Source organism: Panthera pardus, unplaced genomic scaffold (assembly GCF_024362965.1).
Source record: "Panthera pardus isolate Hobbes unplaced genomic scaffold, ASM2436296v1 HiC_scaffold_18, whole genome shotgun sequence".
Classification (NCBI taxonomy): Eukaryota; Metazoa; Chordata; class Mammalia; order Carnivora; family Felidae; genus Panthera; species Panthera pardus.
The window spans coordinates 457000-601178 of NW_026526743.1; the positions used below are offsets into that span (position 1 = coordinate 457000).

Here is a 144179-nt window from a genome sequence, read left to right on the forward strand (position 1 = left end):
AGAGATTTATGTATTTCTTCTAAGTTGTCAAATTTGTTGGCATATAATTGTTCATAGTAGTTTCTTAGGATCCTTCGTATGTCTGTGGTATCAGTTATAACCTCTCCTCTTTCATTTCTGATTTTATTTCAGTCCTCCCTCTTTCTTTCTTGGTGAATCTAGCTAAAGGTTTGATGATTTTGTTTATCCCTTTCCAAAGAACCAGCTCTTAGTTTCACTGATTTTCCCCCCATGTGTCTTTTTAGTATCCATTTCATTTATTTCTGCTCTGATGTTTGTTATTTCCTTCCTTTTACTAACTTTGGGCTTTGTCCTTCTTTTTACAGATCCTTGAGGTGTAAAATTAGGTTATTTATTTGAGATTTTTCTTGTCTCTTGATGTGGGCACTTACTGCTATGAAATTCCCTCTTAGAACTTCCTTTGCTGTGTCCCATAAGTTTTGGTATGTTGTACTCCCATTTTGACTTTTCTCAAGGTATTTTTTTTTTATTTTATTTTCTAAATTTACATCCAAATTAGTTGGCATATAGTGCAACAATGATTTCAGGAGTAGCTTCCTTAATGCCCCTTACCCATTTAGCCCATCCCCCCTTCCACAACCCTTCCAGTAACCCTCTGTTTTTTCTCCATATTTAAGAGTCTCTTATGTTTTGTCCTTCTCCCTGTTTTTATATTGTTTTTGCTTCCATTCCCTTATGTTCATCTGTTATGTGTCTTAAAGTCATCATATGAGTGAAGTCACATGATATTTATCTTTCTCTGACTAATTTCGCTTAGCATAATATCCTCTAGTTCCATCCATGAAGTTGCAAATGGCAAGATTTCATTCTTTCTGATTGCCAAGTAATACTCCACTGTATATATAGACCACATCTTCTTTATCCATTCATCCATCAACAGACATTGGGCTTTTTCCATACTTTGGCTATTGTTGATAGTGCAGCTATAAACATTGGGTTGTGTGTGCCCCTTCAAAACAGCATACCTTTATCCTTGGATAAATACCTAGTAGTGCGATTGCTGGGTCATAGGGTAGTTCTATTTTTAGTTTTTTGAGGAACCCCCATACTGTTTTCCAGAGTGGCTGCACCAGCTTGCATTCCCACCAGCAATGAAAAAGAGATCCTCTTTCTCCACATCCTCGCCAACATCTGTTATTGCCTGAGTTGTTAATCAAGGTATTTCCTTATTTCTTCTTTGAGCCATTGGTTCAACATTTTACACTTTTTAAACATATAAGATCTGTACATTTCAGTCCTTTACTAACAAACACATATATCCTTCAATACCAAAGTAAGAAGTAGCCATTTTACCTCATGCCCAAACTTTGAGGAATTCTAATTTGTGTGCCACTGGCCTTAAGAACAACTACATTTTTTCATGTAATAAACAAATTTTATTAGAAGAATACAAGTATTTTACAAAATCCAAGAAACTAAATCAACAAACATACTTTAAAGGCAAAGAAATGAGAGATGGTCAGGAAAACATAACAGGCGGTCTGTTAAATACATAATCTGCAAATACATACATATGTACATACATACATGGAATTAAGGAGACTTAGCAGAAAATCACTCAGTTCCATGGTTTATTTTCAAAATCCAAAATTAGTAGGACAAAGACTGTGAGTGGCTCAACCAGGGTAAGGTGAAAAGTATGAAACCAAGTAGCTATGGGCCAGAGGACTCAGTCACAAACACAAGATCTCAGAAAACAAGTGCCTGCCGGACAGACCAATCAGCCTGAAACTACTACCTTCCACCCTGTAGTATACAAATACTGTAGTACATATGTTTTGACATATCGTCATAGGTAAAATTTCAGAATCCTTATGTAACCACAAATGCACATACTGTACACAAAGTAAACAACCCAAAATCCAAGCCAAAACCAGTCCCGAAACCAGTCCCCAAAGAACAAATTCCTTCATATCAATAAATTACTGATGTCATAGGGCTGTTTGTCGAGTTAAAATCAACCAGGTGAAATTAATGTCTCCTGTAAAACTGCTGTGATTCTTTGAGATTCAGAAACCTATAGACTAAAGGTTAAACAGTGCAAATATAAAACATTATATGCAAATTAAAGAATCAAGAAAAATCCATTTCCCTATTAGAAACATTCTTCCCTTTGAGTTTTAAAATCTAAAAGCATATGAGGACAGTAATCTCAGAATAGAGGAGCACTTCCTCAGCTTGAAAGAGTATCTACAAAAAACCCTACAGCTAACATCATACATCATGTGGAGAATCTAGAAATTTTCTCACTAAGATCAGGAACGGGGCAAAGGTGTTACCATTCAACACTCTTTTCAACATCATACTAGAAGTTCTAGCTAATGCGTTAAGATAAGAAAAGGAAATTAAAGGTATACAGATTGGGAAGGAAGAAATAAAGCTGTCATTTTTCACAGATGACATGATCATCTATGTAGAAAGTCAAAAAGAATGGACAAAAACATTCCCAGAACTAATAAGTCATTATTGCAAGGTTGCAGGATACAAAGTTAATACAAAGGTCAATCACTTTCCTATATACTAACAATGAAGAAGTAGAATTTGAAATTAAAACATAATACCATTAGCAATCCCCAAGGTGAAATACTTAGTTATAAATCTTAGTTATAACTACAGTTATAACAAAATGTTTATAAGATCTATATGAAGAAAACTACTCTGATGAACGAAATTAAATAATAACTAAATGAACGGAAAGATATTCCATGTTCATCGATAGGAAGACTCAATATTGTCAAGATGTCAGTTACTCCCTATTTCATCTATAGATACAATGCAGTCACAATAAAACTCCCAGCAAGTTATTTTGTGAATATTGAAAAACTGATTGTAACGTTTATATGGAGAGGAATAGACCCAGAATAGCCAACACAATACTGAAGAATAAAAAAGTTGTAGTATTGACACCATTTGACTTCAAGACTTACTATGCCACAGTATAGTTACAGTGATAAAGACAGTGGAGGTGTTGATGAAAGAATAGACAAACAGATCAATATAACAGGAGAGAGAGCCAGAAATAGACTAAAATAAAAACAACCAACTGACCTTTGACAGAGAAGCAAAGGCATAACAGTGCATCAGAGATAGTCTTTTCAACAAATGGTTCTGGAACTAGATGTCCCACTGCAAAAGAACGAGAAGGAGAAGGAGGAAGAGGAGGAGGAGGAGGGGGAGGGGACGCAAGGGAGGAGGAGGAGGAGGAGAAAACAAAAAGAAAAAGGAGTTTAGATCCAGACCTTAGATCCTTCATATAAATTAACTCAAAATGTATCAAAGACTTAAGTGTAAAATTCAAATGTAAAACTCCTAGAAAATAATATAGAGGAAAATCTAGATGATCTTGAAGATGGCTGTGGCTTTGTAGGTCAACATGAAAGAAATAGTTGATAAACTGGACTTTGTTAAAATTAAAAACTTCTGCTTTGTGAAAGACAATCTCAAGACAATGGGAAGATAAGCCACAGACTGGGAGAAAATATTTGCAAAAGACAGATAAAGGACCTTTATCCAAAATACACAAAGAACTCTCAACACTCAACAAGAAAACAAACAATCCAATTTAAAAATAGGTCAAAGACTTTGACACCTCACCAAAGAAGATATACAGATGGCAAATAAGCATATGAATAGATACTCTACATAATATCTCACCAGGGGAATTTAAAGCAAAAGATTATCTTCTTGTTTTTCCTAATCAAAATCCCATCAATAACTTTAAAAAAACAAAAAACAAAAAAACTGTGGTATATCCACAGTACTAGTCAACATTAAAAAGAAATAAACTAGAAGAAATTACTAGATTTATGCAATAAGGATGAATTTCACAAGTATTATGCTAAGTGTAAGAATTAAGACAAAAATATACATTTATGATTATACTTATATGGCATACTGCAAAAGAAAAAAAAACTATAGGGAAAAAAATTGGATCTATGGTTGCCAAGGGCTGGGGTGGGACTGATGATGTTGTGGCACCAGGGGTCTGTTTCTGTTGGGCAAAGGTTTTCTTTCTAAATAGGACAATTAACTGTCTGGATATGAATTTGTCTTATCAGTCCACTGTGCTTACTCCAATTATACAATATATACACTACTGACTGCTGCCAGGCAGTCCATCTAATAACTCATACTTGGGTTGTCCTTGCATTTTTTATTCATATGCAAATCTATTGTACTGCTTCTTAATAAACTTGAGAAAAGAAAATGTGTTCAGTGAACCCTAATGAGATCCAGGGATTTTCCCAGTCTCCCCGTCATTCAGACACAGGGATCTTAAAGAAAGCTGAAAAGGCCTGTTGTAGATTCCACTCTAGTATCGGCTTGGAGACCACAGGTTGTGCAGTCAATGTGTTGAACTACAAGTTGTGAAATATGGTTTAAGCCAGGAAAAAAAGTATCTATTCTTCTCCTCTAGGGCCCTGAATAGATGAATCTGGGAATTTTGGGTTAGAGATAAGCATGGAACCTCCCATGCTTACAGATGAGTGCTCCTCGTTCATGTGTTTTTATTAAAAGATTTTATTATTTAGAACAGCAAAATTAAGGAACATATAGGCATTTCTCACATACCCCCTATCCCAACACGTGCACAGCCTCTGTCATTATCAACATTCCACACCAAAGTGGTACATTTGTAACAACTGATGAACCTACACTGACACATAATCACCCAAAGGCCATAGTTTACAATAGGGTTTACCCTTGGTGCTGCATATTCTATAGGTTTGGACAAATGTATAAAAACATGTATCTATCATTACAGTATCACGCGGAGTATTTTCACTGCCCTAAATCCTCTGTGTTCTGCCAATTCATCCCTCCCCTCACCGACCCCTGGCAACCGCAGAACTTACTACTGTGTCCATGGTTAGGCCTTTTCCAGAATGTACAATTGGAATCATAGTATACTGTAGCCTTTTCAGCTTGGCTTCTTTCACTTAGTTTTTAAGTTTCCTTAGCATTTAAGTTTCCTCTATGTATTTTCATGACTTTACAGCTCATTTCTTTTTATTGCTGAATCATACCCCATCATCTAGATGCATCACAGTTTATTTATCCATTTACCTACTAAAAAACATCTTGGTTGCTTCCAAGCTTTGGCTATTATGAATAAAACTGCTACAACCATCTGTGTGCAGGTTTTTATGTGGATATAAGTTCAACCCATTGAGTAAATATCAAGGAACACAACTGCTAGATCATTTGGTAAAAGTATATTTGATTTTGTAAGAAACTACCAAGCTGTCTTCCAAGGTAGCTGTATGGTTTTGCATTCCCCCCAGCAATGAATGAGAGTTGCTGTTGCTCTATATCCTCCCTAGCATCTGGTGTTGTCCTTGTTGTAGATTTTGGCCATTCTAATAGGTGAGTAGTAGCATTTCATTGTTTTAATTTTCATTTTTCTGATCACAATGATCTGGAGCCTATTTTCATATACACATACATTCAAAATACATTTGTCCAAAAACCCATAGCATGTATAATACCAAGAGTAAACTCTATTGTAAATTATGGACTTTAGGTGATTATGATGTGTCAGTGTAGTTCATTTAGGTCAGTGATCCACCTTCAGTTAATTTTTGTGAAGGGCATAGAAACTAACCTTTTAAAAGAGACACAGAGTTTGGGGAAAGGGAAAAAAGACATAATGCAAATTCTTTAAGCTACCCGTGAGAAGGGGGAGGTATATTCTGCCTTTAAAAATTCTCCTCCCAGGTAGTTTTACCTTAATCTTTCACATCTCTCAGGGCTCTGCTCAAATGTCACCTCATCAGTGACAGCATAGCACTCAATATAATTTAGCAAATCTCTTCCAACCCACCCTCAACCCTGGCAATCTTCATCCCCTTACCCTGATTAGTTTTTCTACATAGGCTTTATTACTACCTGACTTACTATATGTACATATATACATACACATGTATATGTACATATGTTTTTAATCTTTATTTATTTTGAGATAGAGCATGAGTGGGGGAGGGGCACAGAATCCAAAACAGGCTCCAGACTCTGAACTGTCAGCACAGAGCCTGACACGGGGCTCAAACCCATGAGCCATGAGATCACGACCTGAGCCAAAGTTGAATGCGTAACTGACTGAGTCACCCAGGCACCTCCTACATTTTTGTTTTCATAGGTCTTTTCCAACTGAAGTGAAATATGCCTAAGTACAAGTACTCATATTCCCTTTTCCCAGAAAAGCACTTGTCAGATAGCAGGTGCTTTGTAAAGAGGTGTTAAATAAATGTGTCCACTTAATTTTTCCGTGAGAACTTGGACTAAGTCACAGAAGGTCAAAAAGATCTTTTCAAGTAATATATTCACAAAAGGAAAAAATTTCACGTCAGTTCTTCTAGAGCTAAAGGCCATCAGGCAAAGGTACACTAAGGTGGAATGCGGTAATGAAAGATAAAAGCTGAGGTAAAAAGAAGGTATAAGACACAAGTTCGGCAATGGCACTGATAGGTTGGTTCTTTCTGTAGTTCTTATACAGCCTCCCTGGATGTATTAAAATATTCATTTTCCAAGAAGCTCATTTGAGCCCCAGTGTCTAGAGTTTTTGTTGGAGTTTCATTTTGTGGGCATGACTCATCAAATCATTAGCCATGTGATGGGGCTGGTATCACCTGCTTCTAAACCCCAACCATCGTACGGTTAGTTTTGCTGGTGACCAGCCCCCATCCTGATTCATCTCATTAGAATAAACTCAGGTGTGATCCAACTGGCTCACCCTGAGTAACAGGATACTCCTATCAGTTGGGAAAATCCAAGAATTTAGAAGGTACCCCTCCGGAATCCAGAAAAAACACCAGACAAATTATTTACAGATAGGCATTCATCAGAAGATTAAAAAAAAAACACAAAAACCCTACCACAATTCTACAACATACATCAAAACGGTTTTCTGAAAGGGCCAGATAGTATTTCAGACTTGAAGACTATACAAAACTACTCTGTTCTGCCACCACCGTGCAAAAATAGATAATATGTAAACAGATGGGTGTGGCTGTGTTACAACAACAGGTAATATGTAAACAGATGGGTGTGGCTATGTTACAACAACAGAAATTTATTTACAAAAAACAGGACCATAGTTTGCCAACACTGGTAGAATATCTATTAATCACATTGGCTTATTCATAATCTCAAAGTCTAAGGGATGCCTATCCACTACTTTGTTCACACTCAACAATCATTGGCTGAACACTTCCATGTGCCAGGCCTGTCCTAGTCACCAGAGATACAGTAATAAACAAGACACAAACTTCCTCCTCACAGGAAAATTACATTAAAGCAGAGAGAGAGGTGATAAAACAAATTTATGGTCATGGTTTTGAATACTCAACAGTGGTAGGATACTCATACTCCCCAAAATGATCTACAGGTTCAATGCAATCCCAATCAAAGTCCTAATAGGCTTTTTCATAAAAATTAACAAGCTAATTCTAAAATTCACAATCTTAAAAAAATAAAATCCACAATCTTAAAAAGAACCAACTTGGGATACTTATATGATCTGATCTCAAGATTTACTATTAAACTACAATAATCATGAGAATGTGGAATTGACAAAGGATAGATATAGGCCAAAGGAGTAAAACAGTCCATGTATGTATGTCAACTAAGGTTTTTCTGCAAATGTGCTAAGGTAATTCAATTGGGAAAGGATAGTCTTCAGCAAAAGGAATTTGAACAGCTGGATATCCATGTGGGAACAAAAGAAGAAACTTGATCCTTAGTGCAAGCTATATACAAAAATTAACTCAAAATATATCATAGACTCAAACTTAAAAAGCTGAAATTACATAACTTCTAGAGGAAAACACAGGAGAAAATTTTGTGATGTTAGGATGGGCCAAGATTCTTAGGTAACATACAAAAAGCATGAGCCATAAATTAAAATATTGATATATTGGATTTCTTCAAAATTAAAATATTCTTCCCTCCAAAAGAAATCCTTAAGAATGTAAGAAAAAAAAAGCCACACACACACACACACACACACACACACACACACACGAGGAAATATTTCAATACATAGATATGATAAAGGACTTGTATTCATAATACTTGAACTACAACTCAGTAATAAGAAATCCAACAACAAAAAGGGCAAAAAACTCTAAAGATACTTAAAAATGGAAGATACATAAATTGCCAATGAGTAAATAAAAACTGTTCAACATCATTTGTCTTCAGGAAAATGCAAATTAACACTACAAATGCATTTTGATTGATATTGCCAAGTGCCCCATAAAAGTTCTTATTAATTTCATCCCAAAAGTGTTTGGTAATTGTCACTCCTGTATTGCACATGCTAACTCTGGATAATATACCTTTTTTATTGCAACAGGCCATCAGTCATTCTTTAAGGACAGTCATGAAGTTTGTTCTCTGTGTTCTCAAGGTACATGGCACATTCATCTACTCTGCTTCAAGATTAAGAGCATGGTCTCTGGAACCAGACAGCCTCATTAGAATCCTAAGTTTGTATATCTTATTAGCTTATTAGCTTGCTCAGACAAATTCCTTCACCATTCAATATTCAATCTCCTCATCTGTAAATGGTCCCTATATCATAGTTACAGAAGGAATCTTCAAAAAAGATACATGATAAGAATTCAAAACAGGGTCTGGAACCTACTGTGTGCTTAGTAAATGTTAGCTTTTATTATTATTTTCATCATCAATTTTATTCCATTCCATGGCTCATGGTAGTTCATGGAATTAATAATTAAAATATAGGTAATGCACACACACACACACACACACACACACTCCAAGTAATGCACAATGAACTTTAGATTCTTTCCTATTAAGAATGCTGCAAAGAACTTCTCTTTCCTAGATCTTAGCCTACTTGTCCAATTGCTTCTCTTGGATGAATTTCAAAAAATGAAAACTGAAACACCAAAGTATATACATTTAAAATTTTTGATAGTGAAGTAGCATATTTTCTTACCAAAAGTTTTTCCTATGTTTCCCTTCTCCTAAGAAAGTATAAGTATCCCTGATTCTCCATACCATGATTAATATTAGGTATTATCAATTTTTAAAAACCTTGAGTGCGGGGCGCCTGGGTGGCTCAGTCGGTTAAGCGGCTGACTTCGGCTCAGGTCATGATCTTGCGGTCCGTGAGTTCGAGCCGCGCGTCTGGCTCTGTGCTGACAGCTCAGAGCCTAGGGCCTGCTTTGGATTCTGTGTCTCCCTCTCTCTGACCCTCCCCCGTTCATGCTCTGTCTCTCTCTGTCTCAAAAATAAATAAACGTTAAAAAAAATAAAAAAAAAAAAACCTTGAGTGACATAATCAGTGGAAAACAACATTAAGAATGTTCATTTACGAATAATATTTTCATATCTTTACTTGCTATATCTATTCCTTCTTCCTAAAATTTGTCTATTCACATTTTTGTATTCATATCCATTATTTCTATTGGGGTTTCACTACCTTATGAATCTCTAAGATTATTAAGCCACTTTCTAGCATATATGTTGTTGACATTTTCAGCTCAGTTTACCGTACATCTTCTACACATGTATGTATGGTGCCTTTTTCACACAGGGAAATCTAAAATTTTCATACAGACTTGCTCATTGTTATATTTACTTTGGCTAGAGCCCTGCGCACCCGTAACCAGAAGCAACCTTTTGTGTGTGTCAACACCGTTCTGCAGCGTTTTAGAAGTATTAACCCCATTTAACTCTCACAAGCTCATTGGGTAAGTACTATAATTACACCTCGGAAACTCATTCACGGAGCGCAACTTGCCCAATGTGATGGCGCTAGGAAGCGGCACGGCTGATGGGCGAGTCAAGGAAAGGGCTGCGGGAAGCGGTAATGCTGAGTGTGGAGTCCAAGAGAGGGCTGGGGGCGCTCAGTACCTAGGAAACTGTCAATCCCGGAGGAGCGACCCTAGCCCGCCTCCAAGCTGGGACTCGCGATCCGCCCCCAAACGCCAGGAAGCTCTGCCCAGCCAGAGGGAAACGCAAAATGCCTCTACCCCTTGCCCTCCATCCACCATCACTTTTCGCCCTTCACACATAGGGCTGGGACACCACTGGTCCCTCGCCTAGGCTAAGGAGGCCTAGAGTCGCTGCCAGAACTCAAGTCTCACCACTATCTGGGGAATCATGGCCGCAACCTCCCCTGGAGCGGAAGTTCCTGCGACTCACTTCCCAGAACCCAGAACCACACGTGAGACACACCACCCGCACTGCTGAAGAGGAAGTGTTGTCCGCGGCACGGAACTTCTGGACTACACTTCCCAGAATGCCAAAGCGGTCTAGGGCTACAGCCCCACCTGCCTGGAGTGGAAGTGCTTCCGACTACACCTCCCAGAATCCTCTGCGGGATCATACTTCCTCCCTACCCTCTCTATTTCTTTTGGTTAATTAAATATTACCTGAGTCACTTCTCCAGCGCTATTAGCGTTTGGCTTTTTTATATTTGTAAAAAAAAATTTTTTTTTTGTCAAGAAAGCTCTAGTACCTGGGGGGGGGGGGGGAACAAGCAAAGCTTTCCATACGAAAAGAAAATTAACATGTTTTTTAGCAGAAAGACAAGATTTTAAAAGGGACTTGGTCTGGGCTGCATTGTACACCAGACTTAAGGAAGATGGGATGCCAGACTTGGTTTGACTTGATTGCCTCTTTACTTGTGCCTGTATTCATCTATCTCTGACTGCTATCTGGCACGAAGTATTTATTTCAAGATGCCAAGAATCCGTAAGAAATTCCAAGCACAAATCAGGCCGTAAAACAGAAACAGCAATGTTATTTCTGACAAATGAAAGGAACTGCACTGGCAAGGGGTTGGAGAAAAGATTGTAATAGGGAAAATGGCTCTTTCCTTTAAAAAGTTTTTTAAAGGTTTATTTATTTTTAGAGAGAGAGAGCGGGACAGGCACAGAGAGAGGGAGACAGAGAATCTCAAGCAGGCTCCACACTGTCAGTGCAGAGCCCAATATGGGGCTCAAATTCAGGAACTGCAAGATTATGACCTGAGCTGAAGTTGGAAACAACCGACTGAGCCATTCAGGCGCCCCTTTCCTTTAAATTTTTTAGTGCAAACTCAGGCTTCCTTTTGACTACTCCTGTGTTGGTCTTCAATATTATATATTTGCTGAGTATTTCTTTTATTCAGGAGGGGAGGTAGGTTGAGGTAGGAGATGGAATGCAGGTAACCATGACCAGTGAAACCATAGGAAGTAGTACTTACCACTTTACTTCTGGGCAGAAAAAATTTTTTTAATGAAACAATAATGCCAAAGTATTGAGAATAGTAACATGAAACACCAAATGCATATACCTTAAATTCCATGCTTAAAAATTTTTTTGCCACACTGGCTTCATTTACCATTTTCTGAAATACTGTATAGCTACTTCTTGATATTGTTATTTCCTTCCAAATACTACCTATATCACTTAAAAAAATAACGATATTATATATCCACAAAATCATTACCTTATGGGACAAAATTAACAATTCTTAGTATTATCTAATTTGTATCCCAGTATGAGTTCCTGTTTATTGAAAAATACTTTTTCTTTGAAAAATACTTTTTACAACTAGTTTATTCCAATCAATATCCAAACGGATTAACCATATTTGATCATCTCATCTGAAGTTCATTTATTCTGAAACTACCCTCCCCAACACACATCATCACCATCATTTTTCATTTCTTCAACTGTTGTAGAATCGAGATGTCAAATTAGGTATCCAAATCTGCATTTTTTATTGGCCTCCTCATACTTTTTCCTGCAAACTTCTAAATTTTCTGTAAAGTAGAATTTTGATTTAAAGGCTAGGTTGGATACAGGGTCATGGGGGGGGGGGGGACAAGAATACTTCATAGAAGGGACTGGGAATATTTGAATAAGAAACCATATTCCCTTAAACCAATTCAAGTCCTAGAAGCACCTGGGTGGCTCAGTCGGTTAAGCAGCCGACTTCAGCTCAGGTCATGAGCTCATGGTTCATGACTTTGAGCCCCGCATTGGGCTCTGTGCTGACAGCTCAGAGCCTGGAGCCTGCTTCAGATTCTGTGTTTCTGTTTCTCTCTCTGCCCCTCCCCTGCTCATGCACTCTCTCTTTGTCAAAAATAAATTTTAAAAAAATATTAAAAAAATGAAAAACCTTGTCAGGTCTATTGTAGCTACAATAGAGCAAAACCTCATTAATTCAAACTACTCTGATGCACAATTGGGATGATTATATATAATTAATACTGAGTTAAAAGTTAAAATTTTTCAACATAATTTAAGACTTTTTGATTTAGGTTTTGATGATCTATTGCCTATAAATTGCATTTGCATGTTGAATAAAACTGGCAAAACAACATAATGTATAGAACATTTTGAAAAGTGCCATAGAAATAAAACTACTGTAATTCACCATCTTTCATGCTTTTTTTTTTCAGATTTAAAAATTGAGATGCAATCGACATAAAATTATATTAATTTCAGGTGCACAACATAACGGTTCGATATATGTACATATTGTTAAAGTATTACCATAATAAATCAGTTAATATCCATTACCATACATAGTTACACTTTTTTTGTGGCGATTGGAACTGTTAAGATCTACTCTCTTAGCAAGTTTCCAATATACAATTCAGTATTATTAACTATAGTCACCATGCCATACATTACATCCCCAGGACTCAATTTATAACTTGATGCTTTAATTTTGCACTACTCCACCCATTTCAACCATTCCTCATCCCTTGCCTCTGGCGACAAGTCTTTCCTTTGTGTCTATGAGTTGGTTTTTTGTTTTGGATTCCACATATAAGTGAGAGCACATGATCTATTTGGCCTCAAGCTGGATAATTTCAAATGACTAGTCTTCAAGTTCACAGGTTCTTTGCTCTGCTTGATCAAGTCCATTTGATGTTCTCTATTGTGTTTTTCCCCCATCTCATCCATTGTATTCTTGAGCTCCAGACTGTGTTCAAACCTTTTGTGATTTCTTTTTTAATGTTGATTTATTTTTGAGACAGAGAGAGACAGAACATGAACGGGGGAGGGTCAGAGAGAGAGGGAGACTCAGAATCCAAAGCAGGCTCCAGGTTCTGAGCTGTCAGCACAGAGCCTGATGACCCTGGGGGAGGAGTGTTGTGGGTAAAGTGAAACGGTTCTTACCCTCTTCAATGTGTCTATTTTTTGCCCCAAAGTTGTGCTGGAACTTTGCTGGACTCCTGGACTTCCAGAAGGGTACTCTTGTTCATGGGTGGTTGTCAAAATCAATGTTCTTTGGGGGGAATGAATGTAGAAAACTCCTGTTCTACCATGTTGCTGATGTCGCTCTCTTTCAGAATTTTATTTACAAAGCTAAATGTAAAAATGGCAGGATCTTCTTCTTTTCAAGGCTGAATAATATTCCAGTGTATGTATATGCCATATTTTCTTTATCCATGTATCTGCTGAGAGACATTTGAGTTGTTTCTTAACTTGGCTATTGGGAATGGTGCTGCAATAAACATGGGACTGCAGATATCTCATCCTGTTTTCAATTGTTTGGTGGTATATATCCATAAATGGGATCATATTGTAGTTACATTTTTAATTTTGGGGAGGGGGGAATTTCCACTGCTATTTTCCATATAGGCTGCACCATTTTAATTCCCACAAACAGTGCAGAAGAGTTCAATTTCTCCAAATGTTCAACACTTGTTATCTATATTTTTTTAATAATAGCCATCCTACTGGTGTGAGTTGATATCTTATTGTGGTTTTGATTTGCATTTCACTGATTAGTGATGTTGAGCATATTTTCATATACCTTTTGGACACTTGTACATCTTCTTTGAGAAGGGTCTATTCAAGTCATATCCATTTTAAAGTCCGGTTATGTTCGTTTTTGCTATTGAATTGTAGGAGTCCATTTTATATTTTATACATTAACCCCTTATCAGATATGTGCTTTGCATGTATTTTCTCCCATTGCATAGATTGCCTTTTCATTCTTTTGATTGTTTCCTTTGCTATGCAGAAGGTTTTTAGTTTGATGTAGTCCCACTTATCTACTTTCACTTTTGTTAATTGTGCTTTTGGTGTCATATCCAAGAAATCACTGCCAAGACCAACGGGAAGAAGTTTTTCCCTTATGTTTTCTTCTAGGAGTTTTATGGTTTCAGGTTTTATATTTAAGTCTTGAATCCATTTGTATTTATTTTTGTGAATGGTGTAAGACAGCATCCAATTTCATTCTTTAGCATGCTCAGGACTTTATGCTTAGTGAAATCAGCGAGTCACAGGTCAGAAGTGGCATGATTCTACTTAAATGAGGTTCCTAACTAGTCAAATTCACAGAAGCAGAGATTAGAATGGTGATTACCAGGGGCCAGGGGAAGGGGTAAATGGAGAGTTGTTCAATGGGGCTACAGTTTCATTTATGCAAGGTAAATTAGTCCTAGAGATCTGCTGTACAGCATAGTGCCTAAAATCAACAATACCGTATTATATACCTAAAAGTTTGCTAAGAGGGTAGATCTCATGATACCACACGCACGCTAGTGCATGCGCGCACGCACACACACACACACAAATCATAATAAAATAAAAAAGAGAGAAGGAAACTTTTGGAGGTGGCAGATATCATGTCTCCCAGTTTGCCAATAGATGTTAAGGCCAGTCTTCCAAACCCTTTATGTTTGCAACTATCAAGGCTGACAGTCAAAGAGTATATTTCATATATTTTCTCCCTCACCACTGTTGAATTACCCCCAAACTCACTGTACTCTTTGGCCTTAAAACTCCCATTGAAACAGAAATTACACTTGTCACCTGATCAGTCTGGGTCCAATAAGGAGACAGAAACCACACAGTGATTTCAACGGACATTTAATTTACAAATGATTCAACTTTTAAAAAAGTAACTATACAATATTTTTAAACTTTATGCGGTACAATACTGAGCGTATCGAAGGAAAAACAAACTTCAGCAAACCTCAGACTTTGTGAAGAAAAGGTAACTGTAGCCCACTGGGTGGCAGAGAATTTTCTGTTTTGCCTGGGTCAGTGGTGCTCCCTGGTTGCTGGTCAAGTTGGAAGCAACATTCTAGGGTGTGGGTGGTTTGTGGGCGAGTCGCAACTGGTGGTCGAGTGCATGGGCATGCAGAATGAGGAAGGGTGCAGATGGCATCCATTTGGGGAACAGATGAGTCATAGCCAGTGGCCACTTCATGGATGGACATAGGGAGTGGGTGTGCCTGTTTCGGTAGAAGGCCTGGAATGTGCAGGGTCCACATCCAGAGGCCCACGGGAATGTGATCAATGGCCTAGAGTTGCAAGACCAGCAAGGGACTGTACCTTCTGAGTGTGTGGAGAGTGCAGAGTACGAGCAGGTGTCCTCACACCCACACTGCTGACTGACCATGCAGCTGCTACAAAAGCAGAAGACCCCTTCCTCCTGCAGCCTCCTTCCAACGCCCTCTGCGGAGAACACTTAACATTGTGTCCACTGCAAAGGAGAGATGCTCAAAGAAATTTCTTTCATTATCACAGAGGGTGTGTTAAAGGGTGAGTTCGGAGCTGAAAGTCAATAAACTGGCACAGTGTCCCTAGACTGAACTGCAACCATTGCCCTTTCAAAGTCCCAGCTACGGGTCTGTAAGTGTTGGGTTACATGGGAAGACATACAGGATAAGGGTCAGGAAATCAAGGATTGGCCTAAAACAGCACAGAGACACAAAGGAAGACCACACAGTGGGAAGACAGCTGGCTTTCCTACTGGTCCATTTGCAATAATTACTCATTCAAGGAGCGATATACTACAGCAACCACCTAGCGATAGGTCAAGTCCATCGCCTTCCGTCTCTGGCAGCATCTTTCTAAAGCAAATGTCACAACCTTTCATCAGACTCACTTTCTCCAAACAGAGCATTTCCTATGTTACACATACACCCACCTGGGCTAAACAGTCCAAACAACCCTTGAAACAACACTGAAAAGTGTAGAGTAGTGGAGGGGACTACTCCCAGTGCTACTCACGTTCTCAAACTTGTCAGTCACGGGTCATCCTGTAATGATCTCTAACAACTTGATTTTTTTTTTCTTCAAAAAGTATGTGGAAATTTTTATAGGTCTATATCATTTTTAATGGTGATATTTTGTTTCATTTTATGGGGGTACCATAATTTACTCGATCTCTTATTCGTGTATCTTCAGGTTGTTTACAATTTTTTTTTATTATTGTAAATATTCTGGGAGCATGTTCCCTTCTGAAATCATCTTTTCCCTCTTGTACAATTACACCCTAAAGATAAATTTTGTGAGGTGGAATTATTAGCTCAAGACGATGCACATTATACCCTTTGGTACATGTAGATAAAACCCTCTCCAGAAAGGTTGCACCTGTATTTTTTCCCCGCGAATTGCTAGTTTTTTCCACTCCATTATTGGCATTGAGCTATATTGATCTTTCACTGTTGCTCGCCTGAATTGGTAAGAAAGCAACACTTCAGGAATGGTTTTATTTGCATTTGAATGGCTGTTCCATGTACAAACCATAACTAGTAGGAAATTCTAATGTAAGAAAAAGTAGAAATAAAACACGGTACAAATAAGTTTCCATTATTTCTTATGGGGAAATTCGCTTTGATATACAAGTGCTTTGGAACACAAACATGTTTCCAGAACAAATTATGCTCACAAACCAAGGTTTTACTGTATCCCTCCTCCTCCCAAACCCATCTATAGTCCCAAACTAAACCACAATTGTGGAAGGGACTTGACCAAACTAGCACCTTCTAAAACCCCATTATTAAACAAGACTATTGAGAAGTGCTGGGGCCGGCTTCTGACAATAAACAGCCTTGCCCTTCTGTAAGTTGTTAGTCACGTCAGTAAATATTAGTTTTACTGAATTAACTTTATTAAGACTATTTGTAGGACACCTGGTCTATTTCTTACTGCACTTAAGTGGTAAGCTGACAAACTTTTCTCATCGCTACACATTACAGAGTTTCCCTACTGCACGGGATTTCTGATGTCTATAGATTGCACTTTTGGAAGGCTTTACCACATGCATGTTATCTGGGCCACTTCTTTTTTTTTTTATTTAAAATTTTTTTTTAATGTTTATTTATTCTTGAGAGAGAGAGAGAGAGTGGGGGAGGGGCAGAGAGTGAGGGAGACACAGAACCGAAGCAGGCTCCAGACTCTGAGCTGTCAGCACAGAGCCTGATGCGAGGCTCAAACCCATGAACCATGAGATCATGACCTGAGCCCAAGATGGACGCTCAACTGACTGAGCCACCGAGGCACCCCTGGAACATTTCTTTTTTACGTACGTACCAATGAATGAAGATTCTCACTGAAGCCCTACCCACACCATTTTGGACGGCTGCACTGCCACATACGGCCATAAAGATTTAAAAGTTTCAAACTCTGAATTATGAAGTTGCTTTCTTATGCGAACTCCAATGACTATAAAATATGTTGCTGTTAAATCTCCCTGTCATAGTCAGTATAGCCTGGGCAAAACTAGCAACAAAGAAACTGTCAAAATGTCAGGACTATAACACAATGAATGTCTATTTATGGGGCGCCTGGGTGGCTCAGTAGGTTAAACGTCTGTGACGCACGAGCCCCACGTCAGGCTCTGTGCTGACAGCTCGGAGCCTGGAGCCCGCTTCGGATTCTGTGTCTCCCTCTCTCTCTGCCCCTCCCCCACTCACGCTCTGTCTGTCTCTCTTTCAAAAATAATCATTAAAAAATTTTTTTAAATAGAAGAAAAATGTCTATTTATTTAAAAAAAAAAAAAAAAAAAGGTCTAACACAGATCAGATAGCCACCTTCCACCAATCCAAGCCTGGAACAGCCTCTAGGAAACATTTCTAGGAAAGATGCCTGGAGGACATCACAAGAGGTCTGTAAGGGTCAGGCCTGGAAGCAGCTTACATCACTTTTGCTCGTACTCTGTTGCTTGGAAACCGTATCACGTGGACGAGCTCTCAACTGCAAGGGGTTCTGGGAAATGAAGGCTCTTTACGTGACCAAGAAATGGAGCCCGCAAGGTGAACGCACAGTAAATGTGGCCGTAAAATATCACTTCTAGAGAGCCCCTCTCTGTGTAGAAAACCTTGTGGGTTTGGAAACCTGAGAATTTGGACTAATATTCTCGCCACACGAATAACAATAACATGGGTTTCGTTTCTGAGCACTCATTTTGAGTATCTTTCTAGCAGGCACACTCTTTAAAAAATCTACAGATTTTGGCTGGCCTGAAAGCCTCAGTGTCCTCATCTCAATTATAATTTCCTTCCTGGGCATATCCACTCGTGGAAATCTGACCTCTAGTTATTGTCATTGCCACAAAGCGTGCGTCTGTCAGTTATCACTTACTTTGCCACCGCAGCATGCGACAGCTGGTGGGAGTCTTGCAGACATTGTCGAGATCCAGAGTAGTTCTCTGGAATGCTCTTGTGAACCCCTGCTTCCGTGCCTCAGGACATCATGGGCGACAGTGTCCTTGCCCTCTGCTGCCCCAGCCCTCCCAATGGCCGAGTGAGCCTCTATCACCTTCAGTGCATGGACTTGCTTGGTTTCCTGATTGAACCCTGACTAACTACGTTGAGAATGTTTCCGTCCCCTTGTGCAGTCTTTGATGAGTAAGAAGGTCCGAGCTGCAACGAAAGCCCTGGCCATCCTCACGACACACACAGTGTATCTCATCCGTATGCAGTCTCTGGTGAGCAAGAAGGTATGAGTTACGACCGAAGCCCTTACCACATTCCTTACGCTTATAGGGCCTCTCTCCTGTGTGGACTCTGAGATGCACTTGAAGATCTGAATTCCGACCGAAGCCCTTACCGCACTCATCACATCTATACGGTTTCTCTCTGGTATGATCTCTTTGATGTAAGTGAAAATATGAGCTGTAACTGAAGCCCTTACCGCACACGTCACACGTGTAAGGCTTTTCTCCTGTGTGAACTCTCTGATGAGTGTGAAGAACTGAACTGTAGGCAAAAGCCTTTCTGCACACGCTGCATGTGTAGGGCTTCTCCCCTGTGTGGACTCTCTGGCGAATGTGAAGGTGTGTGCTTTGGCTGAAGCCCTTTCCACACTCGCCACACCGGTAAGGCTTCTCCCCCGTGTGCAGCCTCCGGTGGACTTGAAGAACAGAGCTTGAACTGAAGCAGAGGCTGGAAAAATGGTCGCCTGGGTGACACAGTGTGAAACACTTGGCAAAACAGTTGCTGGCAATAATTTAGAAGCTAGAAAATGTCCCTAAGGAGAAGGGGTGGGCTCAGGCAAGATGGTGTCCAGGCAGAGGAAAGGAGCGGGAGCGCATTTATGTTAGCTCGCACCCGAGCTGCTCTAAGAAAGTAATGGGCTCAGAACAAAACCAGTATAAAACAAAATAACGTGCTATAGGGATCTTCTTTTAAAATGCTTTGGGGGGGCGCCTGGGTGGCGCAGTCGGTTGGGCGTCCGACTTCAGCCAGGTCACGATCTCGCGGTCCGTGAGTTCGAGCCCCGCGTCAGGCTCTGGGCTGATGGCTTGGAGCCTGGAGCCTGTTTCCGATTCTGTGTCTCCCTCTCTCTCTGCCCCTCCCCCATTCATGCTCTGCCTCTCTCTGTCCCAAAAATAAATAAAAAACGTTGAAAAAAAAATTTTAAAATGCTTTGGGAAAGGAAAAAGGCAAGTGAAAACGAGATCGATGAAGCAGATGTGGCAAGACGTTGAGCCTGCGCTCTACATCGGCATTCATAGTACTCTTTTCCCTTTTTGTATACTTTCATAATTAAAACATTTTTCATGATTTAAAAAAAATCACGGCTGCACCCTCTGATGGCCTTTTTGATGCATCAACTTGGCTAGACTACGGTCCCATTATTGAAGCAAAAATTAATCTAGGTGTTGCTGTGAAGATGTTTGGTAGAGGTGATTAAAGTCCTTAATCAGATGACTTTGAAGGAGATTATTTTAAATAATCTGGGTGGGCCTGACTCAGTCAGTTGAAGGGTCTTCAGACCAGAACTGAGGCTTCCCTAAGAGAAAAAATTCTACCTGTAGACAGCAGTCCCAGTCTGTATCTAAGAGTTCCAGCCCGCCCTGGGATTTCCAATTTGCCCTGCACCCCGCCCCCACCCCCAGTCACATAAAAGAAATCTCATCCAAATCTCTTCTTACTATATATCTCATGTTGTTCCTACTTCATTGGTTGAACCCTGATGGACATATACCCATTCAAATCTTGCTACTTATGTGGAGTGGACCCCGCACTACTCAGAGTGTGGTCATGTATGTACTGACCACGCACTCGAATGTTGTGGCAATGCTGCATTGCTATAGAAGTTTCTGGGGCGCCTGGGTGGCTCAGTCGGTTAAGCGTCTGACTTCGGCTCAGGTCACGATCTCACGGTCCATGAGTTGGAGCCCTGCATTGGGCTCTGCACTGACAGCTCAGAGCCTGGAGCCTGCTTCCGATTCTGTGTCTCCCTCTCTCTCTCTCTGCCCCTCCCCGGCTTGTGCTCGCTCTCTCTCTCTCTCTCAAAAACAAACATTAAAAGCTTCTGGATTCTTCCTTTTGATTGCTGTATTGATCTCTCTGTGACAAGCAGCTCATGGACTGGCACTTGTGTGCGAACCACACTTGGAATAGCCTGAACTAGGCATCCTGACATCTCTGAGCCTGTTCCTTCCTTTCTGCAAAGGGCGTTAACACCACCTCTCTCACACAGCTGTTAGGAGCAAGGTGAAGTGTCTAAGACACAGCCGCCACTCAAAACTTGGCCATTTCCTTTCAGAAAATAGCTCCCCAGAAGGGACGTGGTATTTAAGAGAGAGAAAGGAAACCTTGACTTACCCGGAACTTAACCATACTGTCTTCCTCTTGGAAAGAGTGGGATCCCGAGAACGCAGAACTGCAAAGAAAGAATCCATGAGAGTGTGGGTTTAACAAATTCTGAGTAAATCCTGGTTTCTTCTTTTTTTTCTTTTAAACTTTTTTTTTAATGTTTATTTATTTTTGAGAGAGAGAGAGAGAGAGATACAGAGAGTGTGAGCAGGGGAGGGGCAGAGAGAGACAGAGACACAGAATCTGAAGCAGGCTCCAGGCTCTGAGCTGTCAGCACAGGGCCCAACGTGGGGCTCGAACTCACATGCAGTGAGTTCACGACCTGAGCCAAAGTCTGACATTTAACCAACTGAGCCACCCAGGTGCCCCTGTCCTGGTTTCTTCTTATCTGTGCAATTTTTTCACACATTCTTCCCTCCCAAGGTATCTTTACCTCTCTTCTCATTCTCAACGGACTGAATCTCACCTCCTCAAGCCTTCTCCCCTGCCCGCATTCCGCCCAGGCTCTCCTGTCACTCCTGTCTCGCTCCTCAAACTTTTCAGTCAAAACTGCCATGCTTTTCCTTTTCTCAGACTTGCCAATGTGTTGACGTCACCTGCATCCCAGTCATTCCGGAAAACAGGCTCCAGAATTTCTGACTTGGAGGGTGATCTCAGCATGACGGGGGAACCTTCTTTTGCTCCCACTTTCACATGCAAGTTACTCCTGTGTAACCAGGACCTGGAAGCTGAAGAACTTTCAGTTAGCTAAGACCTTACAAAACAACCTCTCCCCAGCACCCATTCTACGCTCTGGGACCCTGTGACTTTTGCAAATACTGATGGCACAGCTACAACATGGAAGGCACACTCTGCTCTGGAAAAGCTCACAGGATGGAGCGAGGAACTCTCTAGATCTGCTGGTGGACAGAAGCAGGTAGAAGGAGGCCCTGGGAACTTGGCACTCTACATCCACTCAACTCCTTTCCCTGTCCTGCCTGTAGGAGACCCCCTTGCCCTCCAGCTTCCAGTTGAACTTAGCCAATAGGGCAAGTCAGCAGGAGATCCAGCGAAGGGACGTAAGTGAAGTGAGAGTACTTCCCCAGCTCTTTCCTGGAGTTGCTTTGGACTGGCTGTTTCATACCCCTTGACCAAAGCTCACAGCACCTATCAGTGGCCCTCCTCTCAGATCTCTTTCCCCAGGTCTGGTAACTGGCTCCTCCCTCAGCCCTTCCACCCTAGGGACGACAGTCAGTTACCCTGCTATGAGCAGATCTGGGACATTGCAAGATCCTTTCTTGATTACCACACCCTGCCCCCACTTTGGTAAACTGCCCCTTTATTTTAAGCTCGTCTCAACTTACCATTCTGACTCTGGTGTTTATTTCCTATCTGAAAAACTCCGTAAACATCTGTAAAAACTCTGTAGCCTCTGGCCTTCCAGGAGAAACTGAGTGTGTAAAATTTCTGCTTTAGGCACTGTGGGAACCCCAAAGATTAAAGGATAAAAACCAAAGACCATGTCTCTGTCTTCTCGGATAGTGCTTCTCAAAACTACCTGGGGGCGCCTGGGGGGCTCAGTCAGTTAAGAGTCCGACTTCAGCTCAGGTCATGATCTCATGGTTTATGGGTTCGAGCCCCATGTCGGGCTGTGTGCTGACAGCTCAGAGCCTGGAGCCTGCTTCAGATTCTTTGTCTCCCCCACCGCTTCTCTCTCTGCCCCTCCCTGGCTCTCACTGTCTCTCTCTCAAAAATAAATAAACATTAAAAAAAAAATTTTTTTTAAACTACCTGTTGTGAGAGGTGTGTGGGTAGCTCAGTTGGTTAAGCATACAACTCCTGATTTCAGCTCATGTCAGCATCTCAGTTTGTGAGATTGAGCCCCGCATCAGGCTCTGTGCTAAGCATGGAGCCTGCTTGTGATTCTCTCTCTCCCCCTCTCTCTCTCTCTCTGCCTTTCCCCTGCTCACACTTGCTCTCTCTCTCTTTCAAAATAAATAGATAAACATTAAAAAAAAAAAAAAACTACCTGTGGTGAAGGACCAGTTTCATGTTATTTTCACTGTTATTTTCATCTGTCACTGACCAATATTTTGGTAAAATACAGTTAAAAAGAAATTTCTAACTGGACAGTAACATGCAGAAAAATTAAACTGGACCACTTTCTTACACCATCACAAAAATAAAATCAAAATGGATATAAGACCTAAATGTGAGACAGGAAACCATCAAAACCCTAGAGGAGTAAACAGGCAACAACCTCTTTGACCTTGGCTGCAACAACTTCTTATTCGACATGTCTCCGAAGGCAAGGGAAATAAAAGCCAAAATGAACTACTAGGACCTCATCAAGATAAGAAGCTTCTGCACTGCAAAGGAAACAATCAACAAAACTAAAAGGCGACTGACAGAATGGGAGAAGATATTTGCAAATGACATATCGGATAAAGGGTTAGTATCCAAACGATATACAGAACTTACCAAACTCAACACCTGAAAAAAAAAAAAAATCCAATGAAGAAATGGGCAGAAGACATGAACTGACACTTTTACAAAGAAGACACCCAGATGGCCTACTGGCCACACGGACACATGAAAAGATTCTCGGCGTCACTCATCATCAGGGAAATACAAATCAAAGCCACATTGAGATACCACCTCACACCTGTCAGAATGGCTAACATTAACAATTCAGGAAACAACAGATGTTGGCGAGGATGTGGAGAAAGGGGGACCCTCTTGCACTGTTGGTGGGAATGCAAACTGGTGCATCCACTCTGAAAAACAGCATGGAGGTTCCTTGAAAAATTAAAAATAGAGCTACCCTGTGACCCAGAAATAGCTAGGAATTTACCCAAGGGATACAGGAGTGCTGATGCATAGGGGCACATGTACCCCCAATGTTCATAGCAGCGCTTTCAACAATAGCCAAACTATGGAAAGAGCCCAAATGCCCATCAACTGACGAATGGATAAAGAAGATGTGGTTTATATATACAATGGAACACTACTTGGCAACGAGAAAGAATGAAAGCCTGCCATTTGCAGCCATGTGGATGGAACTGGAGGATATTATGTTAAGTGAAATAAGTCAGGGAGAGAAAGACAGATATTATGTTTTCACTCATATGTGGAACTTGAGACACTTAACAGAAGACCATGGGGGAAGGGAAGGGGAAAAAGTGGTTTCGGAGAGGGAGGAAAACCCATAAGAGGCTCTTAAATACAGAGAACAAACTGAGGGTTGATGGAGGGGGAGCGGGGGGAGAGGGAAAAATGGGTGATGGGCATTGAGGAGGGCACTTGTTGGATGAGCAACGGGTGTTGTATGTAAGCAATGAATCACGGGAATCTACCCACAAAACCAAGAGCACACTGTATACACTGTATGATAGCTAACTTGACAATAAATTATATTTAAAAATAGATAAATAAAATAAAATAAAAATACGGAAAAAAGTAAAAAGAAATTTCTAGAAAAACTACATACTTAGGCATACAAATTACAAGCCCATTTTTAAATCATCAGATTGATCAGTTATCATACAATTGCTAGAACTGATACACAAATTTTTCAAGGTTTACACTCAATTTCTGAAATTATCTGGTCACAGACCAATAACATTTAGCTCTCCGACTGGCCCCAGTCTGCTGGCCACCCCGCGAGCAGCTTGCAGGGTTACAGGATCAGGTTAATAGAATACAAAATGACTTTTTGGCAAATCTTCACCGTTTCCCCCCACCCCCTTACTACCTCTAGTAGAAAGCATGAATCGCCTTATTCTGGGCTCCCACAAAGATTTGTTAAACCCCTAAGTGCAGTGCTAATCGCATTCTGATCTGAGTGCTGAAGCAGGACAGAGACCAGGTCCCCACGGCAACCTCTGGAGGGGAAGAGGAGCTGCAGGGAAAGCAACAATTGAATCTGGAACTTCAGGTGCCAAGAAACAGAATCAGAAAGAGAAGCCCCGGGGCTCCTGGGTGGCTCAGTCAGTTGAGCACCTGACTTCAGCTCAGGTCACATGATCTCACAGTTTGTGAGTTTGAGCCCACATGGGCTCTCTGTGGTCAGCACAGAGCCCGCTTCAGATCCTCTGTCCCTCCCTCCCTCTGCCCCTACCCCTTGTTCTCTCTCTTTCTCTCTAAAAAATAAACATAAAAAAAAAAAAAAGAAATATAAGCCCCGAGTTTTCCCCAAAACCCTGCTTCCAGATTCCTGACTTTTCTTAGAAGTTCCAGAGGATTCAAAAGTGAGAGAGATGTGCCTAGCAATCCTGTGTAATCATCTCAGGAACGGGACAAAGACCATTGGTTCTGTGTGCATGAGGGTGAATGTCATGTGATAATGCCAAAGTGGTCCGTCTGTAATCTGTGCTTATCTGAGCCGGAGGGCTCTACAAGAGCTGGCTTCAGCCCTCAGCCCTCAGGGCTTGTGGCAGGACGGCAGGCAGGGCTGTCTCTAGCCCATGCCAATATGCCTTTGAGGATATTAGAAAATGTATCCCTTCTTCAAGATACTTTTCTTCCACCTGTTGGAAAATTCTTATCACATACTGATTTTTGTTGGAATAAAGCAACGGAGTACTTTTATTGTTACTTGCTGAAAATTGCATGTGTGTCCTATGTGAATAGTATGGCTTTGATGTGGTCTCCTTGTGCAGTACGCAGCCTGCACAGATGTGCATAGCCGCCCTACCCCCAGAAAGCCTGTCCAAAAACTTAAAGGCTAGTGAGACATGGCTGTGTGCACATGACAAAGCCTGTCACTGGCCAGTTCAAGTGACTATGAAGTATAGGACTATGGGAGGGCTTTTCTAGTGACCTTCCCATATCCCCTGCCCATGGGGATCAGTCTTCTATGGTCAGACCACAGGATCTGGTACTGACGTCCACTACAACACTTTTCATATCCTACTTCAATTTTCCTGGTTACTTTTTGCTTTCTCTCCTGTAACATGTGCTCCTAATGACTAGAAGTTGTATCATTTGTGTACATATGGCAAGTTTAGCATGCAGTAGGTGCCAAATGAATGAATGAATGAATGAATGAATGGAGAAGTCTGGGCCTTTGCCTGACTCAATCCTCAGACTGAAAAGATCAGATCCTGAGATCAAAGGTGCAAGGAAAACCCATGCATTGGGTATATGACCCATGCAGTGAACGCTGACTAGGAGAAAACGCAGTAGAGCCTGGCTGTTTAAAAAAAAAAATAAAAAAAAATTAGGGGCGCCTGGGTGGCTCGGTCGGTTAAGCGTCCGACTTCCGCTCAGGTCACGATCTCACGGTCCATGAGTTCGAGCCCCGTTTCGGGCTCTGGGCTGACAGCTCAGAGCCTGGAGCCTGTTTCAGATTCTGTGTCTCCCTCTCTCTCTGCCCCTCCCCTGTTCATGCTCTGTCTCTCTCTGTCTCAAAAATAAATAAACGTTAAAAAAAAAAATTAAAAAAAAATTAGACTCTGAAACCAGACTCCCTGGGTTCAAGGCGTGGCTTTGTCAGCCACTGGCTGTGTGCCCTTGGTTGAACCAGCTCCTGGTGCCTTAGTTTCTTCCTCTGTACAAGACAGGATATCGAGAGAACCTATTTCTTTTTTTTTTTAATTTTTTTTTTCAACGTTTTTTATTTATTTTTGGGACAGAGAGAGACAGAGCATGAACAGGGGAGGGGCAGAGAGAGAGGGAGACACAGAATCGGAAACAGGCTCCAGGCTCCGAGCCATCAGCCCAGAGCCTGACGCGGGGCTCGAACTCACGGACCGCGAGATCGTGACCTGGCTGAAGTCGGACGCTTAACCGACTGCGCCACCCAGGCGCCCCTCGAGAGAACCTATTTCTAAGTGTCATTGTGGGAACTCAGTAAGTTATAACGTGCAAGGTGCTCAGAGTGGTGCCTAGCACACAATAAGGAGTAAGTGTTGTGTACTGGGCTGTATGCTAAGTGCTCCAGATAAAAATGTAAGATTCAGTCCCTGATCAGGGTGCCTGGGTGACTCAGCCTGTTAAGCCTCTGATTTCGGCTCAGGTCATGATCTCGCGGTTTCTGAGTTCAAGCTCCTCATCGGGCTCTGTGCCAATAGCTCGGAGCCTGGAGCCTGCTTGGGATTCTGTGTCTCCCTCTCTCTCTCTGCTCCTCCCCTGCTCACTCTGTCTCTCTCACTCTCAAAAATAAACATACATTAAAAAAAAAAACCCTAAAATTAAATAAATAAATAAAAATAAAAGACATCCCTTTGGGGCACCTGGGTGGCTCAGTTGGTTGGTGTCCAATTGGCTCAGGTCATGATCTTCTCGCGGTTTGTGGCTTTGATCCTCATGTCTGGTTCTGTGCTGACAGCTCAGAGCCTGGAGCCTGCTTGGGATTGTGTCCCCCTCTCTGCCCCTCCCCAGCTCGCGCTCTGTCTCTCTGTCTCTCAAAAATAAACATTAAAAAAAAAATCAGTCCCTGATCTAAAGGGGAGGCAAACTAGGGGGTAGAGAGGTGAGCCAGTAAATTCACTGGAACGTGAGAAGGGCTGCAGCAGATGTGGCTGCACAAAACTGAACAAAGACACAGGGAACAGAAACCCGACACAGCCCGAGAGGGCTCCAGGCTGTCAGGGAAGGCTTTCGAGAGATGATAATTGAACTGTAGCTGATGCCCAAAGAAACAGAAGGCATTTGCCCAACTGACAAGGAAGGAGAAGGCTAATGAACAAGTGGCAATGTGGGCGAAAACACACACGTGGGCAATGCTGCGGTCCCACCAAAGGCCAGGAAGCACATGGGTATAGACTAGAACAGAGAGTCACAGGGCCAAGTCCGGCTAAGACAATGCCGGAGACATTACCAGGGGCCGATCCTGAAGAATCCTGAAGAGTTTCAACATTGTGTTACTATTATTATCATTATTATTATTATTATTATTATTATTATTAACCTTCAAGTACCAGTTTGGGTGTTACTTCTGCAGGAAGCCCTCCTTGATTATCTCCACCTTATCACGTACCGTCTTCATCCGTTCAAGCCCCTGTAACAAAACTACCACATACCGCGTGGTTTATAAAGAACAGAAATTTATTTGTCACAGTTCTGGAGGCCAGAAGCCCAAGATCACCATTAGGTGAGGGCCCTCTTCTGGATCACAGACTTCCACCTCTCCTCACAGGGTGGACCAGGCAAGGGAGCCCTCTAGGCCCTCCTTTATAAGGGCATTGATCTCACTCACGAGGGCTCTGCCCTCAGGCCATAACCACCTTCAAAGCCCTGCCTCTTTTTTTTTTTTTTTTTAACATTTATTTATTTTTGAGACAGAGAGAGACAGAGCATGAACGGGGGAGGGTCACAGAGAGAGGGAGACACAGAATCTGAAACAGGCTCCAGGCTCTGAGCTGTCAGCACAGAGCCCGACGCGGGGCTCGAACCCACGGACCGTGAGATCATGACCTGAGCCGAAGTCGGACGCTTAACCGACCGAGCCACCCAGGCGCCCCAAAGCCCTGCCTCTTAATACCATCACGCTGGGCCTTGGGATTTCAAACATGTGAATTTCAGGGGATCCAAACATTCATACCATGGCAGAGGCCGACTGTGGCTGGCATTTCTCCTATCGAAGCACTATACTGTGGTTGTTTCATTATCTTCCACCCTTGGCCATAAGCTCAGAGAGAGCAAGGGTGGCATTGCCTCGTCCAACACATATTTATTAAGTGCCTACTGTATGCCAGGCAGGGATCTAGAAACTGAAGATATAGCAATAAGGGTTATGGAGGGAAAAAAAAAATGGGGCAGGGGGATAGGGAATGAAATGGGGTGGTCAGGAGAAGCCTCACGGGGGTGATCTGTGAGTAAAGACCTAACTGAGTAAAGGAGTGACCAACACAAATATCTGTACAGAGAACATTCTAGACAGAGCGTACAGCAAGGGTCAACACCCAGAGGTGGCAGCATGCACGGCATGTGGCTAAAGTGGAGCGAGTGAGGGAAAGAATAATCAGAGACGAAAGAAAGGTAAATGCGAGCCAGATGCTATATGGTCTTCTAGGCCGTTTTAAGGCTTTTGGCTGTTATCCTCATTAGGTGGGAATAAAGGCAGGGCTTTTGAACAGAGGAGTGACATGATCCAACTTAGGTTATCAATAGGGTTATTCTGGCTGCTGTTAAGAATGGACTAACAGTGGCAAGATGGGAAGCAGAAGACCAGATGGTCGGTTATCACGACAATCCCAGCAAGGGATGATGGCGTCTTGGGTCAGGGACGCGGAGGTGGAGGCAGTGAGAAGTTGCTGGGGTCTGCGTTTATAATGAAGACACGGTCACTGGGCTCCATTGATGGCTTCCATCCAGGGTGGAAGGCAGGGGGTGGAGGCTTTGGCCTTGTTCACTGGAAGGATGGAGAAGGTTTTGGAGAGCCAGGTTTTGCAGCCGATTAGGAGCTCAGTTTTGGAAACAGTGGGTTTGAGGTGTTGAAAAACACACCCATCGCATGAGAAGTAAGGCAGAGGATTCAATTTCAGAAATACCAAACAAAAGCTGGGCAGTCTAGTTAACAGTAGGTTTACAAAGTACCGGAAATATGTATAAAACCCCGCCCTGCCCGGACCCACAGCGGAGTCCCAAACCCTTAGAAACTTCACTTCCTGGTCTTCCTTCCCCTCTCTGTTTCGCAGGCTTATTTTCACGGGCTTATTTTCGTGGACTTTGCAATGAGCATGTGCCAAGGAATAAAGGGAGGAGGGACTGAAAGTCTCTGGTCATCTCGGGGAATGTACATTTGTTCTAATCAGACCGCTTTATGGCATAGGCATATGGGCATAGGCAACGCCTGGGTAAGGCTGTGACCTCTGTAGTGCTCAGCCAATGAGGAATCAGGGGAGGGGCTTCACACTAGGAGATACATTGTCTGCTGTAACTGCCCCTCAGACACCAGCTCTTGCAAGAATGTTGATTAAAGCCTCACTTCACTGTGTTCCCAGTCTCCTTGTCCCTCCTTTGATTGGGTCGGTGGGCTGATTTCTCACTCATATTTACAGAGATCGAAGAAAAAAATTATCCCCTTCACAAGAGACAAAAGACATAAAATACCTATGAATCAATTTCATTAAGAACACGGGGGCCTGGGTGGCTCAATCGGTTAAGTGGCCCACTTTGGCTCAGGTCATGATCTCGTGAGTTTCAGCCCCGCGGCGGGCTCTGTGCCGACAGCTCAGGGCCTGGAGCCTGCTTCGGATTCTGTGTCTCCCTCCTTCTCTGCCCTCCCCCACTCTCTCTCTCTCTCTCTCTCTCTCTCTCTCTCTCTCTCTCGCTCTCCCTCAAAAATAAATAAACATTAAAAAAAATTTTTTAAAGAACAGACGAAAACCTCAGAATTTTATTGAGACACTTGAAGCGCTGACCACACCTCTGAGCTCACAGCGGCTCACGGGGCCCAAGGGTCTAGTCTGAGAGGGAATTTGCGATGTCTGGCTCCCACATACTATATGCAGCTAGGAGCAAAATTCAACCTTTCTATGCTTCCTCAGAGCACTTCCTAGCTAGTTCATTGTAAAGCTGTTTCAAAACCATTTTACTATAAACATTTCAAACACATGCAGAGGGAGACAGACTAGCAGAATGAACCCCCAGGTACCAATCATGCAGCTGAAGCAATTATCAACGCGTGGCCACTCTTATTTCAACCATAGGGCTACCTAGTCCCAGCGTACACACTTAGTATTTTGAAACATTCCCCCTTGGGGCGCCTGGGTGGCGCAGTCGGTTAAGCGTCCGACTTCAGCCAGGTCACGATCTCACGGTCCGTGAGTTCGAGCCCCGCGTCGGGCTCTGGGCTGATGGCTCAGAGCCTGGAGCCTGTTTCCGATTCTGTGTCTCCCTCTCTCTGTCCCTCCCCCGTTCATGCTCTGTCTCTCTCTGTCCCAAAGGTGAATAAACGTTGAAAAAAAAAAAAAAAAAAGAAACATTCCCCTGACACCATATTCATCATATTGTCTAATCCAAACATACGTCATCACGATGTGAAATAGTTTTAAAAGTGCTAACATTACACCTCAAATAATTAACATCAATTCTCTAATTTTATCAAATGGAGAGGCAGTTTGACTGCAACCGAACAATTTGCCATTTGCTCTTTATGTCTAATCAGCCCCAAAGGTTGCATTCCCTGCCTCTCGGCGTGCAAGGTGAGGATGGGGCTAATAATTTGGGGCAGTTCTTTTCAAACTGTATTCAGAGACTACTCTAGATGTCTAGCTAGAGGGAGGAGAAAAGCCAAGAGGTAAGCAGAGTTAGGGCTCCCCGGAAAAAGACAGAAGAGACATAGCTGGGTTTTTTTTGTTTTGTTTGTTTGGTTGGTTTTGGTGGTGGGGGGTGGTTGACATAGCTTCTTGACATAAGAAAAGTCATTTTTATGTCCTGGCCCTCTTGTGATCTAAGCCTGACTGGCACCTGACACTACTTGCCGGAAGCACTTTTCTTGCAGAACTCCCTGCGATATGTTGAAATTGCAGAATAGACCTCGGTAGTTAACGGTTTTAAGGGAACAAAAAAGAATGTAAGAATACACAGCCACTTTCAGGCCACGAGATAGCCTAATCATATTTGGGACAATAAATCGATGGTAAAACTCCCAGGGCTGACCCCAAAGTGAAGCGTGGCCTGAAGCACATTCCTGAGTAATCTTTGCAGGATCTAAACCCCTTCGAGCACCCAGATCCCAGACCAAGTGAGGCCAGAGAATTGATGATGCTGACCCTTGCCGGCCCTCATGACTTCAACGAAGACCCGGACTCACCCACTTTAAGATGACTTTTGCCCCACTGCGCAAGACCCTTCATGAATATGTACGCACCCTTAGCTTAAAACTTCCCCAGTTTTATTGTTCCAGGAGACACTGCTTTGGGAAATATCCCGGGTGTTCCCCTTTACTCGTTGCAAGTAAAATCCTTCCTTTTCCTTTTCTTTTTGTTTTTGTTTTTTGGTTGTTTTTTTTTTTTTTTTTTTTTTGGCTTGGTTGTGTCCTTTAGCTCAACACTTACCAAGAGGTGAACCCAGTTTGGGGTAACAAGATACCCCCCTGGAGACAGAGGTACCAGATGCCAAGCCCAGCGTTCAGAAGCCAAGATTCCAGAAACCTTGGGGTGCTGAGCCCGAACCGCCCCCCTGCCAACCCCAGGGATGAACAGACCAAGCCGTCCCCCATACTCGGAGATGAACTGCTGGGCCCGTCCCTCTCCCCAGTCGGGGACGCCTGGCCCCGACCATTATCCCCCAAACATGAGCCAACGCCCTCCGGCCCCCCCGCCTGGATCTGGAGATGAACATTCCAAGACTGACACCAATCCCGACGCGGGGATGCACAGCTCCTACCTCCAAAACCTGCAGAGGCACTGCCGCAGTCCCCCCAAATCCAGCTCAAGCTCGCCCACCTCTTCCCAAGGAATGCCGGGCGAGCACCTCAACACTCCGCCCCGCCAAGAAGCCTCTTTCATTGGCCACCAGTCCCCGCTTCCAACTCCTCCCATCTAGCAACAGGGCGCGATCACGACTATACACCCTCCACCCCTAGCGCTTCCGACCGGGGCGCGGTCCGGGCTGGACTCACCTCAGCGCCCCAAACAAGGTCGCCCACGGCGCCCGCCAGAGCCCATAACGCATGCGCAGGAAAGTCTGCGGACTACAATCCCCAGAAGCCCCTGCGCCGCAGCAGCCAGGGGGCCCGTGCCCCCGCTGGGGTCACCCGCACGCCAGTCATTTACCTAAAACGAAAATAACAACAATCGCAAGAGTGGTAAAATAACAGTGAAACGCTAGCAATAATGAAAACAAATCATTCTCCACCCGTGATAATAAAGGAGAGGCAAGATTCTCTTACCACCTGGAAATGAGCACTTGTTCCCATTTTAGTGAAAATCCTTTACAGGTTCTTAACTCTGCAGACATACCCTTTGATTTTATAAACACGCAATTTTTCAATTAAAATGTATTTAAATACCCTTTTCACGGCTTGTTTCCATTGAAGGGGACTCTGGAAGATCTTCCACACTTCAGAGCTGACATAGTCCTGTAATAGGTTTCTCCTTCTCTGAAGCAGAAAAATTAACAACCAGTGCCTTCTGTTATTAATCAGGGGATAGCAGGAGTCTGGGTGGGTGGTGGGTGGAGGTCTTATAAGAGGCCTATTTCTACAAATCACGAAGACATGGGAAGTTTTCAGATTCCCATCTGAAGAAGCGGAGCGGAGAAGTCTCCGCTCTTGGGACTTACTTTTTGCATTTTAAGATTCCTGTTAGAGAAAGTCTCTTTTTTTTTGTGCCATCACGGGGTAAGAAAATTGTAGAAGGATTTCCCTAGAGGCCCACAATTCTCGCCTGGAGGAAAGCACCAAAACAAAACAAAACAAAACAAACAAAAACAAACCCCAAAACAAAACACAAAAACAAAAAACGGGTGAGAACATATTCTCTCTTTGCTAGCTCTGGTCCTAGACATGGGAGATAATTGAAGACCCCCATCGCCATGCCTTGGCAGGAGCTGGAGAAATAATATCCAACTATCAACTGGCATTGCAACTTAGGCACATGAAGAGAACAGCAAAATTCTTTTGGCCTATCCCTGTCTATTGATATCTTGACATTAGTTTCCTCATGATGGAAAAAAAAAAAAAGTGCAATCTTCCAGGGCTGGGAGTCATCCTTAATTTTGGCAGATACTAAGTCTTTTTACTGGATAGAGGGGGATGTTTTCTTTAACGTGCTTCAGTAATATCTGCCATAAATACGTCAATTCTCCACGTTTGCATTAATTTATTCTGTAGCCTCTTTTTTTTTAACATATATATTTTAACATTTATTTATTTTTGGGAGACAGAGAGTGAGAGGGGAAGGGGCAGAGAGAGAGGGAGACACAGAATCTGAAGCAGGCTCCAGGCTCTGAGCTGTCAGCAGAGAGCCCAACGTGGGGCTGGAACTCACGGACCACAAGATCATGACCAGAGCTGAAGTCGGACGCTCAACTGACTGAGCCACCCAGGCGCCCCTTAGCCTCTCCTTTTTGACCTCTCTCCTATTACTTTCTCGCTTGCCCACTCTGCTCCAACCACAGCGGGCTTAATGGTTGTATCCCCAGTGCTTAGACCCACAGTGCCTGACACATAGTACCTCTCGATTCATCAAATTTCAGTCAGAAGTAACAATTCAAGAGATAAAGATGCTATGCATGTACTCCTGATGGCCAAATTGCATGACACCGTGTTACACCGGGACCCTGGGGTCCAAGGCAACAACAGGCTTATTAGGTGTTTTCAGTGCTGTGAGCAACACAGCTGGATGCGGGAGATCTCCCAAGTGTGTGAATAACTCCACTTTAATCTCTGACCTGCTATCCTATCACCTCATCCTAGTGGGTGCTGGTAGATTACCTCACCAAACTGGCACGCTTTCTTCTCCATCTGGTGGTGGAATAATACTAGGCTGGGGTTTATACCGGAAATATTTACATTCAGGCTAACGACTGTTCTGAGGAACAGTTACACCTCGTCTGGACCCACAAAAGCTGCTTGGAGATGGGTAGCTTAAATCTCTGACTCTACCTTATAAAATGACCACATGTCAACCTTTTGCTAGGACACAGCCTTACTGTCACCATACACTTTATACCAGACTCGTCTCCCCCCAACCAACCCACTTCCGTTAGAGCCAACTCGTTCAACATCATTCTTGGTATGCTACCGATCATTCCAACGCTGACTCCGCTCCGCAGATGGTGCTCTTACAACTCTCCAAACGCCCTGAAACTCGTACTAACCTTTCTACCATATGACATTCAAAGAATGACAACAGAGTAACACCTCACTTCACTTGCTGCTGCTGATTTTGCACGGAAAGCACCGCGCATTTACACCCAACGCAAACCAATCCATAGCGGTTACAGCACTGCCCTTGACTCTCTCGTAGCCCTTGCTGCCACTGAAATACCAGCAGCCGACTGGCAGCTGGGTCAGCTGTAGGCAACCCAGGGGCATGTCAAGGCCAGCCTCCAGCAGGTAAAATGATCAGGGCACATCTACAAAAGTTGACTGTTGCCACAACCATTCCAACCGTGTGATTCTCCCACGCTTGTTAGTAGGTATGGAGTTTCAAGACACATCCACGAATTCTCTGGTCCTCCTTCCAGGAGGCCTACTGCCCCTTCCCATAAACTAGTGGCTCCGACGGAACAGAAGAAAGCAGAAGTGATGGCGATTTCAGGGTCAAAAAAGGCACTGTGGCTTCTTGCTTGCTCTCTCCCCTCTGCTCACTTGCTCTGAGGGAAGTCAGTTGCCCTGTCATGAAGGCTCTCAGGCAGTCCTGTACAGAAGCCCACGTGGTGAGGATCTTAGACCTTTTTCAACAGCCACTGAGGAACTGAGGCCTCCTGTTCAAGGCTCTTTTGTGCCCAGAGCCATCTTGGAAGCAGATCCTTTAAGCCCTGGTCAGGCATTCAGAAGACTGTAGCTGCAGGCAGCATCTGACAGCCAGTTCCAGAACACTGGGGATGTGCTGCCCAATTTTAAGAATCTGAGGTCCTCCTTTGGAAAGCCAGTAAGCGAGTTGAACTTTCCGACCACAAACCTTGAAGGTCTGAGGTGTAGGAATGGCGTCTACGCTGGCTCTTTGGCTCTAAAACCCACCCCACGATTGGAAGGAATCACCCTGCTGCTGTTCCATAAAATACTGGAGATTTTCTTCAAGCCCCCTTCCGAAAGCTAACCATTGCACTCTGCTCGACTCCCAGACATGCTAACTATTCGCTTAGATAGAAGGTGCCCCTTGCCCACCTCCCTGACGTTCTTTGTCTAGTAGCCCAGGCAGCAGAGAGGAGCTCAGCCTGGACTGTGCCCCAGGTCTCGAGCCTCCCGGATGAAGAAGTCAGACTACCGGGAATGCCCTCTGTGAAGCCAGGCTTGGGGGCTCACTGGTCCCAGAGGGTCAGGATGCAGACTGGAGCACCACAGCTCCTCCCGGTTCTCCAGATCACCTCGTTTCTGCCCAAGCCAAAAAAAATTATGCAGCCTCTGAAAGTATCTAAATCACAAATTTCTCAGTTCATTTGTATACCTTATATGTGGTACTAGGTGCTAAGTCAACAGTAGAAAAAGCCAAAAAAAAAGAAAAAAAAGTATAGAGGTTGTAACAGGGATCTTTGACCATAAGGCACTGTTCCACCAGACTCATTTTTTTAAAAAATAGCTTTACTATCGTTATAAAACTGATATATACTCTTTGTGAAAAAGTAAAATGCATAGAAGTACATGAATGTATTACATGCCCCGCATCCCACTTGCTAGAGATATGCAGTTATCATACTAACCTTTCACACTTTTTTCTTTTCTCTCTCTCTAAACATACACACACAAAAACATACCAACAAAATGGAGTCATACTAAAATTGTTCCACAACTCTCCTGACTCACAAAATAATTTGTGGGCAACCTTCAATGCCACTGTAGGCACTGAATATTTTTAGTGGTTTTTGCTCATTTACATGTGCCTTTATTTGTTACACTTGGGAGTTCTGTTTTTTTTTTTTTTTTGCTATAGTAAGAAAACTCTAAGAAACTCAGCTGGAGGCATACATCTTCTTCCACATGTGCAACTATCTCCCAACTACCAATGACTACACACTCATTGCCACTTCAAAGGTTATACAAATGGGACTCGATACACTGACAAATCCTTTCCAAAAAAAGACTACTTCTTTTCACTCCTACCAGTATATTCACGAGTGCCTATTTCCACAGGTCCCACCGATGGTGGCTTTGGTGACTCTATGTTCTGTTCTGACAAGTTAAAGGGGTGTTTCTGGGTTTTTTTAAATGCTCTAATATGTATCTTTAAAAACACGGGGAAACGAAACGAACGGGGCAGAAATACTCATGACAGCAATAAATTAACCAATAAATTCAATGCAATGCCAGTCGGACTGTGTTTTTAAAACTTGATAAAATGCGATGGTCCTGCCATACAGCACAGCCTGTCTAGGAGAGCGGTGTATCTCTAGGAGATAAAACACATTCACCGCAGCATGATAAAAACATGATGGCGATACATCACGTGGAGATACACCTGCCAAGAGGCGGACTCTCCAACTGTTCCCAGCCTTCTGAAAGTGACTTGCCCTAACCAATGTGCGCATCATCTCTCCATTTTTGTAGAAACCATCTTCTAAAAGGTACGCACGATGTTGGTTTTAGTAAGGTGACGGCTTTTTCCTACATTTGTCCCATGTGTAGGTATTCCCCCCCTCTCCCCCACCCGGCAAGGAATCCACGTTCACAGTCTGCTCCTCGGACACACTCCTATGTCATTCGTAAAAAGCTCCCTCCTGGGCCGACTCTGATGAGAGTGGCGATTTTTACCGAGGCCCCGCTGTACTTCAAGGACGGCCCTCTGGGGGACAGACCCTTGGAGAGCAAAGTTTGCGACGCAAGTGCTTTTCTCATCTATCAACCTTCCGGATCGTCCCTTCCTGGGCAGGCCAACTGCTGGGACGGGTCACCCTCCACCGGAGCCCTCCCTGCGCATCCCGTTGGCAAAGCCTTCCTCCTGCGTCGGCGCTCAGACGGGCGTCAAGTTCTGAGTTCTGCCTCGGCGCGTGTCTGCTTCTCCGGTTTCTCGCCAGCGTGCGCTCGCTGGTGATTCCGCAGCCCTGAGCTGTAACTGAAGCCCTTCCCGCACTCCCCGCACCTGTAGGGCTTCTCGCCGGTGTGGACCCTCTGGTGGACGTGAAGACAGGAGCTTCGCCCAAAGCCCTTCCCGCACTCCTCGCACCTGTAGGGCTTCTCGCCAGTGTGGACCCTCTGGTGGCCTTGAAGATGTGAGCTCTGACTGTAGCCCTTCCCACACACGTCGCATCTGTAGGGCTTCTCTCCGGTGTGCACCCTCTTGTGACTGAGGAGGCCAGAGCCGTACCTGAAGCCCTTGCCACATTCGTAACACGTGTAGGGTTTCTCCCCCGTGTGCAGTCTCTGGTGGGTGCGCAGATTTGAGCCGTAACTGAAGCCCTTGCCACACTCCTCACACGTGTACGGCTTCTTCCCCGTGTGGATCCGCTGATGTTTGTAGAGGCTCGACGTGCAGCGGAAACCCTTCCCGCACGCTTCGCACTTGTAGGGCTTCTCGCCGGTGTGGACCCTCTGGTGGATGAGGAGCCCCGAGCTGTAACTGAAGCCTTTGCCGCACTCGGCACACTTGTAGGGCTTCTCGCCGGTGTGGGTCCTCTGGTGGATGAGGAGGTCGGAGCTGTAAATGAAGCCCTTGCCACACGCGTCGCACACGAACGGCCTCTCCCCCGTGTGGACCCTCTGGTGACTGTGGAGGTCCGAATTGCGCCGGAAGCCCTTCCCGCACTCGCCGCACTTGTAGGGCTTCTCCCCGGTGTGGACCCTCTGGTGGACGTGGAGGTCCGAGCTTCGGCCGAAGCCCTTCCCGCACTCGCACTTGTAGGGCTTCTCCCCCGTGTGCAGCCTCTGGTGCCGGAGCAGCCCCGAGCTGTAGCTGAAGCTCTTCCCGCACACGTCGCAGTCGAAGAGGCGCTGCCCCGTGTGAACCCGCTGGTGGGCCCGGAGGTACGAGTTGTAGCTGAAACCCTTGTCGCACTGGTCGCACCGGTAGGGCTTCTGCCCCGCGTGCGCCTTCTGGCGGCTGCTCGGGTGGGAGCCGCACGAGAGGCCCTTCCCGCACTCGCACTCGGCGCCGCAGCCCAAGGGCTTCTCCCCCGGGTGCACGTGCCGGTGCTTGTGGAGCGCGGACTTGGCGTAGAAGCCCTTGCCGCACTCGCCGCACGCGTAGGGCTTCTCGCCCGTGTGCAGCCGCCGGTGCACCTGCAGCACCGAGCTGTAGCTGAAGCCCTTCCCGCACTCGCCGCACTTGTAGGGCTTCTCCCCGGTGTGGACCCGCTGGTGGACGAGCAGGTTGGAGCTTCGACCGAAGGCCTTCCCGCACTCCTCGCACGCGTAGGGCTTCTTTCCCGTGTGCACGCCCTGGTGGATGAGCAGAATCGACCGATACCGGAAGCCCTTCCCGCACACGTCGCATCGGTAGGGCATCTCCCCGGCGGGGGCCCGGGGCCGGCTGGGACCGCGCGCGTTCTGCCGGAGGCCCCGGGCGCGCCCGTTACCCTTGGAGGGTTTCTCGTCCGTGGGGGCCCTCTGGGGCCCCTCGAGGCGGGCGGTCTGCCTCAAGCCCGTACCACCCTCGGGATATCTACGGGCTTTCTCTGTCCAGGGCGCTCCGGGCTGGGCGGGAAGGTGCGAGGCGCCCCTGAGACCATCTCCGCGTTCGCTGCTTCTCAGGTCATCCTCTTCCGGGGCAGGGTGACGGAGGGTTGACTTTTTCAGGCGGTCTCTTCCACAGCGCTCGCGATCACACGGTCTCTCTCTTTCGGGTAACCCGTGGTCATCGTGACAACGTGACACCCAGCGGAAGCCGAAACCGTCCCACTCAGGTTTATCCGTTGTACCCTGCGTGTCAAGTTTTTTACACCTTTCCAGAACATTCCACGACTCGTTCACAAAGGCTTTCATCCAAGATTCTTGAACGGATACCGGTCGTAGAGCTTTCCAGGGTGGAAACGCTTGATTTTCCGAACCGATGGGTCCTTGAAGACCGCTGGCCAAATTGCCAATTGGCGAACCCCGAGGAGATGCTCCTTCCCACCCCTGGCAGGGAGAAGCGTCCTCCGAGAACTGGAAATCCTTCCCTTGAAGATTCCCTCTACGGTCTTGACTCCCAGTTAATTCAGCAGCCGCCTGTTCCCCGATTTTCCAGTAGGACAGCTCTCTGTAGGAAAGGCACTTAAGTTCCCTTTCTTGACTATACTCCAGATCCTTTTCATTCTTGTCTCCTGTGGGGTGAAAGACAGTTCAGAGATGAGAACAAGTACAAGAATGGCTCAGGGATCTCAAGTCAAGTCAGGCTTTCAGGCCCGGACCAGTAACGGCCTGGAGCAAAATCCACCCGTGTGTATCATAACTACCAAGGCACTTCTTTTATATCTGGAAAAGAAAAAAAAAAAAAAAAAAAAAAAAGAAGAGGTTCCTATTAATAAGCTTCGTAGCCAGACATTAAATGACCCTACCAGTAATGAACTGCATCTCATCTAGTTGCCCAAGCGAGAAAGAAATTCCAAACAGATTCCTACAGAGAAGATTCCCTTCTCTGCTTAATGTTGTTGTTCATAACAATAATATCCAACATTATTATGATGCTTCCTACGGTGCTGACGATATACACCGGTTAACTCACTTAACCCTCAGAGTAACACTGAGGTGGGAACCCTTACCATTTTTGTTTAACGGATGAGGGATCCAGGGCACAGAGAGGGTGAGTGACCCAGTGAAGTCACTCCACCATGCGGTGCCGAAGGGGTGGGCAGGGAGTCAAACAGGGAAGTCCGGTTTCAGAGCCATACTGAGCACTGCCTCCCAGAGTGAATCTGTGAGCACGTGTGAGCTGAACTTGGGCGAGAAACAAAGCACCAAATCCTCCAAAGTGCACCAGCTGTGTCCTGGCTTCCAGAAGCGTATCGAACAGGAATCCACATGATACTGACAGGGCACAGAGGCAGAAACATGTTCAGCTTCTCTCTGTCACTAACCGCAAGCCATCAAACCATCACGTTTACCACGTAGTTCAAGGTTAAAGAAATCTGCCCATGCTTTCTGATATTCCTTATTGGCGATTCTTATCATCATGGGCCAGAATAACACAAATCTGTTCACACCCGAGGACTTGTAGGATATTGGAGACAAATGAGAAATCCATCAGTGGACTCTCAATATGCTGGAAGAGTCTCTCTGCCGCTGGCTTATCTTAATGCTGACCGGCTGTTTCTAGCAAAGGGAGGAAAGTCCAGGGACCCCTCAGTCACTCTGGATACGTTACTCTCTGAAAAGCATGAAGAATCCATGTGAAGGTGGGGACCGAGGAGCGGAAATGAGGTCGGAGAACAATCACCTACCATAGTACAAGTGTCCACAGGCAAGATCAAGATCAGAAGGCGCCTCTGCATGACAAGTTCACCCCACCCCTGCCTGCGTCAGACCCCAGGCTGCATGGTTCTTGCCCGGGCGTGCATCTCTCGGGAGTTTCTCTGTTACCCAAGTCTCTCTACCTTGTTCCATGGAAGTGCCTTATCAGGTTTGAAAGGTTGTTGCCCTGAAAATCCAAGCCTTAGGCTCATTTGTGAGGTGCAAACAATGATCAAAAAATGTAGTCCTGATCTTTCAAGTTCCCCGGGAACAAGAACATTCCAATCGAGGTAAGTGTGGATTACCCAGACATTCCCCTTACCCAGAGACAGCAGGTTCTGGAAGTTCTCCAGCATCACATCTCGGTACAGCTTCCTCTGGGTGGGGTCTAGAAGCCTCAGCTCCTCCTCGGTGAAGACCACAGCCACGTCCTTGAAGGTCAATGGCTCCTAAAATGTGAAACACCATTAACACAAACACGTACCAGATGAAAGGCAAACTTGGCGTCACTGAGAAGGGTAGACAAGCACGCAGGCAGTTGCTCGGTCTGACGAGTCAAATCAAGTTTTGTTAATGTCTGATGCCAACAATGTCGGTTCTTACCAACTGATCTTCCGTGGTTATCCACAGAGCAAAGCAACAAACATTCTTCGCTCAGTGTGAGCACTTCAGAGGGCAATTCCATAGAGCTACAATGCTTCCATCGTGCGGTCTGTCCATTTTACAATTTTTTTATAAGTTTTTAAAAAAATTTTTTTAACATTTATTTCTGAGAGAGAGAGAGAGAGAGAGAGAAAGACACAGCACAAGTAGAGGAAGGGCAGAAAGACAGGGAGACACAGACTCTGAAGCAGACTCGAGGCTCTGAGCTGTCAGCACAGAGCCCAACGTGGGGCTCGAACCCGCAAACTGCGAGATCATGACGTGAGCCGAAGTTGGGACGCCCAACTGACTGAGCCACCCAGGTGCCCCTCAAGTTTTTTTTTTTAAGTGTATTTATTCACTTTGAGAGAGACGGAGAGAGCACGAGTGGGGGAGGGGCAGAGAGCGAGGGGGAGAGAGAATCCCAAGCGGGTTCCATGCTGCTGGCGCAGAGCCTAACGAGGGGCTTGAACTCATGAAACCGTGAGACCCTGACCGGAGCCGAAACCAAGAGCTGGATGCTTAACTGACTGAGCCACCCAGGGGTGCCTTGACTCTCACTTACAGAATACCAACTTTTCCTCCAAAATGACTGTTTCAACAGTGCCTGATGTTAAGAGTGCCCACGTCCGCACACACCTCCAGATCACCTCCTCGGTTCTTCACCAACCAGCCCCTCGCCCCTCCATCAGCAGTGGGGCAAATCCTGCTCTTTGCCACCCCTGCCCCCCACCCCCTCCACACACACACGCCTTTTACGGGTTTCCATGTCAGCACCTGTCAGAAGCAACCAACGGGTGTTTATGCGACCATGTCCCCAGCCAGAGGAGGCCTCTGAAGCAGCGGTGGAGTTTCACGTCATGCTGTGTCATCCTCAGTTATGAACTGTGGCCCACGGCCTTCAAGCAAATTGCTCTAGTCCACGGAGGAAGACAGCGGCAGCTGTAAACACAGTGAAACACAGCGATCAACTGTATCGTGATACTCGCTGTCCTTCTCGAGAGGGAGACAATTGCGTATGAGGGACTTCAAATTCCACTTGGCCTGCAGCCTGTCCCAGGAATACCTGTAACAAGGTCTTACGAAGTACAACTTGAGCTGTGATTCTATACGTAATTTAAAAAAGAAAATTTTTTTTACTATTTTTGAGAGAGAGAGAGACAGACAGACAGACAGAGTGCAAGTGGGGGAGAGCAGAGAGAGAGGGAGACACAGAATCCGAGGCAGGCTCCGATTTCTGAGCTGTCAGCACAGAGCCCAATGTGGGGCTTGAACTCACGAACTGTGAGATCATGACCTGAGCCAAAGTCAGAGGCTTAATTGACTGAGCCAGGCACCCAGGTGCCCGTATACATATTTAACTTAAAAAAAAAAAAAAAATTTCATGGGTACGTTTTTAAGAAGGAAGGCAAAGTAGCTTTAGTAGTAAGGTTTCCTTTTTTTTTTTTTTAAGTTTATTTATTTATTTTGAGAAAAAGAGAAAGAGAGAGAACAGGGGAAGGGCAGAGAGAGGTGGGGCGGGGGGAGAGAGAATCCCAAGCAGGTTCCATGCCATCAGTATGGAGCCCGATGGGGGCTCGAACCCACGAAACCATGACATCATGACCTGAGCCGAAGTCAGACACTTAAGTGAGCCATCCAGGTGCCCCCATAGTAAGGTTTAATGCATGCATGTCTATATATGACTCATTCCATAAATGTTCAGTACCTATAAAACAGTATTAGACACAGGAATTCCAGAGATAACGAAGAAAATAACAGCCGTGCCTCTGTGGGGCTTGTGCCCACAGTCCCCGAGATCCCTTCCAAGTTCTATGATTCGCTAGAAGGACTCACAGGACTCAGTACATAGTCGTACTCACAGCTTGCACTTAGTATGGTTAAAAAACAAAGCAAAATCATGGGGCACGTGGGTGGCTCAGTGGGCTAAGCATCCGACTCGGCTCAGGTCACGATCTCACAGTCTGTGGGTTCGAGCCCCATGTCGGGCTCTGTGCTGATGGTTCAGAGCCCGGAGCTGGCTTCAGATTCTTGTCTTCTTCTCTCTTTGCCCCTGCCCCACTTGTTCCTTTTCTTTCTGTCTCTCTCTCTCTCTCTCTCTCTCAAAAATAAATAAATAAATAAATCACTTTAAAAAAATCAGCTGAGGGAAAGGGCATGTGGGGTGAAGTTTGGAGGAAGCAGGGTGCAAACGGGTGTGTTTCTGTGACAAATCTCAGCCACGCATAGAACTACACACTGGACCCCATGGGTCCTGGCAGATCTCTGAACATGGGCGTGGTCTCGGGGAGCCCTGAACCAGGCGGTGAAGGAACTTGGCCATAGTTACACAGCCAGTAAGAGACAGGGTTCGAGCTCAAACTACAACATGAGCACACAGAGTCTAGTTCCAGAGCCACTGTATTTTAACAACTGTCCTATACGGGCCAACCTGTGTGTTACCAGGGGGCCAGAAATGCATGTATAAAGCAGATAATTTGCAGAAAAATCACTCTAAGGCAGGCTCTAGCCTACGTATCTTTACGTGGTTTATCTCACTGAACCCTCACAAAACTCACAGAAAGCGAGAACTTTCTGGAGCACCAGGAATGCTCTCTTGTCTGCTCTTTTAATGGTAACTACTCACAAGGTAGTTATTGTTGCTATCTCCATTTGACCGACGAGAAAACGGGTCTCAGAAAGCGAATGCTACGTGTCGAACAACATACGCTTCGGAAGCCTGAGTCGGGACTGGACTCGGGCAGCCCGAGTAACGACGCTGAAACCACCCAGCCCTACCGCGGCCCAAATGAGACTGGAGGCGCCAGACCAGAGGAACCCACCTCCCCACTCGGGAGGGCGAGCGCCACCAACACAGCACATTTCTGAGCAGAATCCCAGATCGATCCCAAGACCAGAGGCAGCGTCACAGGGGAGAAACGTCGGGCCAGAGGCAGCCGATGTGACAATTACACAGTTGTGGCCCTGCCGCTAACTCCCAAATCTCTACAACCAGTCCTGCCTTCTGCACTGAGCCCTGCCTACTCTGCCTGCCGCCTGGACGCCTAAAAGGTATCGCGAAGCAAAAACAGCCCAACTGGAAGGGAGTCTTTCTTCCCAAATAGTTCCCTTCTCATCTCGCTGACGTGGGCAAACGCAAGTACCATCTGCCTTAAAGGCATCGCCTGGATTCTTTCCTTTTCTTCATTTCTTACATCTAATTCATTAAAAAAAAAAAAAAAAAATTCATGGGGCGCCTGGGTGGCTCAGTCAGTTAAGTGTCTGACTCTTGATTTCAGCTCAGGTCACAATAGCACGGTTCGTGAGTCCGAGCCCCGCGTCAGCCTCTGTGCTGGCGACGCGAAGCCTGCTTGGGATTCTCTCTCTCTCCTCTCTTTCTCTCTCAAAATAAATAAAAATAAACTTAAAAAAATTCTGCCACTTATTATTCCAAAGTATACTTCAAGCTTCTCCCTGTAACTACTTCTGCCTCTCTAATGTCCTTCGCTTGGATGATCGCACAGACCTCCTCCCAGTTCATCCTGCCTACGTCCCTCAAGATACTTCAGAGCCCTCATCTGGTGTTTAACCCGTTACTACCGGTCTCCCCCTTCTAGAAGGCCAGCCCCATGAAGGCAGGGGTGTTATCTGTTTTGCTCTCTGATGTATCACCAGGGCTTAGAATAATGTTTGGCCCATAGTAGCTGTGCAACAAACGTTTGCTGAATGAAGAGAGAAAGACTAACTTTTGAACCTCAGAGGTACATGCTCAATATAAATAGTAAAACAACACAGGGACATACAACTCAGTAGACCAGAGTACAGTATACAGGAATGGTCACGTCCAATGAAAGCTAAGTCAACTGTCATTTTTCTTTCTCCACATATATAACGCACACACCTATTTTTTTTTTTAACTTTTTTACTGTTTATTTATTTTGAGAGAGAGAGAAAGCACACGAGCAGGGGAGAAAGAGAGAGCACACAAGCAGGCAGAGAGAAAGGGAGAGAGAAAGAATCTGAAGCAGGGCAGAGCCTGACATGGGGTTCAAACTCACAAACTGTGAGATAATGACCTCAACGGAAATCAAGAGTCAGACGCTTAACCAACTGAGCCACCCAGGCATCCCCATACACACCTATTAAATATATACATGTTTATATACATATACGTATACATAAACATATACAAAAATATATAAATGATAAAGTCAGCATTTCAGTTGACCTACACATGAATGATTAATAAATGGCACTGTCCTGACTGGCTATCCGTCTTGAAGAAAATGACATTAAATGTCAACCTTAGGCCACTTACAAAAACCAGTTATAATCATTTTAGAGATTAAAACGTTTTTAATCTAAATAAAAACCCATTTAGGTGCCTTTTTTAATTAAAAAAATTGTTTTTTTAATGTTTAATTTTGAGAGACAGAGACAGGGTGTGAGCTGGGGAAGCGGCAGAGAGAGGGAGACACAGAATCTAGAGCAGGCTCCAGGCTCCGAGCTGCCAGCACAGAGCCTGACATGGGGCTCGAACCTACAAGCCACAAGATCATGACCTCAGCTGAAGTCAGACGCTTAACCACCCAGACTGAGCCACCCAGACGCCCCCATTTAGGTGCCTTTCTGATTAAGCTTAGAATGGGTAAGGCCTTTTGCAGCTAGGTATGGAGCCATATTTTCAAAAGGGAACTAACAAATCATTTAACTGTGTACAAATTTTACACTTCTTTATGGTCAACTCACCATTCAGAAAGTAAAAATTGAGAGAAAGTAACTTTAACACTTTTGATGCGCATGAGTTAACAACCCTACTCTTGAAAGAGCTCCTGTCATTAATGAAAAATGGACAAAAGCATTTCATAAGCAATTTATAGGTGAGAAAACATAACAGCAAATATATATATGAAAGATGCTTATCATGCACCTAATGTGTGAGGAACTACAAAATACATACGTCTTGGCCACATACCCTCCTCCATCAGATTAGCAAAAATGTTTAGTACTGATATATAGCCTGGGGGGGAGAACTTGCCAAAAAGAAAATTAATCAGAATTTTTACAAGTGTGACCAAAAAAACCCACTCCTACGATTCGGGGAAAATAAAACCTCAAGAGACGAGCCAACCAGCAGAATGAACATCACTGAAGCACAAGCCGGTGAACTGGAAAACAGAGCAGCCTCCTGGAAGGTGACAGAAAATTCCGAAGAAGAGAAGTTTAAGAACAGGGAAGACAGATCTGGAAGTTACACCTTCAGTAATGGGAGTTCTGGCAGGACCACATGAATAAAATGACAGTAACGGCAGACAGACATCCAGGCAGAGAGAGAATTAACGCCACAAGATCGCAGAGCAAAGGCAATAAACGTGTGATCCTTGAAAATGACGCTCAGCCAAGATGCCATGTATAAACACAACAGACCTTTCTGAGAAAAAGCGCTAAACTAACTAATAAATAAGCATAAGCTTTGCTCACCAGAAGGTGAATGGAGAAGGGAGAGAAAGACCAGCATGAGACTTAATGCCAGTTCCGAAAGTATGAACGAAGACTCTTCAGCTTCGGCAATGTGCCATCCGCAAATTCCGTTCGCCTAAAGGCACAGACATTGTTCAGCACAGAAACGGTCAGCGGAGACAGCATCCGCAAGTCTTCTTTGGGAAAAGCAAATCGTGGAATGACGCTGAGCCAGCCAACAGGCAAGTCAGTGAAGCCAGGACTACAGAAACCAGAGACGGGTGGTGGACAAGGACCACTACGGAGAGAACTGACACAAGCTCACTGTGGGAATCGGTGGTGACAACCGTCAGAAGGTGATGACGGTAACGACAGTATCATACCAGGAACTGGTGGGAAGTAGAACCGTGTTAATTTCTTCAGCCCTCGTGGCGGGAAGTTCCCCAATAACATTTACAATTAAGGCGTACAGTAAGGAAGTAACTCAAACCTTCCGAATTTTTCCATAACGTCTTTTCGTAAAAAAAGGAAGCTTTGTAAAATAATTTTGCACGTGCCGAAAAGAGCACGTACTTAAAATTTTGCAAACTGCTTTGATTTCTTTTTCTTGCAACCTAAAGGAAAAATGAGTTAACACGTATGCACAGATCTACGGTGTGTGTGTATGTGAGAGAGAGAGCGAGCGCATCTTTTCATGTCCTGATATTTTCATCCGCTTGTGACCACATTTGACAGCGGCACAGGACCTGGACGTGAGAAGAAACAAAATGATAACAGTCCATCAATCCAACATCAATCCAATGGACGGACACGGAGTCCACCCCACGGTTTTTTCTTTTTTTTTTGCTGTTACGAACAACGTTGCAATGATCAGTCTTTGAATACTCGCTCTGATTTGGAATGAATTCTTAAGAGTAGGAAATATTGGAGCAGACGTGTGCAGAACTTCCAAGAAGACTAAAAATGCCCCTTTCAATGGTGTGAACGCACCATCTCTCCATCTGGCTAACAGTGAGAGCTGACCTTTCAAATCTTTGATCTGCTAGAAAAGAAAAAAAAATCAGTATCTCATTTCAACCTGTATCACTTTATTTTTTTTTGTTAATGTTTTGATTTATTTTTGAGAGACAGAGCATGAGTGGGGGAGGGGCAGAGAGAGAGAGAGAGAGAGAGAGAGAGAATTTGAAGCAGGCTCCAGGTTTTGAGCCGTCAGCACAGAGTCGGATGTGGGGCTCGAACTCATGAACCGTGAGATCATGACCTGGGCCAAAGTCAGACACTCAACTGACGAAGCCACCCAGGCACCCCTGTATTACTTTAATAGAAGCTGATCGGACTTTTCATATAATTGTTGGCCATTTGTACTTCTGCTTTTCTCCCTTCCTGAGCAAGAATGCTTGGGTCTTTGAACCCCTCTGTCAAAAATAAAGACATTAGAATTTATAATTTTGTCGTAGACGAAATGTTTTTTCCCCTAATATGCTCTTTTAGCCTCGTTCACGGGGTACTTTTTGTAGGGTGTATTCACCTGGACAAAAGGACACCTGGAAAGGAAACAGAGAAGTGTCCCACGGAGGAGATAAACTCGGGCAGAGAAGGATTCATTTGTAATTATTCACCCAATACACTGTTTCCTTGACTCCCTTTTACCAAGGGAGGGAGACATTTTTACACTCCGATGCCTGACGTGTGATTTCTGGAAAGAAAAGCGATCTCAACCCACCTGAAACTGTCCTGTCCTCCCCATCCTGGGAAAGGGCTGAAGCTTGAGAACGGAGAGCTGCGGGAGGAGAAGGAAGGCCATGAGAAGATGTGGCTCCTGCCTGTAGACTCTCTACCTGGACCTCAGCAACGTCTGCTGCGTCACAAACTGGTTTCTTCTCTCTCCACACCCGGCTCGATTCTCCCCCACCGCACCCCCTTCATGAACTCTCAACCTCTCTCCCTAGGTCTCGAGGTCAAAGTCTCCATGGTTACCTCTCCCAGGTTTTCCCAGAGCAGCAGCAACTTTATGTATCCTCTGATCTTCCTAAGCCAGAGAAGCAGAAGATCTGGGCCTTCTTCATTCTTGAGGTTCTCCAAGCTCTGACAAGGAATGTCACATGGCTACCTGGGCTCAGAAGGACCTGCCTTCCCCTGCATGCTCCCCAGCCTGGGTGGTTCCCGCACTCCGGGGACCCGTGGGCTCAAGAGGGAACTTGACTTTATGGAGTCCTTTCTTCTGGGCCCCAAAGCTCTGGGTCTCCAGAACGGTTCACACCCTGTAGACATCATTCATTCAGGGGACACTGACTGAGTCGCTGTATGCATAGTCCCTGCTCTGGAGAGACTCACCGTCCACAGAGCCAAGGATGCTGCAGGTGGCTGGGGACAATCTGAGAGGTTTCTGTGGGGAGGGCTCAGCAGAAGTGTCACAGGGAGACACAGGGCCCTAGAGAAGGGTGCAAACGCCACAAACACAGGACACCTGTGTTCTGTGAAAGAAAATCTGGAGTGTGAAAGCTTTACTGATGCAACACTGTAGGCCTCACAGAAGAAACGATGAAAAATCCCTGTCGTCGGGGCGCCTGGCTGGCTCAGTCGAAGAGCATGAGACTCTTGATCTCAGGGTTGTGAGTTTGAGCCCCACACTAGGTGGAAAGATGACAAAAAAAAAAAAAAAAAAAAAGAAAGAAAAGAGAAAAAGAAAAAGAAGAAGAAAAAATCCCTGTCCTCGAGGGTCCTATCACTCAAGATACAGGTTAGCAAAGATCTTCTAAATCAGAGTTTGTAACCTTTTCTGTTCAATGGCCTCCTGTGTCAGTCTGGTGATACTTATGGGTTCTTACTCGGAATGATGTTGTGAAAGCATAAAATAAAACACACAGGGTTACTTTAAAGGCTAATTATACCGGAATACAATGTTCAAAAATAATAAAACACCAAGGATGTGCTTCTTTTTACACATTAAATATCAAGAATGAATCAACTGCTGGAATTTCCAAAAAGTAATGAGCATAAGTGATATTCTGAAACATCTACACCAACTACAATATAAAAACATCTATGATTTACCTGAATAACAGAGTCATGGGTTCTGATGATACTACTGTGTGTGGTCTGTCACCTGCATTCATAATCAAAGGAAATACTAATTTCCAGTATGACTGGTGCACATTTTTTTTCCCCACTCGGGTTCATGATCACCCTGCATTACGCCCACGGACTTGCGTTCAAGAACCCCTTCCGTAAGGGAGTCCTTCTGCCGCCACCAGATTGAATCAGTCACCCTGGGACCCCAGAACCATTTTGTAGAAACTGCTGGCTTGCCACCTTTCACACAGCCGCCCTGTTGAGACCTCTAAGTCATCAAGAGAATGGGGTCCTCTACCTTCATTCGTGGTCTCCATTTTGCACGGGGTTGGCACACTGGACACGCTTAGCAAATTTCATCAGTGGGGTGTGGAGCACAGAGATGAACAGAACTCTCGGCACGGGCCCGGAGCTAGTCAGTAGGCAGCAGAAACACACTGACCATAAGCTCCTTCCTTTTGCCTCTTTGCCTGATCTTTCTCCTGAGACTCGAGCCACAGGGCAGGTTCATAGGAACGTACACACCCTTAGGGTGCCTGCTCTAAGATACTCCCTGTACTGTACTGAGTCGGGAGCTCATGTCTCCACCTTGCCTCTAGCCATCGGTCCCAGGCCTCTGCACAGCCCGCTCTGGCAAGCGCCTCCCTGTCTCCCACCGTTTGTGCACTGCCCTGCCCCAGGGATTGTCCTCTAAAGCAAGTGTGGAGAGGTGCCTGGGTGGCTCGGTCGGTTAAGCGTCAGACTTCAGCTCAGGTCATGATCTCACGGTTCATGGGTTCGAGCCCCACGTCGGGCTCTGTGCTGACAGCTCAGAGCCTGGGGCCTGCTTCGGATTCTGTGTCTCCCTCTCTCTCTGCCCCTCCTCCACTCATACTCTGTCTCTCTCGCTCCCCAAAACAATAAAATACCAATACAAATACAAATAAAGTTAGGTCACTCCTCCGGCCAAGAACTTCACCTCACTCAAAACCTCCGCCAAAGGCCTTTCAAAAGGCTTAAAGACCCTACGCTACCTGACCTCCCAATACCCAATTTCCTACCGATCCTTCCTCTTTCTCACTCTGCTCACCCTCTCTGGCCTCCACACTTCTTCAAATGGACCCTGCCTTCAATGCTGTTCCCTTTCCCCAGCGTCCACAGGCCTCTCTCTTCCTTTGGATCCCTACTCACCTACTCACCACCTTTTCAGTGAAATCATCCCTGGTTATCCTACACAACTGCAAGTCCCTCTGCCAGTCCTCCCAAAGCATCTTCCCTGCTTCATTGTCCTCCGTGAAGCTTAGCTAACCTACCATCTATTTTTCTTGTTTACTATCTTCCTGTACCCATGAGAGTATGAACTCTGTGAGGGCTGGGATTTTAGTCAGCTCCAAGCAACAGGGTAAGCACTCAACACATATTTAAATGGGAGAATGGGGGGTGGGGGGAGCCTGCGTGGCTCAGCCGGTTAAGCGTCAGATGTCAGCTCAGGTCATGATATCACGGTTTGAGTTCGAGCCCCGTGTTGGGCTCTGTGCTGACAGCTCAGAGCCTGGAGCCTGCTTCGGATTCTGTGTCTCCCTCTCTCTCTGCCCCTCCCCTGCTCACGCTCCGTCTCTCTCTCTCTCTCTCTCTCTCGCTCTCTCTCTCTCTCTCAAAAATAAACAAACATTAAAAAAATTTTTTTTAAATGAAATCAATGGGAGAATGGGACTAATGCAAACTCAACCTGCTGATACTTGGATCCTGGGTCTTTTGAGACCAGCTACAGAGCGGGATGGTTTTGTTCTGCAGTTTGTTCGCTTAATCAATTACATGCAAAGGACCATGCAGGGCATGCTGGGACACGATGGTGATCAGGGCAGGCAAGGACTCTCTGCGCGCGAACAGCTAACATTCTAGCCGGGAAGACAGCACACATTCACTGGAGTTCTACTTTTATGTCAGGTGCTTAGGTTTAAGGAAAGATACACTCCTTTACCATATGGAGCTCACACTGGACACAGAGGACGACCAGTACAACTGACGCCAAAGGCACTGGGATCAAGGGGTAATGGGACTAAGGGATACCGCAAAGGTAGAAAGGACAGGACTAGACGAATAATCACACGTGAGGGTGAAAAGGAGAAGTCAAATACGAATCTGGAGTTGAAGTTTAAAGAAAACAGGTAAATTATGGCGTTTTAATCCAGCCAGCAAGACGAGAGGCAGGGGTGGGAAGCTGCTGGTCTTGACTCTTAACACCGAGGTTGTCACACGGCCTGGGTCTAAGTTCTGGCTCAGCCACTCTGTAGCTGCGTTAACACCAGAAGAGAGAGAAATCTCTGAATGAGCCTGTTCTTTCTGCTGTCTCACTCACAGAGTTGACAGAATTAAGTCTCTCTCTGTGACACACGTACACGGGCATACCTATTTGAATGAAGTTCAGAGTCTAGTACGTGGTACACGGAAAATCCTCAGCCAACTACTGTCACTGCTGTCATTCGCTCACCCCACCGCCAACCCGGGAATACAGGCACCCATTCGTTTAACAAAGACACGTTCAGTGTCCCACTCTGTCTCCGACGCTGTAACAAACCCTGGGGACACAGGACCAAGTAAGATGGGCAAGGTGCTCGTTCTTACGGTGCTTGCATTCTGGCGGGTCAACAGGTCTTACAGATGAGGTGACCTCTGATTACAAAAGGGGCAAGGACGAAAATAAGTTGAACGTGACAGATCCTCGTTCTGGGTCAGAACACAGGGGGCAGGTGTGGGAGACGCAACATGAATCAGGTTGTCGTGGACAGTCTCCAAGACCTGCATGAAAATAAATCAGCCACGCGAAGATCTGGGATGGGAAGAGAACGGAGGGACACGCATAGGGCAAAGGCCCTGACTTCTGGTTGTAACACCTCAGCGTTCTTATCTGTGACACGGGACTAATGATAAGTTACTGAGAAAATTAACTATCAATTCTTACTGACAGGCTAGTACACGCCAGGCACTGTCCCAGGTATCAGGGATACTCAACCAAAGCTGTCCGCAGCACTGGCATGTAATAAGCACTTAATAAATGCAAACCATTACAGTCACTGTAATTATTTCTTCCCTGTAGCTAGCACAGCCCTGAAGCAGTGTAAGCCTAAGTGATTTACCGGCTACACGAACCAATACTACAGGCCAGGGAGAGAATACACTAAATAGAGTCGCCGGGAAATTCCCCCACCCTTAGGAAAAAAAACATCTCTGGGGGAAAGCAGCCACGGCTGAGGGGCCGGAATGGGCATTTGTCAACACCGTGGTATGATGAGTAAGGAAGATCAGGAAAGCAGGCCTTTGGGAAGGGAGCTGGCATTGCCATAAACAAGAAACCAAACTTTTATTCACCTGGAGCTCTGACGTCAAGAGACCAGGGGTTACTCCTTTCTCTTCTACACAGATCTCTCTGAGAAAGGCACAGTCCCAAGAAGACAAGGCCATGAAATAAAAACGAGCCAGGAGATGACATGATTTTATCACAATTCCCAGCTACACAACAAGGAGAAAGTTCTGAGCACCAGCTGAATGTAATCTAGCCTTCCTGGAATCTACTCCTACCCCCAGGAAAGAGACCTCCCTCCCTACAGGGCTCAGAGGGTCCACACCATTCTAACTGTGGGCCTTGTCTACAAGCCTGCATTCACTGTAGCTCCTAGGAGACCATCAGATGGCCAACAGATACCTGAAACGATGCTCAACGTCACAAAACATCAGGAAAACGCACATCAAGATGGAGAGACCACCTTACCCTTGTCAGAAGGGCTAGAATCAAAAAGACAAGAAATAACAAGTGTTGGTGAAGACGTGAAGAAAAAGGAACCTTGGGACGCTGTTGGTGGGAATGCAAACTGGTTCAGCCACTGCGAAAACAGCATGGAGGTTCCTCAAAAAATTAAAATTAGAAATGCCATATGATCCAGTAATTCTCCAGTAAAATATCCAGTAATACTACTGGGTATTTACTCCAATAAAACAAAAACACTAATTTGAAAAGATCTACGCACCCCTGTGTTTACTGCAGCACTGTTTACAACAGCCAAATTATGGAAGCCACCCAAGTGTCCATCAAGAGATGAACGAATAAAGAAGATGTGATACATATATATACAATGGAGTATTACTCAGCCATAAAAAAGGATGGTATCTTGCCATGTGCAACAACACGGATGGACCTAGAGGGTGTGAAATGAATCAGAGAAAGACAAATACCATACGATTTCCCTCAGATGTGGAATGAAAAGGGGGGAAAATGAACAAAGAAAAAAAGAGACCAAAAACCAGACTCAAACACAGAGAACAAACTGGTGGTCGCCAGAGAGAAGGTGGGTGGGATAAGAGTTCTCTTATCATTTTTTTTAATGCTTATTTATTTATTTTGAGAGAGAGTGCGTGAGAGGAGGGGCAGAGAGACAGACAGACAGAGAATCCCAGGCAGGCTCCACGCTGTCAGCGCAGAGCTCAATGCAGGGCCCCACCCCATGAACGGCGAGATCACGACCTGAGCCAAAACCAAGAGTCAGACGCTTAGCCACCAAGGCACCCCAAGACCACTCTTGTCTCGATGAGCACTGAGCAATGTACAGTATTGTTGGATCATTACATTATCTACCTGAAACTAACATAGCACTGTATGTTAAAAAATATTTTTAGGGGGGCACCTGGGTGGCTCAGTCGGTTAGGCGTCCGACTTCGGCTCAGGTCATGATCTCACGGTCCGTGAGTTCGAGCCCCGCGTCGGGCTCTGTGCTGACAGCTCAGAGCCTGGAGCCCGTTTCAGATTCTGTGTCTCCCTCTCTCTCTGCCCCTCCCCTGTTCATGCTCTGTCTCTCTCTGTCTCAAAAATAAATAAACGTTAAAAAAAATTAAAAAAAATATTTTTAGGGGCGCCTGGGTGGCTCTGTGGGTTAAGCATCCGACTTCGGCTCGGCTCATGATCTCGCGGTTTGTGAGTTCAAGCCCTGCATCGGGCTCTGTGATGGAAGCTCGGAGCCTGGAGCCTGCTTTGGATTCTGTGTCTCCCTCTCTCTCTGCCCCTCCCCCGCTCACACTCTGTCTCTCTCTCTCAAAAATAAATAAACATTAAAAAAAATTAAAAAAATATTTTTAAATGCCTAAAGATATACCATGTTCATGCAATTAAAGACTTAAGGTTGCCTGTTCTCTCCAATGCAATTTCAATCAAAATCTCAACGGACTTCTTGCAAGATTTGACACCCTGATTCTAAAATATGCGCTGTAATGAAGAAAATCTAGAATAGCCAAAAAAGAATCCTACCAAAGAAGGAAAAATTGGGACTCATTCTTTCTGACTTCAAGATTTATTCTAAAGCCACAGTAATCAAGCAACAGTGGTACCGACTTAACAACGAACACACAGATCAATGAGAAGAGTCCTTTCAACGTATGGAGTTGGAACAACTGGAGTCTTATGTACCCCTCCTTAAATCATACACAAAAATTAATGCAATATGGATTAAAAGTCGACTATTAAAAGCAAAAGGTTTGAATTAAGAGTTGCGACTCTCATACGCTGTGTGACAGAACAGAATTCAAACCATGTGGCTCGGACGCTGCAAAAAAACAGAGCTAGCATCACTACACCAGCAAAATGATTTCTTAAAGCTTGTACGGCGCTTAGTAATTCTCAAAGGAATACATACAGACCGTGAAGAATCAACTTCTGCAGCTCTTTATAGAAATGACTTCACAGAAAAGTCTGAAATTCACACAGAAGTAGGTGTGCGGCTACCGTGAAAGAATTCCAGATATCACCAATCCAAAACTACTTGGATTGGAGTCTCCCAAACCGAGAGATGCCCGTCTCAAAGCCACCGCTGCCGACTTCCAACTGCTCCTTCCAAGCCTGGGGGCGCCCAGCGCTGCCGGCCCGAGCCCCGCCCCCCATCCCAACCCGGGATGCTCTCTCCGTGCGTCCGCCTCCTCAAACCTCTCCTTCGCCAGGCGGAGCTGCCGAAATCTCCCGGCTCTGACCCCCCCGCCACACGCCCCCTCCCCCCAGATCCTAGAGCCCAGGCCCCTTGTCCCTGCGGCGGGAACGAAGACCTCCAAAAAGCCCCACGTCCCGTAACCTACTCACCATCGCAGAAGAAATTATGGCAGTGCTGCGGTGGCCGGAAGCGGAAGTGGGCGCCTCGGCAGGGCCCGGACTACACTTCCCAGGACCCTCTGCGGTGCGCGTTCTTACTTAAGGGAGCCGACGGTGTCGTAAAGAAGCGTACACCTGGAGCCCCGCCCAAGGCCAGGTGGAAGGCGGAGTGCCCCGCGGGGCTACTCTGGTTGGTGAGACGACACACGCTGTTCCGGCGCTGAGCTTTGGAGCTCCGCGACAGCTTTTTTCTTTCCTTAAAAAAAACGTTATTACTCGGTACTAACACGTTCACGTTGTGGAAAATCTGACAATACTCTCAAACAAAAAATCCATAATCCCATCACCAGGGAATATAAAGCATTGATGTTTTTGATTACACACACACACACACACACACACACACACACACACACACATATAATTTACACCATACATATATAATTTACACCATATATGTATATAATTTACACTATATATTTATTTATGTATTTTTTTTTTTTTACAAAAGCAGTGCATGATCAATGTTAAGGGACAAAAGTAAAAAGAATGTTAAGAAAAGTAAGGGAAAAAAGTAAGAGAAAGAACGAAAGTCCCCCATAATCCTAGCACCCAGAAACAAGTATCATTAAGATCTTGACCTATGTATTTCCGGATTTCCTCTTTGAGTAAATATATACTTAAAATTTTTTGTCCCCACAGAATTTGCATCATAATATCTTAGAGCCGATTTTTTTCTCTCACTTCATGCATCTCACTAAATAATAAATTCATTTAAAGTGGTTGTTTAGGATTCTTTAGTTTTAGGTCCGTTACCACCTTATCCACTAAAGAAGTTAGACTTCCAATCTCATGCGTCAAGAGTAGGAATAATCATTTTCTTTAATTTCTTCCAGTTTGATAGCCCAAATATGCTGTCTCCTTATTGACTGCGTTTCTTTATTCATGGAGATGTGGAATAAATGTCGATATGTCAGCGGTGGGTAAATTGCCTGTTTATATCCTTTGCCCATTTTTATCTTTTGCTTATTTATTTATAAATTCTCTTTGTCTACAAATGGTATTGACGCTGTCCTGTATGATGATTTTCCCCCCCAGTTTGGACTTTTATAAGGCAGTATTTAAAAACCACCGACCTTTATTTGATCAAATTGATCAGTCCTTTCATTTTGGATTCTGTATTTTTCCACACAATTATAAAGACTTCCTTCCTCTGATATCCAATAAGGACATCTATATTCACTTCTGTTCTAAAATTATACCTGAGATTTGTCTTAATCAGGTATGGTAAGACACACAAATACAGAAATGGTAGTCATGAGGAAAGAAGTTTAATACTCACAGATTTCTAGAAACAAAGTGTGTGGCATGCCACACAGGGCTTCACAGGGAAGGACCAGGGCTGGTCAGGAGGCAGTAGAGAGGACACGGTCCAAAGCCTTTATTGGGTTTTGATGGGAAGGGATGAGTGAATCAAGGTAAATAAGATGAATAAGTTTAGGATAATATTTTGGTGGGCTCTGGGTGGTCCCTTGGTGTCCAGTGCCTGGTCCTGGGTTGATTCAGGGCAGGGGAATATTGCCTTGGTGTATGACTTCGGTAAAGGACACAGTTGGGTGTCTGGGCTCTGGATCGGTTTATTTGTATATCAAAGGCAGCTAACAGGGAAGTAGTTTGCTATCTAGGAATTTAGGTAGCCTTGGGAGGGGCATCTCTCTGGGATCAAGGCCTCAAATGCCAGATGATAAAAATAAATAAATAAAAATAAAACACAGGAAAAAAAAAAAAAAGAAGATATAGTCAATTCAACTTTTCATGGTTTTATTGGTCTGTTTTATTCTGTGTCACTTATTTTAGTATATGGTGTGAAGAGAGATCTACTTTTCTTTTTTACCAAATGCTTGAGTATTTGCAATAAAATTTCCTGAAAAATTCATCGTTTATCTACTGATTTAAAATATCATCCTACTCATTTACTAGGTTATTGTACATACTTATATATGTTCTGGGATACAACTGTTCCAATGACAGAGATGTTTTTTTCTGTGCTAAAAGATCTCAATTAGAGTTATCACTGTTGTATAATATATATATTTCTCTCTCCCTCCCTGTTCTGTTTTTTTTTTAATTTCATCCTATAAATTCTAGCACTCTTTTCCAGATAAACTGTTGACTTGTTTTGACAAATTCTCAAGACTTGTCAAGGGTTTCTGTTGATTAGAAAAATAACCCAATCACAGCACTGCAAGCCTCTTGGCATTTGCTTGAGTGTAAACAGTTTCAGTTCCCAGCCAAAGTCCTGCCATTTTTACCACTCTGTCTGCTACAGTTGATCCCTCTTAAAATGCCTATCTCCTTGTTCACTTTTGAAACATTACCCAATTTTTTTAAAAGTAGGCTCCATGCCCAAGCCCAATGTGGGGCTTGAACTCACAACTGAGCCTAAGAACTGAGCTGAGATCAAGAGTGGGACTCATGATCAACTGAGCCACTCAGGTGCCCCAACCTTACCCGATTTTTAAGACTTAAATAGAAGACCATCCATGGAAACTGTATGAGTGCTATCACAAATGAACAGAGCAGCCTCTGGTTCAGGAGAGTTCCATGTGAATATAGTTAATGTGATCTCATTTTTGGAACATTCTCATTTCCCCGGGAAATCAATAAATTGGGGTGTTTTTACCTGCAGAACTGAGGAAGAACTCCTAGATGTGGGCAGATGAATCTCTCCCAAGGCTCTAGGAGTTATATGTTAATTATATGTTAAAATGAAAGATGATGAAAAACATTTGTTTATGTTAAAGCAAAAAAAAAAGTATGTATTTATCAAAGGTGCATAGTGCTTAACTAATCTCCAGCTACCTAAATGTTTTACAAAATGAATGTTTTCTAAATGTTTTACAAAAATGAACTCACTGGGAACTGTTAATGGCCCTTTTGTTATCATTTCCCTTTGATAAGGAAACTGAGGCACAGAAGACATAATCACTTACCCAAGGTCTCAGGTACTGTGTGTCAAGATCCAATGGGCACCTGGTTGCAGGATCTCTACTCCCTCTGCACTGTGGTGCTTCCCATAACATATATGTAGACACGCTCACGGGTGCACAGAAACTTAGGGAAGGTCACACGGAGACTGGGGATGATGGTTTGGTGGGGAGATCTTCCCTAAGGAAGGACATGGGTTAAGAAGGAGGAAATGAATCTTGCTTCTAATTTTATTTCTCTCTGTGGAAAATTTAGATTATATCTATGGTCTTAGTATATTTGTGAAAAAAACAACAATCGTAAATAAAATATCTAATGTAAATGTAAAAATTCATGAATAAAGTAAATTATAAATAAAACAAAGTATTAATAATGATAAAAATCGCCAGTCTACGAGAACACGTAGTGACCGTAAATATGTGCGTACCAAACAAAACATGTAAACCCAAAACTGACAGCGCTGAAAGAAGAAATCGACGTGCAGTTATAGTGGGGACTTCAGCACCCCACTTCCTGCAGCTGATATAATTACCAGACAGAAAATTAGCAAAAATATAAACTAAGTGAACAACACCATTAATGAAGACAATCTAATTGATGCTTATAGAATGCTCCACGGAATACGCATTTGTTTCAAATGTCCATGGAACACTCATCAAGACAGACCATATCATGAGTCATTTTTCAGTCACCTATGTAATCAAGACAGTGGTATTGGTGGAGGGATGGACACGTAGGTCAATGGAACACAGTTAAAGAACCCAGAAATACACCTACACAAATATGTTCAACTAATTTTTGACGAAGGTGCAAAAGACATTCTATAGAGATACTGCCTTTTTGACAAATGGTACCGTAACACTGGAAATCCATAGGCACAAAAAAGTGGGCATTGGCATAAACTACAAGCCTTATGCAAAAAAATGAGTTCAAAATGGACAGTTGGATTAAATACAAAACAAAGAACTATAAAACTTTTAGGGAAAAGGCAAAGAAACTCTTTAGAATCTAGGGCAAAGCTGAGTTTTTATTATTTTTATTTATTTTTTTTTCTTTAATATAATTTATCATCAAATTGGTTTCCATACAACACCCAGTGTTCATCCCAACAAGTGCCCTCCTCCCTGCCCATCACCCACTTTCCCTCTCCCCAACCCCCCCCCCCCCATCTACTCTTAGTTTGTTCTCAGTCCCTAAGAGTCTCTTATGGTATGCCTCCCTCCCTCTCTGTAACTTTCCCCCCCCTTCCCCTCCCCCATGGTCTTCTGTTATGTTTCTCAAGATCATATGAGTGAAAACATATGGTATCTGTCTTTCTCTGCCTGGCTTATCTCACTTAGCATAATACCCCCCAGTTCCATCCACATTGCTGCGAATGGCCAGATTTCATTCTTTAAAGCTGAGTTTTTAGACTCGACACCAGTAACAGGAACAAAAGAGGAAAAATTGATAAATTGGACTTCATCAAAATTCAAATCTTTTGCTCTGAGAAAAACCCTGTTAAGTGGGTAAAAAACAAGCTAAAGACTGGGAATAAATATTTGCAAACCACAGGTTGGTTCGCACCCCTCTTGGTAGCCTCCCTGGCGTAATCTGAAGTCAGCCCCAGTACTCAGAGGGCAGGGAGAGACTGAAGAATGAGGCAGGCCACTCCAGGTTGGCAGGCGGCAGTTTCAAGAAGCAAAGGAAACTTACATATGAGGCGTGTCTTGGGCGCCAGCAAGGTGAATGAATCCCCCTACCTGCTCTCCAAATGTTAAGCCCTAACTGGGCAGTCATGTATACCGTTCTCAACACCACATCATTATTTCAGGACTGTGTCCTTGGAGCAGCCTGGGGGAGCAGGAAAGGCAAGCAGAACCCACATTTCCAGGACAGGGAAGGGGCGAGGAGCTTCCGAGTGCCCCTATCCAGCTCGTGGGTCAACTGGAAATCATGTACTTTTGTGTTCCCCAACACTTCAACCCTCGCGATCAGCTTAGAATCTCATCTTCCCCCTCTTCCATAATAAGCCCTGAGTGGTCAACAAGGGGTTTCATTAGTGTGGAGGTGGCTCTTTTGGTGGCTATCTGGCCACATTGGAGGCAGATTAAGACTATAATATCCAAACTCAGTGACGTTTCTATCGAGAGCCCCAGGATCCAAACCATTGATTTATTAAATCCCCTAGAATGGGGGTTGTATCACTCAGGGCGATTACTTGTGTCTCTGTGTCATTTGGTAAAGATGATACATTTAGCAGACTTATCAGATAGGAACACATGTATCCTGTTTGGATAATGGCACAGGTGTCCCTTTGCAAGGCAGAAATAATGTCCAAGACCATCCTATCTGGGAGGACAACTTTTCTATTAGAGTCATTCAGTGTTCAGTAATGGTAGGTTTCACTGGCTATCATTCAGGGCTTGCTGAGTGAACTTAGTAAAGGCTTCTGTGTGTGCTATAACACCTTCCAGGCCTATGGAAGGAACAAAGACAAGAGCCAGATGATCCTACCAGTGCAAAATACAAGGTGTCTCCCTGGCCTTAAGGAGATTGGCAGCCATTGTTACCAAAGGGCGGATTTTCCCCTTTGCCTAGGGAAAGCCCAGGGCATAACGGCCCAACCATCCAGGTGGAAGCCGTGGCCAAAGATCTGTGTCATATAACCATTGTGTTTTATTTGGTGCTACCCAACAAATACTGGACATTGCAACCAATCAGTGCCAAACCCATCACTACCCCTTAATATGACAGAATGACTACACAGCTCTCCTGGTATCCATCCAATGTATCTAATATGATTGGGTTGATTTTGTTTAGAGTGATTTTTTTTTTTTTTTTTTTTTGCTCCCAACACAGGGGTGCCCGGGTGTTCAAATGCCCATAATCTGGAGTAAAACATATAAACCCATCCCAAATGTGAGCATAACCATCCATTGCTCTGATGGTAGTATTTCCAAGACCTTTTTGGTAAGCAATTTGATGAGCTACTCTTACAGTTTGCTTTCCAGAAGAATACCCACATCCAGGGTCATTAATAGTGTGTGTCACGCCATGTTTCCGGGTTAGTATTGGTAATACCAGATGGACTAAGAATACTAGCCTTAGATTGTTGCTGTTGTTGCTTTACTGCTTTAGGGCTTTCTGATCACATCCCTGAAGGAGTGATATGCATTTTGGCAATTCTGACAAGCTAGAGAGGGGCAACCGCCCACATATTCAATAATTGGATTGATTTCTTTGTCAGGCACACAAGTGGGCCCCTAGTAGAAAGGTATGTTTATCAGGTGCCCCTCCTGTGACTAGACGCCACAGGAGCATGCCTAAAGGCCAAAAAGACAGGTATTTTGTGAAAAATTGTATGGCGACGTCTCCCCCTTCACAAGAGTTACATCTGTGGCCCAATCCTTAGATGGTCATGCAGACTTAGGAATTTGACCTGCTGTGCATACCCAACATGCTGGTCAGGGCAGACAGCATAAGGAGGTGGGGTGGGGGCAGGATATGCCAGACCAGGACCCCCCACCTTCTCCTGTTTTCAATACTGCGTGTTCCCTTCCATGTAGATATGTTCCCACAGGTTCAGCAGCTCATAGCAGGACAATGGGATCCCAGTGGGGACTGAGAAGTTCCCCTTCACCCAAAGGTTCAAAGTAACTCACTCATCCCAGCAGCGCATCCCATTGCAAATTCTGGTAAATAATTCCTCTACCAGATGTGAGGGGGACTGCTGTTCTCAGCAGCAAAGCACGGAGCTGGTCTGCTGTGAGGATGGAAGCATGGCTGTTTCCTGCCACTTCCGCACCCCTACAGTACCGGGTGCCTTGGCAGGGGTCCCCAGTCTGGCATATGGGGTAATAGGTTCTGCTGGTTGATCATTCAAAGGTATTAAAGCCTGGGACAATACTTTGGTCCATCCAGCCAAGATGGTTTAACCTATTCACAAGTTAATCTGTCGCTTTAATATTCCATTTTTTTCCTTTCTATTAACCCTGCTACTCATGGGTTATAAGGGAGATGAAGCTTCTTTTTAGTGGCATGTTTTTTGCCCAGTCTGGGATATCATGACTTTTGAAATGGGACGCCCAATTACCATCTATTCAATGAGGGTATCCATATCAAGGAGGATATAAGCAATTTGCCAATCCCTCGCCTGTTGGGAACTCCAGTGAATGGTCCCAGATTCTTTTGGCAGTTGCTTTGGGTGTTGTTTAGAACATACAGGACAGGTTGTTGCTTCATTAACCAAGTCACCGTATTTCAAGGGCAATCCAGCACCCCTGGCAATAGGCCATCCCACCCAGGCATTGTTAAGGTCACTCTATGCACCGGATCTGCTGTACCTAGTGGAGGGTCAGTAGCTAAAACTTGTACCTGAGGGGCACCTGGGTGGCTCAGTTGGTTAAGTGTCTGACTTCAGCTCAGGTCACGATCTTGTGGTTTGTCAGTTTGAGCCCCGCGTCGGGCTCTGTGCTGACAGCTTGGAGCCTGGAGCCTGCTTTGGATTCTGTGTCTCCCCCTCTCTGCCACCCCCCGCCCATTCACATTCTGTCTTTCTCTCTCTCTCTCAAAAATAAACATTAAAAAAAATAAAACTTGTGCCTGAGCTAGGACATCAGCTTTCTGTTTGCAAGGGGATGTCAGTGCCTTGTGAGACAGGACGTGAAGAACAGTGAGGGCCGCCTTAGGCGCTTGTAGATGGACCCAAATGTCTTTCCATGTATCTTGACCCCACTAGGGTTTATTCATACTCATCCACCCCTCAGCTTCCCATTGTCAGAGCCATAGGGCTTATCCCTTCAGAACAGCCCAGCTGTTAGTGCAGAGAGTTAATGGCCAGGACTCAGGACCATCACCAGCCAGACTACTCTGAGCTCAGCCCACTGGCCACTAAGGTTTGTTTCTGTTTCCATCCAGATGGTGTCCGTGTTGGGCTGAATAGCAACTACAGTCCATGTGGGCAGGGTTCGCCTAGACTAGACCGACCTGTATAGGCAGCATCAGCGGGAATCTCCCCTGCCCCCCTCTTTACAGGGACACCATAGGAATAGGGATGGGAGCATCTGGAGGATGTATATATACTCCATGGGGCCTAGCAGCCCTAGAGACAGTGAACTTGTGCGTAGGGCCGTCCTCTACTGTGAATAGACCTGCCACTTAGTCAAAATGCGGGTTTGAGTCATAGCAAAGGTGGGTTGACGGAACATATATTTAACTCACCCCTTGATTGGGAAGTTCTCATGACAATGTGTTGTTCCTTAGTGGGAGGCTCCACCTGGAAGAGTGCTGTGTGCTCCATGGGGGTGTATCAGCTTTCTGCCTCCTTCATTTAGACCAAAGTCTTGGCGGTATTGTCTCCTTCTCTTGTTTTTGTCGCAGTGCCCAATCGACACCGTCTGGAGTCATGGACACATTTAACTCAAATGGGACCCCTGCTTGATATATGCCAAGGGCTTTAGTCTGCTTTGTGAGCATTTTTGCCTTCCCAAAGGCAGCCTGCTGCTCTCATCCCCGGTCCCACACCTACCCTTCATTATCAGGTAATATAAGGGACAGAGGCACTGTGCCATGTGGGGAATAAAAGTCCTCTGGAGACCTTAACATTCTTACAAAGGCCTGCACCTCTTTCATATTCTTGGGGGTTGGGCATGCTTGCATCTATCTTATCAATCACAGCTTCAGGGACAACATGGGTCTAACCCAACAAGACAACTCCCAGAAACTTCACAGCGGTGTCTGGGCCTTGAATTTTCTGTTGGTCCGTTGCCTATCCTCTCTCTCACAGATGCTCCAGCAAAGCCTGCAAGATGTCCTGGCAGGAGAGGCAGATCGTTCCATGTTAATATTACAACATCAGTATCATGGGCCCATCTCATTGATGTGGGGAAGGACAACAGGGACAGGTCTCGGGCTTCCATCCCGTGACACACAGTGGGGCTATGCAGGTAACCTTGGAGGAGCGCTTCGAAGGTCTATTGTTGCCCCTGTTATGTGACGGTAAATTGATCTTGTGACTCAGTGGCCAGGGGTATACTGAAAAAGGTATTTGCTAAGTCTAGCACAGCATGATACCTTCCTAGGACTGTGGCTAAGGTGTTTAAGATGATGGCAATGTTGGGCACTATCTTATTTAGTCTCCAGTCGTCCATCATCAACTGCCATGAGCCATCTGGCTTTTTTACTGGTCATACAGGGCTGTTGAAACTACTATGGGCAGTAGTGTAGCTCTAGATGGTTTCCCTATAATCCCAGGAAATTTATATTTATGTTTGACATTTACCATCCTATGTGAGGACAGCAGGCTTACTGGTTCCCAGTTGGTGCTTCTCCTCAGCATGGGTTTGATTCCTCTAACCTGGAGGGATCAGAGGTTTGCAGAGTCTGATCTTGTAGGATGGAGATCAATGCCCAATATGTTCTCTGGTATTGGAGAGATAAAAACCCCCATAGTCGCAGGGAGGGCAGAGAAGATGTCCAAGAGGATCTTTCTGACCATAACTGTCTGTCCTCCATGACTACTGATGGCACTGAAAGGGGCAGAAAACCTCTGAGGGTTACCATATATTAGAGTACATTTAGCTTCAGTATCCACCCGTGCTGTCACCTTTTATGGATTTCTGGAAGACCAATGAACATAGGGCCTCTGATCACCTCCAGTGGCCCTCACCTGGAGGCAATCTTGGCCTGCATCTTATACCCAGGGTGAGGGACACACCCATCCCAAACAGGCATGTATCCCTGAGGCCTCTGGTGGAACAGGGGGTACATCAGGGATGACAGGAGTGGATGAGACAGATCTAAACTGTTACTCAGGTTTTAAGGCTTTCCATAGGCCAACCCAGTCTATCTGTTTAGGCAGGGTCCCCACAGCAATGAGGTCACACTATATTTGCTTCCAGGTTATTCTGACTGGATCCTTGAGAGCAGGTTGGGATAGCCTTTTAGCTTTCCTGGCTCCCCTCTATCTCTAGCCCATGTCTGTTCCCAGGATCTGTCAGTTTCCTCCAGTTGAGCAATGGATTGCCCAACATGGTAAACATCTCATACATGGGCTCGGCATGGATATCAGTGTTGGGGACAGACTGGAGAATCTTGGCTTTGGTCCATGCAGTGATCGTGGTCTGAAAAGGGCCTGAAAAGGCAGAAGCATTGATCACCTGTCTCATTCCCAGATTCCTGAAAATTTGCTGTACCTCCTCTATCGATTTCCAGATTCTTACATGCCCAGGGAGATACCCCTCATCGGGCCAAGCCTCCCTCACAGGATAAAATAATCCAATCTATAAGGAAGTGAGTACTTTGCATCTCTTGGGCACCATACAGGTGCTGCCAGAGGGCAAGGTGTGTGGTGATGTTGCTCGTTTTCTCTGCCTCCTGCTGGGTCAGAGAAACACCACCACCCCTGTATCCTATAGCCACACTAACCATGCCAGGATATCTTCCCTGGCCTTTTGCTGAAACTGACATCTATATCAATAAGCACAGTTGGAGTGTATTCTCTCATCATCAATGTTTCCTGAACTGGGGGCTGTCCCGCTGCTTAGGGTTGCTGTTGCTGTGCTTTTGTTTTTTGTTGTGTTAGGGGTGCAACGGCATGGGGCATTCCATCCACTTCCCTGTCAATCACCACAATCTCTTCCTCCTCGTTCCCATCATTCTCCCAGGGATTGAATGTCTTAGCTTGCCAATTGGACTTAGTCACAAGCACTGCCTTTGTCTGAAGCTCCTTGCACCCTTCCAGCTTTGCAAAAGGGCATGAGAAGGTCTCCAACGTATTGTCCTTCAACTCCCATCATGTCTGCCAGCCCCAGAGCCATCAGCCTAAGTGGACATTCTCATGTCCTTTTCTAATCTTAGCTTGTCTTCTAACTTCCTGACATGAGCCTCAGCCTCCAGTTGGGCATCGATGGCCAGTCGAATTGCCCATTAGTATAGGCCAGCCCACTGCGGCCACCACATGCCTCACTTCCTTGCTCAGAGCACAATGCACAATTACTCCAACAAGCACACCAGCCGGCATTTTCAGGGCATCCCTGTACTCAGAGGATGGTCCACAAGTACCTAACATACAGGCCACTCCTCCCCACAAAGAGGTCGATGGCCAACACTGGATTTTCCCCATGGATGCTTCTTTTCCAAGGCCCATCTCTTCTGTCTTCTGGCTCTCTTGCCAATTGGTTCGCAACCCTCCTGGGAGCTTCCCTGGTGTGATCTAAAATCATCTACAGCACTTGGAGGGCAGGGAGAGACCAAAGAAAAAGATAGGCCACTCCTGGTTAGTGGGTCGCAATTTTATGAAGCAAAGGGAACTTACAAATGAGGCTTGTCGTGGGCAACTGAAAGATGAGTGGATCCCCAGACTCACCCTCCAAATCTTCAGTTTATAAAGAGGACTTAACTGTGCTTAGTCACATATACCATGCAGGTGTTTTCAAACACCACATCACCATTTGAAGACTACATCCTTGGAGCGGCCTCTGGGAAGAGGAAAGGCAAGCAGAACCTACATTCCGAGGACAGGGGAGGGGGTGAGGAGCCTCCAAGTGTCTATGTCCAGGTCGCGGGTCAATCAGCAATCACATCTTTTTGATGATGTTCCCCAATACCACATATCTGATAAAAGATTAGTGTACAGAATATGTAAAGAAACTCAATAGTATAAAACTAAACAATATAATAAGTAATTAGAAAAATGGGCAAGAGGGGTGCCTGGGTGGTTCAGTCAGTTGAGCATCCAACTCTTGATTTTGGCTCAAGTCACGATCTCTTGGTTCATGGGATCAAGCCCTACATCGGGCTCTGCGCTGACACCACGGAGCCTGATTGGGATTCTCTTTCCCTCTCTCACTGCCCCTCCCTCCCTCAAAATAAGTAAACAAAGATTTTTTTCAAAAAGAAAATGGGCAAGAGATGAACAGGCATTTCTCCAAAGTATACACAATGGCAAATAAGCACATATAAACACGTTCAACTTCATTAATCATTAGTGAAATGCAAATTAAAAGCACAATGAGATATCCCTCTGCACCTATCAGAATTGACAAAGTAAAAAAAGTAAAAAATAGTGACTCCACCAAGTGCTGGCAAGGATGGAGAGAAATGGGATCACATCCCTCATGATGCTATGACTACTTTGTAACAGTTTGGAAGTTACTCTAAAACTAAGTATGAAACCACCTTACACAACTACACTCTTGGGACTTATCCCAAAACAATGGAACCTTTTGTTCATACAAACACTTGTACACAAGTGTTCATAGTAGCTTTTTTTTTTAAATTTTTATTTGAGAGAGAGAGAGAGAGCAAGCAGGGAAGGGAAAGAGAGAGGGGACAGAATCCCAAGCAGGCTCTACACTGTAAGCACAGAGCCCAATGTGGGGCCTGAACCCACAAACCGTGAGATCATGACCTGAGCTGAACTCAAGAGTCAGACGCTTAACCGACTGAGCCACCCAGGCATCCCATTTTTTTTAAATAGCTAAAAACTAAAAATAACCCAGAAGTCCTTCAATGGGTGAACAGTTAAACAAACTGTGGTATGTCCAAATCATAGGACACCACTTAGCAATAAAAATAAATGATACAAGAAACAAGTTGGATGAATCTCCAGAGAATTATTCTGAGACAAAAGAAGCCAATCCCAAAAGACTACATACCTTTTGTATTCCATTTATAAAAATTCTTGAAATGCTAAAATTATAGAAGTGGAGAAGAGTTTAGGGGTTGCCAAGGTGCTAACTGGGGGAGAGGGGGTGGCCGTAAAAGGGTGTTTTGGTGGAGATGGAACTAGCCTGTATCTTGAGTGTGGTGATGGTGGACACGTGAGCCTAGAAGGTGATAAAATTGCATAGAACTAAACACACACAGCCAAGCACAAATGATTACAAGTGAAATTGGGGATTCTGCACATGATCACAGGATTCTATCAACGTCTATAGACACTGACTGTGATTCTGTATTGTAGTTCTGCAAGATGCTAAGTGAGAAAAACTGGGTAAAGGGTCCAGGAGATGTCTCTATTGTTTCTTACAGCTACATGTGAATCTCCAAGTATCTCAAGATAAAGTTTTCTTTGTTTCTTTTTTTAATGTTTATTTACTTTTGAAAGAGAGACAGAGTACGAGCAGGGAAGGCGCAGAGAGAGAGGGAGACACAGAATCCAAAGCAGGCTCCAGGCTCTGAGCTGTCAGCAAAGAGCCCGATGCAGGGCTTGAACCCACAAAACATGAGAGCATGACAGGAACCAAAGTCAGACGCTTAACTGACTGAGCCACCCAGGGGCCCCTGTTTTGTTTCTTAAAAATTCATTAACCAAGGGGCGCCTGGGTGGCTCAGTTGGTTGAGCGTCCGACTTCGGCTCAGGTCATGATCTCGCGGTCCGTGAGTTCGAGCCCCGCGTCGGGCTCTGTGCTGACAGCTCAGAGCCTGGAGCCTGTTTCAGGTTCTGTGTCTCCATCTCTCTCTGACCCTCCCCCACTCATGCTCTCTCTACCTCAAAAATAAATAAACGTTAAAAAAATTAAAAAAAAAAAACATTAACCAAGACTTAAAAAGAAATCTTTTGAACCAACTCTTTCCAAACATCAGTTGGACAAAAACTTTATACACTAAGAATAATAACATGGCAGATATACCCTAATTATTCACTAAAACGGCTATGAAAAGCATAGTCTATTTTATTTGACGGATTAAAAAAAGCATAATTGATTTAGGAAACTAAGTTTTTTCAGTCCTTACCTTAGGAAATGCACTATAAAAAATAAGAAATATAAAAAGCTGAAATACAGTGATGGTTGCACAACAGCGTGAATGTACTTAATGCCACGGACCTGCACACTTAAAAAAAATGTTAAGGGGCACCTGGGGGGCTCAGTTGGTTAAGCATCCAACTTCGGCTTAGGGCCCATGGGTTCGAGCCCCACATGAAGCTCTCTGCTCTCAACGCAGAGCTGGCTTCAGATTCTGACTCACTCTCTCTCTCTCTCTCTCTCTCTCTGCCCCTCCCCAACTAGCTGTCTCTTGCAAAAATAAACATTTGAAAGAAATTGTTAAGATGGTAAATTTTGTATTATGTATATTTTACTACAATGTTTTAAAAATGGAAACATAAAATCCCCTGTAATACCATGACGTAAAGACTACTGGTGGGTACACACACACACACACACACACACACACACACACAAATATTGTGTGTTCTTCCCAACTTTTCCCCATGTATACAACATATAGATGAGTTCAAAGGAAAAGGTGCGATCATACACTAAATGGTACCTTTAATCTGCTTTACTCCTAACACGGGCCAGCCTCACCCCTGCCCATCAGCAAACCTGCGCTCCCAGCGTCACCATCTCCCTGCATCCCCGCACCTTCCTGCTACAGTCGCGGCTCCCAGGGACGTTTGCAATTATCCACGTTCATGAGGCCGCGATGGAAACACCTTTCCGCGCTCCTGATTTCATCCCAGTGACCAGACACACGAAGGGCATCGCAGGTGGAATTTCCCCCTAGGAGGACCCGGGCTGGGAAAAGAAACTGGGGACGGCCCTGAAACGTGTCACGCGGGGTCATGAGGCCAGCAGCTCAGACGCCCTGGGCTGACAGCGGGGAACCCCCTGCCCTGAAGGATCGAACCAGGGGTGCCATTAGGGGGGAAGTCCCGAATGATGAAGCTCCAGGTAGGAAGGCCTGTTCACCTGCCCCACTACGGTACACCTGCCCCACTTCCGGTATGTCTAGGTCCGCCAGGAGCCTCCCATCCATTGCCGCGCATGCGCGATGGCAAATCGAGGCCACACCCCCACACCCGGATGGCGCCCTCTTTCCGCTTCCGGGAGAGCCGTGCTACTAGAGATTCCCACCCAGAGTCCGCCCAACGCATGCGCATGCGCCCCAACGAGTGGCGCCGCGACTCTGCCCCTCCCGGGCTCTGATCTGCCGCTTCAGCTGGTTCTTAAACGGCCTTGGGCCTCAGGACACCTGTCCCTAAGCTCGCCTCCTGCGGAAACATCCAGGCTTGGTCTCCGAACACACTCCCGTTGGAAACCAAAATCTGCAGCAACCAACCGCCACCTCCACCAACCCAGGGTCTTCAGCTCAAGCATGACGCAGCCTCACACTGGATTCAGGGACTCGTGGTCTAAACACTCACGGAGCCGCCCTCCACCCATAACAGGTCCCTGAATCCAGCGAGCCCAAACCACCATGCCTAATAAACACAGAAGTATACTAAGGCAGACTCAGCGGGACACTCTGACTCTATCTTCAAGCTTGTTCTAACCTAGAGCCACACCTCATAGGTCCTACCTGCCTCCCCGACCCCATCTCTTCACCACCAGATTCCACCTACGTACGGGATTCCATCTCAGACATACAAACCCTACACCCAAGAGCTGGGGCCTCCACCAATCTGGGTCTGTGGGCCAGTTACTTAGAAAAAGACATCACGGATGCCTGCCAGGAACATATTTTGTGCCCACAAACTACCACTCCTCCCACCCCCTTACTTCCACCCACCTGAACATCCTGTGGGCTCTCCCACAGCAGAAGGTGCATCTGCACTGAGGTCATTTCCCCTGGACAACCGCAGTCCGCCCCTGGACCCACCCTGCCAAGAATGGTGGCCCCCCCCCCATGCCATTCCCTCCCAAATGCATTCACATCTGAGCACACAAACAGCCCCAGCCCGCCAAGAACTTACATCTCTAACCCGGGCTTCCATCAACCCCGGTTTCACATCCTCACCCACCACCATTTGTTCCCATGTCCCAGGTTTGGCCCACAGAGTCTAACAAAACCTCTCTGCCTGCATCTCTGAATGGGAAAGGGGGCCTATCTAGATGTTTTTCTCTCTGACCTCAGTCTGCAGTCCTTAATGGATTCTGGACTCTCCATCCCATCCCAGATAGACAACTCGGGGTGGGTTTCCCACCTCCCCATACTGAGGGAAACTGTGTCTTGTCCACATAGCCATCCAGGTACTAAAGATGTGCCTAATGCACGCACCAGGGTCCCAAGTCATTGGGTGGGGAAATCAATTTAGAACCATAGGTTAGGAATAGCGTTTTAAAAACATATTAGAGGAGCACCTGGGTGGCTCAGTCGGTTAAGCATCAGACTTCAGCTCAGGTCATGATCTCACAGTCTGTGAGTTAGAGCCCCTGCCTCGGGCTCTGTGCTGACCGCTCAGAGCCTGGAGCCTGCTTCCGATTCTGTGTCTCCCTCTTTCTCTGCCCCTCCCCTGCTCACGCTTTGTCCTCTGTCTCTCTCTCAAAAATAAGTAAACATAAAAAAATTAAAAACATATTAGAACACGGTAGGAACAAAGATCAAAGATTATACTCAATGGATCAAGATTAAATCACAAAGAAAATTAGAAAGTATTGGTAATGATGAAAATGAAAGCACAACATTGGATTATTTGTTTTTTGGGTGTTGAGTTTGATAAGTGCTTTATGGATTTTGGATACTAATTCTTTATCAGATACATCATTTGCAAATATCTCCTCCTATTCAGTAAGCTGCCTTTTAGTTTTCTTAACTGTTTCCTTTGCTGTGCAGAAGCTTTTTATCTTGAGTTTATTTTTGCTTTTGTTTTATTTTTGACATGTCGAGTAAGAAGCTGCTCTAGTTGAGGTCAAAGAGGTTGCTGCCTGTGTACTCCTCTAGGATCTTGATGTTTTCCTGTCTCACATTTAGGTTTTTCACCCATTTTGAATTTATTTTTGTGTACGGTGTAAGAAAGTGGTCCAGGTTCATGCTTTTGCATGTGGCTGTCCAGTTTTTCCCAACACATTTATTGAAGAGACTGTCTTTTTTCCAATGGATATTCTTTCCTGCTTTGTCAAAGATTCATTGACCATGCAGTTCTGGGTCCATTTGAGTTTGCTATTCTTTTTTATTAAAATTTTTTTTTTAGAGAGAGAGATGGGGGATGGGGCAGAGGGAGAGGGAGAGGGAGAGATAGGATTAAGCAGGCTCCACACCCAATGTGGAGCCCAATGCAGGCCTCGATCTCTTAACATGAGATCATGACCTGAGCAGGAATGAAGAGTCAGATGCTTGACTGAACCACCCAGGCCTCTCTCTGGGTTTTCTATTCTGCTCCATTGATCTGTGTGTCGGTTATTGCACCAGTTTGGTCACTACAGCTTTGTAATAGAACTTGAAGTCAGGAAGTCTGATGCCTCCAGCTCTGCTTTTCTTCTTGAAGATCACTTTGACTATTCGGGGTCTTTTGTGGTTCCATACAAATGTTAGGGTTGTCTGTTCTAGCTCTGTGAAAAATGCTGGCGGTATTTTGATAGGGATTGCATTAAATGTGTAGATTGCTTTGGGTAGTATAGACATGTTAACAATACCTGTTCTTCCAATCATAGTGAAAGTTTGACTTCTTCCCTGCTGATATAGATGCCTTTTATTGCTTTTTGTTGTCGGATTACTGAGGACCGGACTTCCAGTACTATATTAAATAACAGTGGTGAAAGTCTTATTCCTGATTGTAGATGAAAAGCTCTCTGTTTTCCCCCATTGAGGATGATATTAGCTGTGGGTCTTTCATATATGGCCCTTATGATGTTGAAGTATGTTCTCTGCATTCCTACTTTGTTGAGGGTTTTTATAAGAATGGATGCCATACTTTGTCAAATGGTTTTTCTGCATCTTTTGAGAGGATCATATGGCTCTTATCCTCTCTTCTATTAATGTGGTGTAACATGTTGATTGATTTGTGAATACTTAACCACTCTTGCAGCCCAGGAATAAATCCCATTTGAGCATGGTGAATGATTCGTTTAATGCACTGTTTGATTTGATTTGCTAGTATTTTGTTGAGAATTTTTACATCCGTGTTCATCATGGATATTGGGCTGTAATTCTTTTTTAGTGGGGTCTTTGTCTGGTTTTGGCATCAAGGTAATGCTGGCCTTGAGGAATGATTTTGGAAGTTTTCCTTCCATTTCTATATTTTAGAAAATATTTGCAAATGACATATATGATTAAGGGTTAGTATCCAAAATTTATAAAGAACTTATCAAACTCAATACCCAAAAAATAAATAATCCAGTTAAAAAATGGGCAGAAGCCATGAATGGACACTTTTCCAAAGAAAATATCCAGATGGATAACAGACACATGAAAAGATGTTCAACATCACTCATCATCATGGAAAAAGAAATAAAAACTACAATGAGATATCACCTCACACCTGTCAGAATGACTAAAGTTAACAACATGGGAAACAACAGATGTTGGCAAGGATGTGGAGAAAGGGGAACATTCTTGCACAGTTGGTAGGAATGCAAACTGGTGCAGCCACTATGGAAAACAGTATGTAAGTTCCCCCAAAAAGTTAAAAATAGAACTACCTTATACTACTGGGTATTTATCCAAGGCATACAAAAACTGATTCAAATAGGCACATGCACTCCAATATTTATAACAGCATTCCTAACAATAGCCAAATTATGGAAACAGCCCAAGTGTCTATCAATTGATGGATGGATAAAGAAGATGCAGTGTGTGTGTGTGTATATATATATATATATATATATATATATATATATATATACACACACCGGAATATTAGCCATATAAAAGAATGAAATCTTGCCATTTACAACGATGTTTATGGAGCTAGAGTGTGTTACGATAAGTGAAATAAATCAGTCAGAGAAAGACATACCATACCATATGATTTCACTCATAGGTGGAATTTAAGAAAGTAAACAAATGAACAAGGGGGGGGGGGGGAAGAGAGAAGCAAACCAGAAAACAGACTCTTAACTAGAGAGAACACACTGAGGGGTGGTGGAGGGGTGGTGGGTGGGGGATGCGTCAAGTGAGTGATGGGTATTAAGGAGGGCACTTGTTGTGTTGAGCACTGAGTGTTGCATGTAAGTGATGAATCACTAAATTCTACTTCTGAAACTAACATTACACTATATGTTAACTAACTAGAATTTAAATAAAAACTTGAAACAAAAAAAGAAAAGAAAATGAAGACACAACATGCCAAACTTACAGGGTGCAGCTGAAGCGTACTTATAGGGAAATTTATGGTTGCAATGCCTGTATTAAAGCAAAAAAAAAAAATCTCAAATTAATAACCTAATCTTTTTCTTAAAGGCACAGAAATAAGAACAAATTAAAGCAATTAGGAGGAAATAAGAGATTAGAGCAAATAGTACTGAACGATAGACTAGAGTAACATCAGAGGAAAATGAATGAAACCAAAAGTAGTTTCTTTGCAAAGATCAGCAAAATGTACAAATCTTTAGCTAGACCAAATAAGAAAAAAAAAAAAAAAGACACGACTTCAATACTAAAGTACAAAAGAGGGGATATTACTACTGATCTTACTGATACAAAAGGGATATAAGAGAATGCTATGAACAACTGTATGCCAACTAATTATATAAAGGACAAATTCCTAGAGAGACACAAGTTATCAAAACTGACTCAAGAATAAAAAGAAAATCAGGGGCGCCTGGGCGGCTCAGTTGGTTAAGTGTCTGACTTCGGCTCAGGTCACGATCTCAGAGTTGGTGGGTTTGAGCCCCACGTCGGGCTCTGTGCTGACAGCTCAGCGCCTGGAGACTGTTTCCGATTCTGTGTCTCCCCCTCTCTCTCTCTGTCCCTCTCCTCCTCGCGCTCATTCTCATTCTGTCTCTTAAAACTAAAAATGTTAAAAAAACATAAAATTAAAAATGTCATGTGTAAACCATACATCTAATAAAGAGCTGTATCTAGAATACTGAAAAAAAAGTGCTCACAACTCAATATTAAAGACAACCCAATTTTATATATATATTCTAATTTTATTTTATTATTTTTTAAAAATTTACATCCAAATTAGTTAGCCTATAGTGCAACGATTTCAGGAATAGATTCCTTAGTGCCCCTTCCCCATTTAGCCCATCCCCCCTCCCACACCCCCTCCAGTAACCCTCTGTTTGTTCTCCATATTTATGAGTCTCTTATGTTTTGTCCACCTTCCTGCTTTTATATTATTTTTGTTTCCCTTCCCTTATGTTCATCTGTTCTGTCTTAAAGTCCTCATATGAGTGAAGTCATATGATATTTGTCTTTCTCTGACTAATTTCACTTAGCATAACACCCTCCAGTTCCATCCACGTAGTTGCAAATGGCAAGATTTCATTCTTTTTGATTGCCGAGTAATACTCCATTGTATATATAGACCACATCTTCTTTATCCATTCATGCATTGATGGACATTTGGGCTCTTTCCATACTTTGGCTATTGTTAATAGCGCTGCTATAAATATGGGGGTGCTTGTGTCCCTTTGAAACAGCACACCTGTATCCCTTGGATAAATGCCTAGTCATGCAATTGCTGGGTCTTAGGGTAGTTCTATTTTTAGTTTTTTGAGGAACCTCCGTACTGTTTTCCAGAGTGGCTGCACCAGCTTGCATTCCCAATTTATATTTGTAATCTTTTAATGTTTATTTATGGGGGGGAGGCAGAAAGACACAGAGACAGAATCTGAAGCAGGCTCTAGGCTCTGAGCTGTCAGCGCAGAGCCCGATGCGAGGCTCAAACCCACGAACCGTGCAATCATGACCTGATCAAAGTCAGATGCTTAACTTACTGAGCCACCCAGGCACCCCAAGACAACCCAATTTTAAAATGGGCAAAGGATCTGAATAGACATTTCTCCAAAGAAGGCATCCAAATAGACAATAAGCACATGAAACGCTGCTCGGTGTCATTAGCCCTCAGGGAAATGCAAGTCAAAAGCACAATGAGACACCACTTCACCCTCACTAGAATGGCTATAATCACAAATACAGATAATAACAAATGTTGTCGAAGATGTAGAGAAATTGTAACCCTTGCATGCTGCTGCTGGAAACGTAAAATGGGACAGCCACTTTGGGAAACACTCTGGCTGTGCCTCAAACATTTAAACATAAAGTTCCCATGCCCCCAGAAATTCCACTCTTAGGTAGGTACCCGGGAGAAAACATATGTTCACGCAAACTCTCGCACATGAAGGTTCATTCATAGCAGCATTGTTTATAATAGGCAAAACATAAAAATAACCCAACGTCCATCAACTGATGAATGGATGGAGAAAATGTGATACATTCATACAATGGATTATTATTCAGCAATAAAAAGGAACGGAGTTGTGGTAGGCTCTACAATGTGGATTAGCCTTGAAAACGTTACGCTAAGTTGAAAAATTTTAATAATGGAAGTTCACATATTGTACGAGATCATTTATATGAAATGTCCAGAATAGGCAGAGCCTCAGAGACAGAGAGATTAGTGGTGGGGGTGGGGGTGAATGTTGGAGACAACAGGGTTTACAGTGTTTACGGGGTTTCTTTTGGGGGTGATACAAATGTTCTAAACTTGATTACTGTGATGGCTGCCCGACCATGCGAATAGGCAAAATGTCGCTGAATTGTGTGCTTTAAATGGATGAATTGTTTGGAGGGCCATCAGCACGGAGACGGGAGCAGACAAAATGCGAGGGGAAAGATGGGTCAAAATAGGAAATCAGGGCGAAATAAAGAACGAATGCACCGTGAATAGAAGAAAAAGAGTGAAGGCAAAATGATCATATGTATAAATGGGGAGTCTCGAGCTGGGGGTCCACAGTGTCACTTCCAGGCAGGGGTGCCACGCCGCAGCTGTCACCTGCAGGGATGAAGGCAGGAGGTCATGCTGGCATCATTGCCTACAACGACCACGTTGACAGGCAGGAGCCTCAGGCTGCACGGCCAAGGAAAGCCAACAGCTAATATGGTAAAGTTGCCCAGTAGAAGTGGCTCTTCTATGAGCAAGCGTGTGACAGCAGCAAGCTGAAGGCCAAGACTGTGTGGGAGAGCAGGATGCAGATTTTCTTCTGCCACTAGGTGTGTGATGCTGAGGAGGCCTTGGAGATACGGGCAAGGAGGCACATCGTGCTGGTCAGTGGTCTGGCCACATCTCGGAGTAAAAGGACAATGACGAAGAGCGGCTGTGAGGCCATGCCTATGTCCAAGTGAGACGTGATTTGAGCGTGGGGTCCCTGGGGGATATCTGAGAGCCACTGCTGTGAGGAGGGCAGACTTTGGGAGACAACCTAGCGAGGTCTGTGGGTTAGTGTTTCTTGTGGGTGATAAGCTGATTCTCCCAGAGACCCGGGGATGGTTGGAGCGTAGCTGGGTGACACGGGAGATACTCTGAGTGCTGGAGGTTGACGGGCTTGGTGATGAAAGTAAGAAGATATGGTTACACTGTTGACGAGTGTGGGTGACTCCGAAGAAACCCCAGGATACAGGGAAGAGCCCAGTGGTTTGGGTGATTGTGTGGCATGGTTTGGAGAGGGAAATGTTAAGCTGTGGAATGTTGATAATGATGGAGGTGCATCTGGTGAACTTCTAGGGGAGGATGGCACATAGACCGGCGATCCCAGTGAGGAGGTCCCCATCCTGGTTGTGTTGCTGGGAGAGGGGAATGAGAAGCCGTGTGAGGTTGGCCCCTAGTTTGTAGCGCCAGGGCTGGGGGGCCCTTCAAAGGAGCCAGACGCACTCTCCTCAGAGGCGATCCCAGAGGCTCCTTCTCTGACCCCCCAAAAATGAGGAGTAGTGGTGTGTGTGTGTGTGTGTGTGTTGAGCGGGGAGAGGGGTGCCCTCTAAACAAATGCGGAAATAAACAAATGAAACAGACACACAGAGACTTACCAAGTGTTGGGTCCTTTGTCCTCTGAATTCAATTCCACGTGGGTAGAACTCTGGAAGCAATAAATGCATGGGGCTCACGCCAACCGCTCTGAACGCCGCTCTCCCCAGAGAGGATCTGAGCAGAGAGAGGGCAGGGCGAGTTTTTATACCGGTGGGCGGGGCCTGGGCGGGGCTTTACACCGGCTTCCCACGCGTCTCTTCCAGCGGCCAGACTCTGCCCAGCAGAAACAGGATTTCATGTTTCAAGTCTGGAACGGTTTAAGGCAAGAACTTACAACTTTTGTGAGCCAAAAATAAATTAACGCCATTTAAACACTTAAAACTGTTCTAGCGCTCGGGCCTGGACCAGCGGCATTGTTGCAAAGCCTCAACCCCCAGCCAAGACCTACCGACCAAGACCCGACCCTGCGGTCGGGTTTCTGGGGACTCAGGAATCTATGTTATAAGAAAGCCTCCCTCTGCTTCTGATGCATGGCAAAGTTGGAGAACCATCTGTGTAAATGAAAGGAGGTGTTTTAAGTTGAGATGCATGTTGCATAAATAAAATTCTCTTCTTATGTGGGGGGGGGGGGGAGTCGGGGCAAGCTGGGTGGGGACTGACTGCAAATTGGTGATTAGGTTAGGAATTTGAAGGCGTGGTTCCAGGTAATTAGATCGTTTCTCATTCACTGTTTAAAGTACACTGAATTGTTTGGTTAAATTACGTTTGTGTAAATTACTCAGGAATTACTGAGAATTGCAATGCTGAATTGAGACAGATAAGTGATTTCATGGAAATGTTTCCATCAGAACATAAATCTTATTTTCCACCCTCATTTGTTTGTGGGTTCATTTAGGGTCAGCCCCTTCTTGTGCTTTGGGTTTGTGTCTCAATTCCAGAGAGTTCCAGAGACGGGAAGCGGGAGTAGGAGGGATGTCTGACACCCTCCAGCAGTCCAGCACCTTGTTGCGGAAATACCACCTGTTTTGTTCTTTCTTTAAAAAAAAAAAAATATTTAGTTTAGTTTTTATTTATTTTGAGAGAGAGATAGAGAGCAAGTGGGGGAGGGGCAGAGAGAGAGGGGGAGACAGAATCCCAAGCAGGCTCCACCCTGTCAGCACAGAGCCGGATGTGGGGCTTGACTCACGAAGGGTGAGATCATGACCTGAGCCACAGTCAAGAATCAGATGCTCAAGCAACTGAGCCACCCAGGTGCCCCTCATCTGTTTTATTCTCTCATTACAATTCTTTCCCAAGCTTCCTGAAATGAATTAAAAGACTTTAATTTCTGCTTCTCTTTTTCTAAACAATCTAAGATTAATGTTGGTGACATCCCATGATCTGCCGTCCTTCTATTTTAAATGTGAGGAATTTTTCTCATTTCTTTTATCCCTAGAGCACAGTAGACATTTTTAATCTTTATTTATTGTGTCAAATCCAGCTTACGAACCATGAAGTTTTAAATTAAGATATTGGAAACATTCTTCTTGCTTAGTAAATGATTAACTTGACATTACATCGATAGGCATTTATAAACATGTCCGTGTCTAATATTCAACCACATCATTTCTTCCTTTACATGATACATACAATGAGTACAAAGTCAGTTAGAATCCCCCCCTGAGCATATGTTTCTCTTAATCCCCTTTGTGCTTCCTGGAAAGGGGGCAAAATGAGCTGGACAGACTTGGAACTTTGTTCAGCCCAGTTCCATCTCTATAATGTGGCAGAAATTGCTCAAAGCTAATTTCCAAACATGACCTTCTTTTATGTTTTCCAGTACTAATAACAATATTTTCATCTTTTCCTAATTTTGAATATTTTTCTGGGATGTGGGGGTGCAGGGGGATTATTGAAGTGCTTGGACATAATGGGATTAAAACCATAGATTATACTGTGTGTTTATGAAAGATAGTCCTGGGCCTGTGATTGGGGAAAGAGTTGGCCCTGCCCCTGACTGCAACCAGACCATTATTTCAGAACCCAGCAACCCTGACTCTACTCACTCAGACTTCTACTTTGAGGTGGTGTTGATCTCTGCCTAATCGTGTCAGGTGGTATGTGGGCTCCAAATTCTGAACTGCATATTTAGATGGTTCCTCCAGGGACCCCGATGCATCTTCCTGGGAGAACATTCTCTTCTGATTAGAACTACTAGACCACAGGGGCACCTGGGTGACTTAGTCGGTTGAGCGTCCAACTTCGGCTCAGGTCATGATCTTGTGGTGCTGAGTTCCAGCCCCACATTGGGCTCATGACTGTCAGCCTGTGACGGCAAAGCCCACTTTGGATCCTCTGTCCCCCTCTCTCTGCCCCTCCCCCACTTGCACTCCTCCTCCCCCCAAAAAACCTACTAGGCCACAGAGAATAGGGTAAAACAGGGATGGAGATAAAACCTGGGAATTATAATTGAATGTGGTGGACATGAGGCCATTAGGGTCCCGTTCCAGAAGCGGAAGGAAATTGTTGGCCAAAAGGAAAACAACAGCCCCACACAGGGAATTTTTTTGTTTCTCTGTTAAGCTGAGTGACATACATTTTTACCCTATAAACGTATAGGATCCAGTGTCAGTTGTTGGTCAATGTCATTATACACTCTTTGTAAAACATCTTAAATGTCTGCATAATATTCCATTATAGATAAGCCAAGAGTTTCTATCCATTTTGCTATTGTTGGCATTTCCTTTTTTTCTTAACCAATTTTTCATTATTATATTGTAGTGATGCTCCAGGGGCAAGGGAAGTGATTGGAGCAAAGCATCTAAGAATTTGGGTGGCTCTTGATATATATTGTTAAATTACATTCTAGAAAGGCTATCTCAGTTTATGCTGTCTTAGCAGTATGAGCGGAAGTGTGGGTTTTACTTACCAAATCATGCTTTCTGTACCCTCATCTCTCAACTTGGATTGTACAATTTAAAAAAAAAATTTTTTTTTTAGTTGAGACCGCAAATGAGGTTAAACCTTATTTTCGTACATCTTAATCACTGAACACCGATTCAGTTTTTCAGTTTTGCATGTGTATATGTGCGAGAGGAAGATGGATGGGGGACATTTTCACTGTAGAAAACGGTGTCAAGAAAAGACTTTTGGGTTCATCTCTGAAACAACATTTTACTGGAGAGTCATCTTTGGTGATCATACAAGACAGGTCCTGGACCCACCTGTTGAATCCTCAAAGGTGCTGATTTTTCTCACCAGTTCCTGGGCTGCTGGCTACGAGATGCCCTCACTTACTCTACCCAGTAGATTTTAAGGACAAAAATCATGAAGCAAGCAGACCTTAAGACGGGAAATGAAATTCTTTTTTTTTTAATTTTTTAAAAATGTTTATTTATTTTTTGAGAGACAGAGAGAGACGGACCATGAGCAGGGGAGGGGCAGAGAGAGGGAGTCACAGGATCTATATACTATATATAATTAGTATATATAATTTACATAAATTTATATATTTAATACAACTATATAAAATAATACCTGCAAAGTGTTTAAAATACCATACTATAAAATCTATATACTATACTACATAGTATATATACTATTTTTTTTTTACGGTTTGCTGATACAGTAAGTTACATGCATTGATTATTAAATGTTAAACCAAACTTGTTATTCCTTTATACATCCTTGTTGTTACTAACATGTTACCTTTTTTTTTTTTTTTTTTTTTTTACAAATTTCTGGATTTGATTTGCTACAAATAATTTTATTTACTACAAAGCATTTACTGCTGAGAATTCTTGCATCTTCGTTGCCCAGGGATTTTAGTATTTGGTTTTCTTGTAATGTCTTTGTTGGGTTTTGATAAAAGGTTTATACTGATAGCAGGTAAAAGGAGTTGGGATATGTCCTCTTCATGTCTATTTCCTGGAAAAGTATGTGTAGGATTGGTATTAATTCTCCCTTAAATGTTTGAGAGAATTAATCAGGGAAGTCATCTGGACCTGGAGGTTCTTTTGTAAGAACTTCAATTTGTTTCATAGATTAATAGAACTATTCATGTTACGTGTTTCTTCTTCAGTGAGCTTTAATAGTTTATATCTTCCAAGGAATTTATCCATTTCATTTAAGTTGTTGAATTTATTGGAAAATAGTCATTCATAATACTTTTTATCATCCTTCTAATGTATATGAGACCTGTTGTGTCATATCCTCTTTCATTTCTGAAATTGGGAATTTGTATCTTCTCTCTTTTTATTCTGGCTACAAGCTTATCAATTTTATTGATCTTAAGAACAGAGTTTTTTGTTCCATTGGCTATCTCTGTTATTTTTGTATTTCACCGATTTCTGCTCATTGGGCATAATTTTTCTAGTTTCTTGAAGGGGAAGTTTTATTTGAGACCTTCTTTTCTATTCTTTTAAGTTTATTTATTTTGAGAGAGAGAAAGAGAGGGATAAGGGCAGACAAGAAGGAGAGACAGAATCCCAGCAGCCTCCACCCTGTCAGTGCAGAGCCCCGTGCAGGGCTTGAACTCAAGAACCGTGAGATCATGACCTGAGTTGTAACCAACGGAGCTACCCATATGCCCCAAGACCTTTCTTCTTTTCTAATGCCAGAATTTAATGCTATAAACCTTTCTGTAATTACTGCATTAACTACATCCCACAAATATTGGTATGTTGCATTTTCAGTTTTGTTCAGTCTAAAACATTTTCTCCTTTTTCTTGTGACTTCTTCTTTGATGCATGGGTTATTTGCAGGCGTGTTATTTGATTTCCAAATATTTGGGTCCGTTCTCAAAAACTCAAAAGACACTTCTGCATATCTCTGAAGGCACAAATTCTAGCCTCCTTGGTCTCTCTGCACTTTTTATCGCAACTGAGAGAGACTGTTGGGCTCTCTTGGGGCATGAACTGCCTGCTCTGTGGTCTAGAAACTGCCTCCAGACTGTCAACGAGGGAAGTCACAGGGCTTGCCTCACTTATCATTCCTCTTAAGGATCAAAGGCCTGCTCCGTTTATTATCTAGTGTCTGAAAATTGTTATTCCCTTTGGTCTGGTGTTATGGTTTTTAAAAGGGTAAATCTAGGCCCTGTTTTTCCATCAGGCACCGATTCTGAAAAGATGGGAATAAAAATTGCTACCTGTGTTTTACCACCCCAACCGAGCCTGTTTTAGAATTTGCTCAAATTACAATGCCACCACTTCTCTAGACAGGACCACCCTCCAAACTGGAAACGTTTGGCTACTAAGGCAGAGCCCTGTTGATGGGCTTTGCCCTCCTCGGCTCTGTCAAGTACAAGGTCCAATGTGTGAATATTACCTGCCCTGCTGACTCCAGCGCTCACTGAAGGCAAATTGTCAATGATCCCAATCACTGTCAACTCTGGAATTGGTATTGCTTGCTCAGTGATGGTGTGCATGTTGGGTTTGAAAATGGAAGAGTTTTACACACTCCATGTAAATGGAGGAGTGCGCTAACCACTCCTCTCCTTCTCATGAATTCTTTCAGTAAGAAGAGATCCAGAGCTCATGGAGAAAGTTCCCGAAAATCTTTGCCTAGACAGTAATCTCAAAAGACCTTTTCCCATGACAAATCCAAGTTCACTTTCTTTTATTTGGGAAACAATAGGGTGTATTTCTCCATGAATAGATTAGGAAGAAACACACATAAAAAGAAGCAAATAGGTTAACTCAAATAGAAGAGGCAGGCAGGGGAGGGCACGGGGCCATTTTCTGGTACATTCTGATTAAGAACAATGGCTGTACTTCTCAGTGGCTTCTGTTGCTTTGAGAAGTAAGGTGATTAGAGCAGTCATATTTCTATCTTGTGCTGTCTCAAATCACCTACCTTCCATAATCAGGGCTGAAAATATCAGGTGCTCATTTTCTTCGTCCCCTTTGTGGCAAGCGGTGGCTACATTACCTATTTAGGTCGAATGTTCTGGGGTGATCATGGGGAAAGATCTCTCTTCCTGACAAAAACAAAGCCTCTCCCATCCTTCCTGCTTAGGATGTTCGTTGTACGAAGATGTGATGTCGGAGGCAGCAATCTTGTGCCCATGAAGAACAGGTGAGGAGAACAGTAGAAAAGTAAATCTGTTTGCTCATTGTCATCCTAGGAAAATCCTGGAAACACCTACCTTCACGATACTTGTAAGAAAAACGCCTACAAAATCGAGAAACTCTATTAATGGTAGCTGATTATGGCCCACTTGGCGAACAAGTATCAGATGGGACTTTCCTTGAGGATCCTCCATAGCACCCATTCCTTGAATTTTTCCATAAAATCAAAATAGGATAGTCTTTGAGGCAGAGAACGTATTCGCAATTGGCCTCTCCTCAGGCTAAAGTTAAGGGGAAGAACGGTCTCCCACCTCCTTTGACAACCTTTTAAGAATAAATTGGTAAGACCCGGTAATTATTATCACACTCGTGTGAAGACCCCCTCTCATAAGTCATCACTAACTTGGGAATGTATTTGTTCTTGGTTGATTAATTTCCAATTCTCACAGCTCTCACCATATTCCAGACTTTGATTTAGTTCAGAACAATACGGTTTAACCAGTTTAACACAAATTAACCTAATAATTGATAAATATCTTAGTTTACCCCAGTCCGGTAGGCCTAAAAATAAGTATTTGTGGCTTGAATAAGTCCCAGTCTTAATTCAATATACTTAACTACATCAAGGTCCCTTCATTATTGAATTGCTTTCATTAGTAAGAGATTCAGCATCATGGTTTACAGTGGCTGTTGGAGACATTGCAAATAGCATTATTGATTTACTTAAACACATACAATTCTTTAAACAATGCCCAGTCTTCCCCCCTCTCTGGCAATGATAACTGGGATCTTTTAGGGTAAATTCAATGTCTTTTTGAATGCAGTGATGACCCGGATTCAAGGGAGGGGGGGCAAACTTAGCTAGTAAAATTACACCCACTGAGGGCCGGTTGGCTGTACTGGGAAGGGATGCTAACCACATATACTCCAACCCAAGACGGGGTATAGGAAGCCAATTATAGTCTATTTTGTTCCAACTGTGTGGTACATGGGGAACTGTTTTCCACAGGAGGAAGTAAACCCATATTTCAGTCAGGTTCTTGCACATCTGGCTGGGTGATATGAGGTCCTCCAATGCTGAACAATGGCAGCCAACTGTTAGAAGCAGGGTGATTAAGGAAACCATTCTGGAAAAAGAAGTATCAACTGGAATCCTATTTGGATATTTGGTTCCTAAGGCCATGTTTCATGTTGCTTTAGAGTTGGCATTTGTATTTCTCCCCTTTATAGCTTGCCTCCAGGATAATTAATCTACACATAGTCTTCCCCACTCCCCATCACCATGTGATGAGATGGGCCATATTAGCAAAAACCTTTTTTCTTGTTTTCTTCCTAAGTTTTAACGAAGAACAAATAAGGGCTCTCACTGAAGGTGAATTGCCAATAATCCCAATCACTTAAAAAAAAATTTTTTTTTCCCCTTCAGGGCGCCTGGGTGGCTCAGTTGGTTAAGCATCTGACTCTTGATTTTGGCTCAGGTCATGATCTCATGGTTGAGATCAAGATCCACATCAGACCCTGGGCTGACAGCGTGGAGCCTGCTTTGGATTCTTTGTCTCCCTCTCTCTCTGCCCCTTCTCCACTTGTGCTCTCTCTCTCTCAAAATAAATAAACATAAAAAAAAATCTTGTCCTGGGGCGCCTAGGTGGCTCAGTCGGTTGAGCGTCCAACTCTTGATTTCAGCTCAGGTCATGATCTCACAGCTTGTGAGTTCGAGGCCCACATCAAGGTCCACACTGACAGTGCGGAGCCTGCTTGGGATTCTCAGTCTCCCTCTCTTTCTGCCCCTCCCCCGTTCGTTCTCTATCACTTTCAAAATAAATAAGCATTAAAAAAAAATCTTGTCCCTTCAGTGATAAGTAAGGCCAAACACACTGAGGTTGAGTCAGTTTATTAATGGTATCTTTCTATAATCTCACACAGTCCTTAGGCTTATCCACCAGAGAGGCAAGTTATAAAAAGGCCAACATCTGAGTGTCAGTGATAGGCCTGAGCTGGAATGTTAGATGCCCCTTTGAGTGTGAGATGAAACCGTTTCCAGGTCATCAGTCTAGTGAAGGTTCTGTTTCCTGTATGGATCTACATTAAGCCAATTTTGTCATTTGTCAAAAAAGTTGATGCTGAACAACATATGCCTGCAGACAATTTAGACTGTATCAACATAAGGCAGCTTTTGTGAAGACTGTTATAAGTCAACTTTGAGCCTGTCATGGACTGAATGCTTATGCCCACCCCCACCCCTCCCCCCCACTCAAATTCATGTTGAAATCCTAATCTCCAATGTGATGGTTTTAGGAGATGGGGACTTTGGGGAGGTGATTAGTTCATGAGGGCGAATTCTCCATGAATGGGATTAGTGCCCTTATAAAAGAGACTCGAGAGACATCTTTTGTCCTCCCGCCATGTGAGGACACAGCAAGAAAATGGCCGCCTATGAACCAGGAAGTGAGTCCTCACCAGACACCGAATCTGCTGGTAGGTTACTCTTGCTCATTGTGTAAGCCATCCAGTCTGCAGTGTTTTTGTTATAGCAGCCTGAACATACAAAGATGGTGCCTTTCTTAGGCACTTTCGATACTGCATCTCACAATGGATCCAGGGATCCATATAGATCTACCTTGGTCCAGCTCTTCACGACTAATGGTTTCTTAGTGCTCACGATGTTCCTGCCTGGCTGGTAGGAATTCCACTTGGGTTCGTGGCCCCCTATGGGCTCTGTAACCCCACCAAAGCGTCTCTGAACGGTTTTTTTTTTTTTAACCTAAATATGCCAAAAAAAATTTTTAACCAAAATATATTATAAGTTCGTTTCTATTTTCCTGCCTCAAGATGAGTTACTCACCTAAGAGTCCTGGTTCTACATCACTGCTGCATAACTGATGGTTCCCCAGGGTAATGCTGCAACCCAAGAGACCTAATGCTACTGATTCCAGTTTAACTCGTTTTAACCTAGTCTCCATCACCTAAACATTTTTATTTTAATTTAGCGTCTTCTGACTAATTTGAATGTCTCATGAACACAAGCCCACATTTTTAGTTTCATTTAAAGCCAGAAACTTTAGTTTTCCTTTTATTAAAAAAATACACCTGGAGTCGATCCAGGAAAAACAGCAAACAATATCCCCTAAACAGTAGTCCTCCCAACTTCCCGTGTGGACAGAGAAGCCATAACCGGGACACTCATACACAGGTAGAAGCTGCACCAAATGGGGAAGCTGTGGTGACTGGGTGTCCAATTTCTTGGGAACACATCTTAGAATTGGCTGTACTATACACAGGTCTAGATGATACGGGCTATCAGCAACATCTGACATCTATCCACCAGATTATGAAAAGAGATTTCAACTCCTTCTATTGCAGTGCAACATGAATACGAAAGCAGAGTGTGCACCTAGTATTAATGGTGGAATCCCTATGCAATTAGCAGAGAATAGTAGTATCAGAGAGTACAGATAAACAGCTTTGGTATTTCATCAGAACTGTATCCTTTGGTTTTTCTATAGGTTTCTTTTTTAACCGAATCCTCATCACCAAAATTTCAGCATATTCCACTTATGATCACATTGACATATTATTATTTTACATTGTATGGTGACAGGTGGTGACTATGCTTATACTTACGATGAGTACTGGGTGATGTATATAATTGTCTAATCAGTATGCTGTACACGTGAAATACCGTAACACCGTATGTTAATTGCTATGCTTCAATTTTAAAAATTATCAATTTACACTACTGGCATGTCCCTAAGGTTTTTAAAAAGTACAGAAAAATCAAGCACTTATACCCATAGAAAGTTCCAGCCTGACACGAAATGTTCCATAGGAATAGTGTGGTCTCTGTCTGTTCAGAAAGCAAGTAATGGTGGAGAAAGACAAGAACAAGAGCTTATGGTCAGAAGATTCACCAACCTTGTCCAATCTGCAGCGAACCAAAGGCATAGATATCAACAATCCAGACCTGAGCAAACACTCGTAGAACACCAAGCAAGAAAAAGGAACAACATCCAAGCAAATATCCAAGTTTCAAGAAGCTGACCCAACATCTAAATTCGAGGTATTCTCCCTGAAGAAGAGAGGAAGTGAACGTGAAGGCTGTCATGATCTCAGAATGAACATTCAGTAGAAAATAAAAAAGATGTTAGTTAAAGAGACCAGACAGGTGACATTAGTACAGAAAGGTTTATCAATTGCTAACCTATTTCCACGTGATCTATTTCAATAGATCACAAATAATTACCACATTGGCCAAAAGACAGAAAATCCAACTTTACTGTTCCAACACGAAGATCCATTTTGGCAAATGCCCAAAATATTTTAAAATGCAACAATAGTATTTACTGCAAAGTCTATACAATTCACCGATTTAGTTACACCTCAAATTAATCCAAAGGATTAAATTATCCTACATAGGAAAAACTGCTTATGACACCAACTCGTTTCTCCTTTCACAAAAACAGTTTTAGAGAGCTTTTGAATATCTACTGGCAGCAACCAAAGTTACTTAATATTAGCTTGGTTTCATAAACTCTCGCCTTTTTTCATGACCAGCATCTGAACCCTCTTTTTTTATGTGACAAAGTTTTCACTGGAAAATGATCATCACCCAGAGATCCCAGACTTGGAATTGGATGTAATGACGTGAAGCTCTAGGTTATCCCTATATGGGGAAGAGAGTGAGCATGTTTTTGATTTTAAGAGAGATAGTTGTATTATGTTACATAAGAGGCTATATATACATATTTAAGTCAAAGTACAGAAAGTGAAGAAAATGTTGCCTTATGGGCTACGTAGTAGAGAGGTCTATACAGGAAACTTTTCCAGCTGCTGCTTAGCAAATGAATAAAATTCTATGAATGACAAATTGGCTACTTAGTTCTTATAAGCGGAATGTCGAGCCCACCCACCATTACAGACTCTCCAGGAAACACGAGACCTAGTGACCTTGACCTCTCAACCTACCACATAGCTCAGATGCAGGCACAGCTTGGGATCCACCAGACCGAGGCACTTGCCTCAGATTTGGAATTAGAACAAATCAATGTAGTTATATTAAGAAAAATTAATATATCTTAAGGAACTTCGGGAACAGCAAGGAAATCTCATAGACCCTACAGCATCATTCTGCCAATCATTTCCGTGTATAAAGCCCTGAACGCAATCTTACTGCTTCTTGCCAATTCTTGGACCCACCTAATATCCTTTTCTCAATCAATTAGCTAGAGTTAGCTCATGTGCTTCCCAACTAAGAACCCAGGCTGCTATAATTTGTAAAGAGTAATGCGCTAATTCCTGATATGATCCACTGAGTCTCCAACAGTGAAACAGTCCATGTGCAACCTCCATCAACAAACTGGAAAAATACTAATTTTTCAAGAGAAAGCTCTGAAGGCATAGGTAAGGTTAACTGGTCAAGTAGGTTAAGTAAGACATACAGAATAGACAATATTGATGGAGTGCAAAATCCAGATGAAATTTAAAAATACAAAAGTGTATCTGAAAACAGTACTTACAAATCTGCATTTCCCCTCTCCTGGCTGAAATCTCTCAAAAAACCATCAATAAAACACATTTATCTTTTCGAGCCTAGGAGTAAGCTGAAACATCAAACTACAAAATAAGATGGGAAACGTGCAAAAGCAGTAAAGACGGAGCAGGAGGAGTGTGGGAGGACACATGATTATAGTTAACACTGCTATAGGGTATATTTGAAAGTTGTTAGAGAAGTCAACCTTAAGAGTTCTCGTCAGCAGGAACAAAACAAAACAAAACATGGTTTTGTATCTATATGAGATGATGAACGTTAACTGTGATAATCATTTCACAATATATGGAAATCAAGTTATGCTGTATCCCTTAAACTTACACAGTGCTATATGTCAATTATATCTCAATAACGCTGGGGAAAAGTGAAAAACTGGTTCTAGGAGAGTATTTCCTAACATCTAGGTAGTTAAAAAAACATTTTGGTCACTTTTCATTTATTTCTAATTTTACTGGAGTATGGTGAAAGATACGTGGCGTGTAAAGTCTCTATAAATTCTTCTCCGGCAAAGTACAGCTTCATCTTTGTGAATTTTACGCACAACTTTATGCATACATCATTATACATGTGACATATGCATATATATACGACACACATCATTATATATATAAATGCCACACATATGCCATTAAAATCAAGCTACTGATTCCCTTTTAACCAGAATTTTTAGGTTCAGAAGTTTAATTACATATTTTTGGCCTGTTGTCACATGCAGTTAACTTATTTTTGGTTGACTACCTTTAAATTAAAAGAATACCTTTCCTACAAAGGAAAGTATTGAGTAAATTATATAAATTAATATTTTTATTTATTAATTGACTATCTTACTTCAGTGTACTTGGCAAATGTAAGTCACCACCCAGGAACTGATATAACCTTATGACTTGGTGCACAAAGGCGACTCACATATTCAAACTGGCCCAAAATACACACACACACACACACACACACACACACACACACACTCTCTCTCTCTCTCTCTCCCCAAAATTTTTGCAGTTTTAAAAATTTCACTTTCAATGAATTATTTTCAATGTTTACTGAAGAGATTAATTTCCAGTAAATCACCTTCCAAACTTGAAATATTCAGAGCCCTCATTCTGAGACGCACTGGCTTTACTCATTTGTACAATCATGGCTTCTTGCCTTCAAAGGAAGATTCACCATGCCCAATGAAAACCATCCTTGGGGCGCCTGGCTGGCTCAATCGGTAGAGCATACAACTCTTGATGTCAGGGTCATGAGTTTGAGCCCCACGTTGGGTGTAAAGATTACTTTAAATGTATGTATATTTTTTAAAAAGAAAGAAAATTATCCTAGCACAGGCATTAGTTTCATCTATAATTTGGGAGGAAGCCTATTCAGGTCCTGTTGCTAAATTAGGGTATTTCACAATTTTATATTGTCCCCAAAAGGCAATGGGCGGAAAACACCTGCTATTCCTCTGTGCATTCATTGACTGAAGATCTTTCAGTGTGTGCGTGAAGCCAGTTTTCTAGCCATCAACAACCATTCCCCAGAACTTGTCATTGCTATGTGTGCTGTACTCTGGCTTAATCTTCACAGAGATGGCTCCACTTAGCATCATCGCATGGGGACAGAATTTTATTAAGGGCAACCACTATCAGATGTCACTTATGGTTTCTCCTTTTTCCTCCAGGGCATTCACATCTATTCTCTGGTCTCCCATTTCAACTCTCAGCTTCCTTTTTTTTTTTTTTTTTTTTTTACTGTTTATTTATTGAGAGAGACAGAACAAGCAGGGGAAGGGCAGAGAGGGAAACAGCATCTCAAGCAGGCACAATGCTCAGCACAGAGCCTGAAGTGGGGCTTGATCTCACAAATAGGAGATCATGACCCGGCCAAAGTCAAGAGATGCTTAACTGAGCACTCAGGTGCCCCTCTCTGCTTACTTTTTATTAACTCTCTAGGATCAGAGGTGTCAGGTCCATGATAATCCATAGGATTAGAATTCAAGATTTAGGGGCAAAGGCCAGAAATACATGTGAACCACATCTTACAATCCAACCAATAGCTACAAATCTTGCCTAAAATCACTCTTGCAAACATAATTTAGGTGATGAGCACTTAGCCGTGATAGTGCCCTCCCACTCATAAGATTTTCATATTAGGGAATACATCCCAGAGGAAAGAAGACAAGACTGCATGGCACGGGGAGAGGGGAGAGGTAGGACCCTTAAAATAGAGCTCCTTTATACTGCTTTGGAAATATTTTTTAAAATGCCCTTTGCACAGCCTGTGTATTCTCCATCGCTCATACAGGACCCCTTCTGGCCTAAATTTCCAGTATCCCATTGCCAGGGAAACATTTAATTTTCAATGAGGAAAATCTCTGGGAATCTAAGTTGTAAGGAGTGACCTGCTCAAGCTAATCCAAATGGAAATCTCAGAACCCTGTGGGATCTCTATTTAGCCACCTAGTCTTTCCTAAATGGTCAAAGATGGAAATCTTTGGTTTACTTTTTGTTTTTAATTTTTACTCCTCATATTACTTAGTATAGTAAAATAGCACACATTCCAAAAAAGAAGAAAACCAGGCATAAACCTAAAAATCAGATACACCCAGAATCCCTTTCAATTCTGATCCATACACAAATATCACAATGGTTCTAGAAATTAATGTTCGATTCTCTTGGCCTGCATTTTTTTCACTTCATATCATAGCCATATCCTATTTTTAAAGAAATCTTCACATATAATAGAAAGCACTGCATAAAATGGATTACAAAGTAGCTACCGGGGAAATCGTGTCATAAAATGATACTGAAATATTGTTTTCCAGCCTAGCTTCTAATACTATAGCAGTTTTCCAATCTACTCAACAACAAGCCCACCAGTGTGTGCATTCTCATTTACTCTTTATTGCTAAAGAGCTCTACTTCACTCACAATCACTCCATAGCAAGTGGCAATTTTCTCAGATTCAAGTTGGAGTGCTTTCTGCAAGGAAAAGTGCCAATATTTGTTACTTATGTGACAATGTGTCATAAATGCCAAGTTTGATTTTTTGATATGGAATTGCTAAGTAAAGTATATGACTCATTGTTCTTTCTTCTCTAGAATGAACTTCCAGATACACGACAGAAGGCTGACTGCAAGCTAGGAAGGAAGGAAGGAAGGAAGGAAGGAAGGAAGGAAGGAAAGAAAGAAAGAAAGAAAGAAAGAAAGAAAGAAAGAAAGAAAGAAAGAAATTGAAGAGAAAGAGGAAAAGAAAGAGAAAAAGAGAAAGAGGGAGGGAGGAAGAAATGCAAGAAAAAGGAAAAGGAAAGGAAAAAGAAATATACTCTGGCTAAAAGATTTCCAAACTCGTTACATTCATTCATAGGGTTTCTCCTCAGTATGAGTTGCCTGATGCCTAATAAGTTTAGAACTATTAATGAAAGCTTTCCCACACTGATTACACGTAAAGGGCTTTTCTCCAGTATGAGTTCTTTGATGTACAATGAGTCGAGCACTCAAGCTGAATGTTTTTCCACACTGATTACATTCATAGGGTTTCTCCCCAGTATGAGTTCTTTGATGTTGAGTAAGGCATGAACTCTGCCTGAAGGACTTCCCACACTGATTGCATTCATAGGGCTTTTCTCCAGTATGAGTTCTCTGATGTACAACAAGAACGTAACTCTGACTAAAAGACTTCCCACACTGATTACATTCGTAGGGTTTTTCTCCAGTATGAGTTCTCTGATGCATGACAAGGTGAGAGCTGCGGTTGAAAGATTTTCCACACTCATTACATTCATAGGGTTTCTCCCCAGTGTGAGTTCTCTGATGTGCAACAAGCTGAGAGCTCCAGCTGAAGGATTTCCCACACTGATTACATTCAAAGGGTTTTTCCCCTGTGTGAGTTCTCTGATGGGCAACAAGTTTGTAACTCTGACTAAAGGACTTTCCACACTGATTGCATTCATAGGGTTTCTCGCCCGTATGAATTCTCTGATGTGCAATAAGTTTATAACTCTGGATGAACGACTTCCCACACTGACTGCATTCATAGGGCTTCTCTCCAGTGTGAGTTCTTTGATGTGCAATAAGTTTGTAGCTCTGCCTGAAGGACTTTCCACATTGATTGCATTCATAAGGCTTCTCTCCAGTATGAGTTCTCTGATGCACAACAAGAACATAGCTCTGGCTGAAAGACTTCCCACACTGATTACATCTGTAAGGTTTCTCTCCAGTATGAGTTCTCTGGTGGGAAACAAGGTGAGAGCTCCGGCTAAAGGATTTCCCACACTCGTTACATTCATAAGGTTTCTCCCCTGTATGAGTTCTCTGATGTGCAACAAGATGAGAGCTCCAGCTGAAGGATTTCCCACACTGATTACATTCAAAGGGTTTCTCTTCAGAATTTCTCATGTTTTGAGCAATGGATGAACTCTGGGAGGTTTTACTACAGTTATATTGACTCTCTTCAACAGGGATTCTCTGTTGTTCATTATGGGATATACCGTGGTTCAAGACTTGCCCACGTTCCTCAAAGTCAAAGGATCTTCCTCTGGCATGTATTTTCTCATGTATATTTAAGGGTACATCATTGCTAAAAGATTGAATACTGTCACTAAATCCATAGGATTTAGCCTCTGTTTGAGTTCTTGTAAACTGAATAAGGTGAATGTTCTGGTGGGGGTTTCCACATTCATTACTGTCACAGAGTTTCTCACTGTCATGAATCACCTGATGACTGTTAACAATAGGATTATAATGCAATTTTTTTACATGTGAGGCATGTTTATGAAAATGGTTTCTTATGGATATCATCTGGGGTGAAAGAAGACTGGGATTCAGACCACTCTTCTCCTCAAGTTCAGCATTTTTACAGACTCTCTCATAAGTAATAGCTTTCCTGTGAGTAAAGGCCATTTCCTTCAAAAGTCTCTCTTGTTTTTCCTGTTGCTTCTCCAACTGGTCCTTACAATCCCGAACTTCTTCACATGAAGCTAACCAAGGATCATCTCTTGTCAACCTTTCTAGCTTCACTCCGTGGAATGGTTCGTCATCAAAAATGTTCTGCTTTGATGTTGATTCTCTTCTTCCAAGTGCAGTTGCCAAGTCTAGAAGAGAGCAAAATAAAACATCCTAGCCAAACAATGTTAGAGTTGGAATATTGGGAAAAAGCTGACAAGAAAGTATGCAAAATATAGGTGGATTTGTTTTCAGCTATGGACCTATAGCCTGGATTAAGACAAGAGAAGGGTGGGAAGAAGCAGCAAGCAAAGAACCACCACAGCCCATTGAGAACTACCAGTAGCCCAATAAAACTACTGGGGCGCCTAGGTGGCCCAGTTGGTTAAGCGTCTGACTTTGGCTCAGGTCATAATCACACAGTTCATGAGTTTGAGCCCTGCATCGGGCTCTGTGCAGACAGTTTGGAGTCTGGGGCCTGCTTCAGATTCTATGCCTCCTCTCTCCACCCTTCTGCCTGTGCTATGTCTCAAACATAAATAAACATTAAAAAAAAAACCAAAAAACTATTTAATCCCAGTGTTGCTGAATAAAAAATATTTTAAATGCCAAATACCTCCATATTCCAAAGTAAGATCACCCATATAGAACCTACAAAATAACAAACAATTGTGCAAACCTTAGCAAAAAAACAGAGTCCTTTCTACCCTCTTTAGTGCTAGACACATGCTCACTGAAGTACAGGATAGTATCTGTGCTGCTGGAGGCACGAAACGTGCTCGAATAGTCTGTGTCAGTAGGACATGGGCAAACTACTTTGTGAATCAGGAAAAAGAGTGAGAGCACTGTTATCCCAGGTTCCCCAAATGCTTTAGAAGCAATTATTACGGCCTGATGGATTCCTGGGGTTCCAAGTGAGAGAGAATGGAGATCAGCCCGGAAGCAGAAGCCCGTGTGGTTACTAGGTGAAGCAACAGAGAGTACCTCTGGAAAAAGTGGCAACGTACACAGTCTAATAGGAGTGGGAAATGGAGACACATGTGGCATGCCCGATGGGGATTTTTGAAACAAATCTTCAATATATGTACTGACTCCTAAGTGTCGGTTTCTCACCTGGATATGTATGTTAGGAAATGTTTGTATTCATCTCCTGGCTCCCATGAGGAGACCGCATCTGGTTTGAAAAGCAGATGGGGAACTAAACAGGCTTTGGGGTGTCTGGGGCTGGGGACAAAAGAAAATCACTGCAGAATTTGGTCCCAGTCTTTGGCCTTTAGGAACCATGAAGACTGAACAAGCTCAAACCTGAGAAGCTGTACCTTTGCTACCCTATGCATTAAAATTGAATCTTCACTGGGGAATAAAAAGCACAAACACAGTCTATGTGTGGTCAAAATCATTCTGGCCTCCGAACTCCATAGTTCTCAATCAATGGAAATCATTTCAATACACAAACTTCATTAAAGGGGACTGTGTTCTTACCCCAAGAGACCAGGTCCCTGTGGTTCTCTAGGATCACATCTCTGTCCAGGGTCCTCTGAACAGGGTTCAAAGTGCCTTCTTCCTTCTGAGTGAAGTCCACAGTCACAATTTTGAAGTTCTCTCCTTCCTAAAACAGGACACACATTCCTGCTCAGCTGGGCATCACTTCCTTCCAATGTTCATAAAGGAGGAAAAGACTGACAAAGGGAAGAAGGAAAACTTGATGGCCTGGAAATTGTCCTGAGGCTGTCAGTGTCCAAAGGATTCTAGTCAAGGTGTACAGGTGCCTTTTAGGGAAACCCCTTTGGGTTTTGGATGCTGGATCTGTTGATACAACCCCAAAGAGGAACAACGGATAAAAACAGATATAAATTGTTTTCTCTCTTGTTCACCTTGAACAAAATGCTCATTCTGATTTTTGCACTGGTGAATATAGAATTGCCAGTAACGAATTCTCTCCAAATTCCCCAAATGGAACAAAACAGAGTCAGCATACTTTTTCTGTCAAAGGTGAGAGAGTAAACATTTTAGGCTTTGTAAGCCATACAGTCTTTATCACAACCACTCAGCCCTCCTCCAGCAAGAAAGCAGGCACAAAAAATATATAAACAAATGGGCGTGACCGTATTATAATAAAGTTTTACTTACAAACGCAGGCGGTGGGCCAGATTCGGAAGAAATGGGTTTTCTCATCTATTAAGAGCACAGGTCTGCATTTTAAAAATATATATCTAATCTGACCATCTGCCTTCTAAGCTGAGTTTATCCCATTTTTTTAAAGTTTATTTATTTATTTTGGGGGGGGGGGATGGGCAGAGAGAGAAGGACAGAGAGAACCTCAAGCTGTGCACTGTCAGCACGGAGCCTGAAGCAGGGCTGGATCCCACGACCCTGGGATCATGACCTGAGCCAAAATCAAGAGTCAGACTCTTGACTGACTGACCCACCCACGTGCCCCATCCCACTTCTATTTATTAGGCTTAATCATTCCCAACTCATAGGGTTGTTCAGTAAATTAACTGTGACGATATATGAAAAGCTATTGGCAGTTTCCCGAACAAAAAAGAAAACGGCTGGAAAATTATTAAGGTTATCAGGTTTGAGAACTCTAAAAAAATTAAGTGACAGCCAATGTGACTGTTACCCTGAGCTCTCAGTCCTCCGACGACAGTTCTATTTTGTCCACACTCAGAGCTGCAACGTAGAGCCTTTAAGAGACAGACGCGCTGTGGTTACTGACATGGAGAGGGGGGCTTGGACTGCCTCCTCTAAGCAAGAAAGGACCCGTTTCCAAGCCTACTGGGCAGGAATTTTGATCCAATAAAGTGCTGAGGGTGATCTGTATTTAGCCAAAGGCAGCAAAACCCAGGGAAGTGGAACGCCACTTGCCGCTAAAGGACTTTCTAGATAGACCTGGTATCCTTAAGCTGTGTTCGTGAACAGGACACACGGTCCCCGGAAGCCCGTGAAACTCCACGCAAAATGCTGCCGCACCTGCATTTTTCTAAGTCAGGACCTGTAAGTTTCACCAAAATCTCAGAGGGGTTCATAATTAACCCAAAACGGCGTTCAGAAATATCATTCGCACACCGCCACCCGTGTTGAACGTGGCTCTCTAGGTACTGGTTTCCAAGCTCCAATCCACACTTCCTTTTTATAAACACTCCCCTTCACTCTTCAATGTAGGTCCCTTTAATATCAAGCTTGTTCACATGTCAAATAAACAATGCCGGATTAGATTAGCACCGCTACCCCCACTCCAGCCCCGGCTATGTGTTCCGAAGGTCCCACGGGTTTCTCTCCTAAGACTCCCCACACCGTTGAGTCTGCTCATTTGTGCAACGGCCATCTACGTCACTAGGCTGCAATCCGTGAGGGCAGGGGCAGGGTATTGATAGTTTGCAAAGCGGCTCAGCATATTGGTGTACCGTAGACAAGAAACACATACTGGGCAAATGATTTCAATAAGTGAATCTGTAGTCTCAACAGACTTCACCATCGATCAAAATAATCTGACTTTGGGGCCAAATTCTGGTTTAGGTTCTCTCTCACACCTGGATCTCATCAGGCCTATTGCACACCCATTTGAATTTTTTTTTCTTAACGTTCATTTATTTCTGAGAGAGAGAGACACAGAGCACGAGTGGGGCAGGGGCTGAGAGTGAGGGAGACCCAGAATCCGAAGCAGGCCCCAGGCTCTGAGCTGTCAGCACAGAGCCCGACGCGGGGCTCGAACTCACGAACCGTGAGATCGTGACCTGAGCCGGAGTAAAACGCTCAACCAACTAAGTCAAGTGGGTATCCCTTATCACACACCCATTTGAAAAGCTTTTCGATGTGTGGGTACTGGCTTTATCCCCACTTATTCTGTCCTTCCTCTCACCTGCCCCAAACCTCCCACTCCTCAAAATTCCTTCCCGAGCCCTTCAACCGTGCCCCTGGGACCTCTACTTCTGTAGTAACGAAATCCTACAGCTTCAACATCGTTACCAAACATTCCCTCTACATCCCTGTGTTAATGGAAACCTACACTTACCCCGTCCCCCGCAAAGACCCCTCCTCTGCAAACCTCACAGGCTCCGGTTCGCTCAGCATCAAAGGGGGAGGGTGCGTGTCCTCTCAGCTACACTGAAACTCACGCCATTTACCTTACTTCTTGGACCTTTGTCCTACCAACCCCTTGAACACCAAGCCCCACCCACCGAAGACTTACAATACCTGGGATTTACCCTCTACTTCAAGAACTTGTATGGTCTCAGCCTGCCCTGTCTCTAGCATCCGGTTGTAGAGGTCCCTGACAATCATATGAAACTGAGTGACGTCAACGACGCACTTCCCGGGCGGCATCAGGCTGTGAACTATTCTCACAAGGCCCCTGTGAGAAAATAGCAGCAGCGGCACCATTTTTACAGACGAAGAGCTAGAAGGATAGAGAAACGAACACGTACGCTTGAAGTCGGAGGCTGGGATGCAGCCTCAACTCTGCCTAACACGTGCCCTCAGGCATCGATGCCTCGCGCTGGCCCAACTCCCGGCCCTGAGAATCGCTCTTCGGCACCCCACTCTCAGCGTGAGCCCCCAGACCTTGAGATCCCCAGATCCCTTGAGACACTTGAGAGGAATCCCCCTCTCAAGTCACAACCATGGAACGGCCCACCTCTGATTACAACACTCCGCATAATCTCTCCCTCTCTCTTCTCGTGCTTTGACAGTCTGGGGCCCTTCCTCGATTCGAGTATCCCCTATTACTGTCTGCTGGTCTATATTCTTTTCCTTTCCATTCGGTGCCCCTGTTATCTTTTCCATCGTAATTATTCAGTGTAGAGTCCAGGGGGCATTCCTTTTAATCTTTCTACTGGATACGTTCAAAAATCCCCCTTCAAATAGTATCTTGCCTTATGGGACTTTCGCTGAAGGTACCCTGGCTGCAAAAATGAATCTGAATGTCAACGTATGACCAATGGAAAGAAGGTTCCGGAATGCCACTGGGAAAGAGAACTCACAAAAGCAGCTGGATGGGACACTATTAATGGTCTCTACCTCATAATGATCCTTTCAGACTGGCCAGCAACCCTGTTATACCTCCTGGAGCTGCCTGTCTCTCATAATACAACACTACTGTTTTCAGCCTTCTCCACTCACGTCAGGCACCTACCTCTCCATTCCAAGTGCCGCCCTCAGGCCCCACCGATAACGACCAGATTGCTCACAGAGAAAAACCCAAGCCTTCGAAGAATTCCCTCAGCCCCATTCTTCCTGAACGGGTCCTTCCTCCTCTGTAGAGCCGACAAGTTCACACACGCCCTGAATGAATTTCTCTGGTGCTAATCAGGGACTCTGCTTTTTAGTTTGTATCTCCTCCCTCTCTTGATTAACTTATTTTCTCCACTTAATCCTTCCCTGAAACCACGTAAACAGAGTCAAATCTTTTTAATCCTTTAAAGAAAAAAAGGTGACATCAAACTGGACTGTTTCTGGTAGATCCAGAAATGAAGGGAGAGGGGCCCCTGGGGGGCTCAGTCGATTAAGCGTCTGACTTTGGCTCAGGTCACGATCTCGAGGTTTGTGAGTCTGAGTCCCGCATCGGGCTCTGTGCTGACAGCTCGGAGCCTGGAACCTGCTTCGGATTCTGTGTCTCCCTCTCTCTCTGCCCTTCCCCTGCTCTGTCTCTCTCTCTCTCAAAAATAAACATTTAAAAAATCTTTTCTAAATAAAAATAATAAAAAAAGAGCCCCTCCGCCTCAAACTTGTAGCTATCACTCTCTGCAATCTTTTACATGATAGCTAACCAAGTTTTCGTAAACGATGCCCACTTGCATACCTGTTTCCTCCCTTTCTGCTCACCTCCCGGGTCACTTCAGCCTGGCCCCTGCCCCCCAGCGGACATGCACATTTCTACATTTCCCAGGGTAAAGAGGGCCAACTCACCGGGGATGGAAGGGCCAATGACCCGGCATCTTCTTTCTCAACCTTGACGATACTCTCTGGAGGAAGGAGAGAGTCCTGAGCAGGAAACAGACGAGAAAAAGGAAAATAACCAGGAAACTAAGTCATGGCTCGAAACCGCCACAGCGAGGAGGCTAGAATTCGACAAACCGCCTGTGTTCACACATCCCACCTACAAAACGTCTGCTCCCTCCCGTTGGGAAGCTCGAGAGAGAGAGTGAGAGACAGGGGACAGCTGGAGGGGCAATGCGACACCAGACACGGGCTTGAGATCTCTGTCGGTCTTCCAGGCCAGCCCAGCTACCAGCGCAATGGAGCTGAGTGATTCCAGGCACCGTGTGCGAGAAAAGAACTGTTCAACCAGGTGGTCGGAACTCCTGGATCGCAGAGTTGTAAGCAAATAAAACAGACTACAGTGCGACCAAAGAATCATAAAGATTCCAAAATTAACTTCAGAAAATGTTTGGCAAAAAGTGCCACCAACAAAGGCACCATCAGTAAGAATCTATACTATTAAGATTTGTTCTAGGGGTGCCTGGGTGGCTCAGTCGGTTAAGCATCTGACTCTTGATCTCAGGGTTGTGAGTTCAAGCCCCACGGTGGGCTCTACGCTGGGCGTGAAACCTACTTTAAAAAAAGTATTTTGGGGGCGGGGGGCACATGGGTGGCTCAGTCAGTTAAGCATCTGACTTTGGCTCAGGTCACGATCTCACAGTCTGTGAGTTCAAGCCCCACGTCGGGCCCTGTGCTGACAGCTCAGAGCCCGGAGCCTGCTTCGGATTCTGTGTCTCCCTCCCTCTCGGCCCCACCCCTGCTCATGCTCTGGTTTGTTCTCTCTCTCTCTCTCTCCCCAAAATAAATAAACATTAAAAAAGTTTTTTGACTTTTTTTATTAAGCCCTATTCTAGATCAGTAAGAAAAAGGGACCTTCAACACTACAAGGGACAAAGGAAAATGCGCGTGCAACTCAACTATGAAGAAATAAAATGGCCAGTAAATATACAAAAATATGCTCACCTCTTTTTTTTTTTTTTTTTATTTAAACATTTTTTTTTTAACGTTTATTTATTTTTGAGACAGAGAGAGACAGAGCATGAACGGGGGAGGGTCAGAGAGAGGGAGACACAGAATCCGAAACAGGCTCCAGGCTCTGAGCTGTCAGCACAGAGCCCGACGCGGGGCTCGAACTCACGGACCGCGAGATCGTGACCTGAGCCGAAGTCGGCCGCTCAACCGACTGAGCCACCCAGGCGCCCCAGATGCTCACCTCTTTAAATCAGAGAAGATCAAGTCTCTATTTCTATAACTACCTATCTCTATATATTAGAGGCTATAAATTCACACTGATGCCCCTCATTACAATTCAGGAACACATGTGATTCTAGCCTTCCTGCTTTCCATTTTTGTACCTTCTCTGGCTCCCATTATCCATACCTCTATATCTGCTTGTTTGCTCAGACCGCTGTATGGAACCAAAATCCTGACCACACAGGGCATTTCTTCTGCCTGTTGTAAGGACTCCCACCCCGGTGGCCCACTAGTCAAGAGTGTCATATACCATCGGTGGGAGTTTAAGTTGCTAGAACATTCCTGCAGCACTGCACCCATATGCCCGTGCTCTCTCTCCCTGCCTCCCCTCCTCCCCCTCTCTCCTTCCCTCCTCTAAGTGCTGGAGCCACATCCATGTAAAGAAGGCCCCATGAGAACGCTCGGCTGCTAAGTCGCCTGCACAAGTACCCAGGACAAACACCAGGATGGTTAGGCTGCCTTACAACGGCTGCGTGGGCATTACTGAAGAGCTCCAGGGGCCAAGGAACAAAAACAAACAAGCCACACTCACAAAGCCAAAATGACAACGGCCCACGGGAGTCACAAGTTTTGACGCATGCAGCATGGAAACGTGGCTGCAGAGAGAAACCGCCTTCCTAATGGGCGGCAACGCACGGGGAGGCTCGAACCCACGAACCGTGAGATCATGACCTGAGCCGAAGTCGGACGCTCAACCGACTGAGCCACCCAGGCGCCCCTGTGATGTTTTTGAATAGATGTGTACACTGTGAAATGAGTGCCACGATCAAGCTGATTAACACATCCAGCGTCTCGCACTTATGGGTTTTTTTTGTTTTGTTTTGGATAACACTTAAGATCCACTCTGAATGTTGAGGATGACGGGATAGGTAAGGCTCTGCCACCCTCTTGGCAGGGTTTTGGTCTCAGCCGCTGAAGGCAGGCAGGATCTTCCCTGGCCCGGCCGCTTCCAACGCGTAAGTCGTTGAAATCTCCCAGGTGATGGCCAACGGGGTGGCCCGCGGGACTCACGTACCGAGACTTGGGCTCCCTTGATTGCTCTCTCTGCCAAGGCTCTCACGGACATCCGTCAGGCCCAACAGCTCTTGTGTGTCTTCTGATCATGATTAAAATGTACTAAAGGAAGGGCGCCTGGGGGAGCCCTCGGCTCAGGTCATGATCTCATGGTCCCTGAGTTCCAGCCCCGCGTCGGGCTCTGTGCTGACAGCTCAGAGCCTGGAGCCTGCTTCGGATTCTGTCTCCCTCTCTCTCTCTGTTCCACCCCTGTTCACGCTCTGTCTCTCTCTCTCTCTCAAAAATAAGTAAACGTTAAAAAAAAAATTGTTTTTAATTTACTAAAGGACATTCAGAGTTGAGAAGTGTGCTAGCCAGCGTCCAACATGGCCCTCGATGACCCTGACCTCCAGGAATTCACACCCTGTGCAGCCCTTGCACACGGTACCAGGGTGGGTCTGCATGACCGAGGAGTCACAGAAGTGACGGTGTGTCCCTTCTGAGATGACATAAGACACACCGTGGCTTCCACCTTGGTTGTGTGCAATTAAGTGCTCTCCCTCTGCCCTCCCTTTCTTAGATCCTTTGCTCCACGAGAAACCAGCTGCTGTGTTGTGTGCGGCCCTGGAGAGAGGTCTGTGTAGCGGGGAACTGAGGCCTCTCGTCGATGGCCACGGGAGCGAGCGAGCTGGCAAGGGGGTCCTCCTACCCAGTCAAGCCTTCACATCAGCCTGGGCCCACAATTTACTGCAACCCTGTCGGAGACCCTGAGCACCAGAAACATCCAGACCAGCTGCCCCCGGATCGCTGACCCCAGAGACTATGTGCGGTAATAAACGCTGGTTGTTGTTCTAAGCTGCGAAGTTTTGGGGTATGACGTCACGGATGGCTAACACAAGAAGGAAGATGGTTTTGCTTCTCCTAGGCAGCCTTGGAATATACAAGAAGCGTATTTCCGTCTGCGAGAACTAGGTCATCTTTGTCCCTAGCACCTCACGCGGGGCCTTCCGCTGGTTGGGCAATCAATAAATATGTGATGAAAGTGAAAATTATAATGAGCAGCTTGCTACTTCCGTTGTATGTTATAGAAGAAAAGAGCGAAAGGGCCATTAAGATTCTCAGAAAAACACCCAAAGTCGCTAGCTCCGAGTAGAACACCAGTGGTCACAATCAAAGCACGCTTTACCTGTAGTTTTGATAACGTGTGAATGTATGTATATAAATTTAAATGCATAACTCCCTCTAAAACTCTTGCCCATGGGTACACCTGACCCTTAAGCAACACCAGTTTGAACTGCACAGGTCCACAAACATGTTGATCTTTTTAATAAACACAGCACAGTACCGTAAATGCGCTTTCTCTCCCTTATGATTTTCTTAATAACATTTTCTTTAACCTATTCTATTTTATTGTAAGAATACAGTGCACAGGGGCGCCTGGGTGGCTCAGTCGGTCGAGCGTCCGACTTTGGCTCATGTCATGATCTCGCCATTCACGAGTTCGAGCCCCGCGTCAGGCTCTGTGCTGACAGCCCAGAGCCCGGAGCCTGCTTTGGATTCTTTGTCTCCCATTCTCTCTCCGCCCCTCCCCCGCTTACGCTCTGTCTCTGCCTCTCAAAAATGAATAAACGTTGGGAATGCAAGCTGGTGCAGCCACTCCAGTTTTTTGGAGGTTCCTCAAAAAATTAAAAATAGAACTACCCTACGACCCAGCAATTGCACGACTAGGCATTTATCCACAGGATACAGGTGTGCTGTTTCGAAGGGACACATGCACCCCCATGTGTATAGCAGCACTATCGACAATAGCCAAAGTATGGAAAAAGCCCAAATGTCCATCGATGGATGAATGGATAAAGATGTGGTATATATATACAATGGAGTGTTACCCGGCAATCAAAAAGAATGAAATCTTGCCGTTTACAACTACGTGGATGGAACTCGAGGGTATCCTGCTAAGCAAAATCAGTCAGAGAAAGACAAATATCATGACTTTACTCATATGAGGACTTTAAGAGACAGAACAGATGAACATAAGGGAAGGGAAGCAAAAAGAATTTAAAACAGGGAGGGGGACAAAACATAAGAGACTCTTAAATATGGAGAACAGAGGATTACTGGAAGGGGTGTGGGAGGGGGGATGGGCTAAATGGGGAAGGGGCACTAAAGAACCTACTCCCGCAATCATTGTTGCACTAGATGCTAACTAACTTGGATGTAAATTTAAAAAAACAAAAAATGAAATTAAAAAAAAAAAGAAAATGCACAAAGATAAAAAGAGAGAAAGAAAAAAACAGACTCTTAACTATAGAGAACAGACAGTTACCAGAGGGGATGTGAGTGGGGGGATGGGTAAAATAGGTGATGGGAGTTAAAGAGTATATTTATTCAGATGAGCACTGAGTAATGTATAAAATTATTGAATCATTATATTGTACACCTGAAACTAATATAACACTCTACGTTAGCTATACTGGAATTAATAAATGAAATAAAAATTGAAAAAAAAAATGAATAAACGTTAAAAAAAATTAAAAAAAAAAAAAGAATACCGTGCAGGGGCGCCTGGGTGGCTCAGTCGGTTGAGCGTCCGACTTCGGCTTAGGTCATGATCTCACAGTTTGTGGGTTCGAGCCCCACGTGGGGCTCTGTGCTGACAGCTCAGAGCCTGGAGCCTGCTTCGGATTCTGTGTCTCTTTCTCTCTCTTCCCCTCCCCCACTTGTGCTCTGTCTCTCTCTGTCTCTCAAAAATAAATAAATGTAAAAAACAAATTGTTTTTTAAAGAATACAGTGCACATAATACATATACAAAATATGCATTGACTGTTGATGTTGTCAGGCTTCTGATCAACAGCAGGCTATTAGCAGTTAAGTTTGTTTTGTTTTTTGTAAGTTTTATTTCTTTATTTTGAGAGAGAGAGAGAGAAACCCAAGCAGGCTCCGCACTGTCAGTGTGGAACCCAACACAGGACTCGATCTCTCGAACCGTGAGATCATGACCTGAGCCAAGATCAAGGGTCAGACGCTTAACTGACTGAGCCCCCCACCCCCCACCCCGCGCCCCAGCAGTTAAGTTTGGGGAAGTCAAACTTAACTATGGATTCTCGACTCTGCAGGGGGTTGGTGTTCCTAAACCCTGCATCGTTCGAGGTCAACTGTACAGGGAACCAGATCCAAAGACATTTACAGCAGTGCTATTCGTAACAGCAAAACATGGAACATTAAATATCTATGAACAGTAAACCCGTAAGTTCTGGGGCATGGGGTGGAAATCTGGGCACCAGATGTGCAAACTGGTATCAGACTGTCACTGCTCCCGGGCCCTCACAGTGGACAGAAATAGGAAAACACATGTGTATGTCCCTCTCCACACACACACACACACACACACACACACACACACACACCATTGAGACATCCATACGTCTCCACGTACTTCTACACCTACATATACTGAAAACCCCGAGTCACGTCGCTACCTACAACTCCCACCGATCACTAAGGTTTACTCCAGTGTGCTCTCTCTTACCACATCTGATTGTGAGAACACTGGCTCCCATGAGCCTTATTAGGCTTACTCATCTGATCAGCGCCCCCGTGGGTAACTAATCTCCCATTTCCACAGCCGCTCCTTCTCCCGCACGGACACTCCTTGGCCCTCCTGGACTCTGACACGGGGGCTCTCTCGACCCTCCTTGGGCTCAGACTCTGCAGGTGGCCTCATCCCACTTGGACTTGGACTCCATGTAGATGCCCTTGACTTCCTGCCTTTGCTCTGATACCCCACCCTGGGCTCCCCCCTCCCCCCCCCCACCCATGCACAGAGAACCTCAATCTTCTCAGGCTGTGACACACCACACTGGGATGTGTCCCCAACCCCAACATGGACACACTTCTCACCCTGCCTTGGCTGACACCCCATCCATGCTGGACCACCCTTGGCATGGATGCCCTCACTGCACTCGGGTTGTCCACACTGAGGCAACCCCTCTACGGAGGCCCTTCTCACCTGCCCTGGGCCTGTCACTGCAAATATCTTCCTCCCCCAGATGGACACGTACCTCACCCCACTTGGGCTCTGATTCTCCGTGCCACCTTTTTCACCCTGTCTGGTCACGATGTCCCCACACGTGGACACCCTCCTCACCCCAATCAGGCTGTGACACCTCACAGGAGGGAGCCCTCCCTCCCTCCACCACAGACGTCTACCCAGCTCTGTCCCATCTCATGGCTTCAGGAATGAACCATTTAGGAAGGGGGAGGTGAAATTCTCATTTAACACTTTTAAAGAAATTAAATGTTTTCGAAGAACATTTACTGTAGGAAAATGTTTTCGATCGTTGATTTCCTAACTTTAAAATTAGCTGCACAAAAGTAGAAAAATATAGGTAAGTAAATGAATACATAAGGTCCCTCGGAGTGTAACTGACACTCTCTGTTAACTGACGTGTTTATAACCTTCTAACACATTTCCTATAATACACACTGTATCTTTTTTAAAAAAGACAATCATTTCTAAATGCCATTTACTGAACACAGATCCCACATATCTTTGTATGTTGGGACGCGTGTATCGTCCCATCAATGGCCACAGTATATTCCGTTTCACGGCTTTACGTAACTTTAATGCTCCCCTTGCATGGCCACTTCTCACACATTCTTCCCAATTTTTCATTCTCAAGCAAACGGTGCGCTGCTGGCCAAGGGGGAACGAATCAGTACTCTAAAGGCCTTTGATATCAGGATGCCAAATTCCTCCCAGAAAGAGTTCTCTGGGTTCAAATAGCGAGGAGGTGGGGGCGCCCAGGTGGCTCAGTTGCTTAAGCGTCCGATTTCAGCTCAGGCTGTGATCTCACGGTTGGTGGGTTCGAGCCCCGCGTCGGGCTCTGTGCTGGCAGCTCGGAGCCTGGAGCCCGCTTCGGATCCTGGGTCTCCCTCTCTCTCTGCCCCTCCTCCCCCTCGTTCGCGCTCCATCTCCGTCTCTCTCTCTCTCAAAAATGAATTAAAATTAAAAAAAAAAAGAAAAATTTTTTTTAAATAGGGAGTAAATGCAGGGAGCCTCCAAGAAGGTATAGAGGATAAGGTCAGGGGAGATCAAGAGCTCCCAGGACACCGCAAAGGGAACGAGGACAGCCTCTGGAGCCTAGAGGGTCGGGCTGTGGGGCCTGGGTGCGAGCAAGCTGTGGGTCTCCTGGAGGAAGGGGAAGTCCCACTCACCTGCGCACCGGTCTTCAGGGGCCCTGGGGGCTTCTCATCCCGGTCTTCCATGCTCTCCTTCAGGCACAGGCAGGGGCCTGAGGGCCTGAGCTGCAATGGTGCAAGAGCCCTGAGCAGAGCATCCTTGCGCAGGTCCCCTCCCTCCGCCCAGCCCCGCCCCCCCAGGATTAGCCTCCGCTGCCAGGACGCATTCCCCACGACAAGCGCGCCTCTAAAGGTTTCTGCCTGAAAAGCTGCGCACGCCTCTCCCAGGCCAAGACTCTGCAGCTCCAACCTGATTCCTCCGCTATCACAGGCCTCCGGACCTCCTGCCTGTAAGGCCCCAACACGGCCTCCTGCCCACCACCAACATCTGCAGTTACAAATCGGTCCCTCCCTGCCCCACTGGGTTTCTGGGAGCCTCACAGATGCCCAGCACATCGAGGACCGCCTAGTGAGCACTCCCTCCCCCGAGACGTGAATCTGCAGCCCTAAACCAGCAGCATCTCTTCCTGGAGCAAGGAGTAGGGCTTCTGGGATTGATGACCCGGAACCACACTCCCAACTAAATGTCCCACCCCTCCCAGAATCCTCCCCTTCCTTAACTAGGCCTGACCCTCCAGCAACCTGTCGTGCCCTGCCTCCCACTTTCTGCTCAAATAGCCAAGCACAGGCGCAGAGCTGGGCTGCACCTAGGACTCGGTGCCTCCACCGTTCTGGGTCCATTGGCTGCTACCAGAATAGCGCCTGCCCGATTCCCAGCCCCAAACCCTCCTGAGCCCCGAACGGGTAGCTCAGACTTGGTCCCTCCATCAACGTGGGTACCCTCGGCCTGAATCAGCAACAGAGCCAGGCCTGGGAGCTTCCTGACAAACACCAGCTCGTGCCAACCCCTCCGAGGCCCAGAATGTGGACTTCAGCCGTCTTTCTGCCAACTCGATTGTTTCTGGGTGTGAGACTAGAACAGCCCCCCTGGCAAATCCCACCCCCACACGCCATCTCGCCAACCCTACCCCCCATCTCTCCCTCTTACCCACACCCTTGACCCCCAGGATTCTCACTCAGTGTAATGCGGGTTCACCATGCAGCCATATCCTGAACTTGCCCACATACCGTCTCCTCCACTAACATCCACAGGCCCCTGCTTGAGCCACACCTGCCCAGATTCCTGTCCGAGTATCTTCCCGGTCACCTGCAGCCTAGGGAGATCCTGTCCTCCCGCCAACCTGGGCACCACCACGGGTGACTGGGGCGCCATCTGCACAAAGACCCCAGCACCCTCTAATACCCACCTCCAGGCTCCCGTTTCCCGTCCAAATACCCACGTGTATGCGCAGGGGGCCATGGCGCAGCCCTAATCCTCTGCAGCCGGGAATCTGCAGCTGCTTCCTCCACCCGCCTGGGCATCCTCAGGCAATACCAGGGTCCTAGGACTGCCCATGCCTCCCAGTTCTGCCCAAGACCAGAGGCTGCGGCTCCAGCAGCGACTGGGCGGGGCCGCGCACCTAGGTTCCCTCCTCCTGCTGGCATCCCCGCGGATACACACGGAATCCACATCCCGGACCTGGGCCCTCCCCCAGCCTGTGGGTTTGTGCAATCCCTGCTCCTGAAAGGAGAAGACGCATCTCGCACTCTGCACCTCAATACCCGGGCTACCTCAAGCACCCACAAGCCTCTGTGAGGATCTTAGGGGCACCTGCGCCACGGCCTGCTTGCCACCAAAACATCAGAACACCCAAACCGTCGCTTGAGCAAAGAATTCCAGAGTCCGCCCCAGGACCTGGGCGCTCACCAGTCCGGAGGGTTCTCCAGCTCATGACAGAGCAGCTCCCATGGGAAGCAAGCCTTTTGGCTTCCTCCAGCCCAAATGTGGATCCCTAGATGCCACAGAGTACAGCCCCTTCCAGGTCCAAATCTACAGCCCAGACTCTGTCCCTCTACCAATCTGGGCATTCTCGTGCCCGCAAGTGGAGTTGCCCCCAAGCAAAGGCCCTGGGGCTGTCTACTTCCCAAACGTGCCGGCAGCATCCGGGGTCCTTCCCCAATAGCTGTCAATTTCACCGCCGCTGTTGCAGCTCTGACCCTCCCAGACTCCACTTCTGTACCTCCCACCCAAAGTCTGCACCCAACTTGAACGTCCTAAGGCCCTGCACTACCCTACGGGGGTCCCAGGACCACCAGTCCAAATTCCTGCTTCCCAATCAACACGCCCAGCCTGAGCAGGGAGCGCCCTGCCTAGAAACTGCCTCCAGGCCCTGGCTCCTCTTGCAACCTAGGAATCTGTAGTCCAACAGGGATTCTCAGAGAGTTCGCTCAGGTAGCACTGGTTCTTCTGGGGCAAGAATCTGCAACTCAAACCTGGTCTCTCCACTACCGGGGGCGCCCCAGGTCCCCAAGCCAACTGCCCAGAACCTCACCTCCCACGTCCTGCTTCCTATTCAAACGCCTGCTGAAAATGCAGGAATAGGGGCAGAGCCCCTCTCCTCCAAATCTGAAATCGAGTACTCTCTCAACGCAGTCTTCAGTCCTCAGATCCTGCACTAAACCAGCCTAGCACTGGAGGAGGGGAAGCGGGGTTCTCAGGATCGCCCCACATCCCCGCATATGGCCTTGTCTTCACCAACCTGGGCGTTTTCAGCCTTGGGACAAGAGCACCACCCTATCAAGCACTCGCGCACTCCCGAATCTGCAGCTGCACCAGGATCCCCACCTACTTCGGGACCCCGCAGAAGCGCCGCACGCTCAGGTCCTAGGTCGCCCACCTACACCCCCAAACCCACCTTCCCGCCTACACCCTGCGCATGCGCGCACGGGACCTCCAGCGCTGCCCCGCCCCTCACCGACCTGGGCGTCCACGGGCTCGCGGCCCAGGACCGGCCTGTCCCAGCTTCAGGGCCCGGCACGGCTCTGCAGCGGGACGGAGTCGGGTTAAGCAGCCCCCTGCGCCGATTCTGCAACACGACAGACTCGGGTTCAGTTAGTTCGGCCCCCTCCCCTACTCGGCATCCGCAGGGCCACTCGGCTGACCTCCGAGCCCAGGTGCGTGGCGACAGCAGGCATCCGCGCGCGCGGGACAATGGCTGCGTTTCTGGCCAAACCCGGAAGTGCGTTTGGGCTCGGCGAGCCGGGACTACAATTCCCAGAAGCCCCAGCGGCACGGGCGGCGCTTAGGCGGGGCTCCAGCTCCACCCGGAGGCGAGCGTGGGGATTACCGCGAGCCGTGTCAGGTTGGGGAATCCGCGGGGGGCGGCGACTGTCTGTGTCCCCGTTTCTGCGCGGCGCCGAGACGGGGAGCGGGACCCGCACGGCCAGGTCACGGCTGCGATACGTGGGCAGTGGCCGACTTGGGAAAAGCTGGCCTGGGACCGGCTGGACGCCCAGGAGCGGCCGTGAAAACGGAATCCCCATGAAACCCCGCCTGGGACGTCCCCTCCTGGGACGGCTGCCTAGTCAGATGCTTGGTGCGCACCGTCTCTTCTTGGTCCTCAAGCCCAAAGATGGTGGCTACAAACCCGTTCGTTACACAGTCCGGGGAGCTCCTGGCGAGTCCTTCAAGAATCTGATATGTTGATATGTTCTTGTAGTTCATTCTAGTAAAACAGCAAGAGTCCTTTTGGTTTTTAAATGGAGGTCTTTCCCTGCCTGTGAGACTTTAAGGATCGTACTCTCCCCCTCCTGATCTGTTTTGGCCTTCATCTTCTGGCCATTTTTCTCTCTCAGCTCCAGCCACGCTGGCCTTTCCATCTTCACCAGCAGCTCTGGCAGGCTCCCACCCCAGGACTTTTGCATACGCTGTTCATGCTGGCTGGCAGGCTCTTCCTTTGCCCATTCCACTGGATTCTTGCCATCTGGTCTTTAGGCAGATGTCACCTCCTCAAGAAGCATCCCCCCACCAACCATTGTAAACTTACAAACCCTTCACTCCCCCACGCACTCCCTGCCTCCCTTCTCATCATTTTTCTGTAGAGAACGCTGGAGTCCATCTCCAGCAGGTCCAGGGGTTCCCGAAGGATGAACGGCGTCGGCGAAAAAGCGAAAATAAAACAAGACTAAAATAAAAAACTAACATAAAAACAAAAAAAAAATAAAAATGGACACAGACAACAACAGTGTGTTGAACTGGCCGATTTATTGTAGCAAACGTGGCATTATATTTGCTGGTGATCTCCTTGTAGCATACGTCATCTACGTTTTCTGGCATTACCCAATTCTCAATTGTTCGTTTGTGTCATCACCCAATAAGGAATACCATGATTGTTTTCTCATAACGTCCCCTCCTGCCCTTTGCTTATTAATTTCTTTCATTGTTTTTGTTATGTATCTATGCTTATCTATAAAGTATTTGCTTTGGTGCTTTCATGAAAGGTCATTTATCTCTCAACACCTCAAGTGGAACAGTTACAGGGACATGACCTCTTGGTTGTTTCCCTGAACCATTCGTGGTTTTGAAGAACAAAAGTGTTCCCCTCGGTCCGAGGTGCCAGGAGGGGGCCAAGAGGGCCTTCGAAACCCACGCCTTATACATTCTCAGAGAGGCAATGCACCTAGGAACCAATGAACCATTCTGTCCCTTAACCGACTAGGTTCAATCATCATCTGGAATGCCTCCTGGGGGCCAGGTGGGCCCAGGGGTCAGGGTGACCTGAGTCCATAGATACACTCCTTAGTTACCGGAGTGGGGCTTTCGGATCCATACATCTCTCCTTTACAGGCCCTCTTTGCTGGCAAATGCATGAGGCTATCCTTCCTGTAAGTAGAGAATCTCCACAGGGGGTGGCAAGGGCTAAACGTAAGGCCGCACAATTTCTTGGAGCCTTATCTTCTTCCCTAATGGTTCTTTTCCCAGGGGGCCTGCCGAGGGCAATTCCCCAACGGACAATACCCCAGGTACTTTAATAAGGCCAAATTACCTAAAAGCGGGAGGACAAGAAGCTTCACTGTTGGGCTGCCCTGCAGTCACCAATCCGTCCACAGCCCGGGCCTTGCCACTCAGGCTGGGATAGCTCGGCTTCCAGCAAGAGAATTTTATATATATATATATATTTTTTCATATATATATATTTTTCATATATGTATATGAATATATATTTTTCATATATATGAATATATATTCATATATATGAATATATTTTTTCATATATATGAATATATTTTCATATATATATACACTATATATATATATATATATATATATATATATATATATATATGGTACGTATTTATTTGGTCGGTTATCTGCTTTCACCACTGGCCTGTCAACTCCGTAAGGGAAAGGATTTGTATCTACTTTGATTAGTGCTGTAGCTCCAGCATCCTAAGGTACCTGCAATATAATAGATGCTCAATAAATATTTATTTTGAATAAATAAAGGCTCCTGGCCCTTTGTTAAGTGCCTTAACATCTCATTAACTGCCTGTGGAAAACAGTGATGTTTATTCCCACCCCACCAGGAAGGAAGCTGATAGTTGGAGCCCTGCTGCGTGACAATATGGCATTTAAAATGGTTTTTTTAATTATTAGTATTGTTGTCAAAGTACTCCTGTAGTTTTCTTCACATAACTTCTAACCTTTAACAAATTATTCCTATTTGAAATGTAATCTCTACCCCGCCCCCCGCTTAAATTCCTTATAATTCGTTATTGTGGTTGATTTTTTTTAAGACTTATGTTGGGGGCACCAGCATATTACTTAAATAAATAAACTTTGGGGGCGCCTGAGAGGCTCTGTTAAGGGTCTGACTCTTGATTTCAACTCAGGTCCTGATTTCATGGTTCATGAGGTAGAGCCCCATGTGAGCTCACGTGGAGCCTGCTTGGGATTCTCTCTGCCCCTCCCCTGTGCTCGCTCGCTCTCTCTCAAAATAAACATTTAAAATAAAAATAAAAACTTTTACAAAATTAAAAATAAATACTTATTTTGGATCTGGTTAGCCCACTGAAATGTCAGGAATTCTTACAGTATTTCATTTGATCCTCTTGGCTTTTCTGGTGAGACAATCAGCTAATAGATAATTAGTTCATCTCTTCCTTACTTCCTTAAAAGTATTTAAAATATTTTTTTTTCAGCGTTTATTGATTATTGAGAGACAGAGAAAGAGCGTGAGCATGGGAGGGGCAGAGAAAGGGGGAGACACAGACTCTGAAGCAGGCTCCAGGCTCTGAGCTGTCAGCACAGAGCCCGATGTGGGGCTCGAACTCACAAACTGCGAGATCACGACCTGAGCCGAAGTTGGATGTGCCCCACTTTAACTTCTTTTTTTTTTTTTTTTTTTAATTTTTTTTTTAATTTATTTTTTTTTTTATTTTTGGGACAGAGAGAGACAGAGCATGAACGGGGGAGGGGCAGAGAGAGAGGGAGGCACAGAATCGGAAACAGGCTCCAGGCTCCGAGCCATCAGCCCAGAGCCCGACGCGGGGCTCGAACTCACGGACCGCGAGATCGTGACCTGGCTGAAGTCGGACGCTTAACCGACTGCGCCACCCAGAGAGACGAGCTAAACGGGTCACAACCATTGGGTACAGAGAATGCAAAGTTACCATTATTAGCAGGTATCATTACAAACCACAAGACCCACGAGAACTAACGAAAAGAAATTAACCACAGGCAGAGGCTAGAAAGGCATCAAATATGAAAGAATAAACATTCACGCGCCATTCTGTGCCAGGCACTGCCATAAGGTCCTTATAAATGTTTCTCACTTAGTCCTCATTAGCAATTCTTACCAGGTTGGACGGTTTACTTCCATCTCACAGAAGATGAAGTTGAGGCCCAGAAATGTTAAGTAACTCACCCTGGATTGTGTTGTAAGGGCAGGGCTGGGATTGAGTCCAAGAAGTCTAATGCTAGAGTTCATGCTCTTAACTTTTACATTATATTGCCCTTGACCTTCATATCAACATCTTTCCTCTACACGAGCAATACTAAGTTTGCAAACAAGACAGAAAAGCTTATATTTATTCATCATACAAGCGAAACATAGGAAGCATAAGAAATCTTTAAAACCCTAATGACAGACGTGAAAAACACAGAACTGCCATGCTCCTGGCTGTGTTGTAAAGATGTCACACGTTGCGGGGGCGCCTGGGTGGCTCAGTCGGTTGAGCATCTGACTTCAGCTCAGGTCATTGATCTCTTGGCTCTTGAGTTTGAGCCCCGTGTCAGGCTCTGTGCCGACAGCTCAGAGCCTGGAGCCTGCTTCGGATTCTGTGTCTCCCTCTCCCTCTGCCCTTCCCTTGCTTGTGCTCTCTCTCTCTCTCAAAAATAAACATTAAAAAAATTTTTAAAAGATGTCAAATCTTGCATTATGATGTACAGATTCAGTACAAATATGGCAATCATAATGGGATGCTTTGACATTTAGCTTATCTGCCTTTTTTTCTGTATTTTTTTCAGTATTTTTTTTACCTTAAGATATTCACACATTAAAGCATTAGTGATATGTAATTTAAAACTGACTTTGTTTTTTGTTTGGTCTTTTTTTTCTTCTTCTTCTTTCATAATGAACAAGGGGGCAAGTTTTACTTCCAGGAGCTCCCGAATCCTGATGACCTAACCTGAATGTTACGGGGACTTCAGAATGGCTATTACTGAGGAACAGGAACTTGTTCTACGAAGATGCCCTTCAAACTCAGAGGTTTCTCGATCAACTACTTGGGGATTGGCTGTGACCCAAGTTTCGTACTGAGGGTTCTGTCGGCCAGGATCTGGGTGTGGCCTTAGCAATCTACTGAGGAACAAGGAGGTCACGAATCTACTTGCTCTAAAGGCTGGAAGATAAAGCTATGAGTCACTAGAGGGGGAATATGACCCATACCTGGGATCCTGGGGGTGGGGGGATGTAGGGGTGGTGAGTTCTTGGAAGCAGGGGGTGGGAAGAGACAGTCTTTTCCCTTTGCTCAATCCTCTTCTCAGACTCTAGACATTGGAGGGACCCAGAGCTTCGTGATCAGCCCCTACTCTTCTCTGTCTTTACCCACTTTCTTTGCGATCTGTAGGGGAATGGGTTAACTCAACAGGCCTGGAGTGTTCGAGCCCAAGAAAGGCCTATTTCCACGACTAGGTCTCGGGTGGCTTCTAGGAACTGAGCTCTTGCAATGTTCTGATGAAAGGGTTTTTGCAGGCAGGCTTGTGGCCTTGGACCACGCTGTATCAGCTTGTCCGGATGGTTTCTACAAACAACGTGATCTGTAGTGAACACCTGCCTTCCTTCTGGGGATCTGGAGCTGCCCATGTGATTGACCCCCTATAAAAACCCTGGACCCTCAGGTTCAGGGCAAGCCCCCCCCCCCCACCCCGGCTGGCAACACTTCACAAGTATCGTCACACATCACTGCTGGGGGAATTCCCATGTGACTCTACTGAGACAGGACACGTGGAAGCTTGTGCCTGGTGTCGTCCATGCTTCACTCCCGGGACCTTTTCTTTTCCCTTTGCTGATTTTATTCTCTATCTTTTTGCTGCACTAAACCGTAACCATGAGTGTAACAACTCCTGGGTCCTGTAAATCCTTCTAGCAAATCGTTGAGCCTGCGTGCGGTCTTGGAGACCCCCCGACACAAGACCTACATTCCCGTAACTTTAAACCCCACTAACAACTCCCACATGTGTATCTCCAGCCCTGCTTTATCTAGACCGTTACGAACAATTGCCTGTTTCATTCTCCAGTTGATTTCTGACACGCCTAAAGCAAATTCTTGATTTTCCTTCTGTATTCCAAATGTATATCCTCCCTCACTGTTGCCTCAGAGAGTGGCCTGCCAGTGACCCAGGTGCTTTGGCCAGAAACCTGGGAGTCAGCCTTGACTCCTCACTCTGTCCTCATCAAATCGGATTCTCCCCACCCTCACCCCCCAAATTCTTGAGATTCTAAGCATCTCGTGCCTGCTCTCTCCCTTCGTTCTGCTTTTTTTTTTTTTTCCTGTCATCATCTCTTAATAACTACTTGTGTCTTATCCTCTACCATGATTTGAAAAGACACGTTCCACCCTGCCTCCGGGGCGGGGGGGGTGGAATGCCCCTGGGGTGGGGGGGATGCTGTGTCTATCACTGGTGTTTGCCCATCTCCATGATACAGCTGTGGCAGCCCCAGATTCTGAGTCTCAAACCTTGGCCCTCTAATTCTGGGTCACTTCCTCCCTGTTTTTATTGCTTGTAAAGAAACATGAGTCAAAGCCCAAGATTTGGTGGGAGCTGGGGTCCAGTGCTTGAACAACACATTAAAACAGAATGTCACAGGGCACCTGGGTGGCTCTGTCAGTTACGTGTCCGACTTCGGCTCAGGTCATGATCTCGCGGTTCGTGAGTTCAAGCCCCACGTCGGGCTCTGTGCTGACAGCTCAGCCTGGAGCCTGCTTTGGATTCTCTCTCTCTCTCTCTCTCTCTCTCTCTCTCTCTCTCTGCCCCTCCCCTGCTCATGCTCTGTCTCTCTTTGTCTCAAAAATAAACATTAAAAAAAAATTTTTTTTTAAATGTCACAAGGCCTACGAAGACAATGGCTGGAATAAAACAAGCACCCAATAAATTTCATTAATATGTGATTGAGCGTGATTTCTCTAGGATTTCTGGAGAAGGGAAATCTGCCTCCATTAGACTGAGGGGTTGATTTGGCCGTAGATGTTGCGTTCTGGATTCACAAGCACCTGTTACACAAAGAGAAAAGATGAGTTCCATTTTCTATGTAGGCCTTCCTGGTCTACTTGCTGTATTTAGTACAAGGCCCAGATGCTCGCGCATTGTTCTCCGTCCTGGGAAATTCCAATGAACTTCCTCCTACCTGACTGCACTTCAATCACAGCAGCACCTCTGTGTTTCTACAATGGCCCCTATAGTTCCCTACCTTGGAGGAGAGACTCTAAAATAATCCCCACGTCCTGGCATTCATGCCCGTATGTTATCCCCTTCCTTTGAGGGCAAAACCTCTGACTTGCACCTAACCAAAAGAATATGGCAAAATGACAGGATGTGCATGATTGGTTTCTGTTTTATAAGATCTGTTATATAAGATTCTGTTATATCAGACTTCTGTCTGGGCTTTAAAAAAGTAAGATGCAATGTTGTGAGCTGCCTATGGAGAGGGCCACATAGCAAAGGACTTAGGGCAGCCTCCAGCTGACAGCCAGTAAGAAACCGAGGTCCTCGTTTGACAGCCTGCAAGGAACTAAAGGCTGAGCTTGGTAGTGGATCCTTCTCCAGTCAAGCCTCAAATGGGACCTGAGCCTTGGCCAACACCATGATGACAGCATTGCAGAAGACCCATCTAAGCAGTGCTTAGACACACACTTTGCGATAATGGCATATGCTGTTAAGTTTGATGTCATTTGTCATGCAGCGACAGATTACTAATACACTCCACTCCAGATCCTTTGAATGGATTGCTCCTTCTCATCCCTCCAGAATATAGCAGACGTTGAGTTGACTGACCTGACACTCTTCCTCATATCTCATCCCTTGCCTGCTTCTATTGACAAGAACTGGGAAGCATAACACCTCATTCTCTCAGCCTTCCTGGCAACAAGCAATACCATGTGACACAATTCTGGTCCAGGAGATATGAGTAATTTCACGGGCTGGCACTTCTAGGAAGAGCTTTTGCTCTACTGATAGAAAGAAGCAAATGTGGCTTTCCTTCTCTGGACGAGGGGGACCTAAAAGTCCACGTGTGCCAGTTCATACCTGACTGGAGAGCTCACAAACCTAAATACAACCCATACAATGGCCTGAGCCAGTCTGATTCTCCTCTGTAGAATTTGAACCTAGAAACTCTTAACTAGTAATAGAGGATGTTGTTACATGTAATCTGAAGTTATAGAGGCGTGGTGACTGGGAGGCTTGCATAGGAATTCAATCTGGACTGAGAACAATGGAACAGATTCATTGCTCAACAAATATGAGCAACCACATAAGAGAAAAGCTTCCTGACAACATTCCAGTCCTCGCAGGCCCACCAGTAATTTCTGAAATTGGGTTATCTGAGATTCCCCCAGTGTTCTCTGAATTACTTTCAGGGGGTTTGTCTTTCTTATTAAAAGCCCTGACTATGGGGCCACCTGGCTGGCTTAGTTGATAGAGCACGCGACCCTTGATCTCAGGGTCGTGAGTTCAAGCCCCACATTGGGTGTGGAGCCTACTTAAAAAAAAATGTTTAAAATCCCTATGATATATAAGACATTCACATCCTGTGAGAATAGTTCATCTGTAAATTACACTAAAGCCTGCCGCCCTCCAATCTATCCTCCATAGTAACTGGCCTGCCCTCTAGAGTAACAAGGAATACATTTGTCCCTTTAGTGCAAAACAGCACTTCGGACACTAAAATACTAGAATTCTGTGGCCCTAAAGTTTCTCTTTTCCAAATCTGTTCTGGCCTCCCTCTTTTGCTTCCTGAAATCTGATTGGTCACTGACTCCTTCAGAGGATACTGTCTAAAATCCATCCCCGGACATGAAGTAATCTGGCTAGCCCTGAACATGGATGCTATTGCTTGAATCCTCTGAAATAATCTCACTAGTCCTTAGAACCAGGAAGCAATCACCTGAGTTATCGGAACTTCCAATGGGAAGGTCTGCTTCCCATCTGCCTGGATGAGCTAATAGTTTTCTTCCTTTTGGGTGATAAAACTGATTTTTTTTTTTTTTTGGCCACCAGGAAACTCAAAGACAAATGATAAATACAGGAACAGGTACTACATAGGTCCAGCATATTTACCTTCTTATCCATACCTTGATTTCCTGCCTATTTTTAGAAGCATTTTCCTAATTGTGATTCCTATTTCTAATTTAGCACCATTTTATGGTGTGATATATAAGCTTGCTGTGAATTGCCTCAAATCTCCCATGGGAGGAATGTAGAGAGGTGAGTATCATGAACAAAAATAAAAGATTGGAAAGAAAACAAATTAAAGGAGATAGATGGTTATCATTGTACTTAAAGGGATGGGAAAGGAATGAATGGAATGGAGAGAAATGCAATGGAGTGGAAAGGGATGGGATTGGATGGGATGGGATGGGATGGGATGGGATGGGATGGGATGGGATGGGATGGAACAGAATGGAATGGGTGGGGTGGAATTGAATGGAGTGGAGTGGAGTGGGTGGGGTGGGGTGGGGTGGGGTAGGATGGGATGGAATGGGTGGGGTGGAGTAGAAGTGAATGGAGTGGGGTGGGGTGGGGTGGGGTGGGGTGGGATAGGGTGGGATGGGATGGGACGGGATGGGACAGAATGGAATGGGTGGGGCAGAATTGAATGGAGTGGAGTAGAGTGGGGTGGGGTGGGGTGGGGTGGGATGGGATGGGATGGGATGGGATGGGATGGGATGGGATGGGTGGGGTGGAACTGAATGGAGTAGAGTGGGGTGGGGTGGGGTGGGGTAGGGTGGGATGGGACGGGATGGGATGGGATGGGATGGAATGGAATGGGTGGGGTGGAATTGAATGGAGTGGAGTAGAGTGGGGTGGGGTGGGGTTGGGAGTAGAGTGGGGTGGGGTGAGTAGAGTAGAGTTGGAGTAGAGTGCGGTGGGGTGAGGTGGCACTGGACGGGATGGGATGGGTGGGGTGGAGTAAAAGTGAATGGAATGGAGTGGAGTGGGGTGGGGTGGGTGAGGTTGGATGGAAACTGGAATCAGGGAATGGAGTGGAATAAATGGCACAGCATCCAAAAAATGTAAATGAAGAAATGGAATAAATAGAAAAATCATAATAGAAAGGAATGAAGAGGAAAAGAAGAGAATAAAATAAACCGGCATGGAAAGGAGACTGACGACACGGAGTGCAGGATTAGAACTGAATGGACAAGAGTGGGAAGGGAAGGCATTTGAGGAAAAGAAAGGAATGGAGAACAAGTGACAAAAAAGCAATATGACAAAGGGTAATTGGGAGTTCAAGAATGGCGATGCAGGCACAAAACTGGAATGCTGCAGAATCTAGAATGAGGAAATGGAGTTAAATGGAGTTCATACGATGGTGTGGAGGGTAAGGAAATGGGAAGGAATGTTGGGAGAGGACTTGAAAGCACGAAGTTAAATGGTTGGGAAAGTAACACGGGCGGCTGGAAGGGAGGGCCATGGAAAAGAATGACAGAAGTGGGTGGGAATAAAAAGAACAGAATGGGATCCAATGTGGAGGAACGGAAAAGGGATAAAAGAGGACAGACTGAAAAAATTGGAAACAGTAACATGGATTTAATGGAAGAGGGAGGCATGGGGGGAAAGGAAATACAGGGAGAAGAAGGAAATAAGTGAAAAGAAAAGGAAGTGAGTGGGAAAGTAGTGCTGTAGGATAAGAAGAAAGGGAATGCAGTGGAATGAACTGAAAGCCAGGCAAGGGTTACTATCCAAGTCAGTTAAGTGTCCAGCTTCGGCTCAGGTCAGGATCTCACGGTTCATGGGTTCGAGCCCCACATCAGGCTCTGTGCTGACAGCTCAGAGCCTGGAGCCTGCTTCGGATTCTGTGTCTCCCTCTCTTTCTGTCCCTCCCCAACTTGCGTGCTCTCTCACTCTCTCAAAAATAAATAAAAACGTTAAAAAAAATTTTTAAGTCTATAAAGAACTTACCAGACTCAACACCTGAAAAACAAATAATCCAGTGAAGAAATGGGCAGAAGACATGAATAGACATTTTTCCAAAGAAGACATCCAAATGGCTAACAGACACATGAAAACATGCTCAACCTCACTCATCATCAGGAAAATACAAATCAAAACCACAATGAGATACCAACTCACACTGGTCAGAGTGGCTAAAATTAACAACTCAGAAAACGGCAGATGTTGTCAAGGATGTGGAGAAAGGGGATCCCTATTACATGGTTGGTGGGAATGCAAACTGGTGCAGACGCTCTGGAAAGCAGTGTGAAGGTTTCTCAAAAAATTAAAAATAGAGCTACCCTAAAACTCAGCAATCGCACTACTAAGAATTTATCCGAAGGATACAGGAGTGCTGATTCATAGGGGTGCATGTACCCCAATGTTTACAGCAGCGCTATCAACAATAGCCAAATTATGGAAAGAGCCCAAATGTCCATCAACTGATGAATGGAAAAAGAAAACGTGGTATATTTATACAATGGAATACTACTCAGCAATGAAAAAGAATGAAAGCTTGTCATTTGCAACAACGCGGATGGAATTGAAGGGCATTAAGCTAAGTGAAATAAGTCAGTCAGAGAAAGACAGATATCGTATGTTTTTACTCACAGGTGGAAGTTGAGAAACTTAACAGAAGACTGTGGGGGAAGGGAAAGAAAAAAATAGTTATGAACAGAGAAAGAGGCAAACCATAAGAGACTTTTAAATACAGAGGGCGCAAGGGGGTGGGGGAAATGGGTGATGGGCATTGAGGAGGGCACTTGTTGGGATAAGCACTGGGAGTTGGATGTAAGTGATGAATCACGGGAATCTACTCCCAAAGCCAAGGGCACACTGTATGTTAGCTAACTTGACAATTAATCAATTAAAATTTAAAAACTAAAATGTTTAAATTCATAAAAAAAAAAACCAGAGCTGAATGTACACAGGGATACTGAACAGGAAGGAACGGGGTGATGGAAGCCAGAATGCATAGAACGGATTACATGTATGAATGGGGAAGAGCAGGAATGACATGGGATGAGAAGGAAAAGAATGGAAGTGAGCCCAAGGGATGGGACGGAAGCGGGGTGGACAGGAATAGAGTAGAAGGTAGCAGAACGTGGAAGAAATGAATCAAGTGGAATTAGAAGGGAAAAGTGAACAAAACGTAATAGAAAGTAGTGGGAAAGAACGGGAGGGAAAGAAGATGAGGGCGAGATGGAAAGGGGTACAATGGGATGACACAGTAGAGTGGGATGGAATCCACAGAGCGCGATGGAGTTCAGTGAGTGGGAAGAGAGGAAAAGGAAAGGAATGGAATGGAATGAGTAAGAGAAACAGAAGGAATTTTACGGAAAGAATCAAGGGGCGCCTGGGGGGGCTCGATCAACTCTTGATTTCAGCTCAGGTCGTGATCTCCCGGTTCGTGAGACTGAGCCCCGCATCGGGCTCCGCGTGGCCTGCCGCCCTCTCAGTAAACAAATAAATGGATAGAAAAGAAACACGCGGTGTCGGAGTGTCCCCGGTACTGACCCCATCTTGTTCACATCTGCAAGATGACCTCCCCGGGGGGCTTACGTGTTCCGTGCACCTTGGAAGTTAGCGTATCCCCCAAGCGAATGTGGGAAGGCTTGTTCTGGCATTCCGTGTGGCTGTTTAGATAACTCGTAGAGATGACATGGTTTCTTCCCCCCCCCCCACACCTCCCGGCACACAGGTGGCAGCAAGAGGTCTGTTAAGCCCTAGACCCTTTGACGTCACTCTACAAAATCTGTGGATGAAGATCGGGACTTTTTGGAGAACTGCTGTGCAGGTGCCTGGATTATCATCCACCCGATCTCCCCTTCTCAGTAAGTTACTCTGAATGAAAATCTGTGTGAACTGTATGGAGTCACCTGCTTTGTTTTCTGGTCTCAGAGTGCCTCCTCAGTTTGGGGATACATTGCTGCCCCCTCTCCACCTTCTGACAGGTGGCGTGAAAACAAATGTGACAGAAACCTGGAATGGAGTAAGACCAAGTCGACCGGAAGAGAAGAGAATGAAGTGAACTAGAACATGATAGGACGGAAATGGGTGGAATGGAACTGAAAAGCGATTAAGGGAAAATTCTCTTGATAGTTTATCCCACGGACTTTCCATCAAGGAGGAAGCGGCAGATTGGTGACAGCTCTTGACCTATCCAAAGATTCAGGGTGGCATAAAAGTACCTCATAGTGTGATTCTGTGTTTCCTTTCGGTAGAGTGGGGACCAATGGATCCAATGTAATTTCGGGCGATGGTTTTCTGGGGCCATGAGAATCGTTCCCGGGGGTTACTGATGGTGGCTCCTTCTGTGAGTGAAGGGAGAGATCAGTTAGGGACCACGGGCACAGACTGCCTTAAAATCACAGTGTCTACAAAGTGTCAACTTGCATTCTTCAGTGACCCAAGAGAGGAACAGGTTTCACCAGGATCTTACAAAGAATCAGAAGTGAATGTAAGTCTAGGACCCAAGGCCCTGCCCCTGATCTAGAACGCTGTCTTTCCACCTGGCGACCTCTGCAACCTCTACTCCAAGATTTCCTTTGCACCCCAGCATGTGCCTGGCTGGTGCCACCTCATTTGCAATACAATTCAGAGCCCCGGAGGTGAAAGGAACACAGTAGGGGCCAGAGACCTGGAATCCGACCCAGCTGCCTCTAAAGCCTTGGGCTACTTTCTCCCCATCCCGGCCCTGCAATGCACAATTACTATTTACACAGGATGGTTTCTCAGACTTGTCAAATACAAAGTTCTCAGATTGTATTCCCTCTGCAGATTTTTCATATCAAGCCCAGCAGGGCCAACATACCTCATAAAACTGCTCTGGGGGATCTGGTGGCAGCATCTAGGGGAAAAGAAAGTGGTGAAGAGGTCATGGGGCTTGGGATGGGGACCACCCCCAGAAATTTCCAGAAACAGCTTTGGCCTCGGAGGCATTTACATCCCTCCTGATTCCCAGAGGAGCTCAAAGCTGCACATTGTCATGTGGAAGAGCTAGAAGACAAAAGGGAAGAGAGTCAGGGAGGATCTTGGGATCCCCAGAGAAGGCAGGGGAGGAGATGCAGAGACCCAAGCTAGCACTGGGTATCCTCAAGAGAACGTGCCTCACTCCCCGACCCAAGAGGTGGGACTGACACAGCCCTACTGGGCTGGGGATGAGCCAGGTAGTCAGGGGAGCAGGGAGGGGGACCTCTGGAGCATTGCTCACCTTTTTGACTCCAACCTGTCCTTGAGGTTTGGGTAAATTGGCATACATGGGGCTCAGCCAATCTAGAGAAAGGGAATACCAGCCCAGGGCCGGGATTAGGAAGAGATGTGGGGGAAGGGGCTGTTTTCCTAGGTCACTCCCATCCCCAGAAAGGTGGTGCAAGAAACCTTCCTTCCTTTCTTCCCAGGACTACCTACCCATCACATCTTTGGTGAGCTTGACCTGGAAAAGTCCTGGAAATCTAGCTCTGGGTTAAAGTAGACCGTTTGATGAGATGGATAAGGACAGAAACCTAAGACCTAGCCCTAACTGTGCCAGGGGGTCCTCTGTAGCACGGGTTTATCCTTTATCCTTCCTGGACATGAATCTCCTTTCTGCAAAACCGAGCTGAACTAGACAGTGTCTAGGACTTCCATCCCATGGGGCCCATCCTTCCAGAATCCTAGGCCGGAGATGTCAAAGATGTTTCGTTTTGCCTCTGGTCAGCTCCCACCCATCAGTAGAGGGTGTGGGAAGCACGGTGCTGAGGGGGATTGTGAGGCTGACTTTGGGTTCAGCAGGGCTCAGCAATCCATCAGCAGAGTTTTCCAAGAGTGAGGAAGGAGACGATGGCAACTAATGCCCCATTTTTGCTGTGGTTGGTGGAACAGACATAACTGCTCAGAGTTCTTGGCTCCAATCTCATTCGTGATCGTCACACTAGTGGCAAAGCTGGGAGCAGAGGCCCAGGCTCCCAATACTAGCTTCTTTCCCAGCCCCCACTGCTGCCCCGGGCATCAGCTATGAAGTCACTTACTGGAACAGGACTCTGCATGGGGCTCCTCCTCAGAGGTGGGTGTTGCTGCCTCCTGGATGGGGTCCTCTGCTTCTTCCCTTGAGAGCCTGAAACCCCAAATCCCTCATTCTCGTGTGCCTCCAGTCCTTGCCACCTTCACAGGCCCTACCCATATCCCACGTCCATTCTTGGGCAATGTCCCAAACCCCCCCGAGTTCCCCAGTTGCTACAGACACAGCTCAGCACCACGGTCAGCCACACTTCTGCCAGGCAGGCCCCCTGCAGGCCACACCTCCTACCCCATTCCCAGCTTTACCGTCTGGCATTTCTGATGTAGAGGAAGCAGCCCAGCCCTGCGGACAGGGCAATGACAGCCAGGATCCCGATAGCAATGCCACCAATGGCTCCTGCAGACAGGGATGACTGGGGACCTGGGCAAGGAGAAAGAATCAGGACACTGCTCTTAAGAAGGAAGGGGCTCTGCTCTGGAGGCACAGGAGGGGGGCTTCCAGGATGCGATGGGGGTTCTTGGTTTCATTCTCTGAGCTTTCGTTTCTTCCTGTGCCAAATGAGCATGGCCATTCATAACCCTATAGGCTTCTGCCGGGATTAAGTGAGATCCCACTTGGAAGAACCAGGGCCATGCCTGACACAGAGTAAGCACTTGGTGAAAGGCGATGATACGATCCGGTGATGATGATGCCAGACGCTGCCTTCCCCCAGGCTCTAAGCTCCGAGAGCCCTTCATACGTGGTCTCGTTCAAACCCTACAACATCCCCATGACCATCAACCAGACTCACTGCTTCCTCCTCTGAGCCTCTGTTTCTCCATTCATCAAGAGGTCTTGGGGACAGCTGGGTGGCTCAGTCGGTTGAGCGTCCGACTTCGGCTCAGGTCATGATCTCACAGCTCGTGGGTTCGAGCCCCACGTCGGGCTCCGTGCTGACAGCTCGGAGCCTGGGGCCTGCTTCGGATTCTGCGTCTCCCTCTCTCTCTGCCTCTCCCCTACTCATGCTCTCTCTCTCTCAAAAATTAAATAAGCATTAAAAAAAATAGAAAAAAAAAAAAAGGTCTTAACAAGACCAGAGGGTTGTTCTGAAGATTACATATGGTGCACTGGGTCCTCTGGGAAGGTACATTGGGTCCTCTGCTCAGCGACGACTAAAAACGTCGCTCCTGGCTTCAGACCCTAGGACAGGGCTCAGTCTCTCCTACCCAACAGAGATGCCAGCAGGTCCACCTCAGAGCCGGCTGGCTGGGGAGCTACCCAAGAAGTGTTTGCTGATACGGCATATGGAAAGGCTTGTTTCAAGCATGTGGTACAGGCTCAGCAAAGAATAATTCTATTTGTTTAATAAACACAATATGCCAGGCACTGCCATAAACGCTTTACGAATGTCGATTAATTTTCAACAACCCTAGGATATAAGCGCGGTTATCATGTCTGTTTTACCTACAAGTAATCAGAGGACCAGAGATGTTAAGCAGCATGCCCAGGGTCACACAGCTATCAAGCACCGGAGCTGGGATAGGAACCCTGGCTAAGAGCCACACCGTGTTGTCCCCTCGAGAACTCAAGACAGAAATACGGGGACCCGCTGCCAGTCACACCCAGTTGTGATTCGTGTAATTCCTATCATTAATAGAATTCCTACCTCACTCCTCCACCCAGGGGCTGTCTCCCGACTCTCTGTACTGCTAAACAACTCTGGAAGGGAAGGCATCACCACCCCCATTTACAGGTAAGGAAGGTGAGGCTCAGAGCAGCCTGGAGGGTTTCCCGGGGGGCGCACGGCTAGGAAGCAGAGGTTCTAGGCTGGGATCGAACAGCTCCACACTGGGAACCTGCCCACGCAGCACACTCCCTGCCACGCGAGAAGCCCAGATAGCTTCGGCCGGCATCAGGAAAAGCCACTTAGATCCCAGGGGAAGGGGCGCCGGGGGACTCACCTACCACTCTGACCCGGACCGAGGCAGAGCGGGCCAGGTGGGTCAGCGGGTTGGAGGCCGTGCAGTTGTAGATCCCCTGGTGCTCCCAGGTCAGGGCCCAGATGATCAGCACCTGCCCCGCATGCACAGCGGTGGACTGTTCAAGGGTCCAGTGAAACTCAGCGCCCGGCTGGGACTCCGCCCGGCACTGCAGGGTCAGGCTGGAGTTGAGCTCGGCCTCCACGGTGCCAACCACCCCGGGCGCAGACCCGCTGGTGATGTCCACTCGGTCAGGGCCGTCTGTGTGCAAAGCCAAACATCACGCCTCCACCCTCCACCGGGGAGTCTTCCTGTCCTGCCCCGTTCTGCTTCTGCGTTGGAAGTGTCACCCCTTTCCCCACCCCCTTCTCGACTCTAAGAGCATTGCAGGTGGTAGCCCGGAGAACCCAGGCTTTCCCAGCCGCCCTTGAAAGGAGCCCCAGCAAGATGTTCCCTCTTCCTCCTTGGTTCCCAAGCGGGTAGATTGTAGTCCACACCGTGGAGGGGAGGAACCCAAAGCCAAATGGCAGCAAAACGAAACGAACAAAACCCCCGGCCCTTGCAAAAGCGAACTCTCCCCAAGGGGCCTCGTGAACACATCCAGGCTTCACAGATTGCTGCCGCGTCCCACAAACATGAGCCCTAAACTTCCAGAACCGTCACCGTTCTGAGGGACTTTCTAACCGAACAGCAAATAGCCCTGTTGCAATATTTGAATTTACACCCGTGTATCCCCAAAGGTAGAGAGAGATGCTTGTGGCTTTGCCCCGTGAAGCCAGGAGAGCCTGGGACAGGTCCCTGGTACGGGAAGGGAAGGAAACAAAAGGAAAGGGAAGGAAACAAACGCAACGGCTGTTGAATTTCTCACACAAACTAAGAGTTGAGTCTTTGTCTTATTTAAACGACAGCCTACCGACCGGGCCACCCGGGTGCCCTGAGTCTTTTACCTTATTTACATTAACGTGACAGGTGCCTGGGTGTGGCCCAGTTGGTTAAGCGGTTAAGCGTCTGACTTCTACTCAGGTCATGATCTCATGGTTTGTGGGTTCGAGGCCTGCGTGGGGCTCTGTTGTGCCGACGGCTCAGCCTAGATCCTGCTTCAGATTCCGTGCCACCCTCTCTCTCTCTCTCTCTGCCCCTCCCCCCCTCATCTCTTTCTCTCTTTCAAAAATAAAATCACGTAAAAAAATTTTTTTTAAATAAATTAATGATGAACTACTGGAAGGAAGGATGCAAAGAGTTTTGAGTTGTTACGCTCCTAGAAAAGAGGACAATCCTGCCCTCACCCCCGCCCAGGAATCCTTTGATATCTACCCCCCCATCTGAACCTCCTGGTTACCAGGATCCCTCACCGTCTTCCAATCCTGGCATCAGATCCTCCCCAAGGCAACCAGAGGGGACCTCCTAAGTGCAAATTGGACACTATCCCTCCCCCACTCAGAACCCTCCATGGCTCCCCAGTGTCCTTAGGGCAAAGGCCATGGCTGAGGAGCTCATTCACAATCTCGCCCTTGCAGACCCCTCCAGCCCCACCGCCCACCTCTCCACACCTTCCACTCCCAATCCGGAAATAACATCCTGCTCGGATCTTCCGTCTCTGTCCTGTTCCGCCTTGCCTCAGAGCCTTCACACATTCTCTTCCTTCTCTGGAATGCTCTTCCCGGAGCCTGCTCTTCCTAGATAACTTGCTCGTCCCTTGGATCACATCTCACCACGAGCTTTCCCACATGACACCCCCCCCCCCCGCCAGACTTTGGGGGCTTCCCTCGGGTTCCCCAAACACCGTCGCCCCACGGCAGCACTTTTCACGCTGTATTGTCTTTGCCTGATGATCGACCTCCCCATCCCAAGCAGGCCGTGAGCTCAAGAGGTCATTGTCATCACTCATCAAGCACCCGACATGTTGCTCGGCAGAGAGGGAGAACAAAATAGCAATTTCGGGTTTCGTGACGGCAGCGGGAAGGGAAGAAGACGACAGCAGTGTGACCTCTGTCCCCCCGCCCCCCGTGTCCCCCGTTACTTAGCACGAATAAACGTGGACCCTACTTTCTCTCCCTGCAGGAACCTCTTCTCCACCTCAGCTCAGGGCGGCTACACCATGCAAGTAGCTCAGGCAAAAAAAAAAAAAAAACAAAACCGCGGGGTCAGGCCCTTTGTCTTTCACTCGGTGCCGACAGCGGCAAATCCCGTGAGTTCGATATTCAAAATGCATCCACGGTCGCACCGCTTCTCACCCCCACAGCTGCCCCCTGGCCCAGGTCCGTCACCTCCTGACGGACAGCCGTGGCCACCGGGAGGAGGCGCCTCGCAGGGGTTTCAGTAACGGAGGGCCCAACCTCTGTGCCCTGGAATCCACTGCCGGCCCTCCCCACGGGCTGCCCCCTACTTATACCTGAGTGTGTTGGGGAAACTGAGGCAGACCCCTTCCTGGGACACATGGGACTCTCCCTACTGCCTTGACAATGTTCCTTAGGCTGCACGGTGGTCTCTGTACTTCTACCCAACCCTCTCTACCCCACCCCTGCCCTCCCCTCCTCTGCTTGCTCGGGGTCAAACACCTCACTCACTGGCTCCCCCAGCCCTCACAGCTCCCTCCCTTCTTTTGTGCACAGGAGCACTCATCCTACCAAAATCCTCGCCCGTGTCACCCCTTTCGTCCTACCTTGGGGTCTGCCTCTCCAAGGACCCGAACTTTCTAAACCTCCTCCTCCCCCGCTTCACCCCCGCCCCCCATAGACAAGGGCCCAGGACACTCTGGGAAAACCTAGGTCTAATCCTCTCCTCCCTCCACTCAGAGCCTTCTGTGGCTCCCAGTGTCCTCACCACGGCTCACGGGGCCCTGCATGATCTGCCCCCAGCCTTACAACCTCCTGACCTCTTCCATTCCATCCGCCCCAGTTCACCTGTCTGGTCGCCTTGGCCTGCTCGGGTTCCTCTGCCCACTTGTCACCACCCACCCCGCACGCTGCTCCCTCCGCCCGGCGCTCTCTTCCCTTAGCTGCCGACAAGCTTCTGCAGGAATGCCACCTCCTCAGGGAAGCCTGCCCTGACTACCCCAGCTAAGACTGCAAGGCCTTCCCTTCCCAGCCTTCCCTGCCCCTCTCGCTGCCTCCTGGTTCTCCTTAGCCCCATGGCGGTGACACAACACATCTGTCCCCTGCTTAGCTGTTTAAGGTGTGTCTCCCCACTAGAATATAAGCCCCACCAGGGCTGGTGCTGCGTCCTGGTGCCGAGACAGGGCTGGCACACAGCAGGTATTCGGTGATTGTGGAATAAATGGCTAGAAGGAAGAACGGAAAGGGAGGGAGGGAAGGAGGGAGGGAAGGAGGGAGGAAGGGAAGGAGGGAGGGAGGAGGACAAGGCCCAGCCCGGGTGACTCACAGCTCATGGCGAGCCTGAAGGGCTCGCTTCGTGCCCGGCTGCCCCAGTTCCAGACCTCACACTCATAGGGTCCTGTGTCGTCCCGCCGGAGGCCGTGGATGACCAGGCTCCTGTTGTCAGCCGACAGCACCAGGTGATCGCTGGGCAGGAGAGCCTGGCCCCTCAGGAGCCACAGGACTCCAGCCCCCTCATGGGGGGTCTGGCAGGTCAGGGCCACGGAGCTGGCATTTTCCACGAGATTCAGGCTTGGGGGCACAATGTGAGGCTTGGTCAGCGTTTCTGGAAACACAAAGAGACACGGGTAGGGGTCAGGGACCCCTTCCCTAGTCTGCAGCCCAGGCGGGGGCCCTTGGGGGCTTTCCAGGGATACATGTGTATGTCTTGTGTGTGTGTGTGTGTGTGCGTGTGTGAGACTGCGTGATACGGGTGCTGCGGGTGTCGTGTAACAATCGCGAGGACGTGACGGGTTTTGTATGTTTGGTGAGGGTGTGGTCTACGGACGCGTCTTGTGTGCACGTCTGTGTCTGCTGCATGTGTGTGTCGTATTTGTTGTGTGACTGTGAGGCATTGTGAGTTTGTATCGTGTACGTGGGCCTTCTGCTTGTGAATGTACGCGGCGTGTGTCACTGTGTGGTGTGGACACGCTTTGTGTATGGCTGTCGTGTGTGCCTGTAGCTACGGAGTACGTATATCGTGGTGTCAGCTGTGTGCACGTCATATGTTTCGTGTGTAGGTTATACGTTGGTTGCATTGTGTGTTATGGGTATCGTATGTAAATTGCGTGTATCGTGCACAGCTGTGCATATGTGGTTATTATTTACGTACGTGAGACTCTGTGTGTGTGAGATGTGTGAATATTGTGTGTTTGTATGGACAGAGAATCAACGCCCGCCCCTCCCCCCCAACTTTCAGAGAGAATCAAATAATGGACAACCCATAGACAGCCAACGAGGTCTCGGGGAGGACGGGTCAAGCCAGGAGCCAGGACCTTCGCTGTGGTCAGAGTCCTATTCTGCCACCAGCCACACGAGAAATCCCCGCTCCTCTGGGTCCTTCTCAGCCTCCGGGATACTGGTATAGCTCTGATTCTCAGAGGAACAAAGGAGAGGAACAGGAAGAAGCAGCTCACCAAGGACTCGAACTTTAAGAGCACCCAGGCGAAGCAGGTGGGTAGCACCGTTGGATACCAAGCACCTGTACGTCCCTTCATGTTCCCGGGACACAGCTTGGATGGTGAACGAACTCATGGTGGGAGGTGGGATGGAGTCATAGGGGAGAAACCAGGTATAGGCAGGGGGAGGATGAGACTGTGTTTCCACGGAGAAGGTCACAGTGGAGCCCTCTATCACTTCAACCACCTCCCCTCTGGATACACCAGACTCCAACTTGATTTCAAAGGGGTCAGGACCATCTGGAAGGACAAGAACAATCATAGCAGCAACAAGAGCTCAGCAATGGCTTTCTGAGAGAGACAGAGCTCAGAGGTCAATAAATATTATTATTTCTCTTCTCCCCCACCCAAGCTCTGGATCAATTACAAAGGAGATACAGGAACCCAGTGGAAATTAAATGTCAGCCTTAACCCTGGGTAAAGCAGGATTGTAAGACGTGTCTAAATGCTCTTTCCTTGCCCCTACCCAGACAAGCTTTTGTAGCACACATCTGAAGGTTAAAGAACTTAGTTTTAGGTATGTTAACTTGGAAGTTTCCAGTAGAACCAAGTAGAGACGTCACACGGTTATACGTCTGGAGTCCAAGGGTAGACGAGTCCACATTTGGATGGTATCTGAAGCGGTGAGACTGAATGAGATCACCAAGGAAGGGGGTGTCGGTGAGGGGCTGGGGAGAATGGAAAGGGACTTACAGTTCACAGTCAGGAAGGTGGGAGCACTGCTCCGGACCTGGTGGAAAGCCTGGGCTTCACATTTGTAAGTCCCAGAGTCTTCCCGCTGTACGGTGAGGATGGTGAGGGTCTTGCCATCTGTGGACAGCTGCACGCGCTCGCGGAACACCAGGGGGAGATCGTTGAAGACCCAGTGGATGGTAACGTCAGCATCCTGGGTGCTACAGCGGAAGGTCACGTTTTCCCTCTGTTCTGTGGCAGTGTCCTGGCTGATTGCAATGGTGGGTCTGGCCAGCAGTTCTGCGCGGGAAGAGAAAGAGGGAGGCAGGAGCAGAGACACAGAGGAGGGCCAAGCAAAATGTAGCCACAGAGGGACCCAGAGAGACAAGGGTGGTTCGGAATTGCCTCAAGACACATGAGCTCAATGCCTGGGCTCAAATGCTAGATCCACTGCTCATTTGGAGTGTGATTGTGGACAACCTACTTCCAATCTAAGCCTCACGAAATGGGATCGTACAGATAAAGCAGAAGGATCTGGGGCTTGACAATGGGTCAGTTAACATCAGCTGTAAGGAGAATCGGGCTGGTAACGGATGCCTGCCAGATCCCACTACCCGCTTCTTAGCCAACCTTTCCCACCCCCAGGCACGACAGCTACAATCCACCCCTTCACCCCATCCCCCAAATCAGCTGATCTGACAGGTTGTTGCCAGACCCTGGCTGGCCAATCAGATTTGTTCTATTAGGACTTTGGGCGTGGAATCTTGATGGGTGTTTTAGGTATGAAGGCAGGGATCAGAATGAGAGCCTTGTTTTCTGTGCTCGCATCTCTGAATCTACGATGAGTCTGGGGTCCCCGGGGGGGGGGGTCCCTAACATAGACAGAACGACATCCTTCTCACTTTGGATGGTGGTAAGTGGGTTGGCATCAGAGGTGAGCTGGACTGCAGCTGGCAGACTCCACATGGTCAAAAGTGAGGCTGGTGGGAAAGAGAGAAGAGGCATTCAGGGAGGGAGAGGTGGGTTGGCAGAATCCAGTTATGGTCGCCATAAATGGAGGGAGGTCAGGGTCATGGACGTGACACTTCATCCCTAGAGGCTTGACTCCTCTCCACTACTTATTGACCATGTGACTTGTGGCATGAGTTTAATCTTCTCGAGACTCAATTTGTCCAGCTGTACAACGGGCATCCCATCACCTGCATCCTAAGGTTGTCGTGAAGTGGTAATGAATACAGGTAACCTTTAATTCGGCCCCCTGAGGGTCACTGTGCTCTTTCCGATGATGCTCATTCTGACGGAGGCACGTGACCAGTCTCCTCATTCCACACTCCAGAAGGAAAGAGACGCTCGGGGAGGTGGAGTCACGTTCCAAGACCGTTATAGTGAGCGGCAGAAGACGAGACTGAACGTGGCCTGCCGGGCCCTAAACTGTGTTCTCAACACCGCGTAACTCCTGTCGGCCCAGGGATGGGCACAGAGCCTATCCCCTCACAAACCGGAACCTCTATTACCTCTGATGGGGGGAACTAACCTCTGGTACCTGCACAGACTTGCCCTCAGGGAGAGATTTCCCTAGCAAGGGGAGGCAAGGGGAACCGGGAGTTGTCCGATTTCCATTTGGCCATTCGACACAGTTTCAAGACTGGAAGAGACTGTGGGGATGAGTGGGGACCCCCCTCCCCCACCCCAGCAGCCATGCTTAGGTGCAGCTGACCTTGACGTCCCACGCCCCACCCCTCTCATCTGCCCAATCAACAGAGGCTGGCAGCCATGTTTCTCTCCAGCCCTCAATGGACCCCAGTCTGGCTCAGGCACTGCCCCATTCCCTGCTGAGTCAGCGGTGAAGGGCAGGAGCTCTTAGGATATCTGGAAGCAAATACTGATTCTGATGCGTCCTGGCTCCACGATCACGGGCACGGGGCTCTCTTTGCGAGCCCCAGTTTCTCCAACAGCAAAATGGGGAGGATAGAACCTAGTCCGTCGGGTTGTTGTGAGGTTCGATATCAGATGTCACGTGCCTAAAACGGTTCATAGGAAGTGTTCGGTCACTATTATTATTATTTCCTAAGTTTGCATTTTCTGCCTGTGGACCCAGAGCCTGACTGCCTTCCCTTGAATCCCAGCTTTGCCATTGCTTTGTTTGGCGAGTGATGTCCTCTGAGTCTCAGTTTCCCCATCTGTAAAATGGAGTAATAATAGTTCCCACTTCATAGAATTGTCATAAAAGAAATCCTGAGAGTGCAGTCATCGACGGTGGGCCTCATCATACCCATTTGAGATCAACCTCCCTCTGCAGACAGCCTTTACCTGGCCCCTTCCCTCCTGCCTCCTCCCTACAGGGTCTTGCCTTCTGCGCACAGGGGGGAAGCAAACTTTGCAGAGAAGCTGGTGACTCTCAGCCCCTCATGGGACCCCGGAGCCCCTTGCACCCTGCCAGGGTCAGCCAGAGGGAAGAGCCGGCCTCAGGGCCACACGGCAAAGCCGGGCTGAGTTTTGCACACCACCCATTGAAAAGTCATTCCTTTGCCTCCAAAATGCTTATCAAAATATTCTAGCTCAGAGACCCTTTAAGCATAAATTTCATATCCGTTCCCTGGTGTGACCTGTCTGTCCTCTCCTGTCTGTCCGCTGTGTTCCAGCTCTTTCCCTACCTCTCTCTTGCTGGGTCTCTCTCTCCACGACTCCCCAAGTCTAATTCTCTGTGTGTTTGTACACTTTCCTTCCTGTCTCTTTGTCCTCTGTCTCCCTCTCTCCTATCTGTCCCTCCCTGTTTTCCCCTCTGCTACAGTTTCTACTGTTATTTTCACTCTTTGCCTCTCTGTCCTTCTATTTCTCTCTGGGTCTCTGGTCCTGTGGTCCCAACTCCATTCCTTTCTGTATGTATGTCATTATCTCTGGTGTCTACCTTTGTCAATCTCTTTTGTATTTATCTCTCTCTTTGTATCTCTCTTTTTTGTACACACACACACACACACACACACACACACCACACACACACACACACACACACACACACACGCGCGCGCGCGCCAGCCCCATCCGCATCTGAATGGAACAGTACACTCACCTATAAGCAGGATTTCTGCCCAGTGGTGGCCCCATAAGTCAGCGAGTCCCATGGGTTCTGGCACCTGATCGACGTGCCCCAACTTGCACACACAGACACCGTCTTCACTCCAGCTCCCCCCTCCAGCTCCCTCTTCCTCCCCCTCTGCCCTGCTGCAAACTCACAGGCACTATGATGGTGACAGCAGCTCCCAGGACAGACAGGGGTGGTGGCAGGAAGGAACTTTGGACCCACCTCCACCCTCCGCCCCAGGGCTCTCTTTCCTTCCTCTGCACAGCACAGACAGCAAGAGCCCCAGAAATCCTGGGGTTTCTCCCAAGGTGGAAGAGGGGAAAGAAATCCCTACCTTTTGGCCCTGAGTCCTTTGAGAATCATGTCTCCCTCCTCCCGAGACCCCCCCCTCCCCGCCTCTTTGCCAGGACGGGGAAGCAATCCAGGGAGAAGGGGTACCAGGGAGGGAAAATAAGAGAATGTTAAGAGTTAAGGGAAACAGGAGCCAAGATAATGATAGTCAATCGTAATGATAACAAAAACAATCACGGTGGCTTCTGTTTGTGAAGACCTGAGGACAATCAGGCTCAGTGCCAAGCTCGCCACGAGCAGCCTGGAAATATTCAATGAGCTGAAATGATACTGATCATAAATAAAAAGCTGGGAGCACAGAATGAACTGGGTTGGGAGGGCCCCAGGGGGTGTCTGACCCAGCCTGGGGGTGGGGGGGAGGAGGCAAGGAGGGCTTCCTGGAAGAGGAGACATCTGAGCTGAGAACTGGGGACACAGTCAAGGTTCAACGTAGGGGAGTTACATTTTTTTTTTACTTCCCTGCGGGCAAGACAAGCTGTTGGTCTTTGAGAGCATGTAGACCAAGATTTAGTGTCACTGGGTTAGGGAATAACCATTAACGAGCATCAACTCATGTATCCATTCATTCACTTCCTTATTCATCAACAAACATGCCTTAGACTCTTCTGTGATGATCCCTGTGCTTAGTAGCGTTGGGGACACAGTAGTGGCCAAGGCATCCCCAGCCCTGCCCACATGGGCTCACAGTCCGGCAGAATAGATGAACCTGTTCCCCGTCTGTACCAACCCAGCACGGGCGGGGCTGGGTTGGGGGAGCCCGGAGGAGGCACGTGACCAGGTCTGGAGGTCAGGGAGGGCTTCCTGGAAGAGAGGCCATCAAACCTGAGACCTGGAAGATGCAGGGGTGGGTCAGGGGAGAGTCTGGCAGGCGGAGGGGCCGCATGTGGGAGGCTGCTGAGTTGGCAGCAAGGAAGGAAGTTCAGGCGGCTCCAGAAAAGAGGAAGTGAGAGGGTGGGCGGTGTAGGTGGTGGTTAAGAAAACTCTAAAGCCACGACTTAGGGCACGAGAGGCACCTTGGCATCACGGAAGATCTCAGTCACCCGGCTACCTCCGCTTGCTGCCCGCCTGGGTCTCATTCATGCCACAGGCAGTCACCAAGCATCTGCTTCAGGGAAGCACGAGGCTTAGCAAACTGGCTCTGGAGGTTCGAAACCTGGCCCCTCCACCGGCCACGGCCACGTGTTCAGCCCTGAGCTCGTCGATCCCCCGCCCTCGTGACCCCTGTCCTCCGCTGTAAGACGGGGCGGGGAGGGTTTAGCCTCTCCGCCCTCCACGCCGCAGCTGCGCCTTGCCGGGAAGGGGATGTCACCTCTGTGAGCGGGATGTCACCTCTGTGAGCTTCCGTATCCCAGCTGCAGACGGAGACAATGACTTAAGGCCGGGCAAGGGCTTGGAGCAGAGCCTGGCACAGAGCAAGCCCTCGGTGGGCGTGGGTCTCCACTGGGCGTCGGGACAGCAGCCCCTCTGTGGAAGTGCGCACCCACTCCGTCACTCGACGCCCGCACCCCGAGCACCTCCTGGGCTTGCTCTAGGTGCTCGGGACAAAATGCACAGTGCAGACAGAGACCATACGCGACAAGCACACGAAACAGGTACGTCATGCGGCATATCAGGAAGTGATTCGGCGACGGAGACAGGAAGAGTCAAGCAGGTTAGGGGATATTATTATCCCATCTCGTCGCCCACCACACCGACGCTCACGGAGGGGAGGTGACTTAGCTCTCGCCTAAAGTCACAGGGCCTATCGGGCCACAGGCTCTGATCCACCTGGCTCATCACCTCCACGTGTCCGGCCTTCCAAGGTCCGAAAGTGGCTTCTGGCCACCTCCAGCCCCGTCATCTCTGTACACGCAGATGGACGCCGGCGGCCGCATCACCCTACCGCACCCCCGGTGCCTGGGGCTCCCTGTGCTGAGCGCACCTGGTGCACCTGAGTCGGCATTCAAGGCCTCTGTCTACCCATCCTGTTCTAACCTGCAATCCACTCCTCAGCCAGGCTTCCCTCCGGATTCCGCTGCCCAGTGCCCCCCACCGCCCCGGGCCAGAGACCCTCGCCTCTCCCTCCCCTCCGCCCCACCCTAGAGGACAGAGCCACCACTGGAGTGGACTTTCCCAAATCTGCCCCTTCACACAGGGCTGGGATTTTCTCTCCCAAAATCCCCCACCCCCCCTTCCCCATGGCAGGTTCTGTGTTTTCCTGCTCCAACAAGAGAGAGGAACTTCCTGGGCCCCTCCCTGGAACACAACTTCTACTTGGTCTCTGACAGGTGCAAATAAACCCAGGGCCCTGCTTCCCCCACACCCTCACCTGCCAGACTCACGAAGGCTGGCCCCAGGCTGTGTCTTCCCAAGCATGACCTCGACTGACCTCCCAGCCCGGACTGCCTCTCTATGGCTCGCGCCCACCTTCCCTCGGCAAACATTTATTTGGGCCTACTATGTGCCAGGCACTTTTTTTTAGGTGCTTGGAGCACAGACCAGCAAATGAAACAAATACAGACCTCTGCCCTTAAAGAAATCACTTTTATGCAAGGATGGGGAGGGGCAGAGGGAGGCAGACAATGAGCAGGACACCAACGGGGCGTCTGGGTGGCTCAGTCGGTTGAGCATCTGACTTTGATTCCAGCTCAGGTCATGATCCCAGGGTCGTGGAACCGAGCCCTGCATCAGGCTCCATACTGAGCATGGAAACTGCTTAGGATTCTCTCTCTCTCTCTCTCTCTCTCTCTCTCTCTCTCTCTCTCTCTCTCTGTCTCCCTCTGCCCCTCTCCCCTGCTTGCACTCTCTAAAATAAAAATGTATAAAAAATAAATTTAGTTAGAGGGTGCCTGAGTGGCTCAGTCGTTAAGCATTCAACTTTGGCTCAGGTCATAATCTAGCTCATGGTTCATGAGTTCCAGCCCCCGTCAGGCTCTGTGCTGACACCTCAGAGCCTGGAGCCTCCCTCGGATTCTGTGTCTCCCTCCCTCTCTGCCCCTCCCCACTCACACTGTCTTCCCCTCAAGAATAAACATTAAAAAAAAAAAATTTAAATACTTAAAAAAAAAAAATTTAAATACTTAAAAAAAAAAAAAGAGCGACCCCTACAGGTAAGAGTCAGTTTGCTAGTTTAAGAACAAACTTATTTTGCATAACACGGGTTAGAAAAATCTTGCTGAGTATATAGAGGCGTGGAAGAGCCAAGAAAAGAATCCCAAGAAGAAAATAAAACCAAACTCCAACAATAAAGTCCCAGGGACTTTATTTATTGGAATGATCTTTTTCTCTTGATCTCTTTTTCTTTCTTAAATTTTGGACATTTCACCTCCAATCAATAAGCCTCAACCCTAGCTGTACATCTGTCTTGGTCTGTTTGAGCTGCTATAGCAAAACACATACCGGGAAGATTATAGACAACAGAAATTTATATCTCATGGTTCTGGCGGGTGCAGCGTGGTCAGGTTCTAGTGAGGGCCCTCTTCCTGGTTCTCACCGTGTCCTCACACGGTGGAAGGAGCTCGGGATCCCTCTGGAGCCTCTGATCCCATTCAGGAGGCTCTGTCCTCGTGACCTCATCACCTCCCGAAAGGCCCCACCTCCCAACACCATCACTCTGGGAGTTGGGATTTCAACCTATGCATTTGTGGGGGACACAAACATTCAGCCCACAGAGCAATACCTGAGACAGTGATGTCGGCGTCCACGCTGCTGTGTGAGCTGGAAATGGAGTTTGAGGCCCTGCAGGTATAGACCTCCGAGCGTGCCCTGGAGAGACTGGAAATGAAGAGGGTCTGGCCATCAGGCCCGGGGATCCCACTGATGCTCCGTATGTACCGGGCAGGGGGCTGGGAGTCAGCCAAGCAGAGCAGGGGGACGTTGGAACCAATCACTAGGGTGAAGTTGGGTCTGGTGAGGTCATGGTGGAGTGTCAGGGCCACCTGGACCGAGAGAAAAACATCCTAGTTGGGAAAAGTATGGAAAACAAGGACCACGATTCCCACCAGACCGGGCATTTAGTTCAGGGCTGAAAGTTCCACACATTGAGGGCGGTGTGCAGTCACATAACCTGGGAGTTTGCCCCGTGAATGAATGAATGAACGAATGAATGAATGAATGAATGAGTGAACTATTGCCGCCACCCCTTCACTGTGGTGTCTGGGTCCCTCACTGCCCCTAGCGAGACTTCAGCTCCGTGAGAACAGATGCTTGCCTGTTATGTCCGCCGCATTGCCTGGGCTAACGTTCAGCATAGAGCGGGAGCTCATATCGTTCAAGAGAGAAGGAGGGGAAGGAGGGGGAGAAACCTGGGTTCAAGTTCCTGCCTTTACTCCTGACACTGTGAGATCTCGGCTGAGCCCCTCCCCGTTCTCGACCTCGGTTTTGTTGTTTGTAGAAGGAAGGGTATCTTCGAGTCCTTTCAGTTCTGCAAATATTTGTGTTCTAAGGACTGGAATTTCTGCGAGATTGGAATCCTGTGGTCTACATCTGACCTCGAACTTGAGGTAGGACGAGTCTGAAAGTCCCTAATTTGTTACATAATAAAGGTTCCGTAAGTGCCTCTTAAATAACTAGATGGTGAACGAACTTGTGAGAGAATATGAGTACTTACGTGCCCGGCTTTGTTCTAAGTTCTTACGTGACCCGACTCTGCTCCTCACAAGGACCCATGGAGGTAGACACTACTGTGACTTCCACCTTTCTGATGAGGAAACTGAGGCACGGAAAGGTGACGTAGCTTGCCCAAGGTCACCAGCTCAGAAAGAGCAGAGCCTGGATTTGAATCCAGCCAGTCTGTAGAGCCCTTGCTCTATTTACACGGCCCCTGTTCTTGGTTATAAATGGTGGATGGACCAGTGGGCAGTAGAGAGGGGGGTACCCTGTGTTGCAGAGGTGGGTCTGTTATGGGGCGGGGAAACCCATACTCGCAGGCCACATCGGCACAAGGCCCTCGTGGGGTCTGGCTCCCAGGTGCCTCCTGGTCTCCCAGTGGTGGGTGCCAGAGTCATGGCGTGTGACTGTGGGAATGCGAGGCCCCGCCATCTGCTGACATCACCGGCCCCTCCCCTCCCCGAATCACCTCGACATTCAGAAACCACCAGATCATCACCTCCTTGTTTTGGGGAGACACATGTCAAATTCAAGGAGGCCATGTGCTCCACGGGAGACAGGGTTGCCACCGGGGTTGGTGGCCTTTTCTGGGGAGGAGAAAAGAGAAACTGAGGGTGATAGGGCTGAAAGGGATCTGGAGCCCCAGGAATTATCAGTGGCAGGAAATGCCTCCCTGGGGCCTTGGAAACACCCACTGCTGGCTTTGCTGGTTCCAAAGTGAGCACATCTGGCACGAGCCTCAACTGTAATGGGAACACACACACACACACACACACTCACACACATACCCAACAAGCCCTCACCCACTCCCCTGAAGAGTGGATCCCAGATCCTCTCCCCAGAAAACACACCCATGCACACATTTGCATCTAATTTCAGGTAATCATGGGCTACTCTAAGGACCGACTGCAGAGGCCGGGTGAAGACTAGATTATAAATTAGTAAAGATCTTCTTTGAAGAGAGTTTGGCAATACAGATCAAAAGCTGTGAAACAGGTATGCCTTTTGCCCTAGTGGTTCCACTTTTTATAATTATTCCTAATGAAATTATCATCACCATGTGCAAAGAAATTAGCTATAAAGATATCTGGTGCCACACAGCTTATAAAAGGGTAAACTGGAAAGGGTCTTGATTTACAATGAAGACTGTATTTTTTTTAATGTTTATTTATTTATTTTTGAGAGAGACAGTGTGCATGCAAGTGGGGGAGGGGCCGAGAGAGAGGGAGACCCAGAATCCGAAGCAGGCTCCGGGCTCCGAGCTGTCAGCACAGAGCCCGACGCGGGGCTCGAACTCACAAACCGTGAGATCATGGCCTGAGCCGAAGTCGGACGCTTAACCGACTGAGCCACCCAGGCGCCCCGTACATTCTTTTCAACCATTCATGGAACATATACCAAGATAAGCCATATCCTGGGCCATTAAACAGAACTCAACAAACTTTTTAAAAAATGGAAATCATACGGTGTGACCACAATAGACTCAAACTGGAAATAACTAACAGAAAGATAATAGCAGACTCTCCAAACATTTGGAGACTGAACAGCACATTATAAATAAGCCACGGGTCAAAGAGGGAGTCTCGGAGAAAAACAAGAAATACGTTGAACTGCATGAGAATGAAAATACTGCACGTCAAAGTTGTGGGAGCAGTGCTGAGAGGGAAACTGATGGCACCAAAAGGCCGACTTTAGGCGAGAGGGAAAGTCTTCAACAATCTAAGTTCCCGCCTCAAGAAATTAGAAAAAGAATAAATTAGGGCGCCTGGGTGGCTCAGTCGGTTAAGCGGCCGACTTTGGCTCAGGTCACGATCGCGCGGTCCGTGAGTTCGAGCCCCGCGTCGGGCTCTGTGCTGACAGCTCAGAGCCTGGAGCCTGTTTCAGATTCTGTGTCTCCCTCTCTCTGACCCTCCCCTGTTCATGCTCTGTCTCTCTCTGTCTCAAAAATAAATAAAAACGTTAAAAAAAAATTTAAAAAGAAAAAGAATAAATTAAACCCAAATCAAGAAGAAGAAAGAAAATAATAAAGAGCACAAATCAATGAAACTGAACCACAGAGAAGGTCACTGAAACAAAAAGCTGGTCCTATCAAATGATCAATAAAATTGATTAACCTCTACCATTACTAAGAAAATAAAGAGGGAACCTTCGGATTACTAATTTATCAATGTTGGGGAAGAAACAGTAAACATCATTAGGCCCTGCTACCAACAGTGGGGTGATAAGGGAACAGGACAAACAGGCCTACACCCATAAATTTAACCATGTAGAGAAAATGAACCAGTCCCTTGAAGATCACAAAGTACCATCACTAACCCAATGTGAAACAGATTATTTGAATAGCCCTATAACAGTTAAGGAAGTGGATTTTATAATTAAAAAAAAACTTTTTAAATGTCTCTTTATTTTTGAGAGAGAGAGAGAGAGAGAGAGAGAGAGAGAGACAGACACAGCATGAGCAGGGGAGGCGCAGAGAGTGAGGGAGACCCAGAATCCAAAGCAGGCTCCAGGCTCTGAGCTGTCAACACAGAGCCCAACGCGGGGCTCTAACTCACAAACCGCTAGATCGTGACCTGAACCGAAGTCAGACACTTAACCGACTGAGCCACCCAGGCGTCCCTGATTTTGTAATTTAAAATCCAGGAAAAAAGAAATCTCCAGGCCCAGAGGCTTTTGCATGAGGGTTCTACCAACTCTTTAAAGAATCAGCACCAATTTTATGCAATCTCTTCCAGAATATAGAAAAAGGAGAAATACTTCTGTATCCATTTTACGAGGCCAATATTACCCTGTTAC

General features: G+C 46.0%; 3 protein-coding genes and 1 long non-coding RNA gene across 13 annotated transcripts in view; 1 reads left to right on the top strand and 3 right to left on the bottom strand.

Annotated features, from left to right (window-relative positions):
* The first annotated feature begins 1003 nt into the window (after positions 1–1003).
* On the top strand, positions 1004–11854 carry LOC109257962 (uncharacterized). Its single transcript, XR_002076154.2, has 3 exons — positions 1004–1179; positions 8378–8431; positions 9587–11854. It is a non-coding gene; the product is annotated as an uncharacterized LOC109257962 (long non-coding RNA).
* Positions 11855–36339: 24485 nt separating this feature from the next.
* Positions 36340–59416, bottom strand: ZNF229 (zinc finger protein 229). 4 transcript variants are annotated; one of them, XM_019434437.2, is made up of 4 exons: positions 59050–59416; positions 56048–56312; positions 41120–41246; positions 36340–39671 (listed from the first exon to the last, which is right to left on the bottom strand). In XM_019434437.2, the coding sequence occupies exons 2-4, from the start codon at positions 56048–56050 to the stop codon at positions 37396–37398; spliced, it is 2406 nt and encodes an 801-aa protein (XP_019289982.2). In that variant the 5' UTR covers positions 56051–56312; positions 59050–59416; the 3' UTR covers positions 36340–37395. The 4 variants fall into 4 exon arrangements, with proteins under 4 accessions (XP_019289982.2, XP_053761424.1, XP_019289983.2 ...); XM_053905449.1 differs by lacking the exons at positions 56048–56312; positions 59050–59416 and adding exons at positions 46900–47267; positions 47369–50555; XM_019434438.2 differs by lacking the exons at positions 56048–56312; positions 59050–59416 and adding exons at positions 46900–47917; positions 48602–48658.
* Positions 59417–93116: 33700 nt separating this feature from the next.
* Positions 93117–111718, bottom strand: ZNF180 (zinc finger protein 180). Of its 5 annotated transcripts, none has more exons than XM_053905450.1 (5): positions 111630–111718; positions 108624–108713; positions 101087–101161; positions 96659–96785; positions 93117–95325 (listed from the first exon to the last, which is right to left on the bottom strand). In XM_053905450.1, the coding sequence occupies exons 1-5, from the start codon at positions 111660–111662 to the stop codon at positions 93590–93592; spliced, it is 2061 nt and encodes a 686-aa protein (XP_053761425.1). In that variant the 5' UTR covers positions 111663–111718; the 3' UTR covers positions 93117–93589. The 5 variants fall into 5 exon arrangements, with proteins under 5 accessions (XP_053761425.1, XP_019289986.1, XP_053761426.1 ...); XM_019434441.2 differs by having other exon boundaries at positions 111447–111700; XM_053905451.1 differs by lacking the exon at positions 111630–111718 and adding an exon at positions 111227–111389.
* Positions 111719–117833: 6115 nt separating this feature from the next.
* Positions 117834–144179, bottom strand: part of CEACAM20 (CEA cell adhesion molecule 20) — a 68563-nt gene continuing 42217 nt past the window's right edge. Inside the window, exons 2-13 of one of the 3 annotated variants that reach the window (XM_019434529.2) lie at positions 140455–140713; positions 134266–134343; positions 133385–133663; positions 132650–132931; positions 131521–131799; positions 128122–128400; positions 126487–126601; positions 126192–126277; positions 125396–125457; positions 124997–125032; positions 124374–124496; positions 117834–118241 (exon numbers count right to left, since the gene is read on the bottom strand). In XM_019434529.2, coding sequence (XP_019290074.2) covers positions 118188–118241; positions 124374–124496; positions 124997–125032; positions 125396–125457; positions 126192–126277; positions 126487–126601; positions 128122–128400; positions 131521–131799; positions 132650–132931; positions 133385–133663; positions 134266–134343; positions 140455–140713 — 1932 coding nt within the window. In that variant the 3' untranslated portion in view covers positions 117834–118187. Of the gene's footprint in view, positions 118242–124373; positions 124497–124996; positions 125033–125128; positions 125182–125395; positions 125458–126191; positions 126278–126486; positions 126602–128121; positions 128401–131520; positions 131800–132649; positions 132932–133384; positions 133664–134265; positions 134344–136433; positions 136612–140454; positions 140714–144179 lie in introns of those variants that run through there. The other 2 variants (XM_019434528.2, XM_053905458.1) reach the window with 2 other exon arrangements.

What these genes read in the sequence shown, in the direction of transcription:
- ZNF229 (XM_019434437.2), bottom strand. An exon ending in CCAGAACCTGCTGTCTCTGG is followed by an intron (nt 39,672 to 41,119) that starts GTAAGGGGAATG and finishes TTCACCCCACAG; the next exon opens with GAGACAAGAATGAAAAGGAT.
- ZNF180 (XM_053905450.1), bottom strand. Translation starts at nt 111,662, where the DNA reads ATGCCTGCTGTCGCCACGCACCTGGGCTCGGAG. An exon ending in CCACGCACCTGGGCTCGGAG is followed by an intron (nt 108,714 to 111,629) that starts GTCAGCCGAGTG and finishes GCACCATTGCAG; the next exon opens with CTCAGGCCCTCAGGCCCCTG. An exon ending in CCCTGAAGACCGGTGCGCAG is followed by an intron (nt 101,162 to 108,623) that starts GTGAGTGGGACT and finishes TTTCCTGCTCAG; the next exon opens with GACTCTCTCCTTCCTCCAGA.